Raw genomic sequence first — 144179 nt, forward strand, 5'->3', positions numbered from 1 at the left:
CCCCCCTCTGATGCACGGGAACTTGACAGGGGCTTCCCTGTGGCATTCCCCTAGGGCAGGACCCGGGTCCCCAAACACTTTTTATGACAATACCATGCATATGCCTTTAAAATGAGCACTTTTGATTTCTCCCATAGACTTTTAAAGGTTGTTTCTCGGCTTTCGAATTTGCCATAAACACCCCAAATTGTTCACTGTTCGGCGAACTGGCGAACAGCCGATGTTCGAGTCGAACATGAGTTTGACTCGAACTCGAAGCTCATCGATACTGAGTATGGGGATACCACATCTGTGATACAATTTTCACAGCCTAGATGTATAGAGGGGCACAAAATCCAAGGAGCACCATGGGGCTTTCAGGGGACATAAATTAAACATCTAATTTCCTCACTACCTATCATATTTCTTGAGTCCCTGAAGTGCCAGGACAAGAGAATCACCAACAAAATCACCACGTTTTGTTTATATAACACTACAAGGTTTTTTTTTTAAGAGGCATAGTTCTTGTAATTTTTTTTCCATAATGACACTGCACTTACTATGGTGACACTGTGTAAAAAAAAATATTCTTTTTTTTAATATGTCACCAGAGCAGTGCAGTGTCACCATAGTGATGTTGTACTGCTGGAGGGGGGGGGATGATAAGGACTTTTTTAACATTATGATTGCTTATACAATCATGATCACTGTATAAGCAATCATTTCTAACTGTGTTTGGCATCATTCACAATGCCATTGTTTACTATTGTGATAGCTGTGATTGGCTGCAGCTATCGCATAGTACATTATTGCTGTAATTTGCCTTGAACCATGTATTTGTTGTGACCAATCATGAGACAGACATTAATAAAAAACAAACAAATAAAAAGGGGGTGTGTGGCGCTACCTGATAGCCAAGGGTCCACAGGTGTGTATGGGGAGAGTGAAAGGACTGCACCATATGTGTAAAAGCCTCACCGGCGTATTACTCCTGAAGCCCCAAACTAGGATCAATAATCAATACCTCATATATAGGTATACCTGTGAGGTGTATGTAAGTGTAAACATAAAGGGCATAAGGACTGTCAGGCGTGTAGGTGAGCTGCATGGAAGAGTAAAAAAACACAATCCCAAATTACCTAGTAACTGTGTGTGTGCAGAACTAAAAACCTAAAAGAGTGTCATGTACATCCTAGCAGTTACATACCACATGTGCATGATAGGTGATACATACAGTAAACGAATATAAGCTTTGAGTCTGAGTGATATTGCATCCAGCTTGCAATAGTGAAAGAAAAAAATAATAAGCAATTAAATGTACACAAGTGAAAAACACATCCACAGAAAAAAATGGGTCAAATATTCATAAGTGTGTTAAACACATTAAAACATGTAGCACAGTCCAAAAAATGGTTAAACCACACTACAGAGACGTGTACACGCCCGTATACATGATAGGGAATCAGTCCTCATATCAATAGAAAAACACAGTTCGTATAAGGTGCAGATCTGGTAATGCTCAGGTATATGGCAGAAAACCTAAAGGTGACTTGAGTGCTCGCAATGTCTTCAGGTGACTTTTGTGCTCCCCCTCCAGGGTCCCCACTCACCGGATCCAATCACCCCAACAGGGGCAACACATATGTAAATATAGCCAATACGATCAGTTCACCACGGTGTCTGCTGTGACTGTTTCCCAAAGCATTCCTCTGTCTCCAGGTAGAACGGGAGTGATCCTTATTAGACCCTGTGCAAGGATCCAGCACTGTCCTCACCCAGGCCAGTTCTTTACCAGTCATCAGGTCCCCGATGTCGGCATGTGTGGGAAGCCAGCTGTGACTTCTTGCAGATTCCCACTGCGCATGCGCGAGCCACACTCCACTTTGTGAATGGTCCTGCACCCTCTTGTAACCTGTGACGGGGAGAAAGAACTTTCAGTGGAATTGCCTAGGTCAGCGATCTGAGACAGACATTATTTACTACTGCTGACTGTGATTGCTAGGAACACCCAAACTGGGAGGCCATATGGGTACATCCTCCCAGAACGACATTTGTCTCACCAGGATGTATATATGCAGTGGGCTGGCAGGAAAAGTTAAGTTAATAGTTTGGCACCCAAAAATTTTAAATGAAGAGCAGGAGATCCACATTCTGTTCTAGAAAGCCAGGTGATTGCTGGTATTGTGAAGGACCTGGAGCACCCAGAGGGACACAATGATTCAATTCAATACACATAACTTTCCACTGCTAACTGTGTTTTACAGAGACAATTGTTAAACAGGATCTGAGCCTACTTGCTGTACTTTGTACCCCAAAAATTTGTTTTAATTGTTTTTTTCCACAAACCAGTCTTATACAGACACATAAACCTAAGCACACAGTTACATAGTTGATAAGGTTGAATGAAGACACTAGTCCATCCAGTCCATTCTGTGTGTGTGTGTTTATGTCACTACCATATCTCTGTATATTGTATTCACTAGAATGTCCACCTCAAACTTTTATCAACACTCTCTGACACCACCAACTGTGGAAGGGAGTTCTACATCCTTAACAATCCAACAGTAAAGAACCCCTTATGGAGTTGAAGGTTAAACCACTTCTCATCCAACTTCTTCAAGTAGCTGCGCATGTTCTTAAGAGACCTGAGACTGGGGGGGCACATGCGCGGAGCGGAGCTGGAAGGTCGCTTCCGAGCAGAGCTCCGTCACAGCGGGAACTACAACACTTTCCCCAGGGCCGAAAGAAAACATCTAATCGATCCCAAAACCACCTGCACCCCCGGGGGAACGAGCGGTGGATGCCGTCCTACAAGTCCCGTCATGGGAAACCGGCACAAAGGTCCCTCCTCATGGTCCGGGAGATGGCTGAGGACTCCCAAGATGGCGCCGCTTCACAGCGTGCTTCAGCCTCTGCACACAGTTTGGCAGCCTCTCCTGCACATTCGTTTGGGACGGTGAGTAAACACTGCAACTCACCAAAGCAGACCTGGATGACAGCCTTACAGCTATGTATAACAAAATTGCAGAGAAATTCCAGACGGAAATCCATAAATCCACTAACACTTTACAGCAAGAGATAGCTGTCCTTGGAGGGAGAACCAATCCCTTAGAGACTAAGCATGATGAGCTGCAGCTTGCATACACAGATGTTCGGAGAGATCATGAGTTCCTCACAGATTCTGTATCCCAGCTCCAGGCCCATTTGGAGGACCTGGAATACAGAAATAGGAGAAACAACTTGAGAATTAGAGGGGTTCCTGAGGAGGTTACTGAGTTAACCCCAGCCATCCACAAGTTGTTCCAGTCCTTGCTGCCTGATTCCCCACTGTCTGCATTTGCTTGTGACAGGCTGCACAGGCCTCTCTGTCCCAAACCCCCTGAACATAAGCCTCCTAGGGACATAATTCTATGCCTCAAAGATTATCTGGTGAAAGAGGAGATTCTCAGGGCCTCCCGCAACACCCCTAACATCTTGCTGAAAGGTACTAAAATTCAAATATACCCAGATATATCTCCGGCCACCTTAGAAAAATGCCAAAAACTTAATGAGATCACCACTCCTCTCCAAGAAGCAAGAATTAGATATAAATGGGGGTTTCCCTTTAAACTCCAAGTCATCCACAACGGTTCCACATACACTATAATCACTATCCAAGAAGCAAAGGAACTCCTAGTTAAACTAGGTCTCTTGGCCAAAGAAGATCTCCCTAGGATGCTGTCCACCCCGCGCCCTTCTGCCATCTGGGCAACCCCGTCACCACAGAGGGATCGCAGACGACAAAGGGAGGAACTCAGAGGCCACAGGTTTTAGTAGCTCAACACCAGCCTCCCTTACCGGCTCTTTTACCCTGTGTTTCCTTATTTTTTTATGTTGTTTTCCTTTCTCTTCTCATATAACTTGGGACTTTGCCAGAACGGCTGAGATGCAACATGAACTGCCTCAGGAAGGGTGAGAAAGTACTGGCCCCTTTTTCATTACTGGAGCCCCTCACCCTTCCACGGTATGTATGCATCTGTATGCACCAAATATATCCCAGTCTGTTCCCCGCTCTGCTGACGTACAGTGGCACCCGCTTAGTTGTACCCCCACTCTTGCTGAACTCTACAGGCTGAGGGATTTGCAAAAAAAAGAAAAAAAGGGGGTGGAACGCTCCTGTCCATTAAAAATTACTACCTCATCATTGGATCCCCACGGTAGGTATGTTCTCCTGAACTGTGTCCATCACAAGACACCTCTTACACTAGTCAATGTCTACACCCCTAATTCGGGGCAGATCGGATTCCTCACAAAGATCCTCGAGAGGTTACACACCTCCCCACAACCTTTTACAATAGTTGGAGGTGATTTCAATTTATGCATGTCCCACAGCAAGGACAGACACACACTTTTACAAAATACCCCACTGCTCCAAGCTCACAAACTGCCCACTTCATTTCAGAAATTAACACGCTCATACAACTTATTTGATGCATGGAGAGTAAAACATCCCACACATAAGCAATATACCTTCTACTCCCCTCCACACAAAATGTACTCCCACTTAGATCATTTTCTGATTACTGCACCCCTATTAGCTTACCTGGTTGCCTCCGAAATAGGCCCCATTACTTGGTGCAATCATGCCCCTATTACACTAGATCTAGCCATACACTCTGCACTGCCTAAAACATGCCACTGGAGACTGAACAATTCCCTTTTGCGGAATACTGATACTAATAACCTTCTCCAATGGAAACTCACAGAATATTTTCTGCTAAATGAGGGCTCAAGTGTATTTACCCTATGGGAGGCCCACAGGGCCTTCTTTAGAGGCAAATGCATTTTTGCTGGTTCGCGCAAGAAACGGGAATCTACTCAACAAAAATCGGATCTTCTAACCCGACTACACTCAGCGTAAATGCATTTGCTTCGATCTCCCACAATAGCCCATCTACGTACAGTGGTATCCATCTGTAACCAAATTAAGGCTCTCGATATGGGTAGAGTCTCTAGAGCCATGTTGTGGTCAAGACAGAGGTTTTATGAGTTTGCAGATAAGCCACATAGGATACTAGTTCATAAATTAAAACCACACCCATCCCTATCTATCCCTGACCATATAATACAACCTGATGGTACACCTACTTACTCCCCCCAGAACATGTCAAAGGTCTTTGGAGACTTCTATAACAAACTTTACAATTGCCTATGATCAGACCCTTCGACCCAGTTTACACAAGAGAAGTTTGACGCCTTCATATCTACCTTACAACTTCCGCTAATCTCTCCAGAGCAGCTATCCTCACTTAATACAGCAATTACCGCTGAGGAATTGACGGACGTGATTAGATTACTCCCCTCACACAAAGCTCCAGGCTCTGACGCACTCCCCTATTCATATTACAAAACCTTCCTCCCAATATTAGCACCACACATGTTGAATTTATTTTCCTCCTTACTCAAAGGTAATCTGCCTCACTCTCAGTTTTTGCATGCACATATTACAGTAATACCCAAACCAGGCAAAGACCCATCTACCCCTGATAATTATCGCCCTATTGCCCTGTTAAATTCGGATTATAAAATCTTCACAAAAATATTGGCCAACAGACTCTCGAAAATATTACCATCACTAATACATAGAGACCAGGTCGGTTTTGTCCCCACAAGACATGCAGGGGACAACACTAGGTGCACAATAGACCTTATCGGTCTATTAACCAGAACAAAAACTCCTGCTTTGATTCTGAGCCTAGATGCCCAAAAAGCATTTGATCGACTCAGTTGGCCCTTTATGTTCGCAATTTTGGCGAAATACAGATTCTCTGGACCCTTTATACAAGCCCTCCGATCCCTATATTCCCGTCCCACCTCCCAGGTTCAACTATCATCTCACATATCCCCTACATTCCCCCTCAGTAACAGTGCCAGGCAGGGGTGTCCCCTGTCACTCTTATTGTTTGTTCTCAGCTTAGAACCCCTGGCTGCTGCCATACGTGATAGCCCCAATGTTACTGGAGTAAACTTACGACACAGAGAATACAAAATATCTCTTATCGCAGATGATGTCCTCCTGACGCTTACACATCCACACTCGTCCCTACCATCACTCCACAATATTTTAACGGCTTTTAGCGCTATCTCAGGTTATAAAATTAATGCTACCAAGACAGAGGCCCTTCCCATTAATATCACCCCTCCTCAATTAAATATACCACAACAAAATTATAATTACCACTGGTGTGCTTCCTCGCTGAAATATTTAGGAGTACAGCTTACAGCATCATATTCTACGTTATACCAAGCTAATTTCCCCCCACTATTCAAAGAGATCAATCGCCTTTTGACACAATGGACCGCTCTTCCCCTCTCCCTTTTGGGACGTGTAAACATTCTCAAAATGTTGATGCTTCCTAAACTGTTGTATCTATTCGAGACACTCCCAGTGGCAATCCCTATGTCACAATTGAAAGTTCTTCAAAGGAGAAGTCTCCGTTTTATATGGAATAACGCGTCCCATCGGGTGGCAGGATCAGTGGTCATGGCACGTAAAAATAGAGGAGGTTTAGGAGCCCCTGATTTTAATAAAAACTCATAAGCCTCACACTTAAGAGTCCTTACTTCCTAGACCAACAGGAAAGCACCAAACAGATGGGCTGAGATCAAAATGAGCGTTACCTCTCCGGTCCACCCATGTTATCTGCTGTGGCCGTCTAGTGACAAACACATGCCCTAGCTGGGAGGTCTATGCCTGGCTCCAATGCTATTTACCTTAGCAATATGGAAAAGATGCTCTGATCGTTATTCATTATCTTCTTCAAGCTCACCTCTTTTAAACCTTCTCTTCAACCCGGACATTCCTGATAGCTTGTCATATGATCATATGATACATTGGACTAGGGCTGGGATCTTTCAGCTGAGGCATCTTGTTAATCCAGCTACGAGACATCTACTATCTTTCGCTGACCTACAAAAACAATCCCAGATTCCTAAAACATGTTTCTATTCCTACTTACAATTCAGACATTTCTTCACCTCTAAATCCCCCACTCTTTCCCTAGACAAGCCAACAGACTTTGAAATGTTATGTGCCAAAGGCCCCTACGAGCCCCAATTAATCTCCACCATATTTAGAATTCTACACAAAGCCAACCCCTTGAAGGTAGATAGTCATCACTACATAAAGAGATGGTCTCAAGTACTCCAGCATGACATTTCTCTGTGAAATTGGGAGAATATCTGGGAATCCACTTCCAAAATTTCCCGCTGTGTCACACACAAAGAATCTGCGTATAAAATTCTACTATTTTGGTATAAAACTCCAGAACGCCTACACGCATACAATCCAACAACCTCAAAAATGTGCTGGAGATGTAATAAAGCTGTGGGCTCACACTTTCATATTTTCTGGGAATGTCCTCTAGTCACTCAATTTTGGGCTCAAATACAAACGGTTCTGGAGAGGTTGATGGGGGTCCCCGTCCCCCTAAACCCTATGCACTACATATTGGGCCTTCCCGTCTCTGGCATACACAAATCTAAAAGAAGACTGATGTCCTTCATATTATTAGCAGCTAAAAGAACTATTCGCAAACTATGGCTCTCTACCGCCTCTCCCATGCAATCCCTCTCCATCTTATCGGATATACAGAGAATGGAACACCTAACAGCCATAGTTGAGGGTTTATCACATACATTTTCACAAATATGGAAGCTATGGGATGAATCTGAATATAGTTCTGAAACATACAGTCCTATTTAAGTAATAACTGTTTTGTATAGTCACCATTAATACCATGCGCTGCTCCTGTTCCTCATACAGACACTGATAATTTATACCAATGAAACCAAATCGTACATATGAAACTCAATACTCCCACCTAGATGGATTTTTCGTTATCTCTGTATTTATATTAGCCCTTCATACCTCATTCTAACCTAGTTTACATTTCAATTTCATTGACAGTGTATATTTGCATTTTCTGTAAATGATTGTGATAATTACTTGTTATCTTGTATTATACGTAAAACTTGTTAAATAAACAATTTAAAAAAAATAAAAATAAAAATGGTTTTGAAGCTCATAATATATACAAAGATCCTTCCAGCAGGTTTATCATCTTACAGGGCAAGATGGTAACAATAGCCAACGTGTACGCCCCTAATGATTATCAAGCATAATTTTTTAAGGCCTTCTTCCAGGTATTGGATAAATATAACTCCCCTCATCTGTTATTGGGATTTCAATTTGGTGGTGCATTCAGCCATGGATAGGAGCAGAACAGGCAGCACCTCTAATGCCTTCCCTAAAACTCTAAAATCACTGCTACACTCACATAATTTGGTGGACTCATGGAGCGTGCATAATGTCGGTGCCAGAGAGTACACTTTTTATTCCCACCCTCATGACAGCTACTCCAGATTGGACTATTTGTTTTGTTCTCCCATTTCACTAGCCAATTCTACTACTGCTACCATTCACTCCTGCTCATGGTGAAATCATCAGTTGGTATCCCTTGACATTTCCCACATTGGCCTCAAACCCTCTGTCGCTGGGTGGAGACCTAATGAGTCTCTCCTCACTGACCCTAGCATTGTCTCACTAATGAGCTTGATAAGTTATACCATTTACACACACAGAACCACTCCACTGATCTCCTACAACAGATTAACGACACTAGACTTGAGCTTGACAAAATCATCTCTGAACAGACTGAAAAGGCCCTTATGTGGTCGAAGGTTAAGTTCCTGTTACACAGTAATGTGGCCTCGGCCATGTTTGCGAGAAAGCTCAACCAATCTATCCAACCCCCCATACTTATAAGTTAAGAAACCCCAAAGGGAGCTTAGTTTCCCACCCAACTGAGGTCCTGCAGATTTTCTCTAAATTTTATGAAAATCTGCTCTCCCCCCCCTCCACCACTCCTGACCCTGTCCTTAAGTCATGGCTAGATAATATCCCTCTCCCCAAACTAACTCATGAACACCTTCAAGTACTAAATGCCCCATGCTCAGACCTGGAAATTACCAAGATCATCAAATCCTTGAAACCCTCCAAAACCTGGGTCCAGATGGGTACTCGGCCCCCTATTACAAGAAATTCATCTAAAATCTAACCCCATATCTAAAATCTAACTTCATTCATATTCTTAAAGGTAGCATCTTCCCAGATGATATGCTTCATGCGAACATGCCTCTGATCCCAAAACCCAACAAGGACCACTCCCTACCTCAAAATTATAGGCCAATTTCAGTCATCAACACTGATCTGAAGATATTCGGTCGCATTTTAGCAGACAGACTTTTGACAATCATTACTTCCTTAATCTCACCCGACCAAACAGGATTCATCCCGACCAGACAAATCACTGACAATATTAGACTGGCATCTAACATTATCCAAGATGCTGACCTACATTCCCGCAAAGTACTATTCCTGAGCCTGGACATTCACAAGGCCTTTGATAATGTGCTATGGCCATGCCTCAAACTGACCCTAGAAAAATTTGGCTTTGGGGGAGCCTTTGTTCATGGTTTTCGGGCACTGTATCACCATCCCCGAACCCGGATTAGACTCCAAGGCTGTAACTCTGAATATTTCACGTTAGGCAGGGTAACAAGACAAGGATGCCCCCTGTCACCACTTTTATTTGCCCTCGCCATCGAACCCTTAGCCCATTCCATTAGCTTAGACCCTAACATCAAAGGATATTTAAAAGGGGATCAAGAATTTAAATTAAGTCTTTATGCGGACGATGTCCTCCTGTTCCTGTCCGACCCGATACTCTCAATTCCCAACCTGATTTCAACCCTCCATACCTTCCAAGACCTCTTGGGTTTAGGGGTTAACATCTCTAAATGCTCTGCTCTTCCTATAAACTTCCCCCAACATATTACCTCTACAATTCAATCAAACTTTGGTTTTTCCATGGAAGGACAGTGCTTACCATACTTAGGGATCAAATTGGCACCTTCTCTCCACAAATTATACTTAGCTAACTATCCAGCCAGCATTTGCCCGTGTCAGACAACTCTTAAACACCTGGAACTCATACCACATCACCTTCTTAGGCAGGATCCAGGCGATAAAAATGTTCATTCTCCCCAAACTTTTATTTTTTTTAGAGCCCTCGCCCATTATGTGTCTTGACATACAATTGAATTAATCCAAAGAGATATAAACAAATGTGTATGGCGCAATAAAAAAACACAGATTAGGTAAGCAGATGATTTACAGACCTCGGGCTCGAGGTGGACTGGGCCTACCCAACCTTTGGCACTATTACCTTTCGGCCAGACTCCTACAAATGGCACAATGGCATATCCCCCCTCACAGAATCCCCTGGCTCAGTTTTGAACGGTCCTCCATAGCCCCTTACTTTTTACCAGGATTGTTATGGGCCACTACAATTTGCCCCAAATATATCTCCCTCCTTAACTCAGTGGTGAGCCATTCCTTACACCTGTGGTCCCTATACAAAAAAAATTCCCCCTACTCCCTCCTTACCCCAGATGGGCCTCATTCATTGGTAACCCAGCTTTTGTTGCAGCATTTCCTAATCCCAACTCCTTTGCCCTATGGATTTTTAGGGACCTGGTCACTTTTAGCTCCCTCCAGAAGGATGGGGTGCTTCAATACTTCTTATCCTTACAATTCTCTCACTCTTTGCCTGGGTCAGAGTTCTACAAGTATCTTCAGATCAGACATTTTCACAACTCACACTTCCCTAGGTCGGATACCAACCTTACTAACACATTTGAGGGCCTTTGTGGCCCCACATCCAGAGACAAAGGGACAATCTTACTATTATATGATTACTTGGGCGGCTTCGGCCTCCCAGATAAATCCTCCGCCATGGTCGGCTGGGAAGTGGAAACTGGTCAGGTGGTGTCCCCTGAGGAATGGATAGACAGGATAACTAATATGCATAAATGTACAAGGTCTGTAGCAGTTAAGAAAACAGTGATGAAGCTACACACAAGGTGATATTACACCCCTGCAAAATTACATAAATTCTTCCCTGCTTTTTCAGAGAACTGCTTTAGAGGTTGCCCCGAACCGGGGACCCATCTACACATTTTTTGGAGTTGTATAGCTTTAAGGGACCTTTGGCAGAGAGTTACAGCCAAGGTGGCAGAGATCACAGGGGTACCGATCACTATAATTCACCAGATGGGCTTACTTTTCGCAGATATCCCTGGGACCTCTCCCCATGAGCAAAAACTTTTCCACACATTATTTAGTGCAGTCCACTAGTGTATAGTGCTGTTTTGGCGCACTCCTGGGGTCCCATGGGACCAGGTCCTTAGACGAATGTTTGCCATTGAACTCATGGAGAAAATCTCCCATACAATCACGGACACTATGCATATTTATGATCTGAAATTGAAATCATGGGTTCCTTGAGCGTACAGCATCCCCATTGATACCGACCCCTTAAACTAATGGCACCATTTACGGTTTGCCCCAGATAGGTTTCCCATAACCCTCTGTGTTCCACATGTTAGTGGTTGAATGTTCGCTTGTTTTTGTTCCTTTTGCTTTTATTATTTACTGTTTACAAAATCTCTAACATAAAACATTACAGCATGAGTGTCAATAATTTGCGGAGAGACTCTCAAGCACTTTTTTTTTCAGGCTTCAGGACCACTCCTACATGGAGTCCTCCTCATGTATACATTACTCTTTTAGTAACCCTAATGAAACCGATTATTGTATTTCTGTTTGATATAGTGAAATCAAGAACTGTTATGTTACCATATTGCCTATATAGACTTTGGACTATGTTATGAGTCTTCAATTTCCACAATTAATGTAACCGATACACAGTGTCTTTTTTTTTTTTTTTTTATTTCAATAATTTTTATTAAAGTTTTGCAAAAACATTGGTACAAAATTTTACATTGTACATTAAGAAGAACTATATCTATACAATGCATAAGAGAACGAATTTCAGATGGGAAGATTTAGCAACAACTGCATTCAGTGGGTATAGGTATATACGCTAAGCCCCCCGTGAGGAAAGCGCTGCCCCCCTCCAGACACCACAAATGGGTTCTAGCTGTGTCCTATCGAGGGGAGCTACACTTCCAGCCCACAGATTCACCACTATATAGGTCATCGGGGCTGTTTACCTTCTAAAGCCCGTTACCCACAAGGCCATAAAATATTCTTAGAAAGTAAAAAAAAACAACAAAAACATTGTATTCATTGAAACTACTCAAGAAACAATGGTATAGCAATCCTACATGTTTATCGATCAGAATTAAATTCATTCATCAATGCCATACTGTTAGGAATACAGGGTTCCTAAAAAAAAAAGGGATTAACTGGTCCGGACCGCCAAGGGGATACATGGGATCCCACCAGCAGACCGGAAAGCAGTCCCTCCAGTATACCCCTCGATGGAGGTAGCATGTCAAAATGTAATATGTGAGTAGAAGGGACTAGCCCGTCCCTGAGAGAAGAGAAAGGAAACGTGTTAGAAGGAGAAAGAAAGGAAGTGGAGAAATTTAGTATCATGTTAACAGAGGAGCTCTATCCAGACCAGGTTCCATTCCTGGAAGGAGCGGAATGTTACAATACATTGCCCACGGTTCCCAAGTAGTATTGAATCTTTCAATTTTGTCAAGCAGTTTCGCTACTATTTTCTCCTGGGACATTATCCATGAAACTTTTCTCTTACAACATTGGAAGGACACTGTGGGCCTTTTCCATGCTTTTGCTATAGTAATTTTGGCCCCCAAAAATTGAAGAATGCGAGAGTTTGAGAGCGCTTAGAAATATTAGGTATATTGTGGTCAAGTAAAGCTATGTGGGGGCAGGAGCTACGGAAATATTCATTATGGTGCCGATAGTTCGGAATAATTTCTGCCAAAAGGATCTAATGCGGGGACAGGACCACCATATGTGGAGCATTGATCCCTCCAATGCACAGCCTCTAAAGCACAGTGGAGATGTCCCAGGATAAATCACAGCCAATCTGGCAGGTACCACCTTGACAATACCTTAAGGCTGGCCTCTATCAGAGAGATGTTACAGATACCTGTGTATGAGCGGGTCCATACTCTGAACCATTCCGTTGGCGTCCACGATCCACCGATGTCCTCCTCCCAGGTCTTTGCGTATATTGGCTTGTCTAGTTTCAACATGAATGCTGAGTATATCACAGATATCCCTCCTTTCTGGTTGTAAATGTCAGCGCACCAATGTTCATACGGTGTAATTGAAGGAGGTTCGGGCTTATTAGTCCAAATAGAGTTTAGGAAGTGGGAAATTTGGGTGAATCTAAATCTTTCTGAGGCAGGCATTTCCAGTTTGCTTTTACAGTAGGATAGAGTAAGGGGACCTGCAGGTGTGAGGAAATGTCCTATTCTGTAGAGGCCTTTATCTGTCCACCATCTAAATGCCGTATGTCCATTCCAGGTGGAAAGTTAGGGTTATGAAAGATGTGGGAGAGGGGTTTAAGAGGGGAGATCAAGGCTGGTCGTGTAAATAATTTTGTGCATAACGCAATGGAGTGTGACAAAGTGGGGGCCATTAAAGCCGGCCTATTCTATGGGTTGCACCACATAAGGAAGTCAATAGTGTTGAGGGGCGTAGCCCACCTTTCCATAGAAAGCCAGTCAGGCTTTGGGCCTCTTCCAAAGATCAGCAGCCTGATAATATCCCCATAGATCAGGCAGACCTAGACCACCCTGTGAACGTAAGCGGAGGAGTATACTAGACGGACATCTGTAACCCTTATTTCCCCAGACAAAACAGATTATCTCTGATTGTAACTTATGGAGAAAACTTTTCGTGAGGGGGATTGGGAGGGAAATGAATAACTATAAAAGACAGGGTAATAGTGTCATCTTAATAGCATGTACTCTTCCCAGCCAGGACAGACCACATCTAGCCCACTTCTCAAGCTCTCCTCTACATTCGAGAACCAAGGGGGGATAATTAGCTTTGAATAGACCACCTATATCCGGTGTTAAGTGAATTCCTATAGAGGGGATAGCTGTGGCAGACCAGGAAAAGTCAAAGTTTCTAGTGAGTTGCGAAAGAAGATCCGACGGTACCATGATATTTAATGCAGTTGACTTAATCATGTTAACTGTCAGACCTGAAATTGCGCTGAATGACCTCAGGACCTTACAAACAACCACAAAGTTGAGATCAAGGGAGATGTAAGGTACAGTAAGAGGTCATCTGCATAAAGAGCACTTTTATGTTCCTGGTCTCCACAGGTTACCCCCTTAATATCAGGATTAGTTCTGATTGCTATTGCTAGAGTTTCTATCGCTATAGCAAATAAAAGGGGCGAGAGTGGGCATCCCTGTCTGGTACCCCTTTTTATTGGGAACGAGGCCGAGTATCTACCCATCAGACGCACTTGGGCTGATGGGTTAGAGTACAGTGAATTTATAAGGTTAAGGAAGTGCTGGCCAAATCCCCATCCTCTCAGGATGTCAGACAGGTATGCCCAATCTATTGAGTCGAATGCCTTGTGAAGATCAATCGACAATATAAAGCCCTTTTGGGGAGGACCTCCGTCCCATTGGGATTTCAGAAGAGAAATATTTATGGTCCTTCTAATTTGGTCTGGACCCTGTCTGTCAGGGATAAAACCCACCTGATCTTTGTGAATGTACTTTGGAATGAAACTCGCCATCCAAGAATCTTAGTTAAAATTTTAATATCATTGTTAATCAGGGAAATTGGGCGGTAATTCCCAATCTCACTAGGGTCCTTCCCTGGTTTGGGGATCACTGATATGTATGCGGCATTTAAGTCTGTCCCCAGCGGCGAACCTTTTCAGAAATTTAGTTAGATGTGGGGCTAGGGCGGTACTAAATTTTTTGTAATATCCCGTCGAGAACCCATCCGGGACAGGGGAGGATCCGAGTTTTAGTGATTTTATTGTGTCCAAAACCTCCGCCTGGGTAAATGGACCCTCAAGTAAATCCCTATGATCGTCAGCCAGAGATGGCAGCGAGAGGGAGTCAAGAAACTCCTCCCGGGATTTTCCCACCGATGGTGTTTTAGGTTTGTATAGATCCGCATAGAATTGAAGGAATGCCTCCATGATCTTACTTGGATTTTGGGTTAGATCAGTTCAGCTTTGTTTTGGGAAATGCTAAGGAGCGATGTTTGGGGCTAATTTTGACCGCTAATTTAGAGCCGATCCTATCCCTTTGTGAGTAGAACTTAGCTCCTGTCCACCGGAAGTGTTTCTCGGCTGCTGTTGTTAGGGTCAGGTTGAGGAGAGCCCGAGCCCTGTCCAGGTTGGCTAAAGATTCTATGGTAGGTTTTAGTTTATGCGCCCTGGCTAAAGCTCTGAATTCCTCAGTTTGTTTAAGTGTGTCTGCTTTGTGTTCCGCCTTCAGTTTGGCCGCAATCTGTATTAGTTTCCCCCTTATTACCGGTTTGTGTGCCGCCCAGACTGATTCAGGTGAGATATCCGAGGTTGTGTTGATACTAAGGTATTCCTTAATGGAGTCCTCTAAAATGGCGCACTGAATTGGGTCACTGAGAATGGTTTCCTGTAGTCTCCACCGGGGTGGGTTATTGCATCCCGAGGGTTTTTTTGTAATCAAAGTGACCATCGAGTGGTCCAAAAGGGGTGAATCTACAATCTTGGATCTTACTATCAAGGGGATCGTATAGGGGCGAGTAAAGATGTGGTCTATCCTGGCATAAGAGCCATGGGGTGCTGAGTAATGCGTGTAGTCCTTGGAGTGAGGGTTGGTTTCCCTCCAGATATCAATTAAGCCATCTGCATTCAGAATTTTTGCTATTTGGACACTCTGTCTGGAGGGACGTTTGGGTTTTGGTTTCCCCGAGCTAGTTGAGTTCAGGGAGAAATCAAATGCCGTATTAGTGTCTCCCCCGAAAAAATTTGTACCTTTGAGGTGTGGGCGGAGTTTGTGCATCAGGGATTCAAAAAATGCTTTCTGACCTTTGTTGGGGGCATAATAGGAGACAAACGTGTATAGTTCCCCGAGACCAGAATGTAACGTCCCATAGGATCTGATACTGTCTCTGGCTGGGAGCTATTAAGATGTCTAGCAAAGCAAATGGCAACGCCCTTTGTTTTATTGGAGGCTGAGGAAAGAAAAAATTGAGGGAATTGATGATGCAGGAATTTGGTTTGATAAGATATGGGGAAATGGGTCACTTGTAAAAAAGAGAATGTCAGCATGCATGGACTTATAGAGTTGGAAAATCTTTCTATGTTTGATGGGAGAGTTCAAACCCTGAGTATCGTGCAAGATAATATTCAGGGTGGGAGTCATGAGGGACTGATCAGTCATGTTGTTGTCGTAGTGGTGCGGCACTAATATAATGCTTCTTACCTTGCTGATGAGGGAGGACTACTCCAAGCGGAGGAGAGGATGTGTTAATTGCGGAGCATAGACCTGGGAGGAGAGGCCGGAGGCAGACGTGAAACCTGGGAGCACACATAAGCACAGTGTGGAAGAAGAAAAGTAAAGGGGTGAAAGAGAGAGAGAGAGAAAACATAGTTAGTACATTGACCATTATTGCTAAACTTTCCTGTACAGTAGTGTAACATAGAAACAAAATAAAAACAAAAACTCGGGGGTCCCCAGACCCCCCCAAATTTCAGGGAGGATGGACTGGCCATCCCTAACCCTTTCACCTGAGAGGACTGGCACCCTGCGAGTAGGGCAGCCAGTCAGGGGACCAGGGGCATGAAAGGTGCTCCTGGAACCTACTGGGGGTACATTGAGGCCACCACGGCCCACCACCTTTACTACAATGTAACTGTAAACATAACTCATATTCTATATCATAAAATGAAAAATAAAACAGAGCGTCCCAACTGTGAGGGCATTAACCTTAATAAGAAACCGAGTAATCTTAAAACTGTAATATAAAATAATAAACTGCGCTAAATGCTTATTACGTTATTTAAAATGTTATTTAAATAAAAAATTGAAGGTCAAATAATAAAGTCCAAGTGTCTCCTAAGGCAAAAAAATCCGGATCATCCAAATGCTTCAACATTAGGGATGAGCCGAACACCCCCCCGGTTCGGTTCGCACCAGAACCTGCGAACGAACCGAAAGTTCGCACGAACGTTAGAACCCCATTGACGTCTATGGGACTCGAACGTTCGAAATCAAAAGGGCTCATTTTAAAGGCTAATTTGCATGGTATTGTCCTAAAAAGGGTTTGGGGACCCGGGTCCTACCCCAGGGGACATGTATCAATGCAAAAAAAACTTTTAAAAACAGCCGTTTTTTCGGGAGCAGTGATTTTATTGATGCTTAAAGTAAAAAAAAAAAAGTGAAATATTCCTTTAAATATCATACCTGGGGGGTGTCTATAGTATGCCTGTAAAGTGACGCGTGTTTCCCGTGTTTAGAACAGTCCCTGCACCAAATGTCATTTTTAAAGGAAAAAATCTCATTTAAAACTGCTTGCGGGTTTAATGTAATGTCGGGTCATGGCAATATGGATGAAAATCAGTGAGACAAACGGCATGGGTACCCCCCAGTCCATTACCAGGCCCTTTGGGTCTTGTATGGATATTAAGGGGAACCCCGCACCCAAATTAAAATAAGGAAAGGTGTGGGGCCACCAGGCCCTATATACTCTGAACAGCAGTATACAGGCGGTGCAAACAAGACAGGGACTGTAGGTTTGTTGTTAAGTAGAATCTCTTTGTAATTTTAAACGTTTACATTTTTAACGTGTTTAGCTCCAGCCAAAAAATCTTTTTTAAGCTTTTTGGAAAACATAGGGAAGGGTTATCACCCCTGTGACATTTGTTTTGCTGTCTTTCCTCCTCTTCAGAAGATTTCACCTCACTTTTTGTCCCAATGAAAAATGTTTTTTGAAAATTTGGGTTTTTTGTGGAACAAGGATTGGAAAGCATCAGTGGAAAGGAGAAATTGTTTTCCCATATTAACTCTTACAGGAGAGAATTTCCCTTCCTAGGGGTAGATTTCATCTCACTTCCTGTTGTCTCCTTCCGTTTGCAAGTAGGAGTCGTTTGTAAGTTAGATGTTTGAAAGTAGGGTCCTGCCCTATATACTCAGCAGAAATTTGGGCCTTAGGTGTTGCTGTGGCCACAACACTGTAAGCCTTCACAGGGCCCTGCTGTGAAATATTAGATCAAGAATTGTAATTACATGCCCCTGTTGAACAGGAGCTGAAAAATTAGGCCTTAGGCACTGGTGCCACAACACTGCAACTCCTCACAGACACTCTAGTTGGAACGCAGGAACGAGCCCTGCTGCAAAGTATTGCATCAAAAATTGTAATTACACGCCCCTGTTAAACAAAGGCTGAAAAATTGGGCCTTAGGCACTGGTGCTGGTGCCACAACACTGCAACCCCTCACAGACACTCTAGTTGGAACGCAGGAACGAGCCCTGCTGCAAAGTATTGCATCAAAAATTGTAATTACATGCCCCTGTTAAACAGGGGCTGAAAAATTGGGCCTTAGGCACTGGTGCTGGTGCCACAACACTGCAACACCTCACAGACACTCTAGTTGGAACGCAGGAACGAGCCCTGCTGCAAAGTATTGCATCAAAAATTGTAATTACACGCCCCTGTTAAACAAGGGCTGAAAAATTGGGCCTTAGGCACTGGTGGTGGCGCCCAGAACCAAAAATGTTCTTACAAGCTATCAGCGTGATGATTGAGGAGGAAGAGGATAATTACTCAGGGATAGTCACTCAGCATCGGCATAGGCAGTCTTTGAAGGGATCTGAGATTTCAAAAAAAAATATTCGGTTACATCAGCATCAGGTGCTTGGTAGCTGGTGGTGATCCAAGACTGATTTATTTTTATGAAGGTCAGTCGATCGACCGAGTCGGTGGACAGACGCACCCTGTGATCGGTTACCACGCCTCCAGCAGCACTGAATGTGCATTCCGAAAGAACGCTGGATGCAGGACAGGCCAGTAGCTCAACTGCATACTGTGCAAGCTCTGGCCAGTGATCCATCCTCAAGACCCAGTAACCCAGAGGATTTTCGGTGGGAAAGGTGTCCAAATCTGATCTTGCCCCTAGGTATTCCTGCACCATGTAAAACAGAAGCTGGCGATGGTTGCTGGAACCGATCATACCTTGGGGCTGCGGACCAAAAAATTGTCTGAACGCATCGGTCAGATGGCCACCTTCTCCACCGCTCCTTCTTTGACTGACCGAAGCCTCAGCAACACGTTGTCCAGAAACAGGAGTTTGTAACCTCCCAGTCTCTGGGAACGCATTGCACAGACCTTTCTGCAAGGCCTCCCGAAGATGTTTCATCCTCTGCTCCCTCTGCGATGGCAAGATAAGGTCCACAACCTTACCCTTGTAACGTGGATCAAGGAGGGTTGCCAGCCAGTATTGGTCCTTCTCCTTGATACCACGAATACGAGGATCCTTCCACAGGCTTTGCAGGATCAGGGAGGCCATGCAGCGTAGGTTTGCTGAGGCATTCGGTCCGGAGTCCTCTGGGTCACTAAGGACGACATGGTCCGCAGCCACCTCCTCCCAGCCACGTACAAGTCCATGTGTTTCTTGGGACTGATCCCTTAAAGACTGCTGCTGATGCTGAGTGCCAGTCTCCACCTCCATACTGACACAATCTTCCTCCTCCTCCTCCTCCTCCTCCTCCTCCTCCTGTGTGATCGGCAGGCACGCAGGAACACTGTCTGGATAAAGGGGGCCTTGAGAGCTAAGGAAGTCCTCTTCCTGCCTCTGTTCTGCCTCAAGTGCCCTGTCCATTATTCCACGCAGCGTGTGCTCCAACAGGTGGACAAGGGGGACAGTGTCACTGATGCATGCACTGTTACTGCTCACCATCCTCGTGGCCTCCTCAAATGGTGACAGGACAGTGCATGCATCCCTGATCATTGCCCACTGGTGTGGGGAAAAAAAACCAAGCTCCCCTGACCCTGTCCTGGTGCCATAGTCGCACAGGTACTCATTGATGGCCCTCTGCTGCGTGTGCAGCCGCTGCAGCATGGCCAACATTGAGTTCCACCTGGTGGGCATGTCACAGATTAGGCGGTTCTTGGGCAGGTTAAACTCCTTTTGGAGGTCCGTCAGCCGAGCACTGGCATTATATGACCGGCGGAAATGCACACAGACTTTCCTGGCCTGCCTCAGGACATCCTGTAAGCCCGGGTACCTGCCCAAGAACCGCTGCACCACCAAGTTAAGGACGTGAGCCAAACAGGGCACATGGGTCATTTGTCCCTGTCAGAGGGCAGAGAGGAGGTTGGTGCTATTGTCTCAAACCACCATTCCTGCCTTAAGTTGGCGTGGCGTCAACCACCTCTGAACCTGCCCCTGCAGAGCTGACAGAACCTCTGCCCCACTGTGGCTCCTGTCCCCCAAGCACACCAGCTCAAGCACCGCATGGCATCTTTTGGCCTGCGTACTTGCGTAGCCCCTTGAACGACTACGGAGCACCGCTGGTTCCGAGGAAGAGGACACAGGAAGAGGCCATGGAGTAAGAAGAAAAGGAGGGGGTGGAGGAGAGAGGTGTGTCACAATCATTAGCATTTTGGAGGCATGGTGGCGGAACAACCTCCAACACTACTGCACCTTGTCCTGCATCCTTCCCAGCTGCCAGCAGAGTCACCCAATGCGCCGTGAAACTTAGGTAACGTCCATGTCCATGCCTGCTGGACCATGAGTCAGCGGTAATATGCACATTACCGCTGACCGCCCTGTCCAGCGAGGCATGGACATTGCCTTCCACATGCCGGTAGAGAGCCGGAATCGCCTTCCGTGAGAAAAAGTGGCGTTTGGGTACCTGCCACTGAGGAACCGCACATTCCACAAACTCACGGAAGGGGGCAGAGTCTACCAACTGAAAAGGCAGCAGTTGAAGTGCTAGCAATTTTGCCAAGCTAGCATTCAACCGCTGGGCATGTGGATGGCTGGGAGCAAACTTCTTTCGGTGGTGCAGCAGCTGGGGCAGGGAAATTTGCCTGGTACAATCTGACGTCGGTGTACCAAAAGCAGATTGCCCACAAGTACTTGACTGTGACACACCTTCATTCCTCTCAGTGCAGGTCTCAGAGAGGACTGAAGGTCTAGTGGGGTTGGAAATCTCAGCTGATGAGGAGCAAGGAGAGGTCCTCTTTGTTCTTTGGTGTGGGTCTTTTAGATACGCTTGCCAACGAACTGCATGGCAGGTCAACATATGTCTGGTTAAGCATGTGGTACCAAAGCGGGAGATGTTTTGGCCACGCGAGATACGCTTGAGACATATGTTGCAAATAGCAGCGGTGCGATCTGATGCACTCGTCTCAAAAAAGGCCCACACCAAAGAACTTTTTGAATAACGCGCAGAGACTGCAGCGCCCTGCACATGTGGAGCTTTTGGGGTGTGATGCAGTCAATGTGCTGCCCTTAGGCTGGCCCCTGGAGGGCATCCTGCCTCGTTGGTGATGTGCCGCCTCCTCCTCCTCCTCCTCTCTCCTATCAGGCACCCACGTTGAGTCAGTGACCTCATCATCCCCTCCCTCCTCATCACTGGAGCAAACCTGGCAGTATGCTGCAGCAGGGGGAGCATGACTGCCAGATTGCTGTCCTTCTTGGGCACCCCCTCTGTCCGTGCTCATGTTACTGCCTTCATCGAGCTCAGTATCATCATCAGAGCCTTCCAAACGCTGGGCATCCTCCTGGAGCATGTACCCAACACTGTGGTCAAACAGTTCGAGGGACTCCTCAATAGGACAAGGTGGCGCTAGGGAAGGAGTCACTGATGACATTGAGCCGAGGGAAGAGGCCGCTGCTTTGCCAGACAAAGTACCCTGGGCATGGGTGAGAGAGGATGAGGACGGCTTGGTCATCCACTCGACCAAGTCTTCCGCATGTCGCGGCTCAACACGGCCAGCTGCCGAAAAAAAGGCCAAGCATGCCCCACGGCCTCGTGCTGATGAGGATGCACCGTCTCCACGACCAGCACTAGACACAGAGCCTGCTTGCCCTCTCTTATTGGCTTGTGACTGTCTGCCTCTCCTTCTTGTCCTTCCAGACATACTAATGGCTTGTAGCTGCACTAAGCTGGGATATATATATATATATATATATATATATATATATATATATATATATATATGTACTGATACTGCAGCTGGCAAAATCAACTGCCTGCCTGTAGTATGAGAACACCACCAACCTTCTACAGGTAGCTTTAGCTGAACACTGTGAGCAGGACGCACCCCACTAACTTGTAGGTTTAGCTGAACACTGTGAGCAGGACGCACCCCACTAACTTGTAGGTTTAGCTGAACACTGTGAGCAGGACGCACCCCACTAACTTGTAGGTTTAGCAGAACACTGTGAGCAGGACGCACTGCACTAACTGTAAATAGTCTAGCTGCCTGACTGTGGTACTAATAGGATCAAAAGAACACCAGTAATTTTTTTCAGGTAGCTGTATATACTGTAACAAGACAAGCCTGCCTGTCAGTAAGAAGATAACAGGAACGGATCTAGCTGAACACTGTGAGCAGGACGCACCCCACTAGCTTGTAGGTTTAGCTGAACACTGTGAGCAGGATGCACCCCACTAACTTGTAGGTTTAGCTGAACACTGTGAGCAGGACACACTGCACTAACTGTAAATAGTCTAGCTGCCTGACTGTGATACTAATAGGATCAAAAGAACACCAGCAATTTTCTTCAGGTAGCTGTAAATACTGTAACAAGACAAGCCTGCCTGTCAGTAAGAAGATAATAGGAACGGATCTAGCTGAACACTGTGAGCAGGACGCACCCCACTAGCTTGTAGGTTTAGCTGAACACTGTGAGGTGGATGCACCCCACTAACTTGTAGGTTTAGCTGAACACTGTGAGCAGAACGCACCCCACTAACTTGTAGGTTTAACTGAACACTGTGAGCAGGATGCACGCCACTAACTTGTAGGTTTAGCTGAACACTGTGAGCAGGACGCACCCCACTAACTTGTAGGTTTAGTTGAACACTGTGAGGTGGACGCACCCCACTAACTTGTAGGTTTAGCAGAACACTGTGAGCAGGACGCACTGCACTAACTGTAAATAGTCTAGCTGCCTGACTGTGGTACTAATAGGATCAAAAGAACACCAGTAATTTTCTTCAGGTAGCTGTATATACTGTAACAAGACAAGCCTGCCTGTCAGTAAGAAGATAACAGGAACGGATCTAGCTGAACACTGTGAGGTGGACGCACCCCACTAACTTGTAGGTTTAGCTGAACACTGTGAGCAGAACGCACCCCACTAACTTGTAGGTTTAGCTGAACACTGTGAGCAGGACGCACCCCACTAACTTGTAGGTTTAGCAGAACACTGTGAGCAGGACGCACCCCACTAACTTGTAGGTTTAGCTGAACACTGTGAGCAGGACGCACTGCACTAACTGTAAATAGTCTAGCTGCCTGACTGTGGTACTAATAGGATCAAAAGAACACCAGTAATTTTCTTCAGGTAGCTGTCAATACTGTAACAAGACAAGCCTGCCTGTCAGTAGGAAGATAACAAGAACGGATCTAGCTAAACTGAATACAGTGTATATATATATATATGCAACACCTGGGATGCATATATATACACAATACACTGTAAGTGCAGCTAACTGACTGACTGTCCTGCCTAATCTATCTAACTCAAATCAAATGTCACTGTCTGTCTCTCTCTCTCTCTCAATGAACGCCGGAACACACACTACACAGGGCCGCCGTGCAGGCGGCCTTATATAGTGTGGGGTGTGTACTAAATCCCCTGAGCCATAATTGGCCAAAGCCTCCTTGGCTTTGGCCAATTACGGCTCTCTGTTCAGGCGGCGCTGTGATTGGCCAAGCATGCGGGTCATAGTGCATGCTTGGCCAATCATCAGCCAGCAATGCACTGCGATGCCGCAGTGAATTATGGGCCGTGACGCGCCACTCGAATTTGGCGCGAATGGCCCATATTGTTCGCAATTCGGCGAACGACCGAACAGCCAATGTTCGAGTCGAACATGGGTTCGACTCGAACACGAAGCTCATCCCTAGTCTCCAGTAAGGGGTGACATCATACACATTTCATTGCAGCACACATTTTTATTTTTATATATTTTTTTACTTTCACTTCATTTTCAGTTATTTATTTATTTTATCTTAATTTTTTTTCATTGTTAGTATTCTTTCATTTTTTTATTTTAATTCTATAAAAAAATCCATGAATACAATGTATTGTAGCTCCTAGGTGTATTATATTATGCACGCTGAGTCCCAAATTAAAATTAAATAAAAATAAATAAAATAAATAGCAATTCAAATAAAAAAAATAATAAATTAAATTAAAAAAAGGACCCCTAACTGCCATTGTAAGATTTAAAAATCTAGAGCATCATTTATTCACAGAAAAAAAAGAAAACTCCTAAAAGATTTTTTTTTCTCATTTATGTGTAATAATAAATTATTTGCCCCAGGCCCAAGTTTGAACAGAACTCCCAACATCCAAATCTAGAAATCAACATTAACCACCTCAATACAGTGCATTTTCGCCCCCTTCCTGCCCAAGCCATTTTTCAGCTTTCAGCACTGTCGCACTTTGAATGACAATTGCGCGGTCATACAACACTGTACCCAAATGAAATTGTTATCATTTTTTCCCCACAAATACAGCTTTCTTTTAATGGTATTTGATCACCTCTGCGTTTTTTATTTTTTGCGCTCTAAACAAAAAAGGAGTGACAAGTTTTAAAAAAAACACAATAATTTTTACCTTTTGCGATAATAAATATCCAATTTTTTTTTCTTTAAAACAAATTTTTTCTCAGTTTAGGCTGATATGTATTCTTGTACATATTTTTGGTAAAAAAAAAAAAATCGCAATAAGCGTATATAGATTGGTTTGCGCAAAAGTTATAGCGTCTACAAAATAGGGGATAGATTTATAACATTTTTATTTTTTTTATTTTTTTACTAGTAATGGCGGCGATCTGCGATTTTTATCATGACTGCGATATTGGGGCAGACACATCGGACACTTTTGACACATATTTGGGACCATTCACATTTATACAGCGATCCGTGCTATAAAAATGCATTGATTACTGTATAAATGTGACAGGCAGGGAAGGGGTTAACACTAGGTGGTGATCGAGGGGTTAACTGTGTTGCTAGGGAGTGATTCTAACTGTAGGGGGAGGGGACTCAATAGGGGAGGAGACCGATCTGTGTTCCTCTGTACTGGGAACACACCATTGATCTCCTCTCCTCTGACAGGACTGTGGATCTGTGTGTTTACACACACAGATCCACGGTCCTGCTGTGTTGCCGGTAATCGCGGGTGCCCGGTGGACATCGCGGCCGCCGGGCACACGCACCGGGTGCCTAGTGACACCTGGTGGCCTAGGAAAGCGAGGACATCATATGACGCCCGCCCGCAACGAGAGCTGTGCCACCTGGCCTTCAATTGACGGCCGGCGGTCGGCAAGCGGTTAAAGTGTCATTTATTCACATAAAAATAAATACTTTGTTCCTATGTCCACAGGAATAAATTATTTGCACTAGGCCCCCATTTTGAACAGGACCCTCAAGATATGTAAACAATGTGGAGCTCCGCCCTGTTAGCGGGGATGGAATGGACTTTGTTTCCCTGCAAAGCACATCCCTTAGTAAAAGCACCACACTGTACACATAAACACTGGCTAGGCACACATTTAACCCTTTGATCGCCCCTGATGTTAACCCCTCCCAAGCGAGTGTTATTAGTGCAGTGACAGTGTATATTTTTAGCACTGATCACTGCATTGGTGTCACTGGTCCCAAAAAAAGTGTCACTATTGCCGCGTACACACGTTCGGACAACAAATGTTCGATGGGACCTTGTTTTCGGAAATTCCGACCGTGTGTAGGCTCCATCGGACATTTTCATTGGAAATTCCGACACACAAAATTTGAGAGCTGGATCTCAAATTTTCCGACAACAAAATCCGTTGTCGGAAATACCGAGCATGTGTACACAATTCCGACGCACAAAATTCCACGCATGCTCAGAATCAAGCAGAAGAGCCGCACTGGCTATTGAACTTTTTTCTCGGCTCGTCGTACGTCTTGTATGTCACCGCGTTCTTGACGTTCGCAATTTCCGACAACATTTGTGTGACCGTGTGTATGCAAGACAAGTTTGAGCCAACATCCGTCAGAAACAATCCATGGATTTTGTTGTCGGAATGTGCGATCGTGTGTACAGGGCATTAGTGTTCATCTGTCCGCCGAAATATCGCAGTCCGCTATAAGTCTCCGATTTCCACCATTACTAGTAAAAAGATAAAAATTAATAAAAATTCCAGTTTATACCCCATAGTTTGTAGACATTATAACTTTTGCACAAACCAATCAATATACACTTATTGGGATTTTTTTACTACCAAGAAATGTAACAGAAATGGCCTAAATATATGAAGAAATTGGATTTTTTTTTTTTTTCAACCAAATTTTATTGAAAGTAAAGGGTCAGTACATGTTATACATATCCAAAAAAGAAAACAGAAGGAAATAAAACATTTTTATCCGAAATACGTGGTTTTTGGTAGTAGACATATTATTACAAGTATGTGATTTGAATCTAAGGCCGGCAGATTTAAAAATGTATTCTTATCTGTAGGTGTCAAAATTGTAAGAAATTCGATTTTTTACATTTTTTTATTGGATGTTTTATAGCAGAATGTAAAAATATTGTTTTTTTTCCCAAAATTGTTGGTCTATTTTTGTTTATAGCACAAAAGATTTAATCCCACAAAAGTGATCAAATACCACCAAAATAAATCTCTATTTGTGGGAAAAAAAGGACAAACATTTTATTTGTGTACAGTGTCGCACGACCGCGCAATTGTCCATTAAAGTAACGCAGTTCCGTATCGCAAAAAATGTCCTGGTCATGAAGGGGGTAAATCTCCTGAAGGTTATACCAAATTTCCTCTGTGAGCCCAGAAGAGATGAGCATTTCATCACCTCAGGGGGCGGAGCTGTCATTCCCCCGGATTCTATAGCTGGGAAAGGGGCTACTCAAGCATGGTCTGTGCTTTATTAGCTGCAATGGGGGGCAGGGGAGATATTAGAGGTCTAATAGTCCCCTGATGTCTCCATAAGGAGAACCCGTCATCTGTTCATACTATCACACTGGGACTTGTTACCCCCTTGTGACAGCAATAAAGGTAAATAAAAAACATTGTTAAACAATTCAAAAGATAATAAAATAAATTTAAAATAATGAAAAAGTGACCCTGTCTCTCTGTGGACACATGAGAGTGCAAAATAACTGTAAATGCTTTTATAGTGCCCCCTATGGACAATTTGGGGTACCATGGCCCTTCAGCTTTTCACAGATGTGGTCAGTTTTAAGATGTGACATGTTTGGTATCTGTTTACTCGATGCAACCCCGTCCTTTATCATTTATAATTTTCATCAAAAATTGGATATTATATATTGGGTTTAAGTGCATTAAAATTAATTTTAACAGCGACCCCACGCCATATTTTTTTGTAAAGGAACAATATACAAGTTTAGTAAGCAATGTGTACTGTCCTTCCAATGGACTGGTCTGGGTTTTGAGAGGACCCCACAGGACCCTACAGGTTTGAGATTTCAGGGGACCCCACAGGACTCTACAGGTTTGGATTTGAGAGGACCCCACAGGATTCTACAGGTTTGGGATTTGAGAGGAACCCCACAGGACCCTACAGGTTTGAGATTTCAGGGGACCCCACAGGACTCTACAGGTTTGGATTTGAGAGGACCCCACAGGACTCTACAGGTTTGGGATTTGAGAGGAACCCACAGGACCCTACAGGTTTGAGATTTCAGGGGACCCCACAGGACTCTACAGGTTTGGGATTTGAGGGGACCCCACAGGACCCTACAGGTTTGGACTTTTAGGGGACCCCACAGGACTCTACAGGTTTGGACTTTGAGGGGACCCCACAGGACTCTACAGGTTTGGGTTTTGAGGGGATCTGTTTATTAAGCAGTACAAAGTCAAGTCGGGAACTTAGAGGTCATTTATCACCAGGAATTATTTTCACTTTTTCAGGAGTGCGTCGTCCTGGTGCACAGCGTCACACGCAGAGATAAGACATCCCACAAAAATGTTCTTGTAAAATATTTACTTTAACATTAATCTTGAACTTTGACCCTTTCATGACCCGGGTTACAACAAACCTTAACACCCAAACCTAATTGTACAGCTGTGACATGTGTTAGTAAATCTATACATATCATCCCAACTACTTTGTGTAGCCCATGTATATTGCCTCATTTTTTTTATCAAGACAGATTGATTGATTTGGTGGGAAATGTTAATAAATATCTCCTGATTTTGTTTTAATAATAGAGAAAAACTGACCCAAAACAGTAAGAATTTCTTTTTTAATGTAGTTGTATATTTTTTGTATGCCATTACCATGACCCACCACCAAAAAAACCCCTAAAAATATATTTTTTCTACTCCTGATAATTATGACACTACCACATATGTGTAGATTATTTGTTGTTTGTATATATACAGTTTGTTATATCTTTCCATCATGCTAAAAATTAAGTAATTTTTGCGAGACAAGTTTCTCAGAAGGAAGTCTGTCTATTACTGAAGGAGAATAGGATTTTTTTTTTAATTTGTAACACAAAAAAAAAAAAAACCATAGTAAACCATACATGGAGTGTATTGCACTGCCCATGTATCTATATGTGTGCTATACACTAGATGATGTATGATAAACACTCATGTATTTGTTGGTTTTTTTTTTCTTTTTTCTTTGAAAGCATAGTGTACAGAATTTTTTCTGACATGTCATTTAGCTTATTGTATGCACTATTTACTACACAAAAATCCAAATTGTTTTATTAATGTATTAATTTATTCATTGATGAATTCATTTTAAGTAAAATGTTGATCTGTATTATGTACTTCATCTTATACGGGCAAAATGTCCAAAAACATCAGTAATTGGAATTTCAACATTAATAACAAACTAGAGCTGCAATGTACACACTAAACATCCCTGTATAATTTATCAATTATTTGCACAGTGCTAGTAATAAAAAAAATAATAAAAAAAAAAAATAATAATAATAATAATATTGGTACTAAAAAAAAAAATTTTTTTTAATGTACTGTATATGAATTTAATTATACTTTAATTTATTGAATTAATTTAAATCTAATTTATTTAATGTATTATTTTTTTAATATTATTATTTTTTAACATTTTTATTTTTATTTTATTGCTATTCACCTAAACTAGGTGGGTGAATGAATAGTTAAAGTGAAGAGACATAGTAAGACTTGTATGATGACAGTCTGTATTGGAAAGCAGATGGTGATCAGTAAATTCAGCGTCTGTTTCTTGGGGGAATCCGGCAGAAACTTTCATCCAATAAAATCTCAGGTTTGTTGTTCTTTGGTGACTTTTGTTCTATTGTGAATGGAGCGGTCCCACCACTGTAATCATGTGCCGGTCTTGTGGTGTCTCTAGGGGGCGCTCAGCTCAGGTGTCAGTAGTCCCGGGAGAACGGCACACAGAAGGTTTACAATCACTCTAATAATGAAGAATGATGTCACCGGCTTTACTATTCTCTACAATCTGCTGCCATGTGTGAGATATTGTCACAACATTCTAAATGTGACTCTAAACTTTCATCCAATAGAACAAACTCCGGCTGTTCCCTGAAGAAGATGTCCAATAATACTTTACTAAAGAACTGCTTTCCAGGATCAGCATTGCCGAGGAATAAAAGTTATAAAGTTTAATAGTTTATTTTGCTGGATATTCAGGATATATTACATATAAAATATAGATGCAAGATTACAAAATAATGTAATTGTTATTAGCATGTAAAATATTAAAAAAAAATATTTTATAATTAAAGATTAGTACTGTTCAATAAAATATCAATAATAATACTACTACTAATAATAATACTAATACATATTATTATTGATATTATTATTATTATTATTATTATTATTATTATTATTATTATTATTATTATTATTTATGAAGAAATATGATGTAATATATATGGATGGCTTGAGGACCACACCTCTTGCTTTTTTTTTAACCACTTCTCACACCTGTACCCCACCTATGGACCAGAATATGAACCCAATGATGCAGTAACAAAATGTATAACAAAGTAATACATATATAATTTCTCTTAGAGCAAGAAAATACTTTTATTGCTGGAAAAGGACCTGGGGGTCCTAGTAGATGATAGGCTCAGCAATGGCATGCAACGCCAAGCTGCTGCTAACAAAGCAAACAGAATATTGGCATTAAAAAGGGGGATCAACTCCAGAGATAAAACGATAATTCTCCCGCTCTACAAGACTCTGGTCCGGCCGCACCTGGAGTATGGTGTCCAGTTCTGGGCACCAGTCCTCAGGAAGGATGTACTGGAAATGGAGCGAGTACAAAGAAGGGCAACTAAGCTAATAAAGGGTCTGGAGGATATCAGTTATGAGGAAAGGTTAGTAGACAAACACTCTTGCTCTGGAATGACACCGCCCCGGTAAGAACTGGTTCCAGGTGCTGGCTTTGCTGGTTTGCAGTGAGGTAGAAAGAAATCCTGGATAGCCGCACTCTGGGATAAGGACATCTTTATTTCAATAAAATCCAACAATACAGTCAATTGCAGAGACGTACAGGGAGGTAGACAGCTAACGCGTTTCACATCATTTGGATGCCTATTCGTAGCTAGAGAGGGATAGTAATAGTGTGGTATAAATAGAAAAGTAAAAAAGTAAAAGAGGGAGGGCGGGGTATGCACGCCGGTAGAACAACCAATCACCGCGCTGCATAGCAAACCCACCCTCTCAGTGTAATTAAAACAATAATGATCCCATTATAAAAACCTACACCTGCAAAAAGAGGAGAGAAAACATCCATTGTTGACCAAACCAAAATGCATAAAGAAAAATATGAGTAGAAAAAACTATCATGCCAATATAAATCAGCATGAACTGATAAAAATAAAAGGTAGGTATTGGATGCTAAAACCCTCCACAGCAGGTGAAGCCGCAACAATGGAACAAACTTGAGTAGTTGGGAGTCCCAAAAAGTGTTACACCATAAAGTGGTATAACCACAGGGTACTCCGCTCACACATTGCGAAAACAAAAAATACACAAAGAATGTATATGTATGTACATAAACCTGAATAAAACATGTATAGATGTGTGACAGCGCGGTCCCCACATAATCTACATAAACACTCCAAAGCACTCTCACAACCCTAAAACAGCAAATGTACATAAACAGTTTAGATGAAATATACACACATTTCCATGAGATCAAAGTACAAGCATATTAGACATGAGATCAGCGTGTATGTACATTCAACATGGAATTAGAGATTTATGCACATTACTCCTCCAACTCCTCCAATCATACTTAACCACTTGTATTTTATAGACGAGAAAGCTGACAAAAATATATACAGTAAAAAATATATCTATAAATCTGAAAAAGGGGGCGGGTCCAACTACCCGAAAAAGTGGTTACAAATGTATCAAAAATATCAAACATGTAACATCACATCCAAAACACTGGAGTCAGATAAATCTTTACTTCCTGAAAAGAAGAAACAGTAAAAAACAAACAAAAACATGGAAATAGATAAGACACCAGATGAACCACAAAATAGTATAAATAATTATCCATTGTTGTTGATATTAAACTCCCCTGACAATATCATGTTAGCTGTGCGGCCAATAATGAAAAGATATAAATATCTGATCAATCACATAGGAAACATAGAAGAACCCAACAAAGGGACCAAAACAAAGGACCAAAAAAACTATTAAATGAATGCAGTTTCCACACAGATCAATGTGCTGGCAGACTATGCTACAACAGCAAATGTATAGAGACCAGAAGTCTCACTCCATGTGCTGAAATAGGTCGAGTTGAATAATAACACAGAAGAGAGTGACCTCAAACGCACACAGATATAGTAGGGTGGCTGTAGAATCCGCATCAAACAAAGCCCAGACCTGCATCCAAAAGAAAAATTAAGAATTATTTAAGGCGCCTTGCTACATAATACCATGTGATTATAAATTCCCGAAGTCTCACTTCTCGTGCTGCAGGACGCCACGGCTCGCTATAGAGACACCACAAATCCAGAGTGAGACTGACAGAAATAAAGCCGGAAGGCAGAAAGGACAAAATAGTCTATAACAAGCCTTACTGTATTGTGCCGTGCATTCGGAGACTCAAAAGGGTCTCACTTGAGGAGTCTCACTCAACCTGCTGAAAAAATGCTACTATTTGCTATGGCATAAGGCTGAAGCCTGAAAAACTTAGGCCTAGGGAATTGTATTTCCAATCTATCAAGAATGCAGAATATATGAGTATTTGGAAACCTTGCTACATAGTGCCATGCGATTAGAAATTCCCAAAGTCTCACTTCTCGTGCTGCAGAACACCATGGCTCGCTATAAGAATACCATAAATCTAGAGAGGTATTTGACAAAAATAATAATGAAGCCGAGAGGCGAAAAGAACAAAATGGTCTATAACAGACCTAACAGCATAATGCCATGTATTCGGAGACTTGGAAGAGTCTCACTCGAAGTGCTGCAGCATATCACAGTTGACTATCAATAAATTATGTCAGTGGGACTATAGCTTATTATATCTGACTAGACAGATCTAGTGTTATTTAATTATATATTATTAAGGCGGCCTTGCTACATAATACCATGTGATTAGAAATTCCCGAAGTCTCACTTCTCGTGCTGCAGAACGCCACGGCTCGCTATAGAGACACTACAAATCCAGAGTGGGACTGACAGAAATAAAACCGAATGGCGGAAAGGACAAAGTAGTCTATACCGAGCCTTACTGTATTATACCATACATTCGGGGACTCAAACGAGTCTCACTTGAGGAGTCTCACTCAACCTGCTGAAAAAATGCTGCTACTTGTTATGGCATAAGGCTGAGGCCTGAAAAACTTAGGCCTGGGGAGTTCTATTTCCAATCTACCAGGAATGCAGAATATAGAAGTATTTGTAAAGCGGATATGTAATGTAGAGTATAAAATATATAATGTAGATATGAATGGGACATAGTAGATTGTAGACAATACATAGGCAGGCTGGAGCAACTTTCTAATGAGAAGAGATTTAGGGAAGATGGTTAATGTTGGTGAAATCCCAGATGGAGGACGACTGAGGATGTGACACACAGGAACTACAGGTAAAGTCATAGATATGTATGTGAAGACGCAGGACGCATGTGAGGTTATTCATAGAAATGTGACACATCCCACTGGAAATGAATCCCGAGGGGTCGTCTGGTGTTGAGAGAGAAGATCCATTGGACTTCACGTCTGCATAGGATTCTAAATGTGTCACCCCCCCTCCCCCCTCGGGGGTGTCCTAATTTTATCAATGCCTTGTATAACAAGACAAGACGTGTCCTTCTGATGGACTTGGTTCCAATGACGTGCAACGTTTGTGGCATGGTCCTTGTCAATGTCATAGAGATGGTGGTACAGCCGGTCTTTCAGCCTGCGTGTCGTTCTCCTTACATATTGGATGGAACATGTAGTGCATGTGATGACGTATATTATATAACGTGTCTTACAATTAACAAGAGAGTTCATTTTATGGGACTTTCCTGTGGACATCGATGTCACCACATCTCCACCCCTAACAAATGGACAATAGTTCCAGTTACGAGCACCGCACTTAAAAGTGCCCTGAAATGATAACCAATTTTTAGATGTGTTTTTGCTGGAAAAGAGGCTGGGTGACAGAAGGTTACCAAGGGATGGAGCTTTTCTAGAGACACTGCGGATACCCTTCACCAAAACTTTGGAGTAGATGGGATCATTGGACAGGACCGGGAGATACTTAGTGACAATTGTTTGTATCTTGTGGAATTCCACACTATAGGGTGTGGAGAAGGTGGGGATAAAGGATGGTCCCTTGTGGGATCTAGGATCCTCCCTGTCTCTAATCCTATCCACAAGGAGCTGGTGACGGGGTGTCTTCTTGGCTATGGACAGACCTTTATTGATGGTGGCCGGAGAATATCCTCTGTCCATAAACCTCCGGAGAATATCCTCTGTCCATAAACCTAGAGGACATAGAGATAGCCTCCCTATCAAAATCACTCTCCTTACTGCAGATTCTCCTCAGCCTTAGGAACTGTCCAAGTGGGATATTCCTAATAGTATGTCCAGGATGATTAGAATCGGCCCCAAGGAGTGTGTTACCCGCACTGGGCTTTCTCTATAGGTTAGAAGTGACCTCAGGACCATCCGATGTGAAGAGAACATCCAGAAACTCAATAGAAATCGGGTCCATTTTACCCGTCAATTTTACATTCAAATTATTGTCATTTAGGTAGAGAAGCCAATTATCAATTTCAACCAGTGGATCAGACACAATAAATAACAGGTCATCTATATACCTACAGTAAAACACCGTATCTAATCGGTGGGGACTGTCAGGGATAGTGAGAACTTGAGAACTTGGGATGGTGAGAACTTCGCGCCCATGGAGGTGCCGCACTTCTGGAGATAGTACTCCCCGTCGAACATAAAGAAATTATGTGTAAGTAAATATTCTAAACACATGATGATAAATTCCTGCACAACTAGAGAAAAAAGACCAGATCTTTCCAAAAAGAAGGCCACGGCCCGAAGGCCTAAGCTGTGTGGGATAGAAGAATACAAGCTGGACACATCACAAGTGATCCAGTGAAAGTTCTTCTCCTAGGACATCCCTTTCTGTTTGGACAGAAGTTGTTTAGTGTCACGTAAATATCCAGGAAGGTTAGTCATTAGGGGTTGTAGTTGCTGATCAACCCATTGGCCCAAACGTTCATTCAGAGAGTCAACAATTGGTCTTCCTGTAAGTGGTGAAAAGCCTTTGTGTAGCTTAGGAAGGTGATGGAAAATGGGCATAACTGGAAATGCAGGGATGAACATATCTTTCTCTTTAGGGGTGAAAATGCCTATAGAGACCTCTCTATCAAGAAGACATGCCAACTGCTTTTTGAAAGGTTCGGTGGGATCACCTTTTAGTTTGCTGTAGGTGGAGGAATCTGACAGCTGGCGTAGAGCTTCTTCCCTATATGCGGAGGCATTTAGGATCACCACAGCCCCCCCTTTATCTGCATTTCTTATTACAATCGAGGGATCTTTATGTAAGTTGTTAAGAGATTTCTTCTCCTCAGCAGTGAGGTTCCCAGATTTATTATAAACAATGCTATTAGCAAGGTGTGCCAAATCTTTCTCTACCAATTTCTGATATGTGTCCATGTCCTTTCCTCTGGAGTTAATGGGGTAAAAAAGTCAGATTTCAGATTAAGTCCTCATGCACACAGGCTGTTAAAATAACGTTATGAAAACGCCAGTATCTTTGCAGTGATTTTTTTAAACTTTTTTCAGCTTTTTTCAGCGTTTTTGCAATAGCGTTTTTGAGCGTTTTTGAGCGTTTTTTAGCGTTTTTTTTTTTTTTGCTAATTTTTTTTTTTCAATGGAACAAAAACGCTAAAAAACATTGGTGAATGACGTTTTTGAGTGTTTGAGCGTTTTTGAGCGTTAGAGCGTTTTTATAGTTGAAAAACGTCTCTCAGAACCCACTAGTCCTGGGTTTTTTTTACAGCTTAAAAACGCCTATGCCACTTGCAGCTCAAAAACGCCTAGGTGGGCATGAAGCCATAGACTAACATAGACAGGCCTTTTTAAGCTGAAAAAAAAGCACAAAAAAGCAGCTGTAAAAACGTCCGTGTGCATGAGGACTTAAGGATACTGTATGACACTTGGTGTTATCTGCCGGTGTATGTGAGCTTGATTCAATAGCTAGATCTGATAGGTCTACTGACGTACATACATCAGAAAATAAAATGGGAAAAAGGGTTGACTCACCAGCTGGCAGAAGACTCTGTTGTAAAGTAATTTGATTCGGATGTGGGATGATTTGATCATCTTCATTCTCCATATAGTAGTGTTTTTGTAGTGTCAAAGTCCGTACGAATCTGTTCACGTCGAGAATAGTGTTGAACAAATCAAAGTGGTTCGTGGGGCAAAAATTCAAACCCCTAGACAACAGGGAAATATCTGTGGTAGATAGAAGGTGAGATGAAAGGTTGACTACGTTAAGGGTGTCCATTATTTCCGGCCCCGCAGCTGGTATCGATTTGTACCTGCCTCTTCTGTGCCTTCCCCCCCCTCCGTGTTTTCCTCTTTTCTTCCCTTTTTTCTTGATTCCGCCATATCTGCCTGGGTTTGAAGATATCGGATTAGTTTTGGTGGTGGTGTGGTTACTGTCAGAAGAGGAATCAGATCTGGTAGTTGCTAAGGTATCACAAGTACGCTCCCCCTCTGTGTCAGAAAAACTGACCCTCTTCTTTGGGGTGGACCTCCGTGGGTAGTGGGATTGAAAAGGTTTTTTTTTCCATAAGTACACCTTATTGGTGTCATAGTCCAATTGGTCCCTTGTCCTTCTGTCGTTTTTAGTGGAAATGACATTTCTTTCAAGTTTGTCCAGTCTTTTGTTCAGCTGCCCATCAAGATTAGCCTAGTCTGGTGCTTGTTGTTGTGCTGTGAGGTCTTTTTGGATTAGGTCCATTTCACTCTGTATGCGATTCAATTCCTTTTGCTTGAAGTCTATGATGATGTTCATCAATTTAAAGGAACAAGTGGAAAGTGCATCAGTCCATTCAAGTTTCGATTCTTCATCTGTGAACTCAAAAGTAGGAAACTTTTTTATTCTTAGACCCCGAGGGATCTGCTTCAATGATACGTAGTCGGTCAGAGCCTTAATATCCCAAAAAATACGAATCTCCTCAGCCATGAGGCTTTCAAGTTTGCGGAAGGTGTCCCGCAGTGATGCATCACTGGAGACTAAATTTTGGGACGAGCATAACTGGCTGGATCTGAGTGGGTTATCGGATGGAGCCATGAGAGTCCGGCTAAACCCCATGTCAGGCTCTGGAATGGCTGGGTTGGACGTAATATTTATAGATGTCTGGTTCAAAGGGATATCCATGGTGCAAAAAAAGTTGCCTCCAAAACGGCCAAGGTGTATCACGATGTGCAGACAATTGTGTTGAGCAGGCAAAGACACAAAGCAAAAATCCAGGTTAGTAGACAGGAAAAAAGGAGATGCAGCTCACAAACACTCTTGCTCTGGAATGACACCGCCCCGGTAAGAACTGGTTCCAGGTGCTGGCTTTGCTGGTTTGCAGTGAGGTAGAAAGAAATCCTGGATAGCCGCACTCTGGGATAAGGACATCTTTATTTCAATAAAATCCAACAATACAGTCAATTGCAGAGACGTACAGGGTGGTAGACTGCTAACGCGTTTCACATCATTTGGATGCCTATTCGTAGCTAGAGAGGGATAGTAATAGTGTGGTATAAATAGAAAAGTAAAAAAGTAAAAGAGGGGGGGCGGGGTATGCACGCCGGTAGAACAACCAATCACCGCGCTGCATAGCAAACCCACCCTCTCAGTGTAATTAAAACAATAATGATCCCATTATAAAAACCTACACCTGCAAAAAGAGGAGAGAAAACATCCATTGTTGACCAAACCAAAATGCATAAAGAAAAATATGAGTAGAAAAAACTATCATGCCAATATAAATCAGCATGAACTGATAAAAATAAAAGGTAGGTATTGGATGCTAAAACCCTCCACAGCAGGTGAAGCCGCAACAATGGAACAAACCTGAGTAGTTGGGAGTCCCAAAAAGTGTTACACCATAAAGTGGTATAACCACAGGGTACTCCGCTCACACATTGCGAAAACAAAAAATACACAAAAAATGTATATGTATGTACATAAACCTGAATAAAACATGCATAGATGTGTGACAGCGCGGTCCCCACATAATCTACATAAACACTCCAAAGCTCTCTCACAACCCTAAAACAGCAAATGTACATAAACAGTTTACATGAAATATACACACATAGATATCCGCTTTCCAAATACTTCTATATTCTGCATTCCTGGTAGATTGGAAATAGAACTCCCCAGGCCTAAGTTTTTCAGGCCTCAGCTTTATGCCATAACAAGTAGCAGCATTTTTTCAGCAGGTTGAGTGAGACTCCTCAAGTGAGACTCGTTTGAGTCCCCGAATGTATGGTATAATACAGTAAGGCTCGGTATAGACTACTTTGTCCTTTCCGTCTTTCGGCTTTATTTTTGTCAGTCTCACTCTGGATTTGTGGTGTCTCTATAGCGAGCCGTGGCGTTCTGCAGCACGAGAAGTGAGACTTCGGGAATTTCTAATCACATGGTATTATGTAGCAAGGCCGCCTTAACAATATATAATTAAATAAAACTAGATCTATGTAGTCAGATATACTAAGCTATAGTCCCACTGACATCATTTTTTGATAGTCAACTGTGATATGCTGCAGCACTTCAAGTGAGACTCTCCCGAGTCTCCGAATACATGGCATAATGCTGTTGGGCTTGTTATAGACCATTTTGTTCTTTTCGCCTTTTGGCTTTATTATTTTTGTCAGTCCCACTCTAGATTCATGGTATTCTTATAGCGAGCCATTGTGTTTTGCAGCACGAGAAGTGAGACTTTGGGAATTTCTAATCACATGGTACTATGTAGCAAGGCCGCCTTAATAATTCTTAATTTTTCTTTTGGATGCAGGTCTGGGCTTTGTTTGATGCAGATTCTACAGCCACCCTACTATATCTGTGTGCGTTTGAGGTCACTCTCTTTTGTTTTATTATTCAACTCGACCTATTTCAGCACATGGAGTGAGACTTCTGGCCTCTATACATTTGCTGTTGTAGCATAGTCTGCCAGCACATTGATCTGTGTGGAAACTGCATTCATTTAATAGTTTTTCGGTCCTTTGTTTTGGTCCCTTTGTTGGGTTCTTCTATGTTTCCTATGTGATTGATCAGATATTTATATCTTTTCATTATTGGCCGCACAGCTAACATGATATTGTCAGGGGAGTTTAATATCAACAACAATGGATAATTATTTATACTATTTTGTGGTTTATCTGGTGTCTTATCTATTTCCATGTTTTTGTTTGTTTCTTTCTTCTTTTCGGAAAGTAAAGATTTATCTGACACCAGTGTTTTGGATGCGATGCTACATGTTTGATATTTTTGATACATTTGTAACCACTTTTTCGGGTAGTTGGACCCGCCCCCTTTTTCAGATTTATAGATATATTTTTTACTGTATATATTTTTGTCAACTCTCTCGTCTATAAAATACAAGTGGTAAGTATGATTGGAGGAGTTGGAGGAGTAATGTGTATAAATCTCTAATTTCATGTTTAATGTACATACACGCTGATCTCATGTCTAACATGCTTGTACTTTGATCTCATGGAAATGTGTGTATATTTCATGTAAACTGTTTATGTACATTTGCTGTTTTAGGGTTGTGAGAGTGCTTTGGAGTGTTTATGTACATTATGTGGGGACCGCGCTGTCACACATCTATGCATGTTTTATTCAGGTTTATGTACATACATATACATTTTTTGTGTATTTTTTGTTTTCGCAATGTGTGAGCGGAGTACCCTGTAGTTATACCACTTTATGGTGTAACACTTTTTGGGACTCCCAACTACTCAAGTTTGTTCCATTGTTGCGGCTTCACCTGCTGTGGAGGGTTTTAGCATCCAATACCTACCTTTTATTTTTATGAGTTCATGCTGATTTATATTGGCATGATAGTTTTTTCTACTCATATTTTTCTTTATGCATTTTGGTTTGGTCAACAATGGATGTTTTCTCTCCTCTTTTTTGCAGGTGTAGGTTTTTATAATGGGATCATTATTGTTTTAATTACACTGAGAGGGTGGGTTTGCTATGCAGCGCGGTGATTGGTTGTTCTACCGGCGTGCATACCCCACCCCCCTCTTTTACTTTTTTACTTTTCTATTTATATCACACTATTACTATCCCTCTCTAGCTACGAATAAGCATCCAAATGATGTGAAACGCGTTAGCAGTCTACCTCCCTGTACGTCTCTGCAATTGACTGTATTGTTGGACTTTATTGAAATAAAGATGTCCTTATCCCAGAGTGCGGCTATCCAGGATTTCTTTCTACCTCACTGCAAACCAGCAAAGCCAGCACCTGGAACCAGTTCTTACTGGGGCGGTGTCATTCCAGAGCAAGAGTGTTTGTCTACTAACCTTTCCTCATAACTAAGATCCTCCAGACCCTTTATTAGCTTTGTTGCCCTTCTTTGTACTCGCTCCATTTCCAGTACATCCCTCCTGAGGACTGGTGCCCAGAACTGGACAGCATACTCTAGGTGCGGCTGGACCAGAGTCTTGTAGAGCGGGAGAATTATCGTTTTATCTCTGGAGTTGATCTCCTTTTTAATGCCAATATTCTGTTTGCTTTATTAGCAGCAGCTTGGCATTGCATGTCATTGCTGAGCCTATCATCTACTAGGACCCCCAGGTCCTTTTCCAGCAATAAAAGTATTTTCTTGCTCTAAGAGAAATTATATATGTATTACTTTGTTATACATTTTGTTACTGCATCATTGGGTTCATACTCTGGTCCATAGGTGGGGTACAGGTGTGAGAAGTGGTTAAAAAAAAAAGCAAGAGGTGTGGTCCTCAAGCCATCCATATATATTACATCAAATTTCTTCATAAATAATAATAATAATAATAATAATAATAATAATAATAATAATAATAATAATATCAATAATAATATGTATTATTACTATTATTATTATTATTATTATTAGTAGTAGTAGTAGTAGTAGTAGTAGTAGTAGTAGTAGTAGTAGTAGTAGTAGTATTGATATTTTATTGAACAGTACATTTAATCTTTAATTATAAAATATTTTTTTTAATATTTTACATGCTAATAACAATTACATTATTTTGTAATCTTGCATCTATATTTTAAATGTAATTTATCCTGAATATCCAGCAAAAGAAACTATTAAACGTTATAACTTTTATTCCTCGGCATTGCTGATCCTGGAACGCAGTTCTTTAGTAAAGTATTATTAGACATCTTCTTCAGGGAACAGCCGGAGTTTGTTCTATTGGATGAAAGTTTAGAGTCACATTTAGAATGCTGTGACAATATCTCACACATGGCAGCAGATTGTAGAGAATAGTAAAGCCGGTGACATCATTCTTCATTATTAGAGTGATTGTAAACCTTCTGTGTGCCGTTCTCCCGGGACTACTGACACCTGAGCTGAGCGCCCCCTAGAGACACCACAAGACCGGCACATGATTACAGTGGTGGGACCGCTCCATTCACAATAGAACAAAAGTCACCAAAGAACAACAAACCTGAGATTTTATTGGATGAAAGTTTCTGCCGGATTCCCCCAGGAAACAGACGCTGAATTTACTGATCACCATTTGCTTTCCAATACAGACTGTCATCATACAAGTCTTACTATGTCTCTTCACTTTAACTATTCATTCACCCACCTAGTTTAGGTGAATAGCAATAAAATACAAATAGAAATGTTAAATAATAATAATAATATTAAATAAATAATACATTAAATAAGTTAGATTTAAATTCAATGAATTCAATAAATTAAAGTATAATTAAATTCATATACATTACATTAAAAAAGTTTTTTTTTTAGTACCAATATTATTATTATTATTATTTTTATTTTTTTTTTTTATTACTAGCACTGTGCAAATATTTGATAAATTATACAGGGATGTTTAGTGTGTACATTGCAGCTCTAGTTTGTTATTAATGTTGAAATTCCAATTATTGATGGTTTTGGACATTTTGCCCCTATAAGATGAAGTACATAATACAGATCAACATTTTACTTAAAATTAATTCATCAATGAATGAATTGATTAATTAATTAATAAAACAATGTGATTGGATTTTTGTGTAGTAAATAGTGCATACAATAAGCTAAATGACATGTCAGAAAAAATTCTGTACACTATGATGTCATAGAAAAAAGAAAAAAAAAACAACAAATACATGAGTGTTTATCATACATCATCTAGTGTGTAGCACACATATAGATACATGAGCAGTACAATACACTCCATGTATGGTTTACTATGGTTTTTTTTTTGTGTTACAAATTTAAAAAAAAATTCCTATTCTCCTTCAGTAATAGACAGACTTCCTTCTGAGAAACTTGTCTCACAAAAATGACTTAATTTTTAGCATGATGGAAAGATATAACAAACTGTATACATACAAACAACAAATAATCTACACATATGTGGTAGTGTCATAATTATCAGGAGTAGAAAAAATATTTTTTTAGGGGTTTTTTTGGTGGTGGGTCATGGTAATGGCATAAAAAAAATATACAACTACATTAAAAAAAAATTCTTACTGTTTTGAGTCAGTTTTTTTTCTATTATTAAAACAAAATCAGGAGATATGTATTAACATTTCCCACCAAATCAATCAATCTGTCCTGATAAAAAAATGAGGCAATATACATGGACTACACAAAGTAGTTGGGATGATATGTACAGATTTACTAACACATGTCACAGCTGTACAATTAAGTTTGGGTGTTAAGGTTTGTTGTAACCCGGGTCATGAAAGGGTCAAAGTTCAATATTAATGTTAAAGTAAATCTTTGACAAGAACATTTTTGTGGGATGTCTTATCTCTGCGTGTGACGCTGTGCACCAGGACGACGCACTCCTGAAAAAGTGAAAATAATTCCTGGTGATGAATGACCTCTAAGTTCCCGACTTGGCTTTGTATTGCTTAATAAACAGATCTCCTCAAATCCCAAACCTGTAGGGTCCTGTGGGGTCCTCTCAAATCCCAAACCTGTAGAGTCCTGTGGGGTCCTCTCAAAACCCAGACCAGTCCATTGGAAGGACAGTACACATTGCTTACTAAACTTGTATATTTTTCCTTTACAAAAAAAATATGGCGTGTGGTCGCTGTTAAAATTAATTTTAATGCACTTAAACCCAATATATAACTTCCAATTTTTGATGAAAATTATAAATGATAAAGGACGGGTTTGTAGCGAATAAACAGATACCAAACATGTCACACCTTAAAACTGAACACATTTGTGAAAAGATGAAGGGCCATGGTACCCCAAATTGTCCATAGGGGGCACTATAAAAACTTTTACAGTTATTTTGCACTCTCATGTGTCCACAGAGAGACAGGGTCACATTTTCATTATTTTACATTTATTTTATTATCTTTTGAATTGTTTAACAATGTTTTTTATTTACCTTCATTGCTGTTACAAGGAGGCTAACAAGTCCCGGATGACATGGGTGTGATGTCATTGTGATAAGTGTGATGTCATTGTGATAGGTATGATGTCATTGTGATAAGTGTGATGTCATTGTGATAAGTGTGATGTCATTGTGATAAGTGTGATGTCATTGTGATAGGTATGATGTCATTGTTGATTATACAGTGTGCAGATATTGGATGGGGATTGGTCAGATGACATGAATGGGGGATGGGGATGGAAGAGTTTGGACCACATTGTAATGTTCCACAATGACCACAATGAAAAAAATCCCATATATCATAGTGATCCTTCCTGCCTTCCATATGCCATAGTGATCCTTCCTGACTTCCATATGCCATAGTGATCCTTCCTGACTTCCATATGCCATAGTGATTTATCCTGCCTTCCATATGCCATAGTGATCCTTCCTGCCTTCCATATGCCATAGTAATTCATCCTGCCTTCCATATGCCATAGTAATTCATCCTGCCTTCCATATGCCATAGTGATCCTTCCTGCCTTCCATATGCCATAGTGATTCATCCTGCCTTCCATATGCCATAGTGATCCTTCCTGCCTTCCATATGCCATAGTGATCCTTCCTGTCTTCCATATGCCATAGTGATCCTTCCTTGCTGCCTTCCATGTACCAAATTTGTTTGTTTTTGTTTCATTCTTTTTTTACTTTTTTTGGGTCATTCGTTATGGTTGCAATTCTAAAAAAAATGTAAATTCGAAAAAATCATAAATTCCAAAAAAATCTGAAATTCTGAAAAAATCTGAAATTTGAAAAAAATCTGAAATTTGAAAAATATTGGAAATTTGGAAATTCTAAAAAAAAATTTAGAATTTCCAAATTCACAATTTTTTTTTATTTTCTGAATTTTCATTTTTTTTTTTTCATTTCCAATTTTCTTCGATTTTCCGGTTTATTTCAAATTTCCAAATTTCTGATTTTTTTTCAAATTTCAGAATTTCTTTTTTTTAAGAATTGCTGAATGTTGGAATTTCCATTATTTTTTTTTTCGAATTTCTGAATTTCAGATTTTTTACGAAATTTCTGATTATTTTCGAATTTTAGATTTTTTTTTTCGAATTTGTGAATTTCAGATTTTTTTCAGATTTTCCAAGTTTTTCAGATTTTTTTAGGAAATTTCAGATTATTTTTGAATTTCAGATTATTTTTGAATTTCAGATATTTTTTTTTTTCAGATATTATGGGTTTTTTTTTCGAAATTTCTGAATTTTAATTTTTTTTTTCAAATTTCAGAACTTCTGTTTTTTTTTACGAATTTTCAAATTTCAGATTATTTTCGAATTTCAGGTTTTTTTTAAATTTCATATTTTACGTTTTTTTCCGAAATTTGCGAATTTCAGATTTTTTTTTGAATTTCTGAATTTCAGATTTTCTGATTTTGTTTCGAATTTCAGATTTTTTTTTTATTTCTGAATTTACGATTTTTAATTTGATTTAACTAATTTACGTTTTTTTTTTTTCAAATTTATCAATATATGGAAAAGTTTGTGAAACGGGTTTTCATCAATTTGGATTTTTCTGAATTAATGAATTTGTTGAAATGTGTTAAAAAACGAATTTGGAACAAAACGAATTGCACATGTCTATGTATCATAGTGATCCTTCCTCCCTTCCATATACCCTCGCCCCCCGATCATGTTTGGCCACACCCACTTTTATCTGTGGCCCGCTTAGTGCTCCGCAGGTCACTATCTCCCTGAAATGTCCCTGATTGTGAAGGTGAGAAGTTGGGAGAGATCTCAGTGCTGGGGGGAAATGGTGACTTGGGATGATTCCATTGAAGATGATCTCTTCCTATAATGATCTATGAGAAGTATTCCTGGTCACTGTCTGGGTGACATGAAGAAAAGATAGAAAGGTGAGAGGACAAGAAGGAGGATTGCTGGTCAGATTACAGCGGCTGAAAGGAACCAAAATCCCCCTTTAATAAATCCCTCTATGATGTTCTCTTAGAGCAGAAGATACAGAAATGTCATCACATAAACCTCCAAACAATGGATTGATGATTTCTCTATTGCTTTATTCTTCCATTCAGGAGAATGGGAAGATCTCTTCTACCCACCCAATGTAGAGCTGTAGCCAGGCCAGGAACATCCCATAATATACAGATTCTTAACAAGAAGTAACCAAGATTTAACCCTTTCCCTGCCAGAGACATTTTTTTCATTTTGGCACACATATAAAAATGTACATTTTAGGCCTGAGGATTACTTAAACCCCCCAACACATTACTGTACAGTATATCCTTTCTGAGATCCTGAGACCCTATAGATGAGAAGGGGGGCAGCTGTCATTTTATGTCAGTGCAACTGGATATCCAACCCGTATTTTCATCAAATAACACGTCATATTCATTGTAATTCACACAAACACTATTCAGGTCACAATTTTTATGGTAAAATATAAAAGATGGGGTTCCATGGAGTACATAGATACCAGAAATGTAAAGACTTCAAATTGTACATCTGTGAAATGGGAAACAATTCCGGTACCAGAAATGGCCCATAAGAAATGATTTATCAGAGTTTACAGATCATCAATTTAGAACTAACAGTAGAAGAATGACTGAAGAAGTTTTATTTACACTCCAACAGACATAACAACATGTAATATGTGGGGGGAATTGTCAGTTTCGTGCTCAGACATACCTACACATAAGATCATTTATTTTATTATACAGTATATTACATTATTAAACTTCTTTTTGACTTAGATTTATTGTTATCACAAGCAGACTAATCCCCCCATATGTAATAGTATAGTGCAGGGGACGTGTTCTCTTCATGGAGATCAGAGAGATGATTGGAAATGGATGGTAAACCCAAAGCTGTGTTATAGAAGCTCCTAGCTGGGGGTCTGTGTTATACAACCCAACAACTTCCCAACAATCTCATTATTATCTTACTCTCTCATTCATACATGATGATTGGCTCCTATGTTGGATGTTTCTTTGGTGCCTCCTTAGTAAGTGATTTGTGGATCGCACCTTTCCAGAATTTAGACAATTTATTGATTTATTCGGATTATGTATGTGTCCTAATATAGATCTGAAAAATCATATTGGTGGTCTGGAGAAGACATACATTTCTTACTGACTTTTGTTATAATTAGTTATTCAGGGTGGGGGGCCCTGTTAGGTATTAGGGGGAATTATCTTTTTAAATGTGGAATAATAAAAGTGATTTGAGTTTATTCAGTAATGCAGAGTTGTGATTTATCATTTTCTGAGCGGTCGGCTTTGGGTTTAAATTCCATTTCCAATCATTTCTGTGATCTCATTTAGTGTCCTGGGATTAGAATCCGAGGCTGACATCTAATAATCGGATTTATTATTTATGTACAGAAGACTTTGAGCGAATAAGAGATTCTGTATAAGAGTGAATAAGAGTTGGAAGAATTCTAGAAATGTCTTTAAGGAGACATCGGGGTCTTTTAGACTCTTAATGTTACCTCTGCACTCTGTAGGAACAAAGCACAATCATTCTCAAATATCTTCTTCCCTGGCCATGGAGATCGGGGAATGACAACACTGAACCCAGAAGAGATCAGAGCACATCACTTCTGGGTCCATTCTTCACAGGAAGACGAGGAGAATGTTCCCTCATCTAATGTTCTCATACCTGACACTCACCTTGGAGATCCTGGGCACCCAGGTGGGACTGGTAATCCCTAGACACAGAGTTGGGGGGAGGGGCAGAAGAGTCGGTAAACATTTTACAGTATTTGGGGAAATAATTGGACTTCCACATGAAAGCTGACAAGAAAATATTAACAATCTCCCAGGTGCTATAATGGTCAGGAGTCTGTTTACAGGTCAGTGCTGTCACCAACATAAGCCTTAAGTGGGTGTAACAGAAAGGGTTAATACAATTTCTTACTGATCTCTGTAGCCAAAGGCACCATGGAGCAATTCATCCTCAAATTCTTGAATGTACAGTAGTCATTATTTAGGGCTCAGCACTCTGCTCTCCCCTCCTCCTGTGTACCTGATCTGTGTATACATTAGAGATTAGAAGTCTGGTAGGCTGTCAACCATGGAAGGTGGATCAGAATGAAAGTATTTCTGCTGGAAACTTTGAATAGTATTTACTTCACAGTGTCTGTACCTACAGAGATGACTAGGAGTTTATCTGAACAGACTCTAGACTTAATCAGGTATGGACCACCTGACATACTGTTCAACATTGACAAATTATGAATGCAACTTTGTGAAAGAGACAAGGAAGGAATCCAGCAGCACAATGAGATATAAGTAGAAATGTTTACAGAAACAATATTCTGAAATGCAAGTTTATCAGGAGATCATTCCACACATATGATATATGGCCAAACATTTGTAGTCACCTGACCATCACCTATATGGGCTGGTTGGGCATCTCATTTCAAAATGATGATCATTAATATGGATTGTCACTCCCGCCTTTGTGCCTAAAATCTCCACTTTTCACAAGATCGTATTTGTGGGAATGTGTGCCCATTCAACCAAAACAACTGATGTTGGATGAGAAGACCTGACTCACAATAGGGTTTAGGTCAGGACTGTGTTCAAGACATTTGAGTTCCTCCACACCAAACATATCAACCCATGCCTTCATGGATCTGGATGTGTGCTCAGGGGGCAGTCATGCTGGAACAGAAAAGGTTGAAATAAAACAATTGCCTACTAGGGATGAGCTTCGTGTTCGACTCGAACATCGGCTGTTCGGTCGTTCGCCGAATTGCGAACGATATGGGCCGTTCGCGCCAAATTCGTGTGGCGCGTCACGGCCCATAATTCACCGCGGCATCGCAGTGCATTGCTTGCTGATGATTGGCCAAGCATGCACTATGACCTATATAAAACAAAAAAATTCCGCTCTAGAAGTACAAAAGGATAAGCAGCAGTAAACAGTGCGACAACACCAACAGAACAAATAAAATTAAATAAACTGCGCTAAAACAAAGGTTATATGTGTTGGAGTGAGTTAATAGTGTGACCTAACACCAACAAAAATATAAAAAACGAATCCAGTAAATAAAAGTCCAAATTCCCAAAGTAGTAGGTATTCAGTATAAATGTGGATGCTGTTCCAAATGAGCTATGATTGCTCTTACCAGAACTCCAAAGATATAAGCGGATGGCAAAAAACCCTTGCCAGGGCCTCTGAGGTATTGGACCAATCAGCACCGTCCGTGGTCAGATCAAAATCCCCTCAATGAATGCAGGAGAGAAGCAAACACAAGAAAAACTGGCCATAGTGTAGTATGTTAAATGCTAAACATGGACATACGAACATACCAATCACCCTGGTGTTGGTGAATTAGTGACTGGTGGAGGTGCGGGAGGAGGCGCCGGCAGGTGCTCTATGACAGCTCCTAACCTACTAAGAACCTGTTTATCATCGTGAGTCGGTAAGCACAATCTACAGCCACGGTGGTGGGGTTTTTTTCACTTCCCTCCCCCTCTTTTTGGTTGTTTTTATGTGCACACCAGGGTGATTGGTATGTTCGTATGTCCATGTTTAGCATTTAACATACTACACTATGGCCAGTTTTTCTTGTGTTTGCTTCTCTCCTGCATTCATTGAGGGGATTTTGATCTGACCACGGACGGTGCTGATTGGTCCAATACCTCAGAGGCCCTGGCAAGGGTTTTTTGCCATCCGCTTATATCTTTGGAGTTCTGGTAAGAGCAATTATAGCTCATTTGGAACAGCATCCACATTTATACTGAATACCTACTACTTTGGGAATTTGGACTTTTATTTACTGGATTCGTTTTTTATATTTTTGTTGGTGTTAGGTCACACTATGCACTATGACCTGCATGCTTGGCCAATCACAGCGCCACCTTAACAGAGAGCCGTAATTGGCCAAAGCCAAGGAGGCTTTGGCCAATTATGGCTCAGGGGATTTAGTACACGCCCCACACTATATAAGGCCGCCTGCACGGCGGCCCTGTGCAGTGTGTTCCGGTGTGCTGAGAAATAGAGAGAGAGAGACAGTGTCATTTCATTTGAGTTAGCTAGATTAGGCAGGACAGTCAGTCAGTTAGCTGCACTTAAAGTGTATTGTGTATATATATGCTTCCCAGGTGTTGCATATATATATATATACACTGTATTCAGTTTAGCTAGATCCGTTCCTGTTATCTTCTAGACTATTTACATTTAGTGCAGTGCGTCCTGCTCACAGTGTTCAGCTAGATCCGTTCCTGTTATCTTCTTACTGACAGGCAGGCTTGTCTTGTTACAGTATTTTGAAGAAAATTACCGGTGTTCTTTTGATCCTATTAATACCACAGTCGGGCAGCTAGACTATTTACAGTTAGTGCAGTGCGTCCTGCTCACAGTGTTCGGCTAAACCTACAAGTTAGTGGGGTGCGTCCACCTCACAGTGTTCAGCTAAACCTACAAGCTAGTGGGGTGCGTCCTGCTCACAGTGTTCAGCTAGATCCGTTCCTGTTATCTTCCTACTGACAGGCAGGCTTGTCTTGTTACAGTATATAAAGCTACCTGAAGAAAATTGCTGGTGTTCTTTTGATCCTATTAGTACCACAGTCAGGCAGCTAGACTATTTACAGTTAGTGCAGTGCGTCCTGCTCACAGTGTTCTACTAAACCTACAAGTTAGTGGGGTGCGTCCACCTTACAGTGTTCAGCTAAACCTACAAGCTAGTGGGGTGCGTCCTGCTCACAGTGTTCAGCTAGATCCGTTTCTGTTATCTTCTTACTGACAGGCAGGCTTGTCTTGTTACAGTAAATACAGCTACCTGAAGAAAATTGCTGGTGTTCTTTTGATCCTATTAGTACCACAGTCAGGCAGCTAGACTATTTACAGTTAGTGCAGTGCGTCCTGCTCACAGTGTTCAGCTAAACCTACAAGTTAGTGGGGTGCGTCCACCTCACAGTGTTCAGCTAAAGCTACCTGTAGAAGGTTCTCATACTACAGGCAGGCAGTTGATTTTGCTAGCTGCAGTATCAGTATATATATATATATATATATATATATATATATATCCCAGCTGAGTGCAGCTACAGGCCATTAGTATGTCTGGAAGGCCAAGAAGGAGAGGCAGACAGTCACAAGCCAATAAGAGAGGGCAAGCAGGCTCTGTGTCTAGTGCTGGTCGTGGAGACGGTGCATCCTCATCAGCACGTGGCCATGGGACACGCTTGGCCTTTTTTTCGGCAGCTGGCCATGTTGCGCCGCAACATGCGGAAGACTTGGTCGAGTGGATGACCAAGCCGTCCTCATCCTCCTTATCCTCTCTCACCCATGCCCAGGGAACTTTGTCTGGCAAAGCAGCGGCCTTTTCCCTCGGCTCAATGTCATCAGTGACTCCTTCCCTAGCCCCACCATGTCCTCCTGAGGAGTCCCTCGAACTGTTTGACCACAGTGTTGGGTACATGCTCCAGGAGGATGCCCAGCGTTTGGAAGGCTCAGATGATGATACTGAGCTCGATGAAGGCAGTAACATGAGCACGGACAGAGGGGGTGCCCAAGAAGGACAGCAATCTGGCAGTCATGCTCCCCCTGCTGCAGCATACTGTCAGGTTTGCTCCAGTGATGAGGAGGGAGAGGATGATGAGGTCACTGACTCAACGTGGGTGCTTAATAGGAGAGAGGAGGAGGAGGAGGCGGCACATCACCAACGAGGCAGGATGTCCTCCAGGGGCCAGCCTAAGGGCAGCACATTGACTGCATCACACCCCAAAGCTCCACATGTGCAGGGCACTGCAGTCTCTGGGCGTTATTCAAAAAGTTCTTTGGTGTGGGCCTTTTCTGAGACGAGTGCATCAGATCGCACCGCTGCTATTTGCAACATATGTCTCAAGCGTATCTCACGTGGCCAAAACATCTCCCGCTTGGGTACCACATGCTTGACCAGACATATGTTGACCTGCCATGCAGTTCGTTGGCAAGCGTATCTAAAAGACCCACACCAAAGAACAAAGAGGACCTCTCCTTGCTCCTCATCAGCTGAGATTTCCAACCCCACTAGACCTTCAGTCCTCTCTGAGACCTGCACTGAGAGGAATGAAGGTGTAGAATTAGGTGTGTCACAGCCAAGTACTTGTGGGCAATCTGCTTTTGGTACACCGACGTCAGATTGTACCAGGCAAATTTCCCTGCCCCAGCTGCTGCACCGCCGAAAGAAGTTTGCTCCCAGCCATCCACATGCCCAGCGGTTGAATGCTAGCTTGGCAAAATTGCTAGCACTTCAACTGCTGCCTTTTCAGTTGGTAGACTCTGCCCCCTTCCGTGAGTTTGTGGAATGTGCGGTTCCTCAGTGGCAGGTACCCAAACGCCACTTTTTCTCACGGAAGGCGATTCCGGCTCTCTACCGGCATGTGGAAGGCAATGTCCATGCCTCGCTGGACAGGGCGGTCAGCGGTAAGGTGCATATTACCGCTGACTCATGGTCCAGCAGGCATGGACAGGGACGTTACCTAAGTTTCACGGGGCATTGGGTGACTCTGCTGGCAGCTGGGAAGGATGCAGGACAAGGTGCAGTAGTGTTGGAGGTTGTTCCGCCACCACGCCTCCAAAATGCTAATGATTGTGTCACACCTCTCTCCTCCACCCCCTCCTCTTCTTCTTCCTCCATGGCCTCTTCCTCGGAACCAGCGGTGCTCCGTAGTCGTTCAAGGGGCTACGCAAGTACGCAGGCCAAAAGATGCCATGCGGTGCTTGAGCTGGTGTGCTTGGGGGACAGGAGCCACACTGGGGCAGAGGTTCTGTCAGCTCTGCAGGGGCAGGTTCAGAGGTGGTTGACGCTACGCCAACTTAAGGCAGGAATGGTGATTTGCGACAATGGCACCAACCTCCTCTCTGCCCTCCAACAGGGACAAATGACCCATGTGCCCTGTTTGGCTCACGTCCTTAACTTGGTGGTGCAGCGGTTCTTGGGCAGGTACCCGGGTTTACAGGATGTCCTGAGGCAGGCCAGGAAAGTCTGTATGCATTTCCGCCGGTCATATAATGCCAGTGCTCGGCTGACGGACCTCCAAAAGGAGTTTAACCTGCCCAAGAACCGCCTAATCTGTGACATGCCCACCGGGTGGAACTCAACGTTGGCCATGCTGCAGCCGCTGCACACGCAGCAGAGGGCGATCAATGAGTACCTGTGCGACTATGGCACCAGGACAGGGTCAGGGGAGCTTGTTTTTTTTTTCCCCACGCCAGTGGGCCAAGATCAGGGATGCATGCACTGTCCTGTCACCATTTGAGGAGGCCACGAGGATGGTGAGCAGTGACAGTGCATGCATCAGTGACACTGTCCCCCTTGTCCACCTGTTGGAGCACACGCTGCGTGGAATAATGGACAGGGCACTTGAGGCAGAACAGAGGCAGGAAGAGGAGGACTTCCTTAGCTCTCAAGGCCCCCTTTATCCAGACAGTGTTCCTGCGTGCCTGCCCATCACACAGGAAGAGGAGGAGGAGGAGGAAGATTGTGTCAGTATGGAGGTGGAGCCTGGCACTCAGCATCAGCAGCAGTCTTTAAGGGATCAGTCTCAAGAAACACATGGACTTGTACGTGGCTGGGAGGAGGTGGCTGCGGACCATGTCGTTCTTAGTGACCCAGAGGACTCCGGACCGAATGCCTCAGCAAACCTACGCTGCATGGCCTCCCTGATCCTGCAAAGCCTGCGTAAGGATCCTCGTATTCGTGGTATCAAGGAGAAGGACCAATACTGGCTGGCAACCCTCCTTGATCCACGTTACAAGGGTAAGGTTGCGGACCTTATCTTGCCATCGCAGAGGGAGCAGAGGATGAAACATCTTCGGGAGGCCTTGCAGAAAGGTCTGTGTAACGCGTTCCCAGAGACTGGGAGGTTACAAACTCCTGTTTCTGGACAACGTGTTGCTGAGGCTTCGGTCAGTCAAAGAAGGAGTGGTGGAGAAGGTGGCCGTCTGACCGATGCGTTCAGACAATTTTTTGGTCCGCAGTGCCAAGGTTCCAGCAACCATCGCCAGCGTCTGTTTTACATGGTGCAGGAATACCTAGGGGCAAGATCAGACTTGGACACCTTTCCCACCGAAAATCCTCTGGGTTACTGGGTCTTGAGGATGGATCACTGGCCAGAGCTTGCACAGTATGCAATTGAGCTACTGGCCTGTCCTGCATCCAGCGTTCTTTCGGAACGCACATTCAGTGCTGCTGGAGGCGTGGTAACCGATCACAGGGTGCGTCTGTCCACCGACTCGGTCGATCGACTGACCTTCATAAAAATGAATCAGTCTTGGATCACCACCAGCTACCAAGCACCTGATGCTGATGTAACCGAATAATTTTTTTGGAAATCTCAGATCCCTTCAAAGACTGCCTATGCTGATGCTGAGTGACTATCCCTGAGTAATTATCCTCTTCCTCCTCAATCATCACGATGATAGCTTGTAAGAACATTTTTGGTTCTGGGCGCCACCACCAGTGCCTAAGGCACAATTTTTCAGCCCCTGTTTAACAGGGGCATGTAATTACAATGTTTGATGTAATACTTTGCAGCAGGGCTTGTTCCTGCATTCCAACTAGAGTGTCTGTGAGGGGTTGCAGTGTTGTGGCACCAGCACCAGTGCCTAAGGCCCATTTTTTCTGCCCCTGTTTAACAGGGGCGTGTAATTACAATTTTTGATGCAATACTTTGCAGCAGGGCTCGTTCCTGCGTTCCAACTAGAGTGTCTGTGAGGGGTTGCAGTGTTGTGGCACCAGCACCAGTGCCTAAGGCCCAATTTTTCAGCCCTTGTTTAACAGGGGCGTGTAATTACAATTTTTGATGCAATATTTTGCAGCAGGGCTCGTTCCTGTGTTCCAACTAGAGTGTCTGTGAGGGGTTGCAGTGTTGTGGCACCAGCACCAGTGCCTAAGGCCTAATTTTTCAGCTCCTGTTCAACAGGGGCATGTAATTACAATTCTTGATCTAATATTTCACAGCAGGGCCCTGTGAGGGCTTACAGTGTTGTGGCCACAGCAACACCTAAGGCCCAAATTTCTGCTGAGTATATAGGGAAGGACCCTACTTTCAAACATCTAACTTACAAACGACTCCTACTTGCAAATGGAAGGAGACAACAGGAAGTGAGATGAAATCTACCCCTAGGAAGGGAAATTCTCTCCTGTAAAAGTTAATATGGGAAAAACATTTCTCCTTTCCACTGATGCTTTCCAATCCTTGTTCCACAAAAAAACCCAAATTTTCAAAAAACATTTTTCATTGGGAGAAAAAGTGAGGTGAAATCTTCTGAAGAGGAGGAAATACAGCAAAACAAATGTCACAGGGGTGATAACCCTTCCCTATGTTTTCCAAAAAGCTTAAAAAAGATTTTTTGGCTGGAGCTAAACACGTTAAAAATGTACCCGTTCAAAATTACAAACAGATTCTACTTAACAACAAACCTACAGTCCCTGTCTTGTTTGCACCGCCTGTATACTGCTGTTCAGACCACACCTTTCCTTATTTTATTTGGGTGCGGGGTTCCCCTTAATATCCATACAAGACCCAAAGGGCCTGGTAATGGACTGGGGGGTACCCATGGTGTTTGTCTCACTGATTTTCATCCATATTACCAGGACCTGACATTACATTAAACCCGCAAGCAGTTTTAAATGAGATTTTTTCCTTTAAAAATGACATTTGGTGCAGGGACTGTTCTAAACACGGGAAACACGCGTCACTTTACAGGCATACTATAGACACCCCCCAGGAATATTTCACTTTTTTTTTTTTTACTTTAAGCATCATTAAAATCACTGCTCCCGAAAAAACAGCCGTTTTTAAAAGTTTTTTTTGCATTGATACATGTCCCCTGGGGTAGGACCCGGGTCCACAAACCCTTTTTAGGACAATACCATGCAAATTAGCCTTTAAAATGAGCACTTTTAATTTCGAACGTTCGAGTCCCATAGACGTCAATGGGGTTCTAACGTTCGTGCGAACTTTCGGTCCGTTCGCAGGTTCTGGTGCGAACCGAACCGGGGGGTGTTCGGCTCATCCCTATTGCCTACATATACTGTAGAAGGATAAATGTTCTTGGACCTCCACTTCTATACAGATGACACCCAAATCTATCTCTCTACCCCTCAGCCCACTCCATCAGTCTCCTCACTGTTCACCAACTTACTAACAGAGATATCAGCCTCTATGTCACACCACTTCCTCAAACTCAATCTATCCAAAACCAAGCTCATAATATTTCCTCCCCCTCATTGCTCTTCCCCTGAATTCTCTGTCAAAATCAACAGCTCAACTATCAACCTGTCCCCCCATGCCAAAGTCCTAGGTGTAGTCATGGACTCTGAACTCTCCTTTCGACCCCACATCCAATCACTGTCTATAGCTTTCCGCCTCAACATCAGCAACATCTCCAAGATACGCCCCTTCCTAACCAATGACATCACAAAGATTCTAAATAACTCGCTGCTCATCTCTCACCTTGACTACTGCAACTCCCTCCTTCAGTCCATCATGAATGCTGCTGCCAGGCTCATCCACCCTACAAACCGCTCAGTGTCTGCTACCTCTCTCTACCAATCCCTCCACTGTCTTCCACTCACTCAACAAATTAAATTCAAGATACTAACAATAACTTACAAAGCATTCACAACTCGGCCCCCAGCTACATCACTAACCTAGTAAAAAAAATAAACAACTAAATTATTCTCTTTGTTCCTTCAAAGACCTCCTGCTCTCTAGTTCCCTTGTCTCCTCATCCCACACTCACCTCCAGGACTTCTCCAGAGCCTCTCCTATCCTCTGGAACTCTCTACCCCAATCTGTCCGATTATCTCCTAATCTGTCCACTTTCAGATGATCCCTGGAAACTCATCTCTTCATAAAAACCTATTTGGCCCTCAATTAACAACTGTACAACTTATTTTCTCCATCAGCCCATCCACCACAGTTATTACCTCTTGTATCTCTTGACCCATCCTCTTAGAGTGTAAGCTTTAATGAGCAGGGCCCTCTGATTCCTCCTGTATTAAATTGTATTGTAATTGTACTGTCTGACCTTATGTTGTAAAGTGCTTCGTAAACTGTTGGCGCTATATATATCCTGTATAATAATAATAATAATAGGGGGATGGTTGAAGCTGTTTCTGGTACTGCTACTGGTACTGGATTGCAATTGTACTGGATAAAGCTTATACTGGCTGGTGATCTTGAAGATTTCTTTCCTCTAACACACTGATCAGTATGTGAGAGCAAAGTGGCATCAAGCTGCTAACTGCAGGTGTTGATTACATTGTGTGATGCTTTGATTGGTCATAGAATATTTTTATGATTGGCACCATCCAATGGACAGTGCAGTCGCAGTACTTTGCTTGTGCAGGCTAAGGGGCATGTAAGAGCAAGAAAAAAATGAAGCTTTAATATAGTTTCCCACCCTGTAACATCCACCTTCCATCCACTTATATACAATAAGCAGATAGAGGGTAGTTAATATACACAAAAAAAATCATAATGATGATGATGATTTAACAATATGGCTGAATTTGTTTAATCTGGTCTACAGTATTATACATTGAATCAATTTGTTACATTTACAACATTCTTTTCCCCAGCATTGTTTTCTGTGTATTCAGTTCAGGTTTGAAAAGCAAAATGTACAGTTTTGGAGAAAACATACACAATAATATTCCAGCACTGGAGGTCAGTATGGCGAATATCTCCACAGCCACCATGTATTTCCCTCTGGTGCTCAGATAGGCCGGGATCATGGCAATCCAGACACTGCAGAATACCAGCATGCTGAAGGTGATGTACTTGGCCTCATTAAAACTGTCCGGTAATGTCCTCACCATGAAAGCCAGAACAAAACTCACAGCTGCCAGAAACCCCATATAACCCAACATAAAGTAGAACCCGATAACTGACCCTTCATTACACTGAATGAGGATCTTCCCAGGATAGGATTCCATGTCATACTCCTGAAATGGTGGAGAGATAGACAACCAGAGAATGCAATTCATAACCTGAATGGATGAGCAGAATAACATGACTGTATTGGGAAGTTTGATTCCCACCCATTTTCTACAAGAGCTTCCAGGTCTGGTGGCTTTGAAAGCAATGAAGACCATTATGGTTTTGGCTAGAATAGAAGATGCTGAGATGGTGAAGGGAATTCCAAAGGTGACTTGTTGAAGCATACAGGTAATATCCACAGGACGGCCAAGGAACAGGAATACAGAAAGGAAGCTCAGTGTGAGGGAGAAGAGCAGAATGAAGCTGAGGTTCCGGTTATTGGCTTTGACTATGGGAGTCCTTCTAAACCAAAAAAATAGCCCAAGTATAAGGAGAGATGTTGTAGAAAATATGACTGAAGTTATAGAAAAAAATAAAACTAGAATGTCCTCCTTGTATGATAAATAATCATTGACCTTGTCAATACAAGTATTTTTAGCTTTGTTGGGCCATTCATTTTCAGGACACTTCTTGCAGAGTTCACTGTCTGTAGAATAAAAATAAGTGAAAATAACATTAAGCATAGTACACTGAGAATGCAAGTATTTGACAGTTTTGGCCACCTTAGTGTAATCATTTTCCTGACCATTACTTTTAGATAAATGTTGGAGGCTTCCTCAGACAGATAGTAGGAGGAAGCTATAAAAAGTATAAAACAGCTTTGGCAGCCTATATTATACAATACACATCCTAGTGATTAGTGTCATATACATCAATGTGTTTGTGGCATACAAATCAAAATACAACAAAATGATATATAATATAACATGCACAAATCTGTAAAGTGCTTGGTGCCTCTATAAAAGTGCAATGGTGCTCCAAACTTTGCAAAATGTGAGGTGACTCCCCCTTCGGTGACCCCACTCACCAAAAACAATAGACCCTCAGCTTCACAGTCTGGGATCAAAAAATGCAGTGATCTATTGATCTGGGGGTATGTAGGATGGTTCCTCAACAAACTCTTCCAAGAGGGTGCTTTACGACAGAAAGGATATGCCACACTCCATAGATAGGAAAATAGAGAAAAAACTCATAGTGAAATACCGCTTAACATAAATTATCAAAAGCATTACAAGCGCCACTTACAGGATATTTGGCAAAGACAGGCATCAGTAAAAAACATCCGAGTTCACCGCTGTATGCCGTGCGTTCCACAGAGTCAGAAATTCCGTCAATGGTTAGCATGAACCAGAAGTACATTGACGCGTTTCACCCCTCCTCCAGGGTATCATCAAAGGACATCACTTCCGGTTCCATTGCAATCTATTTATACCCGAGGGAAGATCACTCCTCCCTCTAGGGAGGACAAAGTGACCAATTACGATCAGTGTGAAAAAACACCAGCTTCCTCTTCTAACATAATTTCCTGTTGCAAAATATATACAAAAAGCTTTAATATAAACAGAAGCCAAAATGACAAAACTTGCTTATTTGGCTATAATAATGCAATACATTTTTATTTTTATTGTATTTTCATTATTATTTTTTTTTTATTATTATTTTTATTTTTATTTTTATTTTATTTTCATTTTCATTTGTATTTTTATTATTTGTTCTTTGTACTTCTTATTTTAATTTTTTCCAAATTTTTTATATTTAAGTAATTTTTAATCATGTATTGGAAATCTTTTGCAAACGTCTATCGCATCATGAGATTTATTGTATTATTATAGCCAAATAAGCAAGTTTTGTCATTTTGGCTTCTGTTTATATTAAAGTTTTTTATATATATTTGGCAACAGGAAATTATGTTAGAGGAGGAAGTTGGTGTTTTTTCGCACTGATCGTAATTGTTTGCTTCATCTTCCCCAGAGGGATCTTCCTTCGGGTATAATTAGATTGCAATGGAACAGGAAGTGATGTCCTTTAATGATGCCCTGGAGGAGGGGTGAAGCGCGTCAACGTACTTCTGGTTCATGCTAACCATTGACGCAATTTACGCCTCCGTGGAATGCATGCCATACATCGGCGAACTCGGATTATTTTTACTTATGCCTGTCTTTGCCAAATATCCTGTAAGTGGCACTTGTAATGCGCTTGAGAATTTATGTTAAGCGGTATTTCACTATGAGTTTTTTCTCTATTTTCCCTTCTATGGTGTGTGACATATCCTTTCTGTTGTAAAGCACCCTCTTGGAAGAGTTTGTTGAGGAACCATCCTGCATACCCCCAGATCAATAGATCACTGCCTTTTTTGATCCCAGACTGCGAAGCTGAGGGTCTATTGTTTTTGGTGAGTGGGGTCATATTTTGCAAAGTTTTGGAGCACCATTGCATTTTTATAGAAGCACCAAGCACTTTACAGATTTGTGAATTTTATATTATATATAATTTTGCTGTATTTTGATTTGTATGTCACAAACACATTGATGTATTTGGCACTAATCACTAGGATGTGTATTGTATAATATAGGCTGCCAGAGCTGTTTTATACTCTCTATCACTTTTAACATTGTAGCACCTTTGCACAGCGGCTGCAGTCTTATTTTAATTTTGATTTAGTACTTCAACACTAGGGATGAGCTTCGTGTTTGAGTCGAACCCATGTTCGACTCGAACATCATCTGTTCGCCCGTTCCCCAAATTGCGAACGATATGGGCCGTTCGCGCCAAATTCGTGTGGCGCGTCACGGCCCATAATTCACTGCGGAATCGCAGTGCATTGCTGGCTGATGATTGGCCAAGCATGCACTATGACCCGCATGCTTGGCCAATCACAGTGCAGTCTGAACAGAGAGCCGTAATTGGCCAAAGCCAAGGAGGCTTTGGCCAATTATGGCTCAGGGGATTTAGTACACGCCCCACACTATATAAGGCCGCCTGCACGGCGGCCCTGTGTAGTGTGTGTTCCGGCGTTGAAAGAGATAGACAGAGAGACAGTGTCATTTGATTTGAGTTAGATAGATTAGGCAGAACAGTCAGTCAGTTAGCTGCACTTACAGTGTAGTGTGTATATATATGCATCCCAGGTGTTGCATATATATATATATATATACACTGTATTCAGTTTAGCTAGATCCGTTCCTGTTATCTTGCTACTTGAAATGGAGCGAGTACAAAGAAGGGCAACAAAGCTAATAAAGGGTCTGGAGGATCTTAGTTATGAGGAAAGGTTGCGAGCACTGAACTTATTCTCTCTGGAAAAGAGACACTTGAGAGGGGATATGATTTCAATTTACAAATACTGTACTGGTGACCCCACAATAGGGATAAAACTTTTTCGCAGAAGAGAGTTTAATAAGACTCGTGGCCACTCATTACAATTAGAAGAAAAGAGGTTTAACTTTAAACTACGTAGAGGGTTCTTTACTGTAAGAGCGGCAAGGATGTGGAATTCCCTTCCACAGGAGGTGGTCTCAGCGGGGAGCATTGATAGCTTCAAGAAACTATTAGATAATCACCTGAATGACCGCAATATACAGGGATATCTAATGAAATACTGACACATAATCACACACATAGGTTGGACTTGATGGACTTGTGTCTTTTTTCAACCTCACCTACTATGTAACTATGTAACTATGACAGACAGGCTTGTCCTGTTACAGTATTTACAGCTACCTGAAGAAAATTGCTGGTGTTCTTTTGATCCTATTAGTACCACAGTCAGGCAGCTAGACTATTTACAGTTAGTGCAGTGCATCCTGCTCACAGTGTTCAGCTAAAACTACAAGTTAGTGTGGTGCGTCGACCTCACAGTGTTCAGCTAAACCTACAAGTTAGTGCGGTGCGTCCTGCTCACAGTGTTAAGCTAAAACTACAAGTTAGTGCGGTGCGTCCACCTCAAAGTGTTCAGCTAAACCTACAAGTTAGTGCGGTGCGTCCTGCTCACAGTGTTCAGCTAAAACTACAAGTTAGTGTGGTGCGTCCACCTCACAGTGTTCAGCTAAACCTACAAGTTATTTTTTTGCGAGCTCTGAACAGTGTACACCTAAAGCTACCTGTAGAAGGTTGGTGGTGTTTTCCTGATCCTATCACTACCGCAGGCAGCTAAAAAAGCTACAAGTTAGTTTTTTGCGAGCTCTGCACAGCGTTCAGCTGAAGCTACCTGTAGAAGGTTGGTGGTGTTCTCATACTACAGGCAGGCAGTTGATTTTGCTAGCTGCAGTATCAGTACATATATATATATATATATATATATCCCAGCTTAGTGCAGCTACAGGCCATTAGTATGTCTGGAAGGCCAAGAAGGAGAGGCAGACAGTCACAAGCCAATAAGAGAGGGCAAGCAGGCTCTGTGTATAGTGCTGGTCGTGAAGACGGTACATCCTCATCAGCACGTGGCCGTGGGACACGCTTGGCCTTTTTTTCGGCAGCTGGCCATGTTGAGCCGCAACATGCAGAAGACTTGGTCGAGTGTATGACCAAGCCGTCCTCAACCTCCTCATCCTCTCTCACCCATGCCCAGGGTACTTTGTCTGGCAAAGCAGCGGCCTCTTCCCTCGGCTCAATGTCATCAGTTACTCCTTCCCTAGCCCCACCATGTCCTCCTGAGGAGTCCCTCGAACTGTTTGACCACAGTGTTGGGTACATGCTGCAGGAAGATGCCCAGCGTTTGGAAGGCTCTGATGATGATACTGAGCTCGATGAAGGCAGTAACATGAGCACGGACAGAGGGGGTGCCCAAGAAGGACAGCAATCTGGCAGTCATGCTCCCCCTGCTGCAGCATACTGCCAGGTTTGCTCCAGTGATGAGGAGGGAGGGGATGATGAGGTCCCTGACTCAACGTGGGTGCCTGATAGAAGAGAGGAGGAGGAGGAGGAGGAGGCGGCACATCACCAACGAGGCAGGATGCCCTCCAGGGGCCAGCCTAAGGGCAGCACACTGACTGCATCACACCCCAAAGCTCCACATGTGCAGGGCGCTGCAGTCTCTGCGCATTATTCAAAAAGTTCTTTGGTGTGGGCCTTTTTTGAGACGAGTGCATCAGATCGCACCGCTGCTATTTGTGACATATGTCTCAAGCGTATCTCGCGTGGCCAAAACATCTCCTGCTTGGGTACCACATGCTTGACCAGACATATGTTGACCTGCCATGCAGTTCGTTGGCAAGCGTATCTAAAAGACCCACACCAAAGAACAAAGAGGACCTCTCCTTGCTCCTCATCAGCTGAGATCTCCAATCCCACTATACCTTCAGTCCTCTCTGAGACCTGCACTGAGAGGAATGAAGGTGTAGAATTAGGTGTGTCACAGCCAAGTACTTGTGGGCTATCTGCTTTTGGTACACCGACGTCAGATTGTACCAGGCAAATTTCCCTGCCCCAGCTGCTGCACCGCCGAAAGAAGTTTGCTCCCAGCCATCCACATGCGCAGCGGTTGAATGCTAGCTTGGCAAAATTGCTAGCACTTCAACTGCTGCCTTTTCAGTTGGTAGACTCTGCCCCCTTCCGTGAGTTTGCGGAATGTGCGGTTCCTCAGTGGCAGGTACCCAAACGCCACTTTTTCTCACGGAAGGCGATTCCGGCTCTCTACCGGCATGTGGAAGGCAATGTCCATGCCTCGCTGGACAGGGCGGTCAGCGGTAAGGTGCATATTACCGCTGACTCATGGTCCAGCAGGCATGGACAGGGACGTTACCTAAGTTTCACGGCGCATTGGGTGACTCTGCTGGCAGCTGGGAAGGACAAGGTGCAGTAGTGTTGGAGGTTGTTCCGCCACCACGCCTCCAAAATGCTAATGATTGTGACACACCTCTCTCCTCCACCCCTTCCTCTTCTTCTTCCTCCATGGCCTCTTTCTGTGCTTTGTCATCGGAACCAGCGGTGCTCCGTAGCCTTTCAAGGGGCTACGCAAGTACGCAGGCCAAAAGATGCCATGCGGTGCTTGAGCTGGTGTGCTTGGGGGACAGGAGTCACACTGGGGCAGAGGTTCTGTCAGCTCTGCAGGGGCAGGTTCAGAGGTGGTTGATGCTACGCCAACTTAAGGCAGGAATGGTGGTTTGCGACAATGGCACCAACCTCCTCTCTGCCCTCCGACAGGGACAAATGACCCATGTGCCCTGTTTGGCTCACGTCCTTAACTTGGTGGTAAAGCAGTTCTTGGGCAGGTACCCGGGCTTACAGGATGTTCTGAGACAGGCCAGGAAAGTCTGTGTGCATTTCCGCCGGTCATATAATGCCAGTGCTCGGCTGGCAGACCTCCAAAAGGAATTTAACCTGCCCAAGAACCGCCTAATCTGTGACATGCCCACCAGGTGGAACTCAACGTTGGCCATGCTGCAGCGGCTGCACACGCAGCAGAGGGCCATCAATGAGTACCTGTGTGACTATGGCACCAGGACAGGGTCAGGGGAGCTTGTTTTTTTTTCCCCACGCCAGTGGGCCATGATCAGGGATGCATGCACTGTCCTGTCACCATTTGAGGAGGCCACAAGGATGGTGAGCAGTGACAGTGCATGCATCAGTGACACTGTCCCCCTTGTCCACCTGTTGGAGCACACACTGCGTGGAATAATGGACAGGGCACTTGAGGCAGAACAAAGGCAGGAAGAGGAGGACTTCCTTAGCTCTCAAGGCCCCCTTTATCCAGACAGTGTTCCTGCGTGCCCGCCGATCACACAGGAAGAGGAGGAGGAGGAGGAGGAGGAGGAGGAGGAAGATTGTGTCAGTATGGAGGTGGAGCCTGGCACTCAGCATCAGCAGCAGCCTTTAAGGGATCAGTCCCAAGAAACACATGGACTTGTACGTGGCTGGGAGGAGGTGGCTGCGGACCATGTCATCCTTAGTGACCCAGAGGACTCCGGACCGAATGCCTCAGCAAACCTACGCTGCATGGCCTCCCTGATCCTGCAAAGCCTGCGTAAGGATCCTCGTATTCGTGGTATCAAGGAGAAGGACCAATACTGGCTGGCAACCCTCCTTGATACACATTACAAGGGTAAGGTTGCGGACCTTATCTTGCCATCGCAGAGGGAGCAGAGGATGAAACATCTTCGGGAGGCCTTGCAGAAAGGTCTGTGCAATGCATTCCCAGAGACTGGGAGGTTACAAACTCCTGTTTCTGGACAACATGTTGCTTAGGCTTCGGTCAGTCAAAGAAGGAGCGCTGGAGAAGGTGGCCGTCTGACCGATGCGTTCAGACAATTTTTTGGTCCGCAGCCCCAAGGTATGATCGGTTCCAGCAACCATCGCCAGCGTCTGTTTTACATGGTGCAGGAATACCTAGGGGCAAGATCTGACTTGGACACCTTTCCCACCGAAAATCCTCTGGGTTACTGGGTCTTGAGGATGGATCACTGGCCAGAGCTTGCACAGTATGCAATTGAGCTACTGGCCTGTCCTGCATCCAGCGTTCTTTCGGAACGCACATTCAGTGCTGCTGGAGGCTTTGTAACTGATCACAGGGTGCGTCTGTCCACCGACTCGGTCGATCGACTGACCTTCATAAAAATGAATCAGTCTTGGATCACCACCAGCTACCAAGCACCTGATGCTGATGTAACCGAATAATTTTTTTTGAAATCTCAGATCCCTTCAAAGACTGCCTATACTGATGCTGAGTGACTATCCCTGAGAAATTATCATCTTCCTCCTCAATCATCACGCTGATAGCTTGTAAGAACATTTTTGGTTTTGAGCGCCACCACCAGTGCCTAAGGCACAATTTTTCAGCCCCTGTTTAACAGGGGCGTGTAATTACAATTTTTGGTGCAATACTTTGCAGCAGGGCTCGTTTCTGCGTTCCAACTAGAGTATCTGTGAGGGGTTGCAGTGTTGTGGCACCAGCACCAGTGCCTAAGGCCCAATTTTTCTGCCCCTGTTTAACAGGGGCGTGTAATTACAATTTTTGATGCAATACTTTGCAGCAGGGCTCGTTCCTGCATTCCAACTAGAGTGTCTGTGAGGGGTTGCAGTGTTGTGGCACCAGCACCAGTGTCTAAGGCCCAATTTTTCAGCCCTTGTTTAACAGGGGCGTGTAATTACAATTTTTGATGCAATACTTTGCAGCAGGGCTCGTTCCTGCGTTACAACTAGAGTGTCTGTAAAGGGTTGCAGTGTTGTGGCACCAACACCAGTACCTAAGGCCTAATTTTTCAGCCCCTGTTCAACAGGGGCATTGTCAGAGAGGTTACCTGGTTGGGAGCCGGTGCGCGCTGGGGCGCGTTGGTGCTCGTGTCTCTGTGCGTGCTGGGGCGCGTGTTCCTGGGGGCACTGGCGTGTCTGGTCTGACCGACCGTGGCGTGCAGGGTGGCGTCTGGGCATGTGTGCATACGCGCGTTCGCGCTAACGCGCGTCCGCGCTAGTATGCGTCCGCCTATGGGCGTTACCGCTGGCATGCCCGGTAGTGTGGCCGTGCACGCCGGTGTCGGGGGCTCGCTCGGGCGCGTGCGGGGGCGCGGGGCGCTTTGGCGAATCGGCGCGTGCACGAGCGCGGCGTTTTGGCGCCAATCAGCCTATTTAAGCCTGCCTCTACCCTGATTCAGTGCTGCCTGATCAAACAGCTCTGTGTCTTGTTCTGTGATCTTCCTGTGTTCCTGTATCTCCGTAGTTTGACCTGTTGTGACCCGGCTTGCCTTTGGACCTCCCTTGATTGCTGCCTGAACCCAACCCCGGCTTGTTTGACCTTGTTTCTGCCTTCTCCCTTGTACCGTTGCCGCCAGCCCGTTGCCGACCTCTGCCTGTGTGTGACCAGCCTGATTAGCTCCTGCTCAGCATTAGCTCCATCATTCCTGAAGCTTTACCAGTTGCTTGCCAGACCACCTTGCTCCAGGACTCTAACACCAGGCCCTCATACCACTCCGCATTCTTGGGCCTCCTGTCTACTCTACCAGGGGCCCCGAATCGGATACGTAAGGGAGCCTACCCTCTGCCCAAGTGGACTCACCTGTCTGGTAAGTGTGGGACCTGACAGTATCAGGCAGCCATGACTGAGTCCGGGCAGGGGGCCTCCCCCATGGACGAACTTTGCAGGCACCTAGCGGGCCTTACCCAAGCCGTCAAAAGCTTACAGGAGGGCTATACCCGACTGGAAGGACAGGTCCAGGCCCTCTCAGCCTTCCCTCTAGGAGCAGCACCTGCTAATCCTGCCTCAGCACCCTCTGTAGTTACGCTCCCACCAGAGCCCAGAGTGCCTACACCCGAAAAATTTTCCGGAGAACGTTGCAAGTTCCGCAACGCATGCAAACTTTATTTTGCCTTACAACCCCGTACGTTTTCCCTGGAGGCTACCAAAGTGGGGTTCATCATATCTTTGTTGACCGGCGAACCTCAGACCTGGGCCCACCATCTGCTGGAGCAAAAGGCCAGATCTCTGGATTCCTTGAGTGACTTTTTCATAGCCATGTCTCAGTTGTATGAGGATCCTCAGTTAACAGCCACAGCAGAAGCCGCCTTGCACTCCCTTCAACAAGGCCGCAGAGCGGCCGAAGATTACGCGGTGGAGTTTAGGCGTTGGAGCTCTGATATGGAGTGGAATGACGCGGCTTTGTGTCACCAATACCGGCTGGGGTTGTCGGACCCTCTGAAGGACGAATTAGCACGGGTAGGGGTACCTCAGACACTAGAGGAGCTTATCAACTTGTCAATCCAAATTGACCGCCGCCTCAGAGAAAGGCGTTCTGAGAGATCCGTTGGCCATCCACGCCTCACTTGGATGCTACCCAGGGCCCCTAGTGCCCCGAACCAAGCTCCACTTGTCTCGTCTGTTCCAACCCAGGAAGCTCCTGAGCCCATGCAGCTGGGACTGCTCCATCCCTCTCTGACCCCAGAGGAGAAGACACGCAGACGCACACTTAACTTGTGCCTGTACTGTGGAGAGCCTGGACACTTTGCAAGATCATGCCCCAATAAGAGACGTAAGTGCCTGCCGTCCTCCTCGGTGTGTGCTCCTGTTTTACCTAGTTCCGATAACCACCTAACACTTTCCGTTGTATTACAGTTACCTGGAAGGAGCATCCCAGTACCGGTCATCATTGATTCGGGAGCATGTAGCGGATTCATTGACCGGACCTTCGTTGAAGACCATCATATTCCTACTCAAACTAAGGCCCAGGGACTGGCAGTTTTCTTGGCGGACGGCTCCACCCTCCACTCCAGTCCTGTTACCCAGGAAACGGTTCCTCTACTGGCCACCATTGGCCCGGAACATCAGGAACTTTTACGTCTACATGTCATCTCCTCTCCCTCTTCCCAATTATCCTAGGAATACCTTGGCTACAGGCTCACAATCCTAGTATCAACTGGTCCACGGGCAAAATCCAGTTTTCTTCTGAATATTGCAAGCAACACTGTTTACGGGGGACCCCTTTAACATCCTCTCAATGCCTGTGCCTAGATTCAGAAACTAAATCTTACCAAAATCTTCCCGAACCTTACCGGGATTTCCTGGATGTATTCAGTAAAAAGGGGGCAGAAACTCTTCCAGTACATAGACCCTACGATTGCCCGATAGAACTCTTACCTGGAACTGAAGTTCCTTTCGGGAGGATTTTCCCCTTAACTGAGCAGGAGCTGGGCACCTTGAAAGTCTATATAGACGAAAACCTGAAGAAAGGATTCATCCGTCCCTCCACATCTCCAGCGGGGGCGGCCATCTTTTTTGTAGAAAAAAAGAATCACTCCTTACGTCCCTGCATTGATTACCGGGAGCTCAATAAAATTACTATAAAGAACAGATACCCACTACCTTTGGTTCCCGAATTATTTCAGAGATTAGGATCTGCTACCGTCTTCACTAAGCTGGACCTCCGTGGAGCCTACAACCTGATCCGCATAAGAGAGGGGGACGAATGGAAGACGGCCTTTCGTACTCGATTCGGGCACTATGAGTACCTCGTCATGCCCTTTGGTCTGTGCAACGCGCCGGCCACATTCCAGCACTTCGTCAACGATGTCTTTCGTGACTTTCTGGACCTATATGTCATCGTCTACCTGGACGATATCCTGGTTTTCTCTGCTTCCCTGACTGATCACCGCAAACACGTGCGAAATTTACTTACCCGGCTTAGACAACATGGGCTTTACGCCAAACTCGAAAAATGCGAGTTCGAGCTCCAATCCATCCAGTTCCTAGGCTTGATCATTTCCCCTGACGGCATCAAAATGGATCCGCAAAAAGTATCCGCTATCTTAGATTGGCCTGCACCTATAGACAAGAAAGGAGTACAGCGTTTTATTGGCTTTGCCAATTTCTATAGGAAATTTATTAAGGGATTCTCTTTGATTATAACTCCCATTACGGAACTCATTAAACAAGGAAGCCGGTTCTGCTGGACTCCTAAGGCGCAAGAGGCCTTTGAAAGACTCAAAGCTCTGTTCACGTCAGCCACTATCCTCAAGCATCCCAATCCTGCCTTGCCTTTCGTCTTGGAAGTGGATGCTTCCGAAGTCGCGGTTGGATCTGTGCTCTCACAAAGACAAGGTGCCAAAGCACTCCTGTACCCTGTGGGATTTTTCTCACGTAAACTCTCCTCTTCCGAGAGGAATTACGACATGGGAGATCGGGAACTTCTAGCCATTAAAGCAGCTCTGGAGGAATGGCGTTATCTCCTGGAAGGTGCAGCTCACCCCATTTTGGTCTACACGGACCACAAAAACTTAGAATACCTAAGAACGGCTAAAAGATTGAAACCCCGGCAGGCCAGATGGGCACTTTTTTTTTCCCGATTTATTTTTCATATTACCTACAGACCCGGATCCAAGAATGTCAAATCCGACGCCCTTTCCGGGATGTTTCTTGATTCTGAGAAGACCCCGTCTCCAGACACCATACTCCCCTCTAGGAATTTCCTGATCTTACAGGAGGATCTAATCTCTCAAATCAGACGATCCTCTATGGGAATGTCACCACCTGTTGAAGCTTGTACCAAAGATGGGCTGTTCTGGTTCAAAAATAAAATTGTGGTCCCTGAGGAGCTAAAAGTACGGGTGTTAAGCTTGTGCCATGATCACAAACTTGCCGGTCACTTCGGCACACGGAAGACAACTGATCTTGTCCAACGCACCTTTTGGTGGCCTCACCTTACTAAGGATTGCAAGGAATATGTTGAGTCCTGTAATACTTGCGCCAGAAGCAAGAGTAGCCGGGCAAGAGCATGGGGTCTGTTGAGACCATTACCAGTCCCCATCAGAAGGTTTTTCGTCCATTTTTGTTGTGGTGGACAGGCTGTCTAAAATGGCCCATTTTCTCCCCATGAAGGGCACCCCTTCGGCTATGGAGACCGCTTCCATCTTTATTAAGGAGATCATCAGACTGCATGGAGTACCAACCAATATAGTTTCTGACAGAGGCGTCCAGTTTACCTCCAGATTCTGGAAAGCCCTTTGTGGCGCCCTTGAAATCGAATTATCATTTTCTTCGGCCTATCATCCCCAGTCAAATGGACAAACCGAAAGGACGAATCAAACCTTGGAGCAATACCTCCGCTGTTTCTCTGCATTCTCCCAGGATGACTGGGCCTCCCTGCTTCCCATCGCGGAGTTCTCCTACAACAACTCACTACACTCAGCTACCAATCAGTCACCGTTTTATGCCAACTATGGTTTCCACCCATCCTTCTTGCCTGGATCTATTCCCGAGTGCCCTGTTCCTGCAGTATCCGAAACTTTGGACTTTTTCTCAAACAATAACAAATTGCTGCAGGATACCATGACCAAGGCTCAAGAAGATTACAAGAGAATCTTTGACAGGAAGAGACGGGGAGAACTTGTTCTGGAACCAGGCAATTCTGTCTGGTTATCTACCGCTAACCTCAAGTTGGCCTGTCCGTCCAGAAAACTGGGCCCCAAATACTTGGGTCCTTTCTTGATTAAAAGAAAAATCAACAATGTGGCATACGAACTTGACCTTCCTAACACCCTGAGGATACATCCAGTCTTCCACGTGTCCCTCTTGAAGCCGGTCACCCTCAACTTCTTTTCTGGCCGTAGCATTGGCCCACCCAAGCCTATTGTGGTTAATGGCGAAGAGCAGTTCGAAGTGGAGGCAATTTTAGATTGCAGAAGAAGACGCAATCAGGTTCAATATCTTGTAAAATGGAGGGGCTATGGACCCGAAGATAATTCGTGGGAGCCAGAAAGTAACTTGCATGCCAGAGAACTTCTGCAGTCTTTTAAAACTTCTCATGCCTCAAAGATGGCCCAGCTGGGCACCCGGAGTCTGCCCTTGAGGAGGGGGCACTGTCAGAGAGGTTACCTGGTTGGGCGCCGGTGCGCGCCGGGGCGCGTTGGTGCTCGTGTCTCTGTGCGTGCTGGGGTGCGTGTTCCTGGGGGCACTGGCATGTCTGGTCTGACCGGCCGTGGCGTGCAGGGTGGCGTCCGGGCGTGCATACGCGCGTTCGCGCTGGCGTGCGTCTGCCTATGGGCGTTACCGCTGGCATGCCCGGTAGTGTGGGCGTGCACGCCGGTGTCGGGGGCGCACTCGGGCGCGTGCGTGGGCGCTTTGGTGAATCGGCGCGTGCACGAGCGTGGCGTTTTGGCGCCAATCAGCCTATTTAAGCCTGCCTCTACCCTGATTCGGTGCTGCTTGATCAAACAGCTCTGTGTCTTGTTCTGTGATCTTCCTGTGTTCCTGTATCTCCGTAGTTTGACCCGTTGTGACCCGGCTTGCCTTTGGACCTCCCTTGATTGCTGCCTGAACCCGACCCCGGCTTGTTTGACCTTGTTTCTGCCTTCTCCCTTGTACCGTTGCTGCCAGCCCGTTGCCGACCTCTGCCTGTGTGTGACCAGCCTGATTAGCTCCTGCTCAGCATCAGCTCCATCATTCCTGAAGCTCTACCGGTTGCTTGCCAGACCACCTTGCTCCAGGAATCTAACACCAGGCCCTCATACCACTCCGCATTCGTGGGCCTCCTGTCTACAGTACCTGACCGCGAGATTGTGTTTCCAGCGCGATACCATCGCGCTGGTTCTCGGCGACAGGGTACTGTGCATGTCGCGCTGGCTCACTCATCGGGAAAGGAAAACTTTGTTTTCCTTCCCCGATGAGTGACAGGCAGTGCTGACAGCTGTCTGGTATGAATCCTGAGGCGGGAACACCGCGCCAAATTTTAAATGAAAAAACCGGCGTGGTTTCCCCCCTCAGGGGCATACCAGGCCCTTAGGTCTGGCATGGATTGTAAGGGGAACCCCCTATGCCGAAAAATCAGCGTGGGGGTCCCCCCCAAATCCATACCATACCCTTATCCGAGCATGCAGCCCGGCCGGCCAGGAAAGGGGGTGGGGACAAGCGAGCGCCCCCCCTCCTGAGCCGTACCTTGCCGCATGCCCTCAACATGGGGGAGTGGGTGCCTTGGGGGAGGGGGGCGCCCTGCGGGGCCCCCCCACCCCAAAGCACCTTGTCCCCATGTTGATGAGGACAAGGGCCTCTTCCTGACAACCCTGGCCGTTGGTTGTCGGGGGCTGCGGGCGGGGGGCTTATCGGAATCTGGGAGCCCCCTTTAATAAGGGGGCCCCCAGATCCCGGCCCCCACCCTGTGTGAATGAGTTTGGGGTACATGGTACCCCTACCCATTCACCTAGGGGAAAAAAGTGTCAATATAAAAAAACACAGTACACAGGTTTTAAGAATAATTCTTCCGACTTCGGGGGTCTCCTTCCGACTTCTCCCGGTGTTCGGCCTCTTCTCCCGGGCCCCGCCGCTATCTTCTTCCAGCTCTATTGCCAGCGAGGGGCCCGGTCTGCTGCCGCTGTCTTGTCGCCGCTGTCTCGCCGCCGCTGTCTCGCCGCTTCTTCTCTTCTTTTCTTCTTCCCCGATGTTGACACGACGCTCTCTCCGGCTCGAATGCTGTGTGCGAGCTGCGGAGCCATTTATATAGGCGGTGACCCTGCCCCCTTACGACGTCATGGTCCCAGCATGCTCAGGGACTCTGGCGTCATAAGGGGGCGTGACCCCAGAGTCCCTGCGCATGCTGGGACCATGACGTCGTAAGGGGGCGGGGTCACCGCCTATATAAATGGCTCCGCAGCTCGCACACAGCATTCGAGCCGGAGAGAGCGTCGTGCCAACATCGGGGAAGAAGAAAAGAAGAGAAGAAGCGGCGAGACAGCGGCGACAAGACAGCGGCAGCAGACCGGGCCCCTCGCTGGCAATAGAGCTGGAAGAAGATAGCGGCGGGGCCCGGGAGAAGAGGCCGAACACCGGGAGAAGTCGGAAGGAGACCCCCCGAAGTCGGAAGAAGATCCCGGAGCTGACTAATAAATTATTCTTAAAACCTGTGTACTGTGTTTTTTTATATTGACACTTTTTTCCCCTAGGTGAATGGGTAGGGGTACCATGTACCCCAAACTCATTCACACAGGGTGGGGGGCCGGGATCAGGGGGCCCCCTTATTAAAGGGGGCTCCCGGATTCCGATAAGCCCCCAGCCCGCAGACCCCGACAACCAACGGCCAGGGTTGTCGGGAAGAGGCCCTTGTCCTCATCAACATGCAGACAAGGTGCTTTGGGGTGGGGGGGCCCCACAGGGCGCCCCCCCTCCCCCAAGGCACCCACTCCCCCATGTTGAGGGCATGCGGCCTGGTACGGCTCAGGAGGGAGGGGGGGCGCTCGCTCGTCCCCACCCCCTTTCCTGGCCGGCCGGGCTGCATGCTCGGATAAGGGTCTGGTATGGATTTGGGGGGGACCCCCACACCGATTTTTCGGCGTAGGGGGTTCCCCTTACAATCCATGCCAGACCTAAGGGCCTGGTATGCCCCTGAGGGGGGAACCCACGCCGGTTTTTTCATTTAAAATTTGGCGCGGTGTTCCCGCCTCAGGATTCATACCAGACAGCTGTCAGCGCTGCCTGTCACTCATCGCGGAAGGAAAACAAAGTTTTCCTTTCCCGATGAGTGAGCCATCTCGGCGCTGGTTCCTGCGGCGGGGCTCGTAGGTGTCAAATCTCGCCGAGAAGCGCGGCAAGATTGACACAATATCGCGGTCACCTACTGTACTCTACCAGGGGCCCCGAATCGGATACGTAAGGGAGCCTACCCTCTGCCCAAGCGGACTCACCTGTCTGGTAAGTGTGGGACCTGACAGGCATGTAATTACAATTCTTGATCTAATATTTCACAGCAGGGCCCATTTCTGCACCCACCAAGAGCGAGTGAGGACTTACAGTGTTGTGGCACCAGCACCACCACCACCACCAAAGGCCCAATTTTTCTGCCCCTGTTCAACAGGGGCATGTAATTACAATTCTTGATCTAATATTTCACAGCAGGGCCCTGTGAGGGCTTACGTTGTTGTGGCCACAACAACACCTAAGGCCCAAATTTCTGCTGAGTATATAGGGCAGGCACCTACTTTCAAACATCCAACTTACAAACGACTCCTACTTGCAAACTGAAGGAGACAACAGGAAGTGAGATGAAATCTACCCCTAGGAAGGGAAATTCTCTCCTGTAAGAGTTAATATGGGAAAAACATTTCTCCTTTCCACTCATGCTTTCCAATCCTTGTTCCACAAAAAACCCCAAATTTTCAAAAAACATTTGTCATTGGGACAAAAAGTGAGGTGAAATCTTCTGAAGAGGAGGAAAGACAGCAAAACAAATGTCACAGGGGTGGTAACCCTTCCCTATGTTTTCCAAAAAGCTTAAAAAAGATTTTTTGGCTGGAGCTAAACACGTTAAAAATATACCTGGTAATGGACTGGGGGGTACCCATGCTGTTTGTCTCACTGATTTTCATCCATATTGCTAGGACCCGACATTACATTAAACCCGCAAGCAGTTTTAAATGAGATTTTTTCCTTTAAAAATGACATTTTGTGTAGGGACTGTTCTAAACACGGGAAACACGCGCCACTTTACAGGCATACTATAGACACCCCCCAGGTACGATATTTAAAGGAATATTTCACTTTTTTTTTTTTTTTACTTTAAGCATCATTAAAATCACTGCTCCCGAAAAAGCGGCCATTTTTAAAAGTTTTTTTTGCATTGATACATGTCCCCTGGGGTAGGACCCGGGTAGGACAATACCATGCAAATTAGCCTGTAAAATGAGCACTTTTGATTTCGAACGTTCGAGTCCCATAGACATCAATGGGGTTCTAACGTTCGTGCGAATTTTCGGTCCGTTTGCAGGTTCTGGTGTGAACCGAACCGGGGGGTGTTCGGCTCATCCCTATTCAACATGAGTTTTGAATAGATTTATAGTAGGAGGAAGCTGGTTCTCATTGCTTGCTGTAAAGTGTAAAGTGGTTACAGAATCACCTTAAAGGACTTTAAAAGTTTTAATTTTCTAATCCAATATCAGAGTTTCTATATAAAAAAAATCAAGCTTACCAGAATGATTTGATATTTCTCCTTCTGAACATGGAGCACAATTATAACAACATGGGTGATATCCTTCTCTTACAGATTTTCTGAACCCTGGAAGACATTCCTCAGAGCATTGACCCCTTGGGACCTAAGATAATATGGAACAATATGAACTATTCAAGAGCAAAACTACAGATATAATAGTGTAAGTAAGCCAAGCTTCCGGTGTGTACAATGACGTAGAATGCATACATTGGTGGAAAAACATGGACCATTCCAGAAGGTGGCCCTTCATTAGTCTGGATACCACAGGATATGTTCCGAACCAGAAGACAGTGTAATAGTGAGAGTCCCTGTCACTATGAAAATGGGGTTAAAGTGGACATAGGGTATGCACATTTGCTTGAGGCAAGGCTTCAGAGCATAAATGTGGACTGGAGAAAACTGCTTTTGCAGCTTTCTCCAGGTTTTGAGATCCACCAGCAGATTGACTGGTCAGGTGTGTGTTGGGCTATTTGTAGACACCTGACCATAGTTCTGGGCTCCACCCTCCCGAGGAGTCCAGGCAAGCAAGGGAGAAGTGTGCATGTCTGCACAGGTCTGTCAGAGTAGACAGAGGGTTCAAGCCTATGGGCTGGAAAAGGAAGCTGGAAAAGAGTGCTGAGGTACTGGGTGTACAGGAAATCTGTTATAGAGCCGAGAGGGCTGAAGCATAAGTTTGAGCAGCAGTGCTGCTAAAGAGAGCCAGGTGGCTTGGTATTTCTGATTGAACTTACATTGTTGCTGTGGAAAGCTGAAACCCCTGTGTGGGCAACACTTCTGTTATCGGACATTTTCTTTCTTTAATAAAAGTGGGCCGACAAGCCCTTAAAACTGCGTATCTGGCGTGGACTCGGCTCACTGGTAAGCTCTACCTTTAAGCTAAACCAACCCCCGATGTTACAACAGAAATAGACATGTAGGAATACTAGCAGAATCCTTGCATTAAAAAGGTTACAGCAACAAAACTATCAGTACAAGCATAAACGCTGCCTTATAAGTCCAAAGAGAAAATCTCATACAATACAAAGAGAAGAAAACAAATATCCGTGTACCTCTAATAACCACATACAATTCAGCACTAGAAGGAATGAGAGGGATAATGAAATAGATGAAACCTATCATAACCCTGAAATGAATATTCCAACAACCCCCAGTGCTGACCTTCAGGCAACCACCCAACCTCATACATACATCAATCAGCAGGAAGCTTCATTCTGAGGACAGGGACTGAAAAAAGGGAACAAAACCTTGCAACAATAAATGCTGCAAACTGTGCATCTACATAAATATATTAAACATTGTCACACAAACAAAAGGAACCTTCAGTATTACAGAATCATACAGCTTGGCCTCCAGTAATGTAGTAATGCAGCATGTGAAAGCATGGATCATACATTGGTGAGACAGGGCAGAAGTTACAAAAACAGAATGAATGTTTATAGATAATGTAACGTAATCCTCCCCCACACTCTGCTTGAGTGTTTCCGCCATATACCACTTCCTCCAGTCTGAAGATAGATATCAGATATTATAGCTGCATACTGCAATCAAGAATGAGGTAGAACTTGTTTGGCTGCAAAGCTGGAACAGGTTTATTTGAACAAACTAACACATAATATAAACCCCACAGGAGGACCTCCCCCTCCTGATCATATTACCCTAACAATACAAACTGTACATAGGAATATAATTAGAACAACAGACATATACTATAAGCATTATGTTAAGTAGCCACCTAGATGACTCAGAGGTTTCATTCTAGGTCAGATTTGCTGACTTCTACAGTACTGAATACAGCGTACTGGACAATACACAATATTAAAAGTATAAACACAACCCACAATGGTTTGCTTAGCAGACAGACAAAAGGTGAGTTAATTAGCACAATTAAAAAGGGTTATAGACCCTTAGGAAGCACACTAGACCTACATGTATAAAACACATTATAGCAGGCAACCCCCAGACAGGTGGCTTGCTGATGACATAAACATCTACTATGAGTCAGATAGTGTGGAGCAGTCCTTGTTGGAAATGTGGCATCTAGGCCCTTAACATGGACCCCAGGCTTAGAGTCCCAAAGTTTATGTGTCTTTGTGTCTTGGAGAGACATGGACTTGAATACAACTAACAAGACCACTTCACGGATCTCCCAGGCATACACCATCCAAAGAGTAGTGTTCCCTTAAAAGCCAGGGCCCATAGTCATTCGGTAAGAGGCTTGCTCCCAGTCCTCTTTAAAAGCCCCTGTCCCAGCTAGGTATGTCACACTTCTCCCCTATCAAAAGTCAACTAACAAGGTCCCAGACCTCCACCTGGTCTGGACATGCAGAGTGAACTCACATAGTCAGTCTGCATGATCTCCATTCTTGGCTGCAAGGAATAGTGCAAGGAATAGTTGTTGTCAGTAAGTGTGGGGCTGAGGTCATTGACTCTCTGTCCAGTTGCTAGCGCTTCAGCTGGATGGTTTTTAACATTCCAGGGCTCGGTCTGCTGCTGGGGAGAGGGGCCGATCATCCCAGCTTCCTGAAGCTGTGGAGGCACAGTAGGTGCTAGGCAGAGGCCAGCGGCGCTCTGCCCTGTTGCCAGCGATTCAGCTGGGAGTAGAAGCTTCACTACATCAGCTTGTCGCTGGAGAGGGGGGTCGACTGCCCCAGCACCCTGGAACTCTACCATTTTTGCCGGTGCTGGGCAGAGGTTGGTAGCACTCTGCCCCATTGTCAGCACTTCTGCTGGGGATTCCACATCATCCGCTTTGGCTAACCGTTGGGGCAGAAGGCCAGCTTCCTCCACTTCCAGACTGTGTATCTGCTGCTGGGGAGGAAGGATGACCTCCATCTCTCCCAAACTGTGTATCCACCATTGGGGAGATAAGGTTGCTTTCTCTTCTGTTCCCTCGTCTGGCTGCTGGGATGACATTTCTCTGTCACTGTCTCCCAGGTGCACAAATCCTGGCTGGGGAGTGAAGACAATTTCCTCCATTCTGTCTGACTGCTGGAAATGGAAGACGACAACCTTGTCTCCCTTCTCCCCCTGGATCCTGATCTGCTGCTAGGAAGTGACTGTCTCTTTCTCACCATGGGCCTCTCAAACCGCTGCAGATGTGGGGCAGAGGTCTTTGACCCTCTGTACAGTTGCCAGGGATTCAGCTGGAGAAGTTTCTTGGAACTCCACAACTGCTGCTGGCAGGAAATCCCATGTCCCTGTCAGTGTTGTGGGAAAAAGGCTGACTGCCTCTTCTATCAGGAAGGATGAATCTGTTATTGGTGCTGGGCAGAGTTCAGTGATGTTCTGCCCCGATGCCAGCTCTTCTGCTGGAAGCTCACCTGGTTGTTCTTTTCAGCTGAAAAGTTGATTAAATCACTAGTCTCAGGACTTGCTGAAAATCCAGGACATGGGTTGGCGGCACTTGGGCCCTTTGCCAGGTGACTCATAATCCATAACATCCTCAGATGAAAAATCAATTAAATCCATACATTCTGTGATCTGTAGCTGGAGAGATGAGCCGACTGATTCATCTCCCATTACCCTCTTCTGGTTGCTGGACAGACGCATTCCTCCATCCAAGATCGTCCAATGCAGAAACAGGATCGTCAAGGTCAGTCAGTACTTGCTGCATCAGCCATAACACCTCCGCATTAATATGCCTCATTGACGACTCTTCAGCCAGGATTTCAGAGTTGTCAGCTGGTATTTCCTGATAGGTCCAGGCAAAGGGAACTCAGACCTGCTGCTGAGCAGAATCTAGCAGCCATCTGTAGGCGATCTTCAGCTCCAATTCCTCATTGGCTAGACACTCCAAAAGTGCCCAGAGAACTTCTGGGACATTTAGCTTCCGTTCTCTGTATTCCAAGATTTTCTCAAAATGCCACTCCAAATCACTCCCAAAGTCAGGGTTCTCAGACAGCCTCTCTAATAACAGCCCCAGACTGCCGTAGCCAAAGCCTTCTGTTGGGGTACCATCCGCTGTCCATGGGCACACTTGGGCTACATACCAGCAGAGGGCTCTGTAGCTCTCCTCCAACCGCATCTCTGCCTGGACCAGCCTGGTTAACTCAGCTTTCCATTTTTTGTGCAGTTGTTTCCCCAAAAACACCATTCGCATTTCGTACTGTGACCAGTACCTTTCCTGGAAGTAGAGAATTTTTCCCTGGTGTTGTTGCTCACGGGCTAGCACATTCTTGCAGAGTTCCCAGTGGACAGAATCATACCATCCTAGCAGGGCCTGCTCTGACACTGGTCTTCTGTGCTGTATCCGCATCTCTCGCAACCTCCTTCCGAATTCCACTTCCATGGTGGCTGGTATCTGTATCTCTCCTCTCCTGCTATTCGGACCTTGAATCCAGGTGAAGGTTTGAATGTCCCAGACTGCAGGAAGCATCTCACTGCTTGCCACCAATGAAACAACATCGTCCCCCACACTCCGCTTGAGTGCTTACATCATATACCACTTCCTCCAGTCTAAAGATAGATGTCAGATATTCTAGCTGCATATTGCAACCAAGAACTAGGCAGGACTCATTTGGCTGCAAAGCTGGAACATATTTATTTGAACAAACTAACACAGAACATATACACCACAGGAAGACATTCCCCTCCTGATCATATTACCCTAACAATACAAATTGTGCACAGGAATATTAGAACAACAGACATATACTATAAACATTACGTTAATTAGCCACCTGGATGACTCAGAGGTTTCATTTTAGATCAGACTTGCCAACTTCTACAATACTGAATACAGTGTACTGGACAATACACATTATTATAAACACAACCCACAATGGTTTGCTTAACAGACAGACAAAAGGAGTGTTAATTAGCACAATTAACAATGGGTGAAAGACCCTTACAGTAGGAGACACACTAGACCTACTTGCAATAAACACATTATAGCAGGCAACCCCCAGACAAGTGGCTTGCTGATGACATCAACATCTGCTATGAGTCCCATAGTGTGTAGCAGTCCTTGCTGGAAATGTGGTATCTAGGCCCTTAGCTTGGACCCTGGGCTTAGAGTCCCAGAGTCTGTGTGTCTTGGGGAGACATGGACTTGAATCCAAAATAACAAGACCACTCCACGGATCCCCCAGGCATACACCTTCCAAAGAGTAGTGTTACCTTAAATGCCAGGGCCCATAGTCAGTGGGTAAGAGGCTTGCTCCCAGTCTTTTCCAAAAGCCCCTGTCCTGGCTAGGTCTGTCACAGACACAATAAAAGAACATAAAGAAGAGGATTACTGTGCAGATATGGAACATCATTTCCCACAACCAGACCATTCTATGGAAGACCTGGAAGTTTTGGTTCCTAAATGGACTTTTTAAAAAATACTCAGGAAACGAAAACCTTTAAACTGTGAATAATAATTCTGTATGAGGAAAAGGTAATGGTCTGAATGTGGAGCACAGTATTTTAAATGACCACCACACAGTTTTATGACAATTCTCATCTTTGTGATTTTTCCAATGCTCCTCTGTACTGCTTGGATATTAGAAGAAGGGAGGGATTCCCCCAATAGCCTGAAAATGTAACTGTTGTGCAAAAAAACAAATGTGCTCAACTGTGATGTTGCAACTGCGCTAATATGGCTACAATGTCCTTCACCTTCTCTTCCCATAAAACACTTTTCAAGCCCTTGCTGCACCTCCCTCTCTATCCCTCTCCTCGTTTGAAGCTCACTGTATTCCTCTCTTTTCTCCAGTTTCTCTGCACTGTTATTTATTTGCCTCTGCAACTGGTGTCACTCTTCCTTGATGAATTTTCTGCCCAGCTACCTTATTTTCTTTTCTTTGAAATGCCCAATATCATTCTTGGTGACTTTAACATCCCTAATAATATTTATACCCCAGCTACCTCCCAACTCCTCAACCCGACCTCTGTCTTTGGACTAACACAATAGACACACACTTCTGCACTCCATGCAACTTCCCAAACACCCATTTACCTCTCTCTGGCCATAATCTTATCAGTTTCTTACGCTCCATATCTTTACCCCCTATCCCTTCTAGAAGCAAACCTGCAGAAATCTTCACCACTTTAGCCCTTCTCTTATCTACAATACAACCGACCACTTTTATAACCCAAATAGGACTTATCAATCCAGAGAGTGCTGGAAGTCAGTCCTCTCTAGCCAGACTACCCTGGAAGATTTCACCCAACATGGATGAGAACCCCTGAGTACTCAACAATGTCTTCAAAATGTCCCTTTTAAAGGGACCACAACTCAAATACTGGGGGAATATACCTGCCATCCATGACACATTCCTGGTGTCCTGTACACCCCCCATCCATACTACAGCAAACCCATAGAAATCTTCACCACTTTAGCCTTTCTCTTATCTACTCTGCAACCAAATACCTTTTATTACCAAATCTTACCCCTATCCTGCCCTGACCTTGCCAATTCTGTTTACAATAGCTAAGTCTCACCATCCCTGGAACAGGATGGGGGGAGGGGGTTAGGATTTGTCTGAAAATAGGCTTTAGGGTCAAAACTAATATCTTTCTTGTATAAGTTCTGGATCAGCTTCCCCAGTGTAACTCACCTTGTCTCCTTTCCATGATATTCGCTCTGGTTCTAGTGTAAGTTGCTGACCCTCTGAAAGAGACCCATCAAAGTGACCCACATACATCCAATCAGTGATATTTCTCTCATTAATTCTTGTAATCCAATTTACAATGTCCAGTGGGTGGGGCAGTTCTTCTTTATCATTAAAAATCATGACCTTGCCATTCGGATCCTTGTACTGGACTTCTTTTACATAGCGGGACAGCTTAAAAAATAACAGAAATGATTATAGGTAACAAGTATATCCACCTACAGACCAGAAGATTTGCCTCCTTAATGACCAGGCCATTTGTGCCATTTATGGCACTGCGTCGCTTTAACTGACAATTGCGCGGTCCTGCAACGTTGTACAAAAACAAAATTGACGTCTTTTTTCTCCCATAAATAGAGCTTTCTTTTTTGTTTTAAATAAATATTTTTTACTTTTTGCTGTAATAAATATCCCAAAAATGTTTTTAAAATCAAATTTCTTCAATCGCCCCCCCGTCATGCAGCGGGGGAGCCGGGGCATTTAAAGGGCCGACGTACAGCTATGACGGTTTGCGGAATCGTGCCAACCTGCTGCAGTATAATGACGGCGGCTGGTCAGCAAGTGGATATAGAACATTTAATAATTTATTGATTATAGATTGTTTATCGAGTTATATCTTATTTAGAGAATGCCATTGGGATGAGATGACCTGTTTGCTGAGCACTTATAATCAGATATATTTTATTGGGACTATTTATAAACAATTTACTTTGAAAATGGGAACGTTCCAGAGATAAATAATTCTACCCCTTTACAATACACTGGCTCAGCCTCATCTTGGATATACAGTTCAGTTTTGGTCACCAATCATTAGGAAAGATGTCGATGAATTAGAAAGAGACCACTCAGCTTAGTCCAGCAAAGAGACTGCCCAGCCCAGCAAAGAGACTACCCAGCAAAGAGACTGTCCAGTCCAGCAAAGAGACTACTAAACAAAGAGACCATCCATCCCAGCAAAGAGACCGCCCAGCAAAGAGACCGTCCAACTTAGTCCAGCAAAAAGACTGCCCAGCTTAGGCCTGCAACTCACATGGACCAAAGCATGCATCCCCATATATTGAGCAAAGAGACATTCCTAAATGTGCAGCAGAGAGACATTCCCAGCAAAGAGACCTCCAGCAAAAAGGCCACCCAGCATAGTCCAGCAAAGAGACCGCTTAGCCCAGCAAAGAGACTGTCAGCAAAAAGACCGCCGAGATTAGTCCAGCAAAGAGACCGCCCAGATTAGTCCAGCAAAGAGACCGCCCAGATTAGTCCAGCAAAGAGACCACCCACATTAGTCCAGCAAAGAGACCGCCCAGATTAGTCCAGGAAAGAGACTGCCCAGTAAACAGTGCCCAGGAAAGAGACTGCCCAGCAAACAGTGCCCAGGGAAAAAGACTGCCCAGCAAACAGTGCCCAGGGAAAGAGACTGCCCAGCAAAGAGACTGCCCAGATTAGTCCAGCAAAGAGACCGCCCAGATTAGTCCAGCAAAGAGACCGCCCAGATTAGTCCAGCAAAGAGACCACCCACATTAGTCCAGCAAAGAGACCGCCCAGATTAGTCCAGGAAAGAGACTGCCCAGTAAACAGTGCCCAGGAAAGAGACTGCCCAGCAAACAGTGCCCAGGGAAAAAGACTGCCCAGCAAACAGTGCCCAGGGAAAGAGACTGCCCAGCAAAGAGACTGCCCAGATTAGTCCAGCAAAGAGACCACCCAGATTAGTCCAGCAAAGAGACCGCCCAGCAAAGAGACTGCCCAACTTAGTCCAGCAAAGAGACTGCCCAGCAAAGAGTGCCCAGGAAAGAGAGTGCCCAGCAAACAGTGCCCATGGAAAGAGAGTGCCCAGCAAACAGTGCCCAGGGAAAGAGACTGCCCAGCAAACAGTGCCCAGGGAAAAAGACTGCCCAGTCAGGAGACCACACAGCACAACCCCATTAAGCATGAATTTTTTTTACAACACACCTGGGGCTAGTGAGGAGGTGTAGGAGGAAGACCGCCTGACAGGATACTTACCATCACTATCCACATCCGACACATGGCACCAATCCGATCTCCTGCACAGCACTGAGTGGCGGGGCAGAGCCGCGGAGTACAGATCACTCCGCCTTCTTCTCTCACAAGCTCCGTTCAATCCTTCGGGGCAGTGCGCAGCAGGAGGAGGCAGGACAGCCATCGGAAGTTTTGGGGCCCCTTACACAGCTTTATGCCTGGGCCACCAACATTCCCCAGGGCCCACCCAATGGCAGTCCTACTGAATCCGCTCACTGACCATCCCAGTGAGACATCATCCGCATCTTCCTCCACAATGTAACTCTTATCCTCATCCCCACCCAGAATCATTTACCTCACGCTCCAAGAGCAGGATGGGTGATTCTGTGTGGGGATGAGGATGATGGAGAGGGATGGATGATGACCGGGGTGGGGATGAGGGAGAGGGATGGATGATCTGGTGTGGGGATGAGGGTGATGGAGAAGGATGGATGATCCGGGGTGGGGATGATGGAGAGGGATGGATGATCTGGGGTGGGGATGAGGATGATGGAGAGAGGGATGGATGATCCGGGATGGGGATGATGGAGACTGATGGATGATCCAGGGTGGGGATGAGGATGATGGAGAGGGATGGATGATCTGGGGTGGGGATGATGGAGAGGGATGGACGATCCGGGGTGGGGATGATGGAGAGGGATGGACGATCCGGGGTGGGGATGATAGAGAGGGATGGATGATCCGGGGTTGGGATGAGGATGATAGAGAGGGATGGATGATCCGGGGTGGGGATGAGGATGATGGGGAGGGATGGATGATCCGGGGTGGGGATGAGGATGATGGAGAGGGATGGATGATCCGGGGAGGAGATGAGGAAGATGGAGAGGGATGGATGGTCCAGGGTGGGGATGATGGAGAGGGATGGATGATCCGGGGTGGGGATGAGGATGATGGAGAGGGATGGATGATCCGGGGAGGGGATGATGGAGAGGGATGGATGATCTGGGGTGGGGATGATGGAGAGGGATGGATGATCCGGGGTGGGGATGAGGATGATAGAGAGGGATGGATGATCCGGGGTGGGGATGAGGATGATGGAGAGGGATGGATGATCCAGGGTGTGGATGAGGATGATGGAGAGGGATGGATGATCCAGGGTGGGGATGAGGATGATGGAGAGGGATGGATGATCTGGGGTGGGGATGATGGAGAGGGATGGATGATCCGGGGTGGGGATGATGGAGAGGGATGGATGATCCGAGGTGGGGATGATGAAGAGGGATGGATAATCTGGGGTGGGGATGAGGATGATGGAGAGGGATGGATGATCCGGGGTGGGGATGATGGAGAGGGATGGATGATCCGGGGTGGGGATGATGGAGAGGGATGAATGATCCGAGGTGGGGATGATGAAGAGGGATGGATAATCTGGGGTGGGGATGAGGATGATGGAGAGGAATGGATGATCCGGGGTGGGGATGAGGATGATGGAGAGGGATGGATAATCCGAGGTGGGGATGATGGAGAGGGATGGATGATCCGAGGTGGGGATGATGAAGAGGGATGGATAATCTGGGGTGGGGATGAGGATGATGGAGAGGGATTGATGATCCGGGGTGGGGATGATGGAGAGGGATGGATGATCCGGGGTGGGGATGATGGAGAGGGATGAATGATCCGAGGTGGGGATGATGAAGAGGGATGGATAATCTGGGGTGGGGATGAGGATGATGGAGAGGAATGGATGATCCGGGGTGGGGATGAGGATGATGGAGAGGGATGGATAATCCGAGGTGGGGATGATGGAGAGGGATGGATGATCCGGGCTGGGAAAGGGGATGATGGACAGAGATCGATGATCCAGGGTGGGGATGATGGAGAGGGATGGATGATCTGGGGTGGGGATGATGAAGAGGGATGGATGGTCAAGGGTGGGGATGATGGAGAGGGATGGATGATCCGGGGTGGGGATGAGGATGATGGAGAGGAATGGATGATCCGGGGTGGGGATGATGGAGAGGGATGGATAATCCGGGGTGGGGATGATGGAGAGGGATGGATGATCCAAGGTGGGGATGATGAAGAGGGATGGATAATCTGGGGTGGGATGAGGATGATGGAGAGGGATTGATGATCCGGGGTGGGGATGTTGGAGAGGGATGGATGATCCGGGGTGGGGATGATGGAGAGGGATGGATGATCCGGGGTGGGGATGATGGAGAGGGATGGATGATCCGGGGTGGGGATGATGGAGAGGGATGGATAATCTGGGGCGGGGATGAGGATGATGGAGAGGAATGGATGATCCGGGGTGGGGATGAGGATGATGGAGAGGGATGGATAATCCGAGGTGGGGATGATGGAGAGGGATGGATGATCCGGGGTGGGGATGATGGAGAGGGATGGATAATCTGGGGTGGGGATGAGGATGATGGGGAGGGATGGATGATCCGGGGAGGAGATGAGGAAGATGTAGAGGGATGGATGGTCCAGGGTGGGGATGATGGAGAGGGATGGATGATCCGGGGTGGGGATGAGGATGATGGAGAGGGATGGATGATCCGGGGAGGGGATGATGGAGAGGGATGGATGATCTGGGGTGGGGATGATGGAGAGGGATGGATGATCCGGGGTGGGGATGAGGATGATGGAGAGGGATGGATGATCCAGGGTGTGGATGAGGATGATGGAGAGGGATGGATGATCCAGGGTGGGGATGAGGATGATGGAGAGGGATGGATGATCTGGGGTGGGGATGATGGAGAGGGATGGATAATCCGGGGTGGGGATGAGGATGATGGAGAGGGATTGATGATCCGGGGTGGGGATGATGGAGAGGGATGGATGATCCGGGGTGGGGATGATGGAGAGGGATGAATGATCCGAGGTGGGGATGATGAAGAGGGATGGATAATCTGGGGTGGGGATGAGGATGATGGAGAGGAATGGATGATCCGGGGTGGGGATGAGGATGATGGAGAGGGATGGATAATCCGAGGTGGGGATGATGGAGAGGGATGGATGATCCGGGCTGGGAAAGGGGATGATGGACAGAGATCGATGATCCAGGGTGGGGATGATGGAGAGGGATGGATGATCTGGGGTGGGGATGATGAAGAGGGATGGATGGTCAAGGGTGGGGATGATGGAGAGGGATGGATGATCCGGGGTGGGGATGAGGATGATGGAGAGGAATGGATGATCCGGAGTGGGGATGATGGAGAGGGATGGATAATCCGGGGTGGGGATGATGGAGAGGGATGGATGATCCAAGGTGGGGATGATGAAGAGGGATGGATAATCTGGGGTGGGGATGAGGATGATGGAGAGGGATTGATGATCCGGGGTGGGGATGATGGAGAGGGATGGATGATCCGGGGTGGGGATGATGGAGAGGGATGGATGATCCGGGGTGGGGATGATGGAGAGGGATGGATAATCTGGGGCGGGGATGAGGATGATGGAGAGGAATGGATGATCCGGGGTGGGGATGAGGATGATGGAGAGGGATGGATAATCCGAGGTGGGGATGATGGAGAGGGATGGATAATCTGGGGTGGGGATGAGGATGATGGAGAGGGATAGATAATCCGGGGTGGGGATGAGGATCAGGGAGAGGGATGGATAATCTGGGGTGGGGATGAGGATGATGGAGAGGGATGGATAATCCGGGGTGGGGATGAGGATGATGGAGAGGGATGGATAATCCGGGGTGGGGATGAGGATCATGGAGAGGGATGGATAATCCGGGGTGGGGATGAGGATGATGGAGAGGGATAGATGATCTGGGGTGAGGATGAGGATAATGGAGAGGGATGGATGATCCGGGGTGGGGATGAGGATGATGGAGAGGGATGGATGATCCGGGGTGGGGATGAGGATGATGGAGAGGGATGGATGATCTGGGGTGGGGATGATGGAGATGGATGGATGATCCGGGGTGGGGATGATGGAGAGGGATGGATGGTCCGGGGTGGGGATGAGGATGATGCAGAGGGATGGATGATCCGGGGTGGGGATGAGGATGATGAAGAGGGATGGATGGTCGGGGGTGGGGATGATGGAGAGGGATGGATAATCTGGGGAGGGAAGAGGATGATGGAGAGGGATGGATAATCCAGGGTGGGGATGAGGATGATGAAGAGGGATGGATGATCCAGGATGGGGATGAGGATGATGGAGAGGGTTGTATGATCCAGGGTGGGGAAGATGGAGACTGATGCATGATCTGGGGTGGGGATGAGGATAATGGGGAGTAATGGATGATTCGGGGTGGGGATGAGGATGATGGAGAGGGATGAATGGTCCAGGGTGGGGATGATGGAGAGGGATGGATGATCCGGGGTGGGGATGAGGATGATGGACAGGGATCGATGATCCAGGGTGGGGATGATGAAGAGGGATGGATGATCCGGGATGAGGATGATGGAGAGGGATGGATGATCCGGGGTGGGGATGATGGAGAGGGATGGATGATCCGGGGTGGGGATGAGGATGATGGACAGGGATCGATGATCCAGGGTGGGGATGATGAAGAGGGATGGATGATCCGGGATGAGGATGATGGAGAGGGATGGATGAACCGGGGTGGGGATGAGGATGATAGAGAGGGATGGATGATCTGGGGTGGGGATGATGGAGAGGGATGGATGATCCGGGGTGGGGATGATGGAGGGGGATGGATGATCCGGGGTGGGGATGAGGATGATGGAGAGAGGGATGGATGATCTTTGTGGGGATGAGGATGATGGAGAGGGATGGATAATCCGGGGTGGGGATGAGGATGATGGAGAGGGATGGATGATCTGGGGTGGGGATGAAGGAGAGGCATGGATGACCTGGGGTGGGGATGATGGAGAGGGATGGATAATCCGGTGTGGGGATCAGGATGATGGAGAGGGATAAGGATGATGCAGATCCAGGTTGGGGATGAGGATGATGGAGAGGGATGGATGATCCGGGGTGAGGATGAGGATGCTGGAGAGGGATGGATGATCCGATGTGGGGATGATGGAGAGGGATGGATAATCCAGGGTGGGGATGAGGATGATGAAGAGGGATGGATGATCCAGGATGGGGATGAGGATGATGGAGAGGGATGGATGATCCGGGGTGGGGATGATGGAGTTGGATGGATGATCCGGGGTGGTGATGAAGGTGATGGAGAGGGATGGATGATCCAGGGTTGGGATGAGAATGACAGAGTGGGATGGATGATCCACGGTGGGGATGATGGAGAGGGATGAATGATCCAGGGTTGGGATGAGGATGATGGAGAGGAATGGATGATCCGGGGTGGGGATGAGGATGATGGAGAGAGGGATGGATGATCCGGGGTGGTGATGAGGGTGATGGAGTGGGATGGATGATCCGGGGTGGGGATGAGGATGATGGAGAGGGATGGATGGATGATCCGGGGTGGGGATGAGGATGATGGAGAGGGATGGATGATCCGGGGTGGGGATGAGGATGATGGAGAGGGATGGATGATCCGGGGATGAGGATGATGGAGAGGGATGGATGATCCGGGGTGGGGATGAGGATGATGGAGAGGGATGGATGATCCGGGGTGGGAATGATTGAGAGGGATGGATGATCCGGGGTGGGGATGATGGAGAGGGATAGATGATCCGGGCTGGGGATGATGGAGACTGATGGATGACCTGGGGTGGGGATGAGGATGACGGAGAGGGATGGATGATCCGGGGTGGGGATGAGGATGATGGAGAGGGATGGATGATCCGGGGTGGGGTGGGGATGATGGAGAGGGATGGATGATCTGGGGTGGGGAAGAGAATGATGGAGAGGGATGGATGATCCGGGGTGGGGAAGATGGAGACTAATGGATTATCCGGGGTGGGGATGAGGATGATGAACAGGGATGAATGATCCAGGGTTGGGATGAGGATGATAGAGAAGGATGGATGATCTGGGGTGGGGATGATGGAGAGGGATGGATGATCCGGGGTGGGGAAGAGAATGATGGAGAGGGATGAATGATCCGGGGTGGGGAAGATGGAGACTGATGGATTATCCGGGGTGGGGATGAGGATGATGAACAGGGATGAATTGTACCAGGGTTGGGATGAGGATGATAGAGAAGGATGGATGATCTGGGGTGGGGATGAGGATGATGGAGAGGGATGGATGATCCGGGGTGGGGATGATGGAGAGGGATGAATAATCCGGAGTGGGGATGAGGATGATGGAGAGGGATGGATGATCCGGGGTGGGGAGGAGGATGATGGAGAGGGATGGATGATCCCAGGTGGGGATGAGGATGATAGAGAGGGAAGGATGATCTAGGGTGGGGATGATGGAGAGGGATGGATGGATGATCCGGGGTGGGGATGAGGATGATGGGGAGGGATGGATGATCCGGGGTGGGGATGAGGATGATGGAGAGGGATGGATGATCCGGGGTGGGGATGATGGAGAGGGATGAATAATCCGGAGTGGGGATGAGGATGATGGAGAGGGATGGATGATCCGGGTTGGGGAGGAGGATGATGGAGAGGGATGGATGATCCCAGGTGGGGATGAGGATGATAGAGAGGGAAGGATGATCTAGGGTGGGGATGATGGAGAGGGATGGATGGATGATCCGGGGTGGGGATGAGGATGATGGGGAGGGATGGATGATCCGGGGTGGGGATGAGGATGATGGAGAGGGATGGATGATCCAGGGTGGGGAGGATGGAGAGGGATGAATAATCCGGGGAGGGGATGAGGATGATGGAGAGGGATGGATGATCTAGGGTGGGGATGATGGAGAGGGATGGATGATCCGGCGTGGGGATGAGGATGATAGAGAGGGATGGATGATCTGAGGTGGGGATGATGGAGATTGATGGATGGATGATCCGGGGTGGGAATGAGGATGATGGAGAAGGATGGATGATCCGGGTTGGGTGTGAGGATAATGGAGAGGGATGGATGATCCGGGGTGGGGATGAGGATGATGGAGAGGGATGGATGATCCGGGGTGGGGATGAGGATGATGGAAAGGGATGGATGATCTGGGGTGGGGATGAAGATGATGGAGAGGGATGATTGATCGGGGGGGGGGGTGATGGAGAGGGATGGATGATCCAGGGTGGTGATGAGGATGATGGAGAGGGATGGATGATTCGGGGTGGTGATGAGGATGATGGAGAGGGATGGATGATCCGGGGTGGGGAGGAGGATGATGGAGAGGGATGGATGATCCGGGGTGGTGATGAGGATGATGGAGAGGGATGGATGATCCGGGGTGGGGAGGAGGATGATGGAGAGGGATGGATGATCCGGGGTGGGGATGAGGAAGAGAGATGGATGATCCGGGGTGGGGATGATGGAGACTGATGGATGATCTGGGGAGGGGATGAGAATGATGGAGAGGGATGGATGATCCGGGGTGGGGATGAGGATGATGGAGAGGGATGGATGATCCGGGGTGGGGATGAGGATGATAGAGAGGGATGGATGATGCAGGGGGAGATAATGGAGAGGGATGGATGATCCGGGGTGGGGATGAGGGTGATGGAGAGGGATGGATGATCCGGGGTGGGGATGAGGATGATAGAGAGGGATGGATGATCCAGGGTGGGGATGAGGATGATGGAGAGGGATGGATGATCCGGGGTGGGGATGAGGAAGAGAGATGGATGATCCGGGGTGGGGATGATGGAGACTGATGGATGATCTGGGGAGGGGATGAGAATGATGGAGAGGGATGGATGATCCGGGGTGGGGATGAGGATGATGGAGAGGGATGGATGATCCAGGGTGGGGATGAGGATGATGGAGAGGGATGGATGATCCGGGGTGGGGATGATGGAGAGGGATGGATGGTCCAGGGTGGGGATGATGGAGAGGGATGGATGATCGGGGGGTGGGGATGAGGATGATGGGGAGGGATGGATGATCCGGGGTGGGGATGAGGATGATGGAGAGGGATGGATGATCCGGGGTGGGGATGATGGAGGGGGATGGATGATCCGGGGTGGGGATGATGGAGACTGATGGATGATCCTTGGTCAGGATGAGGATGATGAATAGGGATGAATGATCCAGGGTTGGGATGACGATGACGGGGAGGGATGGATGATCTGGGGGGGATGAGGATGATGGAGAGGGATGGATGATCCAGGGTGGGGATGATTGAGAGGGATGGATGATCCGGGGTGGGGATGAGGATGATGGAGAGGGATGGATGATTCAGGGTGGGGATGATTGAGAGGGATGGATGATCCGGGGTGGGGATGAGGATGATGGAGAGGGATGGATGATCCGGGTATGAGGATTATGGAGAGGGATGGATGATCCGGGGTGGGGATGATAGAGACTGATGGATGATCCGGGGTGGGGATGAGGATGATGGAGAGGGATGGATGATCCTGGGTGGGGATGAGGATGATGGGGAGGGATGGATGATCCGGGGTGGGGATGAGGGAGAGGGATGGATGATCCGGGGTGGGGATGAGGATGATCGAGAGGGATGGATGATCCGGGGTGGGGATGAGGGGGAGGGATGGATGATCCGGGGTGGGGATGATGGAGAATAATGGATGATCTGGGGAGGGGATGAGGATGATGGAGAGGGATGGATGATCCGGGGTGGGGATGATGGAGAGGGATGGATGATCCGGGGTGGGGATGATGGCGAGGGATGTATGATCCGTGGTGGGGATGATGGAGAGGAATGGATGATCCGGGGTGGGGATGATGGAGAGGAATGGATGATCCGGGGTGGGTATGATGGAGACTGATGGATAATTCGGGGAGGGGATGAGGATGATGGAGAGGGATGAATGGTCCAGGGTGGGGATGATGGAGAGGGATGTATGATCCGTGGTGGGGATGATGAAGAGGGATGGATGATCCGGGGTGGGGATGATGGAGAGGAATGGATGATCCGGGGTGGGTATGATGGAGACTGATGGATGATCCGGGGTGGGGATGAGGATGATGAATAGGGATGAATGATCCAGGGTTGGGATGAGATTGAAGGAGAGGGATGGATGATCCGGGGTGGGGATGATGGAGAGGGATGGATGATCGGGGGGTGGGGATGAGGATGATGGAGAGGGATGGATGATTCAGCGTGGGGATGAGGATGCTGGAGAGGGATGAATGATCCGGGATGGGGATGATGGAGGGGGATGGATTATCCGGGGTGGGGATGAGGATGATGGAGAGGGATGGATGATCTGGGGTGGGGATGAGGATGATGGAGGGGGATGGATGATCTGGGGTGGGGATGATGGAGAGGGATGGATGATCCGGGGTGGGGATGATGGAGAGGGATGGATGGTCCAGGGTGGGGATGATGGAGAGGGATGGATGATCGGGGGGTGGGGATGAGGATGATGGAGAGGGATGGATCATCCGGGGTGGGGATGAGGATGATGGGAAGGGATGGATGATTCAGCGTGGGGATGAGGATGCTGGAGAGGGATGAATGATCCGGGATGGGGATGATGGAGGGGGATGGATTATCCGGGGTGGGGATGAGTATGATGGAGAGGGATGGATGATTCAGCGTGGGGATGAGGATGCTGGAGAGGGATGAATGATCCGGGATGGGGATGATGGAGGGGGATGGATTATCCGGGGTGGGGATGAGGATGATGGAGAGGGATGGATGATCTGGGGTGGTTATGATGGAGAGGGATGGATGATCCGGGGTGGGGATGATGGAGAGGGATGGATGGTCCAGGGTGGGGATGATGGAGAGGGATGGATGATCGGGGGGTGGGGATGAGGATGATGGAGAGGGATGGATGGTCCAGGGTGGGGATGATGGAGAGGGATGGATGATCGGGGGGTGGGGATGAGGATGATGGGGAGGGATGGATGATTCAGCGTGGGGATGAGGATGCTGGAGAGGGATGGATGATCCAGGGTGGGGATGATGGAGGGGGATGGATGATCCGGGGTGGGGATGAGGATGATGGAGAAGGATGGATGATCCAGGGTGGGGATGAGGATGATGGAGAGGGATGGATGATCTGGGGTGGGGATGATGGAGAGGGATGGATGATCCGGGGTGGGGATGATGGAGAGGGATGGATGATCCGGGGTGGGGATGATGGAGAGGGATGGATGATCCGGGGTGGGGATGATGGAGAGGGATGGATGGTCCAGGGTGGGGATGATGGAGAGAGATTAATGATCGGGGGGTGGGGATGAGGATGATGGAGAGGGATGGATCATCCGGGGTGGGGATGAGGATGATGGAGAGGGATGGATGATTCAGCGTGGGGATGAGGATGCTGGAGAGGGATGGATGATCCGGGGTGGGGATGATGGAGGGGGATGGATGATCCGGGGTGGGGATGATGGAGAGGGATGGATGGTCCAGGGTGGGGATGATGGAGAGGGATGGATGGTCCAGGGTGGGGATGATGGAGAGAGATTAATGATCGGGGGGTGGGGATGAGGATGATGGAGAGGAATGGATGATCGGGGGGTATTGATGAGGATGATGGAGAGGGATGGATCATCCGGGGTGGGGATGAGGATGATGGAGAGGGATGGATGATTCAGCGTGGGGATGAGGATGCTGGAGAGGGATGGATGGTCCAGGATGGGGATGAGGATGATGGAGAGGGATGAATGATCCGGGGTGGGGATGATGGAGGGGGGATGGATGATCCGGGGTGGGGATGATGGAGAGGGATGGATGGTCCAGGGTGGGGATGATGGAGAGGGATGGATGGTCCAGGGTGGGGATGATGGAGAGAGATTAATGATCGGGGGAGGTGGGGATGAGGATGATGGAGAGGAATGGATGATCGGGGGGTGTGGATGAGGATGATGGAGAGGGATGGATCATCCGGGGTGGGGATGAGGATGATGGAGAGGGATGGATGATTCAGCGTGGGGATGAGGATGCTGGAGAGGGATGGATGGTCCAGGATGGGGATGAGGATGATGGAGAGGGATGGATGATCCGGGGTGGGGATGATGGAGAGGGATGGATGATCCGGGGTGGGGATGATGGAGGGGGATGGATGATCCGGGGTGGGGATGAGGATGATGGAGAGGGATGGATGATCCGGGGTGGGGATGAGGATGATGGAGAGGGATGGATGGTCCAGGGTGGGGATGATGGAGAGGGATGGATGATCGGGGGTGGGGATGAGGATGATGGAGAGGGATGGATCATCCTTGGTGGGGATGAGGATAATGGAGAGGGATGGATGATTCAGCGTGGGGATGAGGATGCTGGAGAGGGATGGATGATCCGGGGTGGGGATGATGGAGGGGGATGGATGATCCGGGGTGGGAATGATGGAGAGGGATGAATGATCTGGGGTGGGGATGATGGAGAGGGATGGATGATTCGGGGTGGGGATGATGGAGAGGGATGAATTATCCGGGTTGGGGATGATGGAGAGGGATGCATGACCCAGGGTGGGATGAGGATGATGGAGAGGGATGGATGATCCGGGGTGGGGATGAGGGAGAGGGATGGATGATCTGGGGTGGGGATGAGGGAGAGGGATGGATGATCCGGGGTGGGGATGAGGGAGAGGGATGGATGAGTCGGGGTGGGGATGAGGATGATGGAAAGGGATGAATGTTCCGGGGTGGGGATGAGGATGATGGAGAGGGATAGATGATCTGGGGTGGGGATGAGGATGATGGAGAGGGATGGATGATCTGGGGTGGGGATGAGGATGATGGAGAGGGATCGATGATCCAGGGTGGGGATGAGGATGATGGAGAGGGATCGATGATCCAGGGTGGGGATGAGGATGATGGAGAGGGATGGATGATCCGGGGTGGGGATGAGGATGATGGAGAGGGATAAGGATGATTCTGGGTGGAGATGAGAGTTACATTTGAAGAGGTTCTCCACAATGTAAATCATCTTCACCCAAAAACATCCTCCTCCCTCTCCACAATGTAACTCCATTATGTTGGCTTGACAAGGTCAGGTGTTTGATGTCCCATCTGGGAGATTAAATACAGACAGTCCACTCCACAAACCAATCTAGATTCTAAATCTATCTACAGAAGCACAATGCAGCACACACATTCACTTTAGTGACTTACCATGTCTGCATGGCATGCACAGCACTGACGAGGCTGGCCACACCCCCTCCCTGAGATCACATTACTAACCTATCACCACTGTCACACTCCGTCTCAGCAGGGAAGGAAAGATCATGGATCATCTGCGGGGCGGGGCGGGGCGGGGCGGGGCGGAGGAGACGGCACGGGACTACACACAGCTCCGCTGTACAGAGGTTTATTTGTGTTTCCTCCGCGGGAGGCAGAGCGCAGGCTATACAGAGATTAAGAAGTTTGTTTACAGACAGAATGCCTGACAATAGGTGGCGGAATGCAGTTCCTGTGCGTTCCGCCAGAAAAAAAGCCCTGCAAATGACACTCCTCAAATGAAGAAATAGCCAAACAATTTGAACAATACTATCAATCCTTATACAGCATCCCTTCTAACCCCAAATGTCCACAAAATTCAGAAAAAAGCTCATATCTCATTCAATATTTTTTTACAGAAATACAGCCCGTCTCCAATCCCAATAGAAACCGCACACAAACTTGAATCTCCTATATGTGATGGGGAATTTGACAAAGCAATTAAAGACACAAAACTGGGAAAGTCCTCAGGATCAGATGGTTTCCCTTTACAATATTATAAAACATTTTCAAACATCCTGAAACCACGCTTCATAGCAGCCTTCCAATCACTTCAGACAGAAAATAAAACCCTCCTCAACTTTTAGAAGCGAACATAGCGGTAATTCCCAAAGAAGGAAAAGATGAAACTCAGTTTACAAACTATCGCCTAATTTCACTTATAAACGTAGACGTTAAAATATACGCCAAAATACCAGAAAATAGACTTATACCACTACTTACCTCCCTCATCTCATTAGATCTAGTAGGGTTCATTCCAGGAAGGGAAGGACAGAACAACACAATGAAAGCGCTCAACATTCATCATTGGCTAACTACCAATAAGACACAGGGCTTCTTCCTCTCACTAGATGCGGAAAAGGCATTGGACAGAGTGACCTGGGACTATATGGATGCGGTACTATGCTCTATAGGTATTCTACCTCTAATGATATCCCGCATCCGTGCACTATATTCTAATCCAATAGAAAAAGTATGAGTCAATGGCCACCTGCCGGACGCCTTTAATTTGCAAAACAAAACGAGACAGGGGTGCCCCTTATTCCCATTATTGTTCGTCCTTACATTAGAGCCTTTGTTAAATAGAATAAGACAAAACCTGGATATAAAAGACATTGAAATACAGAACCAAACATATAAACTCGCAGCCTTTGCAGATGATATGCTCTTATTCCTATCTCAAGCACACATATCACTCCCTAACCTGATACAGGACCTGGAACATTTCCATTCGCTATCTAATTTAAAGATAAATCACTCCAAATCAAACGCTCTCAATATCTCGCTAGCACAAGATTTAGTAAATTTATGCCAAAAAAACTTCCCCTTCACATGGTCCAAAGATGCTATAACAAACCTTGGGATTCAGATTTCTACCCACATGCCAGACCTTTTCAATCTCAATTACATACTTATCTTTAAAGAAGCATACAATGATCTAAAAAGATGGAATTCTCTTAATGTATCTTGATTTGGTAGAGCATCTTTGATCAAGATGACAACTCTACCATGGCTCCTTTATGTCATGCAAACAACTCCACCAACAACTCGAATACCAAACTCTTTTTTTACCTCCTTTCTCCACGCATGTTTAACCTTCATATGGAGAGGCAAGCCTCCTAGAATCAAACATACTCGCTTAACTTTACCAAATTCTAGAGGAGGAATAGCCCTTCCTGATTTATGAAAATATTACCACTCTTCCCACTTAGCAAGAATTGTAGACTGGAATATACACCAACAGTTAAGGATTGGGTTTCCTTAGAACACATACTAATTCCACAACCCCTAAGAACCCTTCCTTGGATACATCCTAAACACTACCCATCGGCGGCTAAATCCCACCGTCTAATAGGCCCCACTTTAGACGTTGTCATGCCTTCTTTAATAAGGCTTGAGATTTTCCTATTTACCCTTTTGATTTAATTAGATTGCTCTATGCTGCCATCTAGCGACCATTTTGCATAACTGCGCTATATCTATTTCATGTAGTCATTTAGTATAGCTGGCTAGATTTGGTACATCAAAGCCTCCGTACTTTCAATCCCATCAGGCCTTGCATCAGCTTCCTCCACCATTTTCATCTTTTCCTACCATGGAAGCATACACATCTGCTGCTAAGCTCTACGTTAGCCATCCGGATCCATCTTCGGTATGTTTACTAATTGTATCTTCAGCTAGATAGATAGGATGGCACTAATTATATGATCTTTGTTAATTGCATTTTGTCTGTATCTGTTACAGTTTTACTCTATCTTGTATCAATAAAAGTTCAAAGGGATTCTGCGCCTACTGGAATGCATTGGTATGAGAGGAGTTAACAGTGTGCCCGAATACACCTCAGTCACGTGTAGTGAGGGGCATAACAGTAAAACGAAGGCTTCTAAGCACGGCTGGCATACAGAACAGCAGCAAAGCAAAGGCTTCTAAGCACGGCTATCATACAGAACGCCAGTAATACAGCAGTGTTATCAGCTTCCATATAGCTGGACACCATGTCACAGACAAAGTCAGAGCACTTCACAACAAGGTCAGAAGTTTACTCCACGAGCACAAGGAGGTCAGTGAAAAGCGAAACAATTGCCATTGCCCGCGCAAAGGCGCAATCTGCAAAAGTAAAAGCTGACTTTGCGGTAAAGGAGGCCAAAATAAAAGCTGCATTCGCCGAAAAAGAAATAAAAGCTGCGGCCGAGATGCAACTTAAATTAGAAAAGTTACGTATGGAAACTGCATTGGAGGAACTAGCTGCAGAGAAGGAGTCAGCGGCTGCTGCGGCCGAGGCAGACATCTTAGAAGAACTTGCAAAGCCCACCAGTGAGCGGCTCAGCAACGTACTTGAAAGAAAATCCGTTCCTGACGACGGTACAGAGCGTACCTCAGAATATGTGCGGCGACACGCCGAACCAGGCAACTGCCCACTTACAGCACCGAGAGCGGAATCAACCCCTGCCATTCACAGGCCTTACGTCAAGCAAGAAAGTAAACCCGCACTCAGTCAGTTTTCAGCACATTCTGCAGCCAGGCTATCAAAACACTACGTCACAGTTGACCAAATCGAAAATGAAGAACGATGGGTTAAAAGACACAGCGACTGTATCTCTGATGACCGCAAATACCCACCAAGTTCCTGGCACAACAGAGCGCCCCCTGGCTACTCACACAACAATCAAGGTATGTCAGATTTCTTCAAGTTCTTAGCACGACGTGAACTGTTAGCAAAGGGACTTGCAAAGTTTAATGATCGCCCTGAAAGTTATAGAGCATGGCGTTCGTCCTTCAGAAATGCAACTAGAGACCTTGAGCTAAATGCAAGTGAAGAAGCCGACCTCTTAGTCAATTGGCTGGGGAATGAGTCGTCAGAGCATGCAAGGAGAATCAGAGACATTAACATTAATTACCCAAGCCGAGGGCTGAGCATGATATGGGAAAGGGTCGATGAATGTTACGGTTCCCCAGAAGTTATAGAAAACTCTCTTTTTAAGCGAATAGAGGACTTTCCCAGGATTCCTAACAAAGGCTACCAGAAGCTGAGAGAACTGAGTGACCTAGTGACAGAACTCCAAATAGCCAAAGCAGAAGGAGACTTGCCAGGCCTTGCCTTTCTGGACACAGCCCGTGGCGTTAACTCTATAGTGCAAAAGCTACCTTACAGCCTTCAAGAAACCTGGATTTCACGAGGCTCCAAGTACAAGCAAAAGCACAACGTCCCCTTCCCACCATTCTCTTATTTTGTGGACTTTATTCGCTATCAAGCAAAGGTTAAAAATGATCCTAGTTTTGACATCTCATCATCTGACTCTGCTTACCCTAGGTCAAGTAAGCCTGCTCTAACCCGCAACTTCAAAGACGCACCTGTTGCAGTACGCAAAACAAGTGTATCTCCAACACAGGATCCAAGCAGAGAGTGTCCTCTTCACAAGAAGCCTCATTCGTTGTCAAAGTGCAGAGGTTTTAGAGAAAAGACTCTCCAAGATCGCAGAACCTTCCTCAAGGAAAACAGACTTTGTTACAGGTGCTGCGCATCAACTTCTCACCTTGGGAAAGACTGTAAGGTGAGCATCAACTGCTCTGAGTGCAACAGCTCAGAGCACAACACAGCTCTACATCCAGGGCCAGCGCCATGGACTCTTACCCCCTCACCCACAGTGGAAGAGCACGGCGGGGAGCAACAAGACACAGTACCTCCTGTAGTTACACCCCGGTGCACCCAAGTCTGTGGAGAAGGTCTGTCTAACAAATCCTGCTCTAAGATTTGTCTTGTCACAGTTTACCCCACGGGTCGCAGAGAAAAAGCAGTGAAGCTATACGTGATCCTGGACGATCAAAGCAACAGATCACTCGCCAGCTCAGCCTTCTTTGACACTTTCAAAATCAAGGATGCCGGCTCTTCATACTTACTTAAGACTTGTACAGGGGTAAGTGAAGAAACTGGGAGAAGAGCCATTGGTTACCAAATCGAATCCTTTGATGGTCAGACAACCCTGCCTCTGCCAACTCTAATCGAGTGTAATCAGTTCCCAACGGACAGAGAGGAGATCCCTACACCAGAGGTGGCACTTTATCACGGACATCTGAAGGGCATAGCACATCTCATCCCTGAACTGGATGCCCAGGCCGAGATAGCGCTTCTCCTTGGGAGGGACATCATCAGAGTTCACAAGGTGAGAAAACAAATCAATGGTCCTCACAATTCCCCTTATGCCCAGAAACTAGATCTGGGATGGGTCATCATAGGCAACGTATGCCTAGGGAGTGTTCACAAACCAACCAGCGTGAACTCTCTCTTTACAAAGACACTAGAAGGTGGGCGTCCATCCCTATTTCAGCCTTGCACCAACAGATTCCTTGTAAGAGAGAAGCCTGCCAGTGTAATTCATTCCAACCCTTACACCGCTAATCTTCTTTGTCATGAAGACAGAGATCATTTAGGGTGCTCAGTTTTCCAAAGGACTAAAGAAGATCACAAAATTGTCCCATCTATTGAAGATCATATCTTCTTGGAGATAATGAGACAGGGATTCTACAAAACCAATGAAAACAGCTGGGTGGCACCCCAGCCTTTCAAAGCGCAGAGACCCCGTCTTGCTAACAACAGAGAACAAGCTTTGAAACGCTTTTCTTCCCTCGGATCCAATTTTCAAAGAAGAACAGAAATGAAAGGGCATTTCTTCTCATTCATGAGTAAGATGTTTGAGGATGACCATGCTGAGATAGCCCCACCTCTAAAAGACAATGAAGAGTGCTGGTACCTACCAATCTTCGGTGTCTATCACCCCAAGAAGCCAGGTAAAATCCGGGTAGTGTTTGACTCCAGCTCACGGCATCAAGGGGTCTCATTAAATGATGTCCTCCTAAAGGGACCAGATCTCAACAATACACTTCTTGGTGTTCTCATCAGATTCCGCAAAGAAGCAGTTGCCATAGTTGCAGACATTCAGCAAATGTTCCACAGCTTCCAAGTCAAGGAAGAACACAGGAACTTCTTGAGATTCCTATGGTTCAAAGACAATGACCCTACTAAAAACATTACAGAATACCGCATGAAAGTGCACGTTTTTGGTAACAGTCCATCTCCTGCTGTTGCCATCTATGGACTTAAGCTATCTGCCCAAGAAGGTGAGAAAGACGTTACACAGTTTATTGAAAGAGACTTTTATGTAGATGATGGTCTGAAATCACTTTCTTCACCTGAAGCTGCAATAAGTCTACTCAAGAGGACTCAAAGCACGCTTGCCTCTTCAAATCTCAGACTGCATAAGATAGCATCAAACAGCAAGGTCGTCATGGAGGCCTTCCCTTCCCAAGATTATGCCAGCGACTTCAAAGATCTGGACTTAGCTACAGACTCCCTTCCTATGCAACGCAGCCTAGGACTCAACTGGGACCTCAAGTCTGACACCCTTACCTTTCAGGTTGACCAAGAGACAAAGCCCTTCACACGGCGAGGTGTCTTATCCACCATCAACAGCCTGTATGATCCACTCGGGTTTGCAGCACCAATTACCATCCAAGGTAAGATTCTGCTTAGAGAGCTTACTGCAGACACATGTGATTGGGATTCTCCACTACCTCCTGAGAAAGAGACATTATGGGTAACATGGAGAGACTCTTTAAAGACTTTATCCAACCTACACGTACATAGACCATACACCCACTTTCCTCCCACAAGGATTCAGTCTACAAAGTTATGTGTATTCTGCGATGCTTCAGTTAAAGCAATAGGAGCAGTAACCTACCTCAAGTCAATAGACATCGAGGGCCAAGTTCAAATTGGGTTTGTTATGGGCAAAGCCAAGCTAGCACCATGTCCTGAAACCACCATTCCAAGATTGGAGCTGTGTGCTGCTGTACTAGCAGTAGAACTAGCAGAACTTATTACATCTGAGATGGATCTAGAACTCGAGGACACAGAGTTTTACACAGACAGCAAGGTAGTGTTGGGTTACATTTACAACGAAAGTAGGAGATTCTATGTCTATGTACACAACAGAGTCCTAAGAATCAGGAAGTCGACACAGCCCACCCAGTGGCATTATGTCTCAACTGATCATAACCCAGCAGATCATGCTACAAGGTCTGTACCAGCATCCCGTCTCAAAGACACTACATGGCTCACAGGACCACCCTTCCTGTACAAGTCAGCGCCTACCACTCCAGTAAGGGAGACATATGTACTGCTAGAACCTGAATCTGACTCAGATATCCGTCCTCAGGTTTCCACACTACATACAACAATTTCTAACCAACTGTTGGGATCCAAGCGCTTCCTCAAATTCTCCACTTGGAAGTCCTTACAAAGAGCTACTGCTTGCTTGGTTCACATAGCCAGATCCTTTAAACGTACCCCTACAAGACCAAGTTGTTTCAAAGGTTGGCATTACTGCCACAAACCATATACAGTAGATGAACTCACAGAAGCAAAAAATGTAATCATCCGCTGTGTCCAACAAGAGACTTATGCAGTAACACTAGAATGTCTTCAAAATCGCAAGAACATTCCAAAGAACTGTCCTCTAAGGAAACTCAACCCCTTTATAGACAATGAAGGACTGTTAAGAGTTGGAGGACGTATTTCAAATGCAGGACTTGATAGTGGTGAAAGTAATCCTATCATAATACCAAACAACCATGTTGCGTCTTTACTTGTGGAATTCTACCACACACAGATAAAACACCAAGGACGTTTGTTCACCGAAGGAGCCTTGCGTGCAGCTGGACTCTGGATAGTGGGAGCCAAGAGACTTGTGAGTAAAACCATTTTCAAATGTATCATCTGTCGCAAGCTTCGTGGCATGTTTCAAACCCAGAAAATGGCAAACCTTCCTGCAGACCGACTCAGTACAGAACCCCCTTTCACAAACGTCGGCCTTGATGTGTTTGGGCCTTGGGCTGTCATCACACGACAAACCAGAGGAGGCAGTGCCAACAGCAAACGTTGGGCTGTCATGTTTACTTGTATGTGCATTAGAGCTGTACACATAGAAGTAACTGAGTCCTTAGACACATCCAGCTTTATCAATGCCCTGAGACGTTTCATCTCTATTAGAGGCCCTGTCAAACACATACGCTCTGATAGAGGGACCAACTTTGTTGGAGCTTGCAAAGAATTGAATATCACTTCAAACCTTGACACAGAACGTGTAGAGAGATACCTTTCAGAACAGGGTTGTACATGGACATTTAACCCCCCACACTCTTCTCACATGGGAGGTGCCTGGGAGCGTATGATTGGTATTGCTCGAAGAATCCTAGATTCAATGTTTCTACATTTGGGAACTTCAAAACTCACACATGAGACTCTGACAACCTTCATGGCTGAAGTATCAGCTGTAATGAATGCCAGACCTTTGACATCTATACCTAATGATCCTGAAGATCCTTTCTTGCTTACACCTTCCACTTTGCTCACTCAGAAAGTTGAGGTGATCACAGCTCCTCCAGTCAATCTAGACACAAAGGACTTATACAGATGTCAATGGAAAAGAGTACAAGTGTTAGCTGACCCATCGGCGGCTAAATCCCACCGTCTAATAGGCCCCACTTTAGACGTTGTCATGCCTTCTTTAATAAGGCTTGAGATTTTCCTATTTACCCTTTTGATTTAATTAGATTGCTCTATGCTGCCATCTAGCGACCATTTTGCATAACTGCGCTATATCTATTTCATGTAGTCATTTAGTATAGCTGGCTAGATTTGGTACATCAAAGCCTCCGTACTTTCAATCCCATCAGGCCTTGCATCAGCTTCCTCCACCATTTTCATCTTTTCCTACCATGGAAGCATACACATCTGCTGCTAAGCTCTACGTTAGCCATCCGGATCCATCTTCGGTATGTTTACTAATTGTATCTTCAGCTAGATAGATAGGATGGCACTAATTATATGATCTTTGTTAATTGCATTTTGTCTGTATCTGTTACAGTTTTACTCTATCTTGTATCAATAAAAGTTCAAAGGGATTCTGCGCCTACTGGAATGCATTGGTATGAGAGGAGTTAACAGTGTGCCCGAATACACCTCAGTCACGTGTAGTGAGGGGCATAACAGACGTCTTCCGTGAGGTTTCAAAAACTGACAACCCAAACACCCTGGCTGGGTCCTTTGACTCCACTGAAAGGTAACCCAGACTTTCAACCGGGACTAGAACAAAACTTCATCCTGGGGGTTTGGCCTCATAAAGACATTCTGACAAAACAATTCTTTAGAGGGAACACCCTCAAAACAAGAGACAAAGTTAACAATGAAATTTTCCCGAAAGTTCTATTACAATGGAACTATATGCAAATAAAACACTACCTGACCAAACAGGGGACAGCACACACATGAACAAGACTGCTAACTACCCTGGAAAATCTTTGCTCCAAAACAAGTCCACAAAGACATACTATCTCTATTCTATATGTTTCTCTCTTTGGGAAACTAAACAATTTCACCATTACGTCATGTCTTCCATGGGAACGAGACCTCAATATCCAAATGTCATTAACAGAATGGGAAACAATTTTCATGTTTCCCTACAAAGGGTCCCTTAATGTTGCAACTCAAGAATGTGGATATAAAATCATTACATGTTGGTACAGAACACCAACCCTGGTAAACAAATGTTATCCCCAAATCTCTAATAGATGTTGGAGATGTGGAAATGAAGTAGGTTCCATGGTTCATATATGGTGGTCGTGCCCAATGATCCAAACATTTCGGCATATGGTTCATGACACTATCAGCACAGCTACGTCGGAAGAATTGAACTTCACTCCGGCACAATACCTTTTGCACCACAATAAAATTTTTAAAAAACGTTATCTCAAATCCTTACCCATGTTTATGATTAATGCTGCAAAACACTGCATACCGTTCCATTGGCGTTCAACAACTACCCCTTCTAAAAAAGAATGGTTTTATAGAATTAATCATATTGGGAAAAAAAGAGGAACTTATCAGAATTTCACAAGAAAACATATATAAGTACACTTTAACCTGGTATAACTGGATACAATTCAAAAATATTAATGACTATGAATCAGCAATATAGCATGATAAAGAAAAGAAACAGAAAAGAGATAAGATGATAAAAAGGAGAGAGAAGGAAATAATAGAATACACATACTTCCCCTCCCCCATTTTTTTTTTAATTATTATTATTATTATTATTATTATTTCTCCCCCATCCCTAAAAATGAATCTCAGCCCATTAGAAATTGATCAAAACAGATTAACATAACCTTTATACTATGTGTGTTATATAGCCCTTTATGATATGAGATATATATGTACTACATGTTATGATTCTTATGTTACAAAATGACATTTTTGATTGCATTAAGCTTATTTCACTTCAGTTGTATAATACTATATGGTTTTGAAACGAAACATGTTCTATTGTTATTACTTTATTCGATGTATGCTATTTTGATACACAATACAATTCAATGGAGAAAAAAAAGGAATCTGCAACAAAGTTTGGTAAAATCCATGCAATGTACATAAACCACCCAGAGAGGAGGGTTTTTTCTCAACAAAAGTTACTCTTTAGGAAAGGACAAGATTACAATGTACAAATATATTTAAAGGTGACTTGAGTAACTGTGATAAACTGTTTACTGTAGGGTCCCCGAAGAGGACATGTGGCCATGATTTGAGGTTAGAAGAAAGGAGGCTTAACCTTAGATTGTGGAAAGGGATCTTTACTGCTAGAGAAGTAAAAATGTACAATTCCCTTCCCTAGGAAGTGGTACAAGCTGAGAGTGCTGACAACTTTAAAACCCTTTTAGATGTCTTCCTCGGAAAGCAGAATATATGGGGCTATGGGAACTTTCAAAGATTACAAATCACACACACACATACACACACAGGATGAAATGGATGGACCTGTGTTTTTTTTTTCAGTCTTTTAAACCATATAAACTATGAACGTCTTACAATTTGTATAATGAATAATACCATAATGTTTGTAATATGTGTGTAATGGTATCTTTGTTGCCTTTCACCGGGCGAAGTTAACATTCTCTAACATTGAGAAAAATAGCCATGAGAACATTTGACCATGAAAGTTACCATTCATCAGTAAAGAAAATGGCCTAACATTATAGGCTGAGAACATTGGACCAGCAGGGGAAATAATATGAGGAAGACCTCTGCACTGTGTACAGTTCATGGAGAATCCTGTGTGAATGGAAAAACAAATGGATTTTCGGTCAGGATGAGACAATGGTCTGGTATAAACATTGGCTGTTTGGGCATTCAGACAAGTGGCCAAACATTTGCCCATCCAACCTACCTTTAGATTGGAGTCGATAATCTCATATAGAAGCAATATTTCTACAGCTTCTATATATGACAACCTCCTGCTGTCAGTGATTCCTAAGGAAGCAGTGTATGCTTGCTCCCGAGGCATCCATAGGAACCAATGACATCACTGGAAATCCCGGCCACATAAGAAAAGGGGTGGGAATAGCAGTGGCATCACTGCCCAAATAGGGTCACTGGCCATATTTAAATTGGAATTTTTAATTTGTTAGCCAAACAACGCTCAAACTGAACCTAAGGACATGTAGTTCTGACAGCACCGCTCAAAGCCTACTGTGTGTAAAGTCTAATCAGCTTCTACCTACAGGTGCTAGTCCCAAAAGGAGCAGATCCCTTTTATTACCACTGCTAAATGTGACAGCTTCCTGCTGAATTCCAGGTGCATAGTAACATATAGCAGGGATAAATAAAATGGCTTAGAATCCCCCCAAAATTTATACCAGGCCCTTTAGTCCTGGTATGAATCTTAAGTGGAACCCCACAAAATAAGAATGAGGTCTCCTCAAAATTTTACACCAGACCCTTATCCAAGCATGCACCCTGGGTGGCTAGGATGAGGGGGGTTGGGCAGTTGTCTGCCCAATTCTGAACCATACCAGGCCACATGCACTTAACATGGGGGTACCTTCCCAGGGGGACCACTAGCCCACAATCATGGCCCAGTAGTTGTAGGAGTCTGTGGATGGGGGCTTATCTGGCTGTTCTAAAAAGCTAAAGTATAGTTGCAAGTTTTTACATGTTTGTGCTTGAGATTTATTATTGAAAAATATAAAGTAATACACTTGGGAGCTAAAAAATATGAACGCAAGTTAACCATTAGTGAGAGAACCCCAGGAGGAATTGAGGATGGAAAAGGATCTGGAGATTCTTGTAGACCACAGGCTCAGCAATAGCATGCAATGCCAAGGTGCGGCAAGCAAGGCCAACAGACTATAAGCATGCATTAAAAGGGTATCTACTCAAGAGAAAAGACTTTAATTCTACCACTTTACAAAACTCTAATTAAGCCACATCTGGAGTATGCCATCTAGTTCTGGTCACCAGTCCTCAGGAAGGATGTGCTAGACTGTCCTGAGTCCAGAGAAGGGGAACAAAGCCAATAAGGGGGCTGAAGGACCTCAGTTATGAAGAATGACTACAAACATTAAACCTATTCTCTCTGGAGAAGCACTTATAAACAGATATGATCACAATATGCAAATTTTTAAATGGTGATTCTAACATTGAGAGTAAACTATTCAGTCTCAGGTTTCTTAAGAAGATACGCAGCCGCTCAAAGAAGTTGGATGAGAAGCGGTTTAATCTTAAACTCGGTAAGGGGTTCTTTACTGTTAGATCGGTAAGTATGTGGAACTCTCTTTTACAGTTGGTGTTGTCAGAGAGTGTTATGAAAACTTTCAGTTGGACATCTTAGTGGATGCAATATACAGGGATATGGTAGTGACATAAACACACACACAGAGGTTGAACTGGATGGACTGGTGTCTTCATTCAACCTTATCAAATATGTAACTATGTACCTACGTTTATGTGTCTGTATAAGACTGGTTTGTGCAAAACAATTAAAACATATTTTTGGGGTACAAAGTACAGTAAGTAGGCTCAGGTCCTGTTTAATCACTTCAGCCCCGGAAGATTTGGCTGCTGAATGACCAGGCCATTTTTTGCAATTCAGCATTGCGTCGCTTTAACTGACAATTGCGCAGTCGTGAGGCACTGCACTCAAGCAAAATTGACGTCCTTTTTTACTCACAAATAGAGCTTTCTTTTGGTGGTATTTGATCATCTCTGCGGTTTTTATTTTTTGCGCTATAAACAAAAAAGAGCGACAATTTTGAAAAAAAACACAATATTATGTACTTTTTGCTATAATAAATATCCCCATTTTTTTTTAAAAAAGCAAATTTTTTCTCAGTTTAGGCGATATGTATTCTTCTACATATTTTTTGGTAATAAAAATTGCAATATGCGTATATTGATTGGTTTACGCAAAAGTTATAGTGTCTACAAAATAGGGGATAGATTTATAGCATTTTTATTATTATTTTTTTCACTAGCAATGGCTGCAATCTGTGATTTTTATTGGGACTGCGACATTATGGCCGACATATAGACCACTTTTGACATATTTTTGGGACCATTGGCATTTATACAGCGATCAGTGCTATAAAAATGCACTGATTACTGTATAAATGTCCCTGGCAGGGAAGGGGTTAACACTAGGGGGCGATCAAGGGGTTAACTGTGTTCCCTCTCTGGGTTCTAACTGTAGCTGGGATGGGACTTGCTAGGGGAAGAGAGAGATCTGTGTTCATACTTTGTATGAACACACGGGGTTGATTTACTAAAGGCCAACAGACTGTGCACCTTGGAAAGTGCTGTTTCACTCTGCAAGTGCAGTTGCTCCAGAGCTTAGTAAATGAGGTAAAGCTTCACTTTGCAAAGAATACCCAATCACATGCAAGGAAAAAAAAAAAACTGCATTTTTGCCTGCACATGTTTGGTTGATGAAAGTCAGCAGAGCTTCTGCTCATTTAGTAAGTCAACCCCACAATCTCTCTCTTCTCCCCTCTGAGAACCAGGATCTGTGTGTTTACACTCACAGATCCGATTCTCGCTGTGTCACAAGCGATGACAGGAGTCCGGTGGTCATCTCGCCCGCCAGGCACTCGCATCAGCTCTGGGGGCGAGCAGCGGGCGCGTGACCCTAGTGGCCACAGGATGAAGCGATGTAACATAACATCATTTGGTTTGTGCCATTCTGACGCAGTAAAACTGTGGCGGCTGGTCGGCAAGTGGTTAGCAATGGGGTTGATTTATTAAAACTGGAGAGGGCAAATTCTGGTGCAGCTCAGCATAGAAACCCATCAGCTTCCAGGTTTTTTTTGTCAAAGCTTAATTGAACAAGCTAAAGATAGAAGCTGATTGGCTACTGTGCACAGCTGCACCAGATTTTGCACTCTCTAGTTTTAGTAAATCAACCCCACTGTCTCTTTAAAACCCCGTTGGCAGTGGAAAGTTATGTGTATGGAATCATTGTGTCCCTCTGGGTGCTCCAGGTCCTTCACAATACCAGCAATCGCTTTCTAGAACAGAATGTGGATCATTTGGGGGTATTGTCCTGTCATTTTAGGGCCTCAAGAAATGAGTCCATCAGTACATCAGGACTGATCAGTATTCAGATCTATATCCCATAGTGTGTAGACTTTCCCACAGACTAAATAATATATACTGATTTGGGTTATGTAGCAGAAATGTAGCAGAATACATGTTGGTCTAAATTTATGAAGAAATATTATTTATTTGCAAAATTTTATAATCAACATTTTTAACCAGAATGGATTTTTCTCATTTATATTGAAAAACTTAAAAACTTGGTGGTGATTAAATCCTACCAATATAAATCTCTATCTTTAAAAAAATGATAAAATTGCATTTGGGTACATTGTTGCATGATTGAGTAATTATCATTCAAAGTGTTTAAGTGGTTAAAACAGAATAACTAAAAAAAAAAAAAGAAAACCAAAGCAGAGCACCACTGCTGGTCAGATCCCTCGAGATGACTTCAAATCCCCCCAATGTGCTCAGAATTAATATATCATCTTGACTTTTTCAAGTTTAGCCCTAAAAACTTATAGATACCTTGCTGTGTGTGACTTCAGGAAATCAGTGCCAGAAATATTTCCTGTATAACTAGAGTCAGACAACTCTGATATGAAAACATCTGAACAGCCAAAGAACTATTATTCTCCAAGGAGAGTTCAGCAATGGCAGCCTCCATTAGGGAGACCAGTGAATGTCTGTTTGTTGATCTCCCCTATCTATTAAGAACCCAGAAGTGATCGGTAAAATGTCACTTTGGGGTTCTGCTGCCATTGGAAAGAAGCTAATGGAGTGTAATCTGAACTCCATTTGTTTAATAGAGGGCAGGGGAGACATCAGGGGTCTCATTAAAGGGAACCTGTCCCAAAAAAAGTATCACATAGGGGACTCATGTCCTCATGTGATAAAAAATAAAGTGTAAAAAAATAGTTAATTCCAAGCACTTTAACCCCTCAAAATACATAAATATGAACCTCACCCCACCCCCACATACACACATATACAAAAATAAACACAGATATGAGGGGCGCCTGTGCACTAAAGATTCAATTTTTCTGCACATGTTATTAACACGCATGCTGGAGTGAGAACAATAATTTTAGACCTGTTATCAGTTATCTGGTATGAGTTTTGGGGGAGAGGAAACTCCCTACCCACTGGCACGGGGGGGGGGGGGGGGGGGGGTGAGGGAAAATGTGCTGGAACATGTTACACCCTAAATACTGATGTGTCATGTAACATGTTCCAAAAGGTGAACTTAGCCTTTAAAGCATTACCTATGGAAAAGTGAAGGTACTAAAGTTTGTCACCATTTCAGAGGTGCCGGTCATTTTAAGACTTGACATACTGACTATCTATTTATTCAGTGCAGCCTCATCTTTTATATTTTACCAAATAATTAGGTAATATATTACATTTGTATGTCCTAAAATGAACTTTGTGTATCTTTTACTGAAAACAAAAGATTACATTTGGTAAACCATTGCACTAATATCATGTGACAGAAAAAGATGATACAGCAAGCATTGTTTCTCCAGGGTCTCTGCTTTCAGAAAATATACTGTATACTGTTTGGGAGTTTTATATAATCTTCAGGCCTAAAATGATTTTTTAACATGGGTGCAAAAATAAAAAAAACAGCTCCACAAATGAAAGGGTTAAACACCTCTAAACTAAACATGAACCTAAACTGGGTGTAATTTTTGTCTGGGCACATTGTGTTCCAGTACTGAACTGACCGAGTATAAAAAGATACGAGTAAACTTTCATTGGACGCTCTCACCTTATACTTTAGTGTGTGTGGATTTATTTCAGATTTTTTGTTATTTATTTTAAAAGAGAAATCCATGTCATGTAATGCTTGAGCCAAAATGTAGACTGAGATATAGACTCTATAGGATGTTTTCTCATCAGAAAAATATAAACCAAGTGGAAGTGTCTCCAAACTGCAGTTCCTAAGAGGTAATCTAGTTGTGAGTGGAATAATGAAATTTTTCATTTGGTTTTTTGAAAAGCATCTACAATCAGTTATGATAATATCCTCTATCAGGGGGTCATTTGGGCGGCTGGATGGATCAATACTATACAAATATTCCACCAATTCCTTTGTGTAGAGAACGGGGAACGTAAACACCAAGCTGCAGTTACTGAGAGCAAAAAACATTTCACTCATTGACCAAGAATCTGGTAGAATAAATGTTTTCTCCGTGTGATAAGGGACATTATTATCCAAAAACTTGTAATAAGTCCTACTAACTGAGCCACAAATAATAAGAACTTCCGTAGTTGAGGTCCGCAGCTCTGGAGGAATTTTATCACAATTCTTTACAGACACCAGAATCTTGAATTCAATACAAATTCCATGATTAGATAAATGTTTGCTGAGTTGTCGGATCTCCCTCTCTCCGTATTCATCATCAGATGTAAGGATCCCGACCCAGTTCCACTTCAACCTTTCCAGTAACTTTGCTATGGCCACATATTGCATCTCATCATCCGGAACTGTCCGGAAAAAGTTTGGATACATCTTTCTATCACTCAGTAAAGTATCTCTGGCTCCATAACTAATCTAGAAAGAAAGAAAACATTCTGTATAATTAATCTGGAACTCTCAATGGACAGAAGAAAACCTTAGAAAATGTTTTATTGTTTTTTTTTTTTTTTTTTAAGAGCAACAAACATGTCATCTGAGCTGTCTACAAGAGATAAGCAGATTTTAGTGGTGCTTTTATTTCACTGGACCAATCAGATAAAGATACAAAAGTAAATGTATTATTTCATAAATGATTACAGCCATCAGTGAAAGCTGATAATATGACATTAAGGGGAATTTATCAAACTGGATCAACCAGAATCTGGAGCAACCAATCAGCCTCTATTTTCAGTTTATTTAGTTAAACTTTGAAGATGAAATATAGAAGCTGATTGGTTGTCATGCATAACTGCCCCAGATTCTGGCTGCACCAGTTTTGATAAATTCCCCTCTAAGAGTTCTTCCCCTGTAATCCCACCTAGGGGTCTCCTGATCATCAGTTTTCTGGCCAAACACTCCCACTGCAAGACTGATTTTGGCTTTAGCTGGAGGTGGACAACCGAGTATAAACACAATTACCAGCTCAGCTCCTGAACCTGTATATCCTTTATGGACCAGATCAGTGTTTACATTTCAACCATGGGTCTGTCTATTCAACCATAACTCTTCAGATAACAAAGAAATATACTGCATATACTGTAATTTATATATATATATATATATATATATATATATATATATATATATATATATATATATATATAGCACCAGAAGGAACACCACATCCCTATGCACAATATAATAGAGGGGAGGGAAAGGGGGTAACAAGCCCTGGGACTTTAATGGTGTTCAATGAACAAACAGGATAAAGACACATCACCATCAATAAAATTTCATGGATTTTATTACAATCTATAAAGAAACATTAGCAGCTTCTTCAGGAGTTTCTGGTAACAAGTACATTATGCTAGGAATAGCAAAGGACAAGGATAAGTTCTCATGTTAAATTTTTTTTTTGCTTAGAATACAATGAACTAAACAAAAAAATGTGAAAATAAGAGATAAATACATTTTGCCTATGCGGCCAATGCAGAGTATAGTCAATACATATAAACAGTCATAAGAAAGGACATATATGTGTAGTATACAAAAACATATACAGGCGGAGGTGAAATGAGTCTCACCGGAGGTGCCAGAAAGGGCCAAGCATAGACCTGGTTCAATAGTGAAGACATTGTACATCACATATGGATTCAAAGCACCACCATCTGAGTGTCATGTTCAAAAGTGATCGCAGCAGGAAAATAATTTTTAATATCCCTAAAACATGGGGAAAATGAATCACACATTAAAAAGTATACTTCCATGTTGGGCCACCAGGAGTTAAAACAAACCCCTAGAACCCACAAATGAAGTTAGGTCATTATGTGATTGATTATAGAGCAATTTTTACCTGATAAGAAAACGGTAATAGGAATCAATGAATAAACAGCTGGGTTCGAAAATCAAACCATTACAAAGCTGGATAAAGAACAGTTCAAGTTGTAGCAAAGACAGCTACATGCAGAGCTGAATTGACTTGAGGTATAATTGAAATTTAGAATGTGGACTGGACAAAATCTATGCACAAAAGAAAAAACTATGGTCAAAGGGAAATTTAAAACAGGTGACTGAAGATCCTTATCAAGCAGTGAACAGGCAAACTGAAGAACTTACCAAGATGAACAAAAAATCAGGGATACCGGAAGCGATTCCGGAGGTGTTCATCCCTCCTCTCTGAGATGGCCTTTGACAGAGGGTTGCGGCAAATAGCCACATTCATATAGACCTCGCCTCCCAGCAGCGTCTGATGTCACCGCCGGGAGGCGGACGCCAGCGAGGATGCCTGTGCACAGGTGCAGTGACTCAAACATAGAAGCGCCTATGGAGTGATGACAATCACGTCATCAGCTTCAGTGCGCATATATCAGAGTAAATACTGCCACACAGGGTGTGATGCCTGAAAGGCGTCCCAACTTCTGGCGCCATTTTGAATAAGGGAAACTGCATGTATGAAATGTCATGGAAATGGAAAAGTGCCAGAACATATCAACAAACAGTATTATGCTAATAGTAATTGGGTAAAGGATTCAGTTAATCACGCATCTGGGCACATCTGGGCACATGGGACTATATACTCTAGGGCTCCAGTGTGTAAGCAAGCTGATTCAAACCTGGGCTACACTGGTGCCTGGGGCGTCCGTACAATCACTATAGGAACAGACTCAACAAATTGGTGCTGATAAATGAGAATGAATCATGAAAACAAAGGATTAATTTGAATAGGTAAATTAAATAAGAGAATATACTTAAAAGTTGAAAATTGTTTAAACGCTATAAGCCCTCAATGGCATCCCGGTGGGAGTCCACATATCGTCCGCCTGTAGAATATAATAAATATCACATATGTATATGACAAATGAAATCATAATATATATTAATCCATAGTTACAAACTATGGTATGATATGAATTGTGACCATTGAATGGTTGAAAGAAAAAGAGAAAAGGAGAGAAAAAAAGGATTAAAATAGAAATGCAGTGAAAATTATGATATAGGAAAAAGCTTGACCCATTAAAGAAAAGATTTGAAACTGTAAGCATCATTCAAACCAGGGTATTTTAGGGCAGAAAGTTCATGTATCCATAGTGCTTCTCGCTGTAAAAGAATTTTGTCGTAGTCACCACCTCTATCTCCTGGAGGAATATGCTTTAAGGCAAAGAAATGCATTTTTGAGCAGTCAAAATGGTGGAGCAAACCCATGTGGCGACTTATCGGTGTTTCCACTATTTTTTTAGAAACCAAGGAAACATCATCCCTAATGCGGTGGTAAAAAGGTCGCTTAGTTTTGCCCACGTAGAAAGCGTGGCACTCACAAAGCATTATATAGACCATTCCAAACAACTGGCATGTTGCCATAAATTTGGGTTTGTGCAAACACCCATTGGGAAGGGTAATGCTATATGCAGCATGAATATACTGACAATAATTGCATTTATGACATGGCCTAGTGCCCTTGGCATTATTAGAAATGCCTATTTGGGGGGTATAGTGACTATGTACAAAACTGTCACGGAGAGATCGAGATCTCCTAAAGGTAATCTTAGGGTATTGGTTAAGATTTTTTGAAACATTGTCATCTCCCATTAGGAGATACCAATGTTTCTGTAGGATGTCCCTCACCTGGCGATGCTGGCCAGAAAAGCGGGTAATCATCCTAAATCCTGGATTTTCTTTGACAGATTTGAGATTGTGTATTAAGGAGGCACATTTTTTTCCCTTAGCCCTGATGTAGGCCTTTTTAAGGGATCTATTGCTGTAGCCACGTGATTTTAAATGCACCTGTAATTCCGTGGCTTCTTTTTCAAAGTGATGATCTTCACTGTAGTTGCGCCTCAATCGCTTCTTCATTATTGAACCAGGTCTATGCTTGGCTCTTTCTGGTACCTCAGATGAGACTCATGCTTTTGTATACTACTCATATATGTCCTTTCTTATGACTGTTTATATGTATTGACTATATTCTGCATTGGCCGCATTGGCAAAATGTATTTATCTCTTATTTTCAACAATTTTTGTTTCATTCATTGTATTCTAAGCAAATTTTGTAACATGAGAACTCATCCTTGTCCTTTGCTATTCCCAGCATAACGTACTTGTTACCAGAAACTCCTGAAGAAGCTGCTAAAGCAAAACATGTTGAGTAGTATCTTTTGTATGCATGTTTCCCAGTGGAATCCATGACCTTGACAGTGATGGTTAAATTTTTCTTATGTTTTTTATAAATTGTAATAAAATCCATGAAATTTTATTGATGCTGATGTGTCTTTATCCTGTTTGTTCATTAAACACTGTTAAAGTACCGGGGCTTGTTACCCCCTTTCCCTCCCCTCTATTATGTAACTATGTAAGTTGAGTGCACATGCTCAGTGTCATATCCAGAGGCTGTCTTTGGGAAATAGACGTATGAGTGCTGCCAACATTGCTACAGAGGTTGAAGGGGTGGGGGTCAGCCTGTCGGTGCTAAGACCATACGCCGCACACTGCATCAAATTGGTCTGCATGGCTGTTGTCCCAGAAGGAAGTTTCTTCTAAAGATGATGCACAAGAAAGCCCGCAAACAGTTTGCTGAAGACAAGCAGACTAAGGACATGGATTACTGGAACCATCTCCTGTTGTCTGATGAGAGATAGATAAACTTATTTGGTTCAGATGGTGACAAGCGTGTGTGGCGGCAACCAGGTGAGGAGTACAAAAACAAGTGTGTCTTGCCTACAGTCAAGCATGGGGGTGGGAGTGTCATGGTCTGGGGCTGCATGAGTGCTGCCGGAACTGGGGAGCTACAGTTCATTGAGGGAACTATGAATGCCAACATGTACTGTGAGATACTGATGAAGAGCATGATCCCCTTCCTTCGGAAATTGGGCCGCAGGGCAATATTCTAACATGATAATGACCCCAAGCACACCTCCAAGATGACCACTGCCTTGCTAAAGAAGCTGAAGGTAAAGGTGATTGACTGGCTAAGCATGTCTCTAGACCTAAACCATATTGAGCATCTGTGGGACATCCTCAAATGGAGGGTGGAGGAGCGCAAGGTCTCTAACATCCACCAGCTTCGTTATGTTGTCATGAAGGAGTGGAAGAGGACTCCAGTGGCAACCTGTGAAGCTCTGGTGAACTCCATGCCTAAGAGGGTTAAGGCAGTGCTGGAAAATTATAGTAGCCACACAAAATATTGACACTTTGGGCCTATTTGGACATTTTCACTAAGGGGTGTATTCACCTTTGTTGCCAGAGGTTTAGACATTAATGGCTGTGTGTTGAGTTATTTTGAGGGGACAGCAAATTTACATTGCAATACAAGTTGTACACTCAATACTTTACATTGTCGCAAAATGTAATTTCTTCAGATTTCAGTGTCACATGAAAAGATATAATAAAATATTTACAAAAAATGTGAGGGGTGTACTCACCTTTGTGAAATACTGGATATATGATCATCAGGGGACTGAATGGGCAAAAGATCAGGCATTTGTCCAAATGCCATAACAGTCTGGACTGAACATTTGCCCATCTGTACACAGCACTGCCTTTATTTTTTAGAACAATGTTATACTTTATAGCGCTTTGCACAAAGGAATATTTGTACCCTTTTGACCTCCCCATAAGATGACTAGCTGTCCTAACCTTATGTAATATAGAAAATTCAGCTTTTCTTACCTGGGTGTAACCATATAGATTCAGCAGCTGGGCCATTTGGAGAGTGGTGTCAGAATTGGGTTCTCCAATGAAACCAGCCAGGACACCCTGCTCCATACAGGAATAATTTGGAGCTTCCTTTGTATGTCCAGTCAATATCTGAAGAACGTCTTTTATAGCTTTATTCACATGTCCACAAGAATCATACACATGGTATCCCAGAGTTATGTTGGGCAGAATATCTGGACTGCGGTTTATCTCATCAATAGCAAATATAAAAGCCAGGAGATGTCTGTATTCTCTCCGGTGAACCCTGCAGAAAATTGATAGTTTTTTATTGGTCTACAATACAAGGATTCAAGCAGAATTTCTTTCTGGTAAAATGTATAACACATTTTAACTAGAGATCTAAGGTGGGATTAGTGGCCGTGTGCATTGCTCCGTGAAACATATAATGAAATGTATTCCTGATCTTATATGAGTTAGAGCAGTGGTTGTCTAGCTGCACATTATATTCAGTATATGTAATGCTACAGAAGAAGGTCAGAGAATGCAGACTTACTAGAGGAAAGGGTCAGAGACTTCAAACTTGAAACAGGACTGGTTGGAGCCTACAGGCATGCCGTAGGAGACAGTCAGGGCCAGAGATAAGATAATCTTCCTTGGTTTCGTTTGTGAAAAGTTTCCCAAATCTTGCTTAAATTCAGAAGTTTGTGAACTTTCAGCAAACCCCCTGAAGTTTATGGGGGTGAATCTTGTTTTTTTGTTTTGTCCATTTCTAGGGCTAATAGGCAAACTATTGTCAAACAAAAAGCCATAAGAACTGGCCACTGCCATGATGAGGGGGGATGTACCAATACCATAAAAAATGTCTCTCCCTACACAGTATTTTCAGCTCTCCACACATTAATAATATGGCTTATGTAAGTCCAACTTTTTTCAGAGAGTGAGTTGGGTTATTGATTTTCTTATATTATTGGCTCTTGTGACCAGGGTAATGACTAGCGATGAGGTTTTGGTTTAGTCTGAACCCAAGTTAGGACTACGTTTTGCTTGTGTGGAGGTTAGGCAAACGACTGAACTAATTTTGAGTTTTGCCCAGTCAAACCTCCGGCACCAGCTGAAAGCAATAAATTTGGCATCAGTATTACTACCGGTGATAAATGTGACCGCTTCCCTTCTGACTGGTTCTTAGGAAACTGGCAACTGCCAACATAATCTGCTCCATCATTCATTCGTGTTGGCGGGTTGGATCAGAAATGTTGGACAAACTGATTGATAATGAATTTACGCTGTGGGGTTTTTTTTGCTAAAAAAAAGGACTTTTCAAAAACTGTGGTGTGTTTATTTTTTCACTTATTCTATGAATGAATATGGCTACTGTATATCTCCTACTCATTCACATAGGGGGAGGGCCTGTATCTCAGGTTTCCGGTTTCCAATAAGCCCCCCCAGCATGCAGACCCCCACAACCACCAGACCAGGGTTGTGGGGAAGAGGCTCTTGTCCTCATCATTCTGGTGCTTTGCCAGTGGCCTCCTGGCAAGGTACCCCCCATGCTGAGGGTATGTGGCCTGTTATGGTTCAGGTGGGGAGACTGAATTCTCACTTTTCCTGGCCTGACAGGGGCCATGGTCATATATAGTAAATGCTACATGTGGATTTTGAGTGGAAATTTTGCCTGACATTTCCCCTTAACCACTTGATCACTGGACACTTAAACCCCCTTAATAACCAGACCAATTTTCAGCTTTCAGTGCTCTCACATTTTGAATGACAATTACTCAGTCATGCAACACTGTACCTATATGAATTTTTTTTCACACAAATAGAGCTTTCTTTTGATGGTATTTAATCACCACTGGGTTTTTTATTTTTTTCGCTATAAAAGAAAAAAGACCTGAAAATTCTGTAAAAAAATGAATTTTTCTTTGTTTCTGTTATAAAATTTTGCAAATTTGTAATTTTTCTTCATATATTTTGGCCAAAATTTATACTGTTACATATCTTTGGTAAAAATAACCCAAATCGGTTTATATTATTTGGTCTTTGTGAAAGTTATAGAGTCCAAAAGCTATGGTGCCAATATCTGAAAATTGATCACACCTGAAGTTCTGATGGCCTATCTAATTTCTTGAGACCCTAACATGCCAGAAAAGTAAAAATACCCCCCAAATGACCCCTTTTTGGAAAGAAGACATTCCAAGGAATTTAGAAAGATGTATGATAAGTTTTTTGAAGCTGTAATTTTTTCCCACAATTCTTTGCAAAATCAAGATTTTTTTTCTTTTTTTTTCACAAAATTGTCATATTAGAAGGTTATTTCTCACACACAGCATATGCATACCACAAATTACACCCCTAAACACATTCTGCTATTACTCCTGAGTATGGTGATACCACATATGTGAGACTTTTACACAGCGTGGCCACATACAGAGGCCCAACGTGCACGGAGCACCTTCAGGCGTTCTGGAGCACCCAGGCCAATTCTGACATTTCTCTCCTACATGTAAAAATTATCATTTATTTGCTAGAAAATTACATAGAACCCCAAAACATTATATATGTTTTTTTAGCAAAGACCCTAGAGAATACAATGGTGGTCATTGCAACTTTTTATCTTGCATTAAAAAAAAAAAAAAAACAGTAAAGTCAGCCCAATGTTTTTGCATAATGTGAAAGATGAAGTTATGCCGAGTAAATAGATACCTAACATGTCACCCTTCAAAATTGCACACGCTTGTGGCATGGCACCAAACTTTGCTACTTAAAAATCCCCATAGGCGACGCTTTAAATTTTTTTACTGGTTGCATGTTTTGAGATACAGAGGAGGTCCAGGGCCAAAATTATTGCTATTGCTCTACCAATCGCAGCGATACCTCACATGTGTGGTTTGAACACCGTTTTCATATGTGGGCGGGACTTACATATGCGCTTGCTTCTGCATGCGAGCACATGGGGACAGGGGCGCTTTAATTTTTTTTTTAATTGTTCATTTTACTTTATTTATTTTAGTTTGATGCTTTTTTTCAAAAAATAGATTTTTTGATCACTTTAATTCCTATTACAAGGAATGTAAACATCCCTTGTAATAGGAATATGGCATGACAGGTCCTCTTTACAGTGAGATATGGAGTCAATAAGACCCCACATCTCACCTCTAGGCTGGGAAGCCTCAAATATAAAAAAACAATCCTGGCTTCGATCGTAGCAAAAAGACAATAGAAGCTCCTGAGGGCGGTGGGAGGGGGGACGTCCCCTCTCGCCTTCCGTAAGAAGGATCAAGCAGTGGAACAGCCACTATGATCATTCTCATGGTGTAGGAAATTGCCAGCTGAAAAAGCTGTTATCTGAATGATGCCTGTAGGTGCAGGCATCATTTAGATATCCCCACACAAAGTCAAGGACGTCGTATGACTGCCGGTGGGCGGGAGGTGGTTAAAACATATTTTTGTAACACAAAGTTGTCCATTTATACAATATTTCTAACACATAGCATGTACATATCAAAAATAACACCCCAAAATGATTCTCCTACTCCTCCTGAGTACGTGAGACTTCCACAGTCTCGCCACATACAGTGGCCTAGTACAGCCGAGTATGGCTGAGCATGGCCGAGTATGGCTGAGCATGGCTGAGCATGGCTGCGTATGGCTGGGTATGGCTGAGTATGGCAGGGTATTGCAGGGTATGGCTGGGTATGGCAGAGTATGGCTGGGTATCACCGAGTATTGCAGAGTATGGCTGGGTATGGCAGAGTATGGCTGGTTATTGCAGAGTATGGCTGGGTATCACTGAGTATTGCAGAGTATGGCTGGGTATTGCAGAGTATGGCTGGGTATAGCAGAGTATGGCTGGTTATTGCAGAGTATGGCTGGGTATCACTGAGTATTGCAGAGCATGGCTGGGTATTGCAGAGTATGGCTGGGTATTGCAGAGTATGCCAGAGTATGGCTGGATATTGCAGAGTATGGCAGGGTATTGCAGGGTATTCCAGAGTATGGCTGGGTATTGCAGAGTATGGCATGGTATTGCAGGGTATTTCAGAGTATGGCTGGGTTTTGCGGAGTATTGCAGCGTATGGCACGGTATTGCAGAGTATGGTATGGTATTGCAGGGTATGGCACGGTATGGCAGAGTATGGCACAGTATGGCAGAGTATGGCAGGGTATTGCAGGGTATGGCAGGGTATTGCAGGGTATTGCAGAGTATTGTGGGTTATTGCGGGGTATTGCAGGGTATTGCCGGGTATTGCAGAGTATTTTGGGGTATTTCAGAATATTGCGGGGTATTTCAGAGCATTGCAGATTATTGCAGGGCATTGCAGAGCATTGCAGAGTATTGCAGAGTATTGCAGGGTATTGCAGGGTATTGCAGAGTATTGTAGGGTATTACAGGGTATTGCAGGGTATTGCAGAGTATTGCAGGGTATTGCAGAGTATTGCAGGGTATTGCGGGGTATTGCAGGGTATTGCAGAGTATTTTGGGGTATTTCAGAGTATTGCGGGGTATTGCAGAGCAATGCAGAGTATTGCAGGGCATTGCAGAGCATTGCAGAGTATTACAGAGTATTGCAGGGTATTGCAGGGTTTTGCGGGGTATTGCAGGGTATTGCAGAGCATTGCAGAGTATTGCAGAGTATTGCAGGGCATTGCAGAGCATTGCAGAGTATTGCAGAGTATTGCAGGGCATTGCACAGTATTGCAGAGTATTGCAGGGCATTGCATAGTAGTGCAGGGCATTGCACAGTATTGCAGAGTATTGCGGGGTATTGCAGAGTAGTGCAGAGTATTGCGGGGTATTGTAGAGTAGTACAGGGTATTGCAGAGTAGTGCAGGGTATTGCTGAGCATAGAGGGATGGCTGAGCATGGATGGATGGATGGCTGCATGTGACTGCATTTGTCACAGAACAGCGCTGTGGGCACTACACATCCAGCCCACAGCGCTGCTGCCATCCGATCTCTCCCCCTCTGTACAGATCGGTACACAGAGGGGAGGGAGGAACTGGCGTCATGATATGACACCAATTTGTTTACATGTGATCGCTCCCTCATTTGACGGAGCGATCACATGGTAAACAGCCGCAATCAGCGGCCATTCACCGTGATCCGTGATGTTCCGGGTCTTCTGGACCCAGCGGTCACGGATGTTCTCAGGCGCACGCTCAAGGGGGTGCGCGAGAGCGGGATTCTGGGAGGACATCATAGTACACCCTCCCGGAGTTAAGCAACCGTAGTTACAGATATCATTCAGATATTGCCGGTTTCAGCCGGCGAATCTCTACACCATAGGAATGATCATAGCGGCCGTTCCGCCGCTTGATCGTTCCTATGGGAGGCGAGAGGGGACATCCCCCCTTCTCGCCGCCCTCCGGTGCTTGCTCCGACTCACCGTTACGATCGGTGAGGCGGAGAGTGGATCCACCGGCGCCGGATGTAGATCATAGAGATTTCCGGCGGACCAGATGGTCCCCGGAGTCTCTATGATCGTCGGAGGCCGGGCGCAATGTTATGACGTCACGCCCGGCCTCTCCATTCAAAAAAACAGCGCCGCTTTGGTTGGGAAGCGGCGATCGTTTTATTTATTTTTTTTATTTCAGGCTTCCCAGCCTAGTGGTGAGATATGGGGTCTTATTGACCCCATATCTCACTATTAAGAGCACCTGACATGTCATATTGCTATCACAAGGGATGTTTTAGAGTAGTGCAGGGTATTGCAGAGTAGTGCAGGGTATTGCTGAGCATGGAGACATGGTTGAGCATGGATGGATGGATGGCTGCATGTGACTGCATTTGTCACAGAACAGCGCTGTGGGCACTACACATCCAGCCCACAGCGCTGCTGCCATCTGATCTCTCCCCCTCTGTACAGATCGGTACACAGAGGGGAGGGAGGAACTGGCGTCATGATATGACACCAGTTTGTTTACATGTGATCACTCCATCATTTGACGGAGCGATCACATGGTAAACAGCCGCAATCAGCGGCCATTCACCGTGATCCGTGATGTTCCGGGTCTTCTGGACCCAGCGGTCACAGATGTTCTCAGGCGCACGCTCCAGGGGGTGCGCGAGAGTGGGATTCTGGTGTTATGGAAATGATTAAGAGCTCCAATCGAGCCCAAGGTTATCTGCTGCTGTCTCTAATTGGAAAGTGTGGCTATGCATGCATATAAAAGTAAACACTCTGAGACACGCTCAGCACCGTTACTTTTTACACTTCTAATTTATTCAAGGCAGTGCTAATGTTTTATACACAAAAATACATCATTGCTATGTTAGTCTAATAGGTACATCTCATTGGTTAAGATAGAAAAGAAGATGGAGAATCTTCATAACGAGGTTTGGCTGTCCTTGGTTTTATCTTCAGTTCCGCGTTCTTCTGATGTGTGGGATGTAGGGGGTACCCGCCATTTTGAGAAAATTTAGGAACAGAGCTAATCTGTATACTTATATAATGAGTAAGGAGAAAAATATGTATGCACATAAGAAAATAGACATTTTCAGATTATTATTATTATTTACATCACATTCCTTCACAATCCCCCCTAAAATCACTATTTTCTCTTTTCTGTCCCTAATACTAAAGGTCCTACTTTGGCCTGGCCCTTCTCCTCAGCAACTCTTTTAGGCTGTATATAGAATTGGGCAGCAACTGTTCACTTCCCTCCTCAATACAGTTGGAGAGGTGCAGTCAGGGGTTATCTATCCCTAAAACCCTATAGGATTGTGAGGTTATGGACAGGGAGTGACTGTAGAGGAGTGAAGGGTTTGTCATCTTCCATCATAAGGGGGTCCTCTTCTTCTTGGTGGAGAAATGTAGGTGTGCTATTGTCTACAGCCTTGCTCATTAACTTTTTATGAAAGGTAGAATACAGCATACAACCAGGGCTAAAAGGACCAGGATTATTAATACCGTTACCCGTATTTTGGCGAGCACCTTCTGCCACCCACTCATCCAGCTAAAGTATTGATCCCATGGGTCTGTGATACCTGAGTTCTTCTTCAACTCCAATGACAGATCTTCTAATTTCTTTATAGCTAAAGTAACCTTACCATTTGGGCCAGTATTATCAGGAATGTATGTACAACAGGTTCCCGTTTTTTCCTATGATTTTACAAAACACCTCCTTTCCCAGCTAGCACCATGTCTAAGGCCATCCGGTCCTGGAATGTCATGTAGGAAGTGGGGGCTAACTGGTCAGCAATTCCCTGGAGGGCATCTTTAGTGTAATTTACAAATCTCTGTTGGTTATAATATGTGTAGTGTCAGGTCACCTAGAGGCTGGGTGACAGATGCACACCGTTGGGATCAGGAGTGCACCGCAAGGTAGTGGACCCTACGGCTGACTGCTGCGGATTGAACCCTGGGAGGTTCAGGAAGCAGGTCTACTGGATCACTGACACAGATCCCACTGGGAGCTAGAGCATAGATTCCCCAGGCGTGGAGTCTAAGAGCCAGCAGGTGTTCACCAGAGCCTTTAATGGTAAGGATGGACTGCGCTGCAGTCTGGCTCCAGGTCGCGGCCCCCAGGGTCTCACAGCTCATGCTCACGGTAGACTACAGGAGAAGAGGAAGGAGGCAGCAGGCTGGAACAACAAGGAAAGTAAGGGACAAGCCAAGGTCGGTAACAGGAATCAGATGTAGGAAACACAGCAAGTACACATAGAGGCTAACACACAATGGTTGATCAGCACTGCTGGCTTGCAGTGCACAGGTTAATATAGGGTTCCCTGATAGGGCACTGAGGTGGGGCCATGCTTAGAGGAGAGGTTACAAAAGCAGTCAGGTGAGGGTCAGCTGGTCTCTAGAGATGAACACATGGAGACAGGTATGCTGATCGACAAACTCTATTGCATAACCATGACATGTATTCAATCCAATCTACATTCTTGTTGACAGTTGTTATGGGGATCAAAGACTCAAAACCAGCTTTTACCTAATCCCTGGCTTTAAACTCATCAGGGAACCCCCTTGTAACCCCTATGTCATCTATGTACACATGAGGGTCAAAGCTTCTGGAGAGAACTGCTCGCTTCCTCCTCTGACTGTGTGCTGGGTCAGTGTATGTATCAGGGGTATCTTCGGTTAGGATATGGGGGGGCATAATGACCTTTGTAAGGGCACATTCACTGGTCCAGATTCCCTCTAGATCAAACAGAAAAAGGATATGCAGCACCCGAAAACACGCTCTCCTGCAGTGATAAGCGTGCATTCAGGTGTTCTTCCTGGCCAACTTGACTGAGGTGGCTGTGGTCAGCAAAACTTGGAATGGACCATCATATCTTGGCTCAAGGATCTCCAGTCAGTAGTTGGTGTGTTCCTGTATCTAATTTCAGGATCTGGAATGGAGAAAACACCTGGACATACATTCAGGTTAATTCTCATGATAAAGTGGTTACATAGTTAGTCAACACATCAGACTGCAACTGTAACTGTTGTGGAAAGTAACAACCAAGTCTGGAAGCTGAACCAAACAAAATTTCATAAGGGGATAGGGCATGTTTCCCCCGGGGGTGTGTCTGACACTGAACAGGGCAAAGGGCTAACTGTCTGGCCAACTCATGTTAGTCTCTTGGGCCATCTTTAACATTCTGTTTTTCGTGTCCCATTCATCCTTTCTACCTTCCCGCTACTTTGAGGGTGGTATGGGGTGTGTAGTGCCAACTGAACCCCCAGTGCTGCCCAAATCTCTTTAGTAAGAGTTGCTGTTAAGGCTGGGCCCTGATCTCTCAATATCACCTCTGGGACCCCAAATCTACATACTATCTCATTTAGTAGTTTCTTAGCTGTGGTCCTGGCAGTCATGACCACTTCCACTAGGGCGTATTCGAATCTGCCACTTCTTGGCACTTGAGAATGATCAATTTGCATCCTCTGGAATGGGGTATAGGGCTTTTGCCAGGTGCTTCTTCTGTGTTTTTTCTGTGCGTCCTGGGTTACATTTGGTGCAGATAATGCATTATCTGCAGAAGTTGTCGGTCAGTGGAGTAACACTTGGTGCAACACTTGTTGATAAGAGAGTTCATAAAAGTCTTTGTCAAGTGGGCAGCTCCATGTGCCCATTGCACCACAGCTGGGTACATACTCCTGGGTAGACAAGGCTTCTTGTTGCACTCGAATAGTCCATTTCTGAGAGTTGCTCCTCTCCGTTTCCAGCTTTCCTTCTTATCCAGACTTGTTGTTTCCTGTAGTTCTTTTAGATAAACTCTGTCCACTGGGAAAGTCTGTAAGGTAAGCACAGGGTGGTCTTCTTCTACCACCCTGCTGTCCACTTCCCGTGGACCACCAGCTGTCTGTGTGGCAGCTGAATTGGCTAGATGATTGCCTTGAGCTTCCTTTGAGTTCTGTTAGTCGTGTGCTTTTACTCATAATAGTCACTTGGGTTGGGAGAAGCAAGGCATCAATTTTTCACAGGTGTTCCTGCAGCCGTCAGGAATCCTCTGTCCTAGATAACACCATTATCATGGGCAATGCTGAAAGCACATCTTGAGTCCATATGAATGTTGGCTCTTTTTCCCTCTGCCCATTTACATGCTGTAGTAAGTGCTTACAGCTCTGCCTCCTGTGCAGACATCACCGGTGGTAAGGCTTCAGCTTGTAGAACAGTGTTTTCAGTGGTGACCGCGTGTCCTGTGCGGTATTTGCCACGTTCTTCAGCAAACATAAATTGTTAGGTCTGAATTCTGAATCCTGCAGGGGTATTTCACTCACAGGGGGAAGATGCGTGGTTTCCAACCGTAATAGTTCGATGCAGTCATGGGGTGACAAGTCAAGACTCTACTCCTCCTCCTCCTTTCCCCCCTCGAGAAGTGGAAGAAGGGTGGTAGGGTTCAGTGTTTGACAACTTAATAGAGTAATGCTGTCCAGTAGGAGGGAACACAGGAGTCTCAAGTGTCTGGTATTGGACAAGTGTTTCGGCTGGATCTTGGTTGAATATGACAACGTCATGGGGAGCAAGCAGAACGAGGCAGTGTCCAAGGACCAAGTTCAAATTTTTGTCAAGCAAGGCTTGTGTAGCAAAGCCAGCTCGCAGACACAATAGGCCTCCTCTTGCTACCGCATCCAGCCGACAGGAATAATATCCTACGGGGTGTAGGCTGATGCCGTGTGATTGGGTGAGTACACCTGCAGCATGTCCCAGATGTTCGGATACAAAGAGCTTGAGCGTTTTGTCGTAGTCTGGGAGCCCTAGCGCCCGAGATGGCACACTTGAGGGCCTCAAACTTAGATATTTCTTCAGGTGACATCTGGAAGGGTCTGATTGAAGAGCATCAGTAGGAAGGCTTCTGGAATCCATGCTCTGCACTAGGAAATTAGTCCAAGGAAGGCATGAAGGGATTTCTGACCTTGTGGCAGTGGGATATCAGATTACTTGCACCCTGTCTTCCGTGGGATGTCTTGTCCCATGGGACAAACAGTGTCCAAGGAAAATGACAGGTGTTGAGCACCACTGCAATTTGTGCTTTGAGGCTTTGCACCCCTGGTTGGCAAGATAGCACAACAGGCTTTCTGAGGTGACTTCAACAGGGGGTAAGTCAGCTTCACAAAGGGGTAAGTCAGCTGCACAAAGGAGGAGGTCATCAACATGTTGGAAGAGAATCACTTCTGGCTGTTCCTCTTGTCATATGTCAAGGATGATAGCCATAGCTTTTGCAAACTGGCTTGGAAAGTTCTGTGCCCCTTGCGGCACAACTGTTTAGGTATGTTGCCGTTTCTTTCCGTGGATGAATGCAAAAAGGTACCAGCAGGAGGGGTAAGGGTGGACACTGAAGAAAGCGTTTGTAAGGTCCACCTCTGTGAGGTATTTTGCAGTCAAAGGCATCCACAGTAGGTACCTGGTTCTCCTTTAGGGGTTCTCTTCTTGGGGTTATTGTGTTTTCCGGGGCAATGATGCTCCCTCTTTTAGCTGGACTGAAACTGGTGGCACCTTTAAGTGACCGTTGTCTTCCGGTCCTGTGGACCATAGGCACGCAGGGATTCTGTCAAGTACTTCCTGCAGTATTGAGCTTGAAGGTTTTTTGCTTCATGAAGTGTCGTCAGGAGAGGCAGAGAACACAAAGCAGATGAGTCTTCTAAAGATAGGGGAGTATGTAACTTCATCCCCCCTTCAGGCGTGTCCTGATTGAGGCCTGTAGTCTGGACAACACATCAGCTCCTAGTAGATTCAAGGGACATGTAGAGGACACCACAAATCTGGCAAGCAAATCAGGAAGTGGACCATCCATTCCCACGCAGGAAACATCAATAGTGGAAAGGAAAGAATTATCAGGCAGGTTCACCGCCCTCAACACACCCCTGTCAATGAGGAAAGTGGTAGGTTTTTCGTGTGGGACATCTTGGGGCTCTGCATTCTTTCCTAAAGTGACCCCGTTTCCCACAGTTGTAACAGGTGAGTGGTGGTGGACTAGTGTAGGCGGGATCTTCGTCATGGGTTACCATGAGGGGCGTTGGTTTTTTACCTTTTAGATTTTCTATACCTCTGGTCACCAACAATAAATCAGACATTTTCATTGAATGGTATTCAGGGCGGGCCACCATCTGGCCTTTTCTAATATCCTCTCTGAGCCCTGAAACAAAAGCAGTTGATAACATGTGTGTGTATGCCTTTATGAGTCTAGCATGATACTTCTTCACAGACTCCCCTTTATCTTGGGTAATATCTTGGATTGTGGTGGTCTGATCCGTCAACTTCTCCTTTTCCCAGTCGTGGAGTTGTGCACAGAACTCCACGCCTGAGATGTAGGAAGTGGCACTTGTCAGGCTGGCATCATTGAAGGCTGTCTGCATGACTGGCCAAAAGACATGTCCTGCTTTGATTTGGCATAGGCTGATCAAGTCTCTCCAGGCAGCTGAGCAAGTTTCTTGTATCTGCACTATCCTGTGGTAGAAGGGAATTGGCTGCTTCTCTGGGTCAGGCAGACTTGTCACTAAGGCCTCTGCTTGTGATGGAGTAAAAGCGACATACATCACTGGTGCCCCTTCTGGTAACTGAGACTGTTGTTGGGGCGGGGGCTGGCAAGGGGCACTACTCTTTACGGTTGCCAGCATCTATTTGAGATCCTCTCGGAACTGTGAGTCCGGAGCCGGATTGGGGGTTAAATCAGTGGGTGGCCTTGCTGCCTGCTGTTGGGCTTCCCACTCAGATGCTTCTTCATCATTAACATATCCGGCCTGGGAATGTGATACTTCCGTATTGGGGAAGACAGGTGTGTGGTATGAACCATCCTGGTTTAAAACAGGAAGGACTGGGTACAGGCTGTTTAAGCCAACTGTGTGTACCAAGATGGCCGCCGGCAGGAAGTGCACTGAGCTGGGTAGAAAGTGAAGGCATGGGTGCACTAAGATGGCCGCCGGGCTGAGTTGTCACAGTGGGTTGTGCTTGGGTGGTGAGAAAGGAGTGGTTGTTAGACGGAGGGCAGTGCTGTCCCTCCCCTCCTTTTGTTTCAAGTTCCAACATATCATCAGCTCTGTGATACACATACATAATACAATTGCCATCTTTCTTAACTTCCTTTATCCAATTTTCTTTATCACACAGGATTTTTCTCCCTGTTTCTTTAGCAACATAACTTTCGCCACTTCGTTCAACTTTGTTAACTATTTCAACATCTTCTTCTCTTCACAATATCACTTTCTTTACAATATCACTTTCTTTTCTCTCTCTGTTTCTCGGCTAACGGCTTGAGAGGAGAATACGTACAACTAATGGGTTAATATTCTTCTCAGTGCTCCTTATCAACAAATTCCTTGGGTGGGGTCACATAAGGCTGCGCTCCTAGCTGCTACTGTCTGCTATAGCCCTGTAATGTACCGTTAATCTCAGAACAAGAACAAACACATCAGGGGTAATGGGGAGCAACGGCCCGCGACCCAACAGATCCCCCGGGCAGCCCCCCCGACCTTAACCAGTCCCCACCCCAACCCCTCTCGTGTATAGCAAACAGTAAGCCACAAATACACTCACGACAGAACATTACACCTGCCACTCTTCGAACTGCAAAATTTCAGCAGGCTAAGGAAACCTCAGGGGCAGACAACTCCCCTTAAACCCAGTTAAAGGTCATCATCACAGACAGCTCGTCTGGGGGTGAGACTTCTGTAATGCTTTCAGACTGCGGGGGGCTCCAGCAGCTGAGATATCCCTCAAAGGTCCGACAAACCCTTGAGTAACCCGTCCTATAACCGTCTGCTACAATAACCCATCTCACTCCAGAGGCTGACAGCTCGTCTGGAGATGAGAACACACATGTAGCACTTTTAGACTGCTGAGTTTCGTAGCCCAAAGAATGGCAGACAGTAAACAAATACAGACAGCAGAAACCCATTGGCAGGTTCGTTAAAACAACCTCAGGTGAGGAAATACCTGCCTCTAAGACAGTCTCAGCATACAGACAGAATCCAGCGGTCAACCGAAAGATAAGAAAGTCGTACAGTGGTAAGAATATAAATCAACTTACCGGTACTGTTAGGGCTGCGCAAACCCCCCCTCTCATCTTTCAATTAACGCTCGAATCCTTATCGCGGTATGGCTTCGACTGTAGCCTGAGGTCCCGGGTTTCGGCACCATCTGTTATGGAAATGATTAAGAGCTCCAATCGAGCCCAAGGTTATCTGCTGCTGTCTCTAATTGGAAAGTGTGGCTATGCATGCATATAAAAGTAAACACTCTGAGACACGCTCAGCACCGTTACTTTTTACACTTCTAATTTATTCAAGGCGGTGCTAATGTTTTATACACAAAAATACGTCATTGCTATGTTAATCTAATAGGTACATCTCATTGGTTAAGATAGAAAAGAAGATGAAGAATGTTCATAATGAGGTTTGGCTGTCCTTGGTTTTATCTTCAGTTCCGCGTTCTTCTGATGTGTGGGATGTAGGGGGTACCCGCCATTTTGAGAAAATATAGGAACAGAGCTAATCTGTATACTTACATAATGAGTAAGGAGAAAAATATGTATGCACATAAGAAAATAGACATTTTCAGATTATTATTATTATTTACATCACATTCCTTCACACTGGGAGGACGTCATAGTACACCCTCCCAGAGTTAAGCAACCACCCTGTAGCCGTCATTCGGCTATGGGCCGGTTGCTAAGTGGTTAAAATCAATACCAGACCTTACTGGTCTGGTATTAATATTTATGGGGGGGGGGCATATGCCTTTTTTGGATACCCTTTGACATCCTTATCAGAACCTCATCAGTGTAAAGGGTCATTTATGTATCCTTAGGGGGGAATTGTACACTTTTTTGTTTTGTGTGGGGTCCACCATTAACATCTATACCAGATCCCCTCACCTGGGATAAGAGTCTGCTGTAGATTAGGTGAACCTTCAGCTGATTGGTAGATGTCTGAAGCTGTAATTTGCCAGAACTTTAAACAGAATGTTTTCCATTTGTAAATGACTGTTAATGTTGCTGTAGTAGATTGTATACATTATGCTGATGCGCCACTTCAACAGCAGGGTCAGGACATTCCCAAGATGTGTTAGTTATATTTTTTCCCTCTTTTTTAACTCTGTCTATGTTACCTTAAAGAGTCTAATCAACCCCCAAACACACACACACCCACACTCACAGTTTTTTGTTTTTTAACTTTGACAGCAAAACAACCCACCCATGTTGTAGAGTTCAGGAGAAGGGGAGACATTCTTTAACCACTTCAATACCACGGGCGTCATATGACGTCCTTGGCTTTGAGCGGGTATATCTGAATGATGCCTGTAGTTACAGATATCATTCAGATATTGCCAGTTTCAGCCGGAGAATCTCTACACCATAGGAACGATCATAGCGGCCGTTCCGCCGCTTGATCGTTCCTATGGGAGGCGAGAGGGGACGTCCCCCCTCCCGCCACCCTCCGGTGCTTGCTCCGACTCACCGTTATGATCGGTGAGGCGGAGAGTGGATCTGCCGGCGCCGGATGTAGATCATAAAGATTTCCGGCAGACCAGATGGTCCCCGGAGTCTCTATGATCGTCGGAGGCCGGGCGCGATGTTATGACATCACGCCCGGCCTCTCCATTCAAAAAAACGGCGCCGCTTCGGCTGGGAAGCGGCAATCGTTTTATTTTTTTTTTATTTCAGGCTTCCCAGCCTAGTGGTGCTGGTCAATAAGACCCCATATCTCACTATTAAGAGCACCTGACATGTCATATTGCTATTATAAGGGATGTTTACATTCCTTGTAATAGGAATAAAAGTGATCAATTTTTTTTTTTCAAAAAAGTGTAAAAATAAAAAAAATAAAATATAATTAACAATAAAAAAAAAAAAAAAATTTAAAGCGCCCCTTGTCCCCGTGTGCTCGCACGCAGAAGCAAACGCATATGTAAGTCCCGCCCACATATGAAAACAGTGTTCAAACCATACATGTGAGGTATCGCCGCGAACGTTGGAGCGAGAGCAATAATTTTGGCCCTAGACCTCTTCTGTAACTCAAAACATGTAACCAGTAAAAAAATTTCAAGCGTCGCCTATGGGGATTTTTAAGTACCTAACATTGGCGCCATTCCACGAGCGTGTGCAATTTTGAAGCGTGACATGTTAGGTATCTATTTACTCAGCGTAACTTCATCTTTCACAAAATGCAAAAACATTGGGCTAACTTTACTGTTTTGTTTTTTTTTAAACACAAAACAGTTTTTTTCCCCAAAAAAAGCGTTCAAAAAATACCTGCGCAAATACTGTGTGAGATAAAAAGTTGCAACAACCGCCATTGTATTCTCTAGGGTCTTTGCTAAAAAAACATATATAATGCTTGGGAGTTCTATGTAATTTTCTAGCAAAAAAATGATGATTTTTACATGTAGGAGCAAAGTGTCAGAATTGGCCCGGTATTGAAGCGGTTAAAAGAAACGTGGCAGGGCTGACACCATTCCTTGTTATTTCATTTAACAAATAGAACGGTATTGTCAGTCCACAACAGGAACAGATCAATGGGAATTCTTCTGTGACTGCATTGTCTTTAGTCCTTTCACTGCCAGAACCGCATTTGTGTGAAATACTAAAATGCCTGACGATTAACCCCCCAAACATTATATATTTTCTGAAAGCAACGACCCTGTGATATTAGTGGAGCTGTTTATCAAACATATATTTTCAGTAAAAAAATTCACTAAAAGTAATGTTACTGCACACAAACGAAATGTGGTAGTCAACTTTTTGGTAAAATATAAAATATGAGGTTGTTCCGAGTAAATAAAAATCCAACATGTAAAGCCTTAAAATTGTGCATGCCGGTGAAAAGGTAAATGTAATGCCGGCCATCAGAAACAGAAATACTATATAATGTTATTGTGGTGTCTTAAAATTCATGTCCAACCAAAACCTTTTTTTCTTTTGGACAGCCACTGTCCAGGGCTCCATTAGAGAGATTTTCCCTCACTTCCTGTCCTGCAGATAACAGTTTTACCAGACAGGAAGAGAGGAAAAATCTGCAATAGGGACAAGGACAGAAATACAAGACTGACAGGGATTCCAGCCTTCCAGTACTTTACTAAAAAATGTGTTTATTTCTGTGCTGCTATTGGAGAGATTACCTCACTTTCTATGGTAAAATGTTATCTGCAGTACAGGAAGTGAGGGGGAATCTCTCTAATGGAGCCCCAGATAGAAGTAAAAACCTGACAGGGATTCTTTATCCTTCCCCACTCTATTTGAAAGTGAAAAAAAGATATGGAGTCAATAAGGGCCAAAGTCATTCAAGGTCCCATTTATACTTGTGCATTGTGGTAACACATAACAATGCATGACAAAGCACCTTCTCTATGGGCAGTGCAATGCGGTGTCATTCATTGTGAATTGCCCCCCAATACATTGTACAGTAGATCCTGACACACAACGCACCTTATTAAAAAAAGATATTGTGTGTTTTTTCCTCTATTGTGGTGCATTGGCAGCTATTTATAATGAATGAATGTGATCATTAATACCCGGCAATGGAACTCCTAAATGTGAATGAGCCATACATGATTTTCAGTAACACATTCAAGGATATACTTTGATTTGATATAAATGCAGTGTAACAGACTGAATGAGTCCTGCACATTATCACACATATCTCCTAAAGACACAGCTCTGTAGATCAAATTGGAAGATTTGCTCTTCATATTTCACTTACGCTGAACACATGAGATTTTTAATAGGACTTCTCTTCTGACTCCAACGTGTCACTACAGAATGTACAGAGAATATCCCTCCTATAATGATGTCCCCATCCTGAGAATACTTGTACTCAAATGTATAATTCCTCATAGTCATATCACAGCGGTGAGCAGAGTTCTGGGTGTCAGATGTGCAGGGGGTCACACACAAAGACAACAACCACAATATTCTAAGTAGATATCTGAAGACAACATGGCCGAGTTTCTGATAGACTCCAATGACTTCTTCCTCTTCTCCCACCTCATTACCACTGACATCAGCCCAGGATCCTGACACTGACTTCATGGCTCAGCTGAAGGCTGTGAGAGTGTCAGGTTTATAAAGAATAATTCTGTTATTTATTACTGATAGACTGGAATATGAATCTGCTTATAGAGTAGGAAAAAAAAGGCCAAACATAAAATACACAGAATCCATCTTTGTCAGCACTATAGAAAGTGAAGGTTAAAAAAAAAACATTATGAAGCAGTAAACACGAGAAGTTTGATAGCCAAGAATGCCATGTGTATTATTATTATTATTAATATTATTATTCATAATATTAATTTAACCACTTCAATACCGGGTACTTATATACCTTCCTGCCCAGACCAATTTTCAGCTTTCAGCGCTGTCGCACTTTGAATGACAATTGCGCGGTCATGCTACACTGTACCCAAACTAAATTTTTATCATTTTGTTCCCACAAATAGAGCTTTCTTTTGGTGGTATTTGATCACCTCTGGGATTTTTATTTTCTGCTAAACAAATAAAAAAAGACTGAATTTTTAAAAAAAAAATGTTATTTTTATTTATGTTACAAAACTTTGTAAATAAGTAAGTTTTTGCCTTCACTGATGGGCACTGATAGGGCTGCACTGATGGGCACTGATAAGGCGGTACTAATGGGCACCAATGAGGTGGCACTGATGATGTCGCACTGATGGGCACTGATTATGGGCACTAATATACGGCACTGATAGGCAACACTGATAGGCACTGATATTCAGCACTGCTGGGCACTGAAAGGCAGCATGGATGGGCACTGATTGGCAGCATGGATGGGCACTGATAGGTGGCACAGATGGGCACTGATAAGTGGCACAGATGGGCACTGATAGGCGGCACAGATGGGCACTGATAGGTGGCACGGATGGGCATGGATGGGCACTGATAGGTGGCACTGTACACTAATAAATGGTACTGATGGATGCCAATCAGTGCCAAACAATAATGCCTGCCAATCAGTGATGCCTATTGTGGGCACTGATTGGCATCCATTGTGGGCACTGATTAGCATCCATTGTGGGCACTGATTGGCATCCCTGGTGGTCTAGGGTGGCATACCTGGTGGTAACTAGTAGTGGCATCCCTGGTGGTCCTGGTGGCATCCCTGGTGGTCCAGTGTGGGCATCCTTGGGGGCTGAGCTCGGCTCTCTACTCACGTCTGACAGACGCAAGTGAGTCTGAAGGTTTTAATTTTTCCTTTACAGCTTTTAGAGTTTGCAAAAGACCCACCAAACCATATATTTTCTGAAAGCATAGGAACAGTAGAATAAAAGGAAGGGGCTACTGATTTGACTTCTATGGCCCCACAATATTTGCGCAAATGTTTACAAAGCAATATTTTTGCTAAAAAGACACTAAAATAATTATTAGCAGAAACACAGCAAATTTTACAAAATTCCTGCTAAATTCCCACTAAATTTAAAAACTCAACCTGTATTGAGTTAATCAATAATAAATATTTGTAAATTTTAAATTGCACCTTTTTGCGAAATGGTGAAAACTGAACATACAAAAAACTATAAATAATCACATTTCTCTAAAAATCTGGAGGTTTTTCTTTTTCACTTACAGCTTTCAGAGTTTGTAAAAGACCCTCCAAACCATACATTTTCTGAAAGCACATGGCCAGTAGAATAAAAAGATGCTGCTACTGATTTTAAGGCACTGTGATATTTGCGCAAATGTTCACCAAAACAATATTTTTGCTAAGAATGCACTAAAATCATTATTAGCAGATACAAACACAGCACATTTTACAACATTCATGCTAAGTTTCTTCTAAATATAAAAGCTAAACCTGAATTGAGTTAATAAATAACAAATATTTATAAATTAAAAATGTTGCCTTTTTGAGAAATAGTGCAAATTGGACTTACTCAAAAATTTCTCAATAAATCTGGAGGTTTTCCTTTTTTACTTCAGAGTTTGTAAAATACCGCCCAAACCATACATTTTCTGAAAGCACATGGCCAGTAGAATAAAAAGAAGCTGCTACTGATTTTTAAAGCACCTCAATATTTGCTCAAATGTTTATCAAACAATATTTTCACTAAATACACTTAAATCATTAATAGTGGATTCATACATGATAAAATGTACAAAATTCCTACTAAACATAAAAGTTAAAACTGTATAGAGTTAATAAATAACAAATATGTGTACATTTTAAATTGCGCCTTTTTGTGAAAAGGTGAAAACTGAAGGTATGTAAAACTGTAAATATAAACAATTTACTCTAAACATTCAGAGGTTACCATTTTTCACTTACAGCTTTCAGAATTTGAAAAAGACCCCCCAAACTATACATTTTCTGAAAGCACATGACCAGTAGAATTAAAAGAGTACTACTGATTTTTTGGGCCTCGCAATAATTGCGCAAATGTTCATCAAATCGCTATTTTGCACTAAAAATACACTAAAATCATTAATAGTTCACACAACATAACTTACAAAATTCCTGCTAAATTGCTACTAAAACATTATTCACATGTGGCATACTAAAGTGTACGCCTATGTAGGGCCATGTTTACCCTCACAGGCAGTCCCATTTATGTCAATTGGGATGCAATGGCTGGACAGGCATAGTTTCTACTCCCATTCTGACATCCGTGTGGGTGTGGGTACATGACCCTGAACGCAGACAGTATGAGCTCAGGGACATGAACACGAAACTACATGGATGTCAAATTGGGAGCAACGGCCCTGTTCACACAATTGTTACATCCCAAATAACATTAATGGGACTGCCTGCACAGGGATGTAGGGAACACCTGTGCATCCCTGTACATGTAAATACAGCCTTGCAGGGGTGTACACTGTGTATGCTCTGTGTGAACAAGGCCTCAGTTCCCTTTTACACAAGCAGACCGATTTTGTCCGCATGTTCATTTTTTAAGACGGGCCCGGTCGGACCACCCATTGTTCTTTATGATGAGACTGATGTAAATGAACATGGGTTCATTTACACCTGCCTTCATCTGATCCAATCTGCTAAAAACAGATGGAAAAACAGATGGACAGGGATCCCATTCCCCATCCATCTAGCAGATCAGATGGAAATAGACAGGTGGTTTGTTTCCATCCGACCATCCCATAGAGAAAAGCGGGCTGTGTCCTGCTGCATCAGCAGAGTGGAAGTGGACCTGTCATCTGCCTGCTCAGCGAGGATCAGCGGACAGATCCCCGCTGAGCAGGCAGATCTGCTTAAGTCCACTCCATGTGAAAGGGGCCCTACTTTTTTTTATTTCTTTTTTTGCAATTATATATATACCTCACTGATAGGTGGAATGGATGGGCACTGATAGGCGGCACAGATGGGCACTGATAGGTGGCACGGATGGGCATGGATGGGCACTGATAGGTGGCACTGTACACTAATAAATGGTACTGATGGATGCCAATCAGTGCCAAACAATAATGCCTGCCAATCAGTGATGCCTATTGTGGGCACTGATTTGCATCCATTGGGGGCACTGATTCGCATCCATTTGAAACCAGTATAGAAATCTTGCCATGTGAAGCAAGCCAAGGTCTCTATTCACCAAACCCACTATCCCAACTGATAAGATAAAAGTTGGCATACACCAGTTAGGCCTATTATCCTTGATTAAAACTATCCTGCTGCTGGACAATTTTACATTGCTGTTTGCTGTGCCGTTTCCCAATTCCCAATGAGAATTTGATAATTTGAAATCAGTATAGAAATCTTTCCATGTGAAGCAAGCCAAGGTCTCTATATTGATGTCTGACTTTTTGTGACTTCTACTTTGACAATAAATCTGTGATCCAGCAGATGGTATTGTAGACCTGTTTTATTTTGTATTTGATGTGTAGTGGGACAAGGCAATATCCACAAGCTGACATTTTCTACTGGCAGAAAAATGTATTAGTGACAAAATAAAAAAAACCTCTCCATACACAGAATTGTCAGCCGCCCCTACAAATTCCGACACACACTGACAATATGGCAGCTGTAAGGCCACCCTTATATAAGAAGAGGTCTGGGTTATCTATTCCAGTGTTTCTCAACTCCAGTCCTCAAGGCGCACCAACAGGTCATGTTTTCAGGCTCTCCATTATTTTGCACAGGTGATTTGATCAGTTTCATTGCCTTGGCAATTACCACAGCTGTTTCATCAGAGGGAAATCCTGAAAACATGACCTGTTGGGGCGCCTTGAGGACTGGAGTTGAGAAACACTGATCTATTCCTTTTCATTATTGGCTCTTATGACTCAGCTGAGTGGGGGCAATAAGTTTGCACTGCATTATAGGTTGCCCCTTATTTCTGTTGGTGAACCTGCAAACTTATCAGCCAAAAGTCTAAAATGTGCAAACTTTGTAAATGCCGGGGAACTGCTGCAAATGCATTGTAGCGAGGTAGCCAAACTTTATACCTTTTAACCTGTAATGTTAGGAAACCCTGCAGAAATACAGGTATATGGGCAAAAGATAAGTAAATATAATTAACCTTTTTGCTGCCAGGCCTTGCACTCCACTTTTAAACTCAGCTGGCCAGACAATTTTTGAAATGTTTCTATTTTTTTTTTATTTTTCTTTTACAGCTTTTAGAGTTAGTAAAAGACCCCCCAACCATATATTTTCTGAAAGCACATAACCAGTAGAATACAAATAAGGTGCTACTGATTTTTACGGCACAATGATATTTGCCTGAATGTTTATCAAAACAATATTTTCCACAAAAAATACACAAAAATCATTATTAGCAGGTTAAAACAAAGCATATTTTACAAAATTTTTTACCAAAGATAAAAGCTAACTTGTATCGAGGTAAAAAATAACCAATATTTGTAAATTTTAGAATCAAACATATGCAAAAATGTAAATATCCAAATTTCTCTTTAAAAATGCAGAGGTTTAATTTTTCACTTACAGATTTCAGAGTTTGTTAAAGACCCCCAAACAATATATATTCTGAAAGCACATGACCTGTAGAATAAAAAGAAGGTGCTACTGATTTTAACGCCCTTCGATATTTGCGCAAATGTTTATCAAAACAATCTATTCGCTAAAAATTTTCAAAAATCATCATTAGCGGATGTGAACACAGCAAATTTTACAAAAATCCCTGCTAAATTCCTACTATATATAAAAGCTAAACCTTTATTGAGTTAACAAGTAACAATTATTTGTAATTTTTAAATGATGGCTTTTTTTTGCAAAATGGTGAAAATTTAACGTACGCAAAAATGTAAATAACCACATGTATCAAAAAATCGGAAGGGTTTTATTTTTCTCTTACAGCTTTCAGAGTTTGCTAACGCCCCCCCAAAAATCATATATTTTCACAAAGCACATGACCTGTAGAATAAAAAGAAGGTGCTACTGATTTTAAAGCTTTTTGATATTTGCTCAAATGTTTATCAAAACAATCTTTTTGGTAAAAATTCTCTAAAATCATTATTAGAGGGTGTGAACACAGTAAATTTTACAAAAACCCCTGCTAAATTCCTACTAAATATCTAAACCTGTATTGAGTTAATAAATAACAAATATTTGAAATTTTTAAATTATAGATTTTTGCAAAATGGTGAAAATGGTGAAAATTTAACATACGCAAAAATGTAAATAACCACATTTCTGTCAAAATCTGAAGGTTTTAATTGTTCCTTTACAGCTTTCAGAGTTTGTAAAAGACCCACCAAACCATATATTTTCTGAAAGTATAGGACCAGTAGAATAAAAGGAAGGGGCTACTGATTTAACTTCTATGGCCCCACAATATTTGTGCAAATGTTTACAAAGCAATATTTTTGCTAAAAAGACACTAAAATAATTATTAGCAGAAACACAGCAAATTTTACAAAATTCCTGCTAAATTCCTACTAAATTTCAAAACTCAACCTGTATTGAGTTAATCAATAATAAATATTTGTACATTTTAAATTGCACCTTTCTGCGAAATGGTGAAAACTGAACATACACAAACTATAAATAACCAAATTTCTCTAAAACTCTGGAGGTTTTCCTTTTTCACTTACAGCTTTCAGAGTTTGTAAGACCCCACAAACCATACATTTTCTTAAAGCACATGGCCAGTAGAATAAAAAGAAGCTGCTACTGATTTTAGGGCCCCGTGATATTTGCACAAATGTTTACCAAAACAATATTTTTGCTAATAATACACTAAAATCATTATTAGCAGATACAAACACAGCACATTTTACAACATTCATGCTAAGTTCCTTCTAAATATAAAAAGCTAAACCTGAATTGAGTTAATAAATAACAAATTTTTGTAAATTAAAAATTTTGTCTTTTTGAGAAAATTGGACTTTTTCAAAAAATCTGGAGGTTTTCCTTTTTCACTTACAGCTTTCAGCGTTTGTAAAAGACCCCCCAAACCATACATTTTCTGAAAGCACATGGCCAGTAGAATAAAAAGAAGCTGCTACTGATTTTTAAAGCACCTCAATATTTGCTCAAATGTTTATCAAACAATATTTTCACTAAATACACTTAAATCATTAATAGTGGATTCATACATGATAAAATGTACAAAATTCCTACTAAACATAAAAGTTAAAACTGTACTGAGTCAATAAATAACAAATATGTGTATATTTTAAATTGCGCCTTTTTGAGAAAAGGTGAAAACTGAAGGTACGCAAAACTGTAAATATAAACAATTTACTCTAAAAATTCAGGGGTTACCATTTTTCACTTACAGTTTTCAGAATTTGAAAAAGACCCCCAAACTATACATTTTCTGAAAGTACATGACCAGTAGAATTAAAAAAGTACTACTGATTTTTTGGGCCCCGCAATAATTGCGCAAATGTTCATCAAATTGCTATTTTGCACTAAAAATACACTAAAATCATTAAGAGTGCACACAACATAACTTACAAAATTCCTGATAAATTGCTACTAAAAACATTATTCACATGTGGCATACTAAAGTGTATGCCTATGTAGGGCCATGTTTACCCTCACAGGCAGTCCCATGTATGTCAATTGGGATGCAACGGCTGCACAGGCATAGTTTCTACTCCCATTCTGACATCCGTGTGGGTACATGACCCAGAATGCAGACAGTATGAGCTCAGGGACATGAACACGAAACTACATGGATGTCAAATTGGGAGCAATGGCTCTGTTCACACAATTGTTACATCCCAAATGACATTAATGGGACTGCCTGCACAGGGATGTAGGGAACACCTGTGCATCCCTGTACATGTAAGTACAGCCTTGTAGGGGTGTACACTGTGTATGCTCTGTGTGAACAAGGCCTTAGTCCCCTTTTACACAAGCAGACTGATTTTGTTTGCATGTTCATTTTTTAAGATGGGCCCGGTCAGACCACCCATTGTTCTTTATGATGAGACTGATGTAAATAAACATGGGTTCATTTACACCTGTCTTCATCTGATCCAATCTGCTAAAAACAGATGGAAAAGCAGATGGACAGGGATCCCATTCCCCATCCATCTAGCAGATCAGATGGAAATAGACAGGTGGTTTGTTTCCATCTGACCACCCCATAGAGAAAAGTGTCCTGTGTCCTGCTGCATCAGCAGAGTGGAAGCGGACCTGTCATCTGCCTGCTCAGCGAGGATCAGTGGACAGATCCCCGCTGAGCAGGCAGATCTGCTTGAGTCCACTCCATGTGAAAGGGGCCCTACTTTTTTTATTTATTTCTTTTTTTTTGCAATTTTATATATATATATATATATATATATATATATATATATATAAAAAATATATATGTATATGGTCTTTGGTGAGATATCAGTATCAGAGGTCTACACAGATCCCCTTATCTCTTTTTTGTGACAGAGAAAGGGACTGAAGATAATCCCTTTCTCTGCAACAGATTATATGAATTAACACTCGGTTTACTATGTTCAGCTGTCAGTGGACACAAGAATGATTGATAGTGATCACTGCCTGTGTCCACTGTACTAGAGGGAGGGGGCTGGTAAACACATGTTTACCAAGCCCCAACCTTACCCACTGCTGCACCGCTGCCGCACTGCCCCCTTTCACCATGCTCTCCAGCTTGTCAGCTTGCTGGAGATCAGTGTGGACAGCAGTTGCAGGCGGCAGGAGGGGAAGGAGGGATGCCTCTGGAGCAGGTATGGATCGGAGGTGCAGGGGCCATTGTGGCGGGGTGGCAAAATCATGGGGGGCACACTGCGAACCCCTCTAAGCCCCTGCAACACTTGAAGCCAGCAAGAGTGGCAGAGAAGGGAAGCCGGCTTCTGAGAGTAGTTGCAGGGGATTGGGTTTGCAAGGGGGGTTTAATTGGGTGTGGGGGGAGGTAATCAGCGCTGGAGGGAAAGAAGGAGGATGAAGGGGATAGGAAAGAAGAGGGGGGACCGTTTTAAAAGAATAGGAGTGGGGGAGGTGGAGAGGTTGGGATTAGGGAAGCGGAATCATAGGAGAAGTGGGTGGTCACGTTTGAGGTTAATAACTTTGATTAGTGGATTGTAATCCACTGATCAGAGTTATAGAATTGTTTACTGAAGTGACTATGAGCTTATAGCAGAAGGAGAAATGAGGCCCATACGGCGTACGGACCTGGCCAGCTAGAAGCAGTGCTGTAGATCCGTATGTAGTACAGACCTGGCAGTGAAAGGGTTAAAGGGCAACTTTGAAAATACAGAAAAAAACTTCAAATTGCATGCTTTGGGGATACTTTAAAGCTTCAGATAGTTTTTCAGAACAATAAGATTCTGAGGGCCAGCACCAGCCACACCAAAAATATTTTGTAGACTCATTGCACATTATACAAGCATTTGTTCTTGTCCACCAAATTAAAGAAATTGAGAAGGCATATGTTATTGTGAGATAAAATTCAGTTTGTCTTCTCACAGACAAGAAACAAAAATGTTTACTGGACACAATGCACACCATAAAAGGGTTTTTACAAGGCTCGGTTGAAACCACAGGTGTGCGCAGCCCATTGCATTAGAGTGTGCACCCCAAAGCTCAGCACACACACACCTTTCTCTGCAACCTCAGCTGCATGGGACAATGAATGAATGGGAAGTGCTCTGTACTCAGCGGCTTCCTTTTTATTCACAAACTGAAGCATAGTAAACACTGTTTACTATGCTTCAGTTATGAATGGACACAGTGAGTGAGTGTGTTCATGGTGTTCATTTAGAAAAGGAAGGGGCCGGTAAATTACATATTTACTAGCCCCTTCCTCCGCTCTCCATCCTGAAGCATACCCCACAGCAGCCGGGGGGAGAGGATGGAAGCCAGCAGCACTGCAGCATGGATAGGGCGACAACAAGGGGGGGAGGGGGGCCTGGGCAGTAGGGGGAATTGGCACCGCACATAGGTGTTGATTTACTGAAACTGGAAAGTACAAAATCTTGTGCAGCTCTGCATAGAAACCAATCAGCTTCCAGGTTTTTTGTCAAAGCAAGCCAGAGTTAGTAGGTGATTGGCTACCATGCACAGCTGCACCAGATTTTGCACACTCTGGTTTTAGTAAATCAACCCCATAGTGATTAGGGTGTGCCCAGGCACACCTGGCACACCCCTGCGCATGGCTATGGTTGAAACTGATTTAAGTTCAAGATCTGCGATCTTTTAGGCATGTCTAAAAATGGTCTATTATTGTCTATCCCCTAACACTGAAGACCGAAAAACTAGATTTCCAGCACATATTTTAAGCTTTTCCTGGATAGGTCAAAACATCTGAAGGAGAGAGTAAGCATATTGCATCTGGAAATAAAAAAATGATGTACTTCTTAGGAGACTGAAAAGTAGTACAGATTTTCACCACAGATATTACGCCTGTATGGACAGATTGCAATGTTTGTGTTATTAGATGAGAATATCATATCTGGAAATTTAAAAAAAAATAGTGTTTTGATTCAGAGACTGACAAGGCAAACATTTTATAGTTATGCACCACAGCTATTATGTCTTTTTGACAGGAACAGAGCAGCCATATTATAGCTGGAAAG

General features: G+C 44.4%; 1 protein-coding gene across 1 annotated transcript; it reads right to left on the minus strand.

The window, feature by feature from the left end:
• Positions 1-56663: 56663 nt before the first annotated feature.
• On the minus strand, positions 56664-118016 carry LOC141121538 (vomeronasal type-2 receptor 26-like). Its single transcript, XM_073611159.1, has 7 exons — positions 117940-118016; positions 116807-117098; positions 111034-111580; positions 96168-96201; positions 77706-77826; positions 74365-74488; positions 56664-57638 (listed from the first exon to the last, which is right to left on the minus strand). Exons 1-7 carry the CDS (start codon positions 118014-118016, stop codon positions 56731-56733), a joined length of 2103 nt encoding a protein of 700 aa, XP_073467260.1. The 3' UTR covers positions 56664-56730.
• Positions 118017-144179: the final 26163 nt, after the last annotated feature.

Source organism: Aquarana catesbeiana, unplaced genomic scaffold, assembly GCF_042186555.1.
Source record: "Aquarana catesbeiana isolate 2022-GZ unplaced genomic scaffold, ASM4218655v1 unanchor224, whole genome shotgun sequence".
In the NCBI taxonomy this organism is placed as follows: domain Eukaryota; kingdom Metazoa; phylum Chordata; class Amphibia; order Anura; family Ranidae; genus Aquarana; species Aquarana catesbeiana.

What these genes read in the sequence shown, in the direction of transcription:
- LOC141121538 (XM_073611159.1), bottom strand. Translation starts at nt 118,016, where the DNA reads ATGATGGAGCAGATTATGTTGGCAGTTGCCAGTTTCCTAAGAACCAGT. An exon ending in TATTTAACAAAGGCTCTAAT is followed by an intron (nt 77,827 to 96,167) that starts GTAAGGACGAAC and finishes TTTTCATCTGAG; the next exon opens with GATGTTATGGATTATGAGTC. An exon ending in CAGCTGAAAAGAACAACCAG is followed by an intron (nt 74,489 to 77,705) that starts GTGAGCTTCCAG and finishes ATATTATCTTAG; the next exon opens with GTCCCAAGGGGTCAATGCTC.